Here is a 144,179-nt window from a genome sequence, read left to right as displayed (position 1 = left end):
CGGGCTCCTCATTGCGGTGGCTTCTCTTGTTGCAGAGCTCGGGCTCTAGGCACGTGGGCTTCAGTAGTTGTGGCTCATGGGCTCTAGAGCGCAGACTCAGGAGTTGCGGCGTATGGGCTTAGGTGCTCTGTGGCGTGTGGGATCTTCCCAGACCAGGGCTCGAACCCGTGTCCCCTGCATTGGCAGGCAGATTCTTAAGCACTGTGCCATCAGGAAAGCCCTCTCTCAATCCTTCTAATTGAGTAGAGCAGAAATTTCAGTCACTAATATGTCTTTAATGCCCCTCTAGAGCTTGTTATCTCTCTACCGAAAACAAGAGAGAAACTTCAGACTCAGAGTAGACTCAAGCAACTACTTAGAATGTTATAAAATAATTTTGTCTTAATTGTACTTATCTTACTATCATTCTATCTTGTATTCAGCAAATACTGAACACCTTCTATGTGCCAAGCACTGTCCTAGGTGCTTCTATTTATGGCGAGTGAGAGAAGTGATATTGTTATTATGATATGATCATGGTATGATATTTCTTTGGGACGTGTTATGGGCTGAACTGAATTCTCTCCAAATCCATATGTTGAAGTACTAACACTCAGTACCTCAGAAGGTAACTGTATTTGGAAATAGTGTCTTTAAAGAAGTAATAAGTTAAAAATGAGGTCACTAGGGTGAGCCCTAATCCAGTATCATTGGTGTCCTTATAAGCAGTGGTGATTAGAACACAGACACATATTGAGGGAAGATCATGTGAGGACACAGGGAGAAGATAGCCATCTACTAGCCAAGGAGAGAGGCTCAGAAGAAACCAACCCTGCCGATAACTTGATCTTGGACTTCCAGCCTTCAGAACCATGATAAAATAAATTTTATGTTTAAGCCACCCAGGCTGTGGTACTTTGCTATGGCAGCCCTAGCAGACCAATACAGAACATAAATCTATTTAAGTTATAAAAGCAAATACCTTTAAATGACTAATGTTAAGTAATCTTATTGGCAGGATGAAGATAAGGCAAAACTCCTGAAAGTGATACATAACCACATGAGCCTACGGTAAAATTCTTGAAGGTGATAATGGAATAACTAAATTTGTGGAACACGCAAGAGGTACGGAGAGCCATGAATGAGTTGAACACAACGGGCCCATAATATCCAACCTAAGGGAACTTGACTGCTGACCTGTTCCAGAGGTAGCAAACTGTGTTGTAGTTAAGACATGGCCCCACTGTCGCAGCCTTCAATCATTGCATAATATGCCCAATGTAATGAGTAGTCTCTGACTCTCAGTCAAATAGCCTTACACGAACCTTCTCCTCCAGCTAGATGGGTCCCACTGCTCCCTGATTCTGTGTTACATTCACCTACTCTGTCTTTGCTCTTCACTCTTCTGTGTGATACCCATCAGTTCTTCACTGCACCTATTCAATTCCCACTGTGGTAGAATTAACATGATTAAACATATTTGCTCCTCTCCTTATGGAATCTTTCTTAAAGGGGTCTTCCACATGGGAGAATTATAACTGCCTGCCCCAGAGAAACCATGCTCATCCATGTGGCTTTCTTTGGCCAATGAAATAAGAGTAGAAAAAAAGCATTCCACTTCTGAGCACAAGCTTTAAGAGCTCCTGTGTAGTCCATCACTGCCTATTTATTCCCTATGTCACAAGATTGAGAATATCCCAGATAGAGGCTGATCCTTCAGCCTGAGTCCAGAATAAAAATGGAGTAGAGCTGAGCTGAAGCTGACCCTTGGTGGCCATGGTGTGTTTGAGGAATACTGTTACAAGCCTCTAAGATTTGGAGATTGTTTGTTACACAGCATGCCATAGCCTAAGCTAACTGATATACATCCTCATTCTTAAAGCTCTACCTCCTGAGTCTTTGATGGGGTGAGTACATAATGAACATTTCCTCTGTGCCTGGTGCTGAAGTATTGGCCTTATCCACTTCCTCTCTCATGATTCTGACAACACCCAAGGAGCTAGTTACCATCACTCTCCTCATTTTACAGACAAAGGCATCAAGATCCAGAAAGATGTAACAGCTTGTCTAAGGTCAAACAGCTAGGGAGCGTAGAGTTGGATATTAAGCCCCTGGTCAGGAACATCTTTTCCTAGCAAAATGAGTGCTCACTTAGCGAGAGGCAAGATGGGCAGACAGGTATGGAAGGGGGTTCAGATGGACCCAGAGTTAGTACCAGGAGGGCGAAGGAGAAGGTGAGCCTTGTGAAGTGGTGGAAAATAACATAGGCTGGAGATCTGGAGACACTGGCTCTTCCTTTATCAGCTCAACACCTACCATCTTAATGGAGGGACTAAGAGGGTGTTCCAGAATCAGGCTGCCTGGGTTTTAATCTTGGCTCTGCCACTCACTAGCAAGTAACTTTACTTCTCTATGCCCCAGTTTCTTTATCTATGAAATGGGAATAATGTTAATATCTATCTCACAGAATTCTTATGAAGAATAAACTAATTCATGCATTTAAAGCAAACAGAACATACAAACTACTGTGTATACAATACATAAGCTACAAGGATAGCCCAGTGTAGGGAATATAGCCAATATTTTATAATAACTATAAAGGGAGTATAACCTTGAAAAATTGTGAATCGCTATGTCATACACCTGAAACTTTTAAAATATTTTAAATGTGGAAATATTTAAAAATTGAAATATTTTAAATCAACTATACCTCAATAAATACAAAAATAAAATAAAGCAGGTAGAACATTGCCTAATACAGAGCACATGGGTATTATCATTATTGTTGTCGTCATTGCTATTGTTATTATAAGTCAAGTGAATGATGATGAAAATGATGGTGATGATGGTAAGGTATGGATAAATGAAGTGATCTTACACAGGTCATTTCCCTTTCAGGGCTCAGTTTTCTAATCTGTAAAATGGAACTAAAAATACCAAGACATCCCAAGGATCTCTGTGATGTAATGAAAACGCATAAGAAGATGCACTAAGAAATGTGGATTCTGCTCCACTTCTTACTCCCTGGTACCTAAGGAAGCCTCCAAGCCTTGCGGACCTCAGTCTCCCCACCTGTAACACAGGACTAACCCTAACCTAGCTAATGTCACAGAACTGTGGTGAAGATCAAATAAGAAAGTAGGAAGGACAATGCCAAAAAGTGAAAATTATCACATATAAATGATAAACCATCATTTGCACAAGGGATTGAAAGTATTGTTCCATTTTCTTATATTTTTTTCTCTGCCCCACTCCCTGTCGAGAATTCAATTAAGGACACACCTTGGTTGTCCAAGAGAATGATATTACAAAATTGAAACCAGCTCTTAAAAATAATCCGATCCCAACCACAACCACCAGCCCCCAGCCCAACCCTGTCCCTTCAAGAATTATTTTGTAAGCCCATCTAATTCCTGAGAGGGGAGAACCTTGGGGGCGGAGAGAGGAGATCACAGGTGCTGTTCACTCTGGGGGGCCCAGAACGAGGAGGCCATTTCAGAGGAGGTGCTTACAACAATTTTGCTTTCTGAGTGTCACACCTTTGCAAGACACGTGGACTAATCCCCTGAAATTTCCCACAGTCAGGAAAATAACCAAATGGGATTTGGAAATTAAAGGAGCACTATTATAAGACATTTATTTCTTTGGGGACCTGGAGATGATAAAGAGGAAACATTGCTGCTACAGCAAATGGCTAGACTACAGACTTTAGGCTCCCCGGCCCCTCAATTACACTGACCTCCCCCCACCCCAAGCTTCCTTGGTTATTTTCTTCAAGTAGCACCTCCTCCCAACATATATATACACAAACATTGTATAAGCTCACACACTATAAAACCTGGACCCATCCCTGCTACCCCGGAAACAAAAGCTGATGTTGATTAAACACTTATATTTTTGCCAGGAACTGTACTTAGAACTTCACACGTGCTGCTGTATTTAAGCTTCATCAGGCCTCTAGACAGGTGGATATTTATGTTTAGAGTTACTGCTAGGAAACTGAAGCTCAGAGTGGTTAAGGAAGTTGCCCAGAATCACACAGCCAGTAAGTGGGGAAGCTAGGATTTGAACCCAGGCAGTATAATCGCTAGGGCTACACTTTTCACCACCAAATTATATAAAGCATGTCCCAGTGCATACCTTTAGTACAAGCTCACCGCGGAATTTTTTCTCCAAAGCAGATGAGAGCCGTTTTTGACTCATTGAATTTCTGCTCTGCCTGACACTTAGTGTCAGAGATTGTTCCCAGAGGGTCAGGTGAAGGGACTTTTTTATCAAGGCAGCCCCTTGTAATCTCGTCATAAATGTAATTCAAGCCACACTCATCTGTCGCCCAGAAAAGGTAAGGAATATTATCACTGGGAAAGTGGAAGACCCTCCACTCTCACACATGAAACCACGTAGGGTGGCTGTACCATGTGGCTGCTGGGACTGAGTGGGTTTGTTGGGCTTGGGGGTGTAGACTTTGATGTCACACAGCCCAGGGTCCAAAACCTGACTTTGCGGCTTACCCACTATCTAGCCTTCGCTCTTGACTCAAACTTAAAAAGCCTTGTTTTGCTCATCTGTAAAATGAGGATGCAGATAAAAAGACCTACTTCACAGGGTTGTGTGAGAATCAAATGGGAATAAATACTGTGAAGCCCTTTGCACAATAACTGTGGACTAGCCGGTGTTCTCAAGAGAAGCAGAACCAACAGGATGTGTGTATGTATATGTGGAAAGATTTATTTTTAGGAATTAGCTCACTGGCAAGTCCAAAATCTGCAATCTGGAGGCCTAGGGACGAGCTGATTTTTTCAAAAAAATATTAATTAATTAATCTATTTGGCTGCGTTGGGTCTTAGTTTGCGGCACACAGGATCTCTGTTGCAGCATGCAGGATCTTTCATTGTGGCTCACAGGCTTCTCTCTAGTTGTGGTGTGTGGGCTCAGTAGTTGTGGTGCTCGGGCTTAGTTGCCCCGTGGCATGTGGGATCTTAGTTCCCTGACCAGAGATTGAACCCGTGTCCCCTGCGTTGGAAGGCAGGTTCTTAACCACTGGACCACCAGGGAAGTCCCGGGAAGAGCTGAGGTTACAGTCAAGTCCAAAGGTCATCTACTGGCGGAATTCCTTCTTGCTTGGGAGAGGTCAGTCTTTGTGCTATTAAGACCATCAACTGATTAGATGAGGCCCACCTACATTATAAAGAGCAACCTGCTTTCCAGAAACATCCAGAATAATGTTTGACCCAATCAATATCTGGGCACTGTGGCCCAGGGAACTTGACACATAAAATGAACCCACAACACATAGTGAGTATAAGGAACTATTTGGCAAATGGGTTAAGAGAAGTGAAACCACTAACTCAAGGAAATAGTTATGAAGTTTTCTTATTTATTAAATTGCCTGTCTCCCCTCCACCAGAAAGTAGGCTTCATGAGGAATGGGGTTTTTACCTATTTTTTTCTCTGCTGAATCTCTATCAGTTATGACAGTTCTCTGCACATAGTATGCTTTCAATCAACATCTCTTGAATGAATGCATGAATGAATGAATGAATGAACAGCAAGTGTCTAACTCACATTTCTTACGTATATAGTTTTTCATCTCCAGACCTCAAAACACCTTTATCTAAACAAAGAGGAACAAATGTCTCACTTCAGGCCTCCCATACCTTGAAATGGGTCTTGTGTTCCTGAAATCAGAACTTCTGATTTCTCCACATGCAATTTCTTTTTTTTTTTTTTTTTTTTTTTTTTTTGCGGTACGCAGGCCTCTCACGTTGCGTAGCACAGGCTCTGGACGCGCAGGCTCAGCGGCCATGGCTCACGGGCCCAGCTGCTCCGCGGCATGTGGGATCTTCCCAGATCGGGGCACGAACCTGTGTCCCCTGCACCTGCAGGCGGACTCTCAACCACTGCGCCACCAGGGAAGCCCTCCACGTGCAATTTCTTGAAGCAGAAGACCTAGTTTGGATATAGGGGTTGAGGCAATTCAGAGCCTGGCAGACCATGCCCTTGAGTGACTGCAGGGGCCAGCTCTGAGAAGCCTCAGTCATCCTCTGTGCTTTCAATGTGAGAGATCCTACTGCTTTGAAACCACAGGAATCTCACTGCCTGAACCTGAGAGGGGGCCGGACCTGTCTGCTAAATCCTCCTTCCCTTTCACACCTGTCTCCCCCTGCCTCCTCCCCAGGAACCCCTCCAGCCTCCACTCTGGGGCTGACACCTGCCCCTCCGAAGCTGGGTGTGAAGAGTTAGTGACAGGCTCCCAACCGCGGCCTCAGCTCCTGGCTCTCACCACGCCTCATACCTCAGAGGCTTAGCACAAGTTCTAAGGTGTTCACAGAGCTTCTGCAGGTTGGACTTCCCCTCTGAATTGCTACTAAAACTGATCACTGTGAGTGTAGCAGGTGTTGTCACCTCCCCCAAAACCATACACAACGTGATTCTGTAATGGCTGGTGGTCCCTAGATTTGGAGGGAACGTGGGACCCTCCCCGCCTCAGGGTGAGCATACAGCGTTCATGCTCCCTACTTTCCAGTGATGGATTTTGGGGCGACCCTGGAATTCAGTGCTGACCAGTGAAATGAAAGAGGCAGCCTGGTGCAGATAGGAGGCTTCCTTCTCCAGTTGGGGGCTGGAGGGGGGAAACTCATGAAACGGTTGTATAGCTCCTGACCTTGCTCCCTGCAGTTTGGGGATATTATACATGAAGCTCCTGCAGCCATCTTGTGACCATGAGGCAACAAGTATGCTAATGGAAAGCCAATATGACTAAGGATGGTTGAGCAAAATGTGAAATGAATCTGGGTCCTAGATGATATGGTTGAGACACTGAGTTAGCCCTATAACCAGTGAAGGGTGCCATGATGAGCTCCACGCAAGGCCCAGTAGATGACCACCTACTTCAGGAGTGGGCCAACTATGGCCCATGGGCCAAACCCAGCCTTCTGCCTGCGTTTGTAAATAAAGCTGTATTGGAAAGCAGCCACACACATCCAGCTACGTATTGTCTATGGCTGATTTTGCACTACAGGATCAGAGCTGAGTAGCTGTGACAGAGACTGCATGTCTGGCAAAGCCAAAATAATTATTATTCGGCTCTTTACACAGAAGTTTACTGACCCCTGGGACAAAGAGAGATTGGGGAGCAGTGTCGGTGTATATAAGGGTGATGGACTCTGGATTCAGACCACTTAAGTTTAAGTCCTGACTCCGTCTGTAAGAGATATGTGACTTACAGGTTATTACTTAACCTCTCTGGGCTTCTGTGTCATTCTCTGCAGAAAGGAGGCATCATGACAATAGTCCCCCTCCCTGTTCATAGGTCTCTTGAACATTCAAGGAAACCCTGCATGTCAAGAACTCAGGACGGCGGTCAGCATTTTGGCTCCATCACTGTGTGAAGGCATCCGCAAGGGTCCCTAACCGGACATAACTTAGGGATACAGCTGCCCAGCTGCACAATGGATACAACTGAGCACATTCCTAGGACTCTGGGACCCAAGCCCTTTGGAGCGCCCAACAGATGAGAATTAACATGAGGCAGGGACACATTCCATCCAATTATCCTTTTCTGCACATCTCAGACCTTTGGTCTTCTTAGGGAATTCTCGGCTTCTGGAAGGTGGTGAGTTGGCAGCGCTCACGCTGAAAGCAGTTACTCTGAGGCCAGCCGTGGCCTTTGCCTGCTGTGCAGAGGGAAGGGCCGTACTCCAGGAAAGCCACCCAAGCTGCTGAGCCTTCTGTCTTCCTGTGTCCCCCAACCATCTGGGCAGCAGAGGGATGCTAATTGGGGCACTCTGGGCCCGGACGTCACAAATGATGCCACGCAGGGAGTGAGCCCTGGGAATCACTAGCATTTAGTCCCAGGGAAACCATGGGGAGGAAACCATTCCAAAGCTCTGCCTAATATGCCTCGCAGCCAGGCCATGTGGCAGGGGCTGCGGCTGGGGGTCTGGCGCCTTCCGTCTCGCCAGAACCATTTCTAGCAAATGCCAAGGGCGTGACTTCCAGAGGGACTGGAAGGCCCACTAGCTGGAATCCCTGAGCTGTGTAATACTGTCCCCTCAGCACAATGTCTCAGACGGTTAGTGCTACCAAGCAGGGTTCTGAGACCAAGCCTGAAAAAGGATGATTTGTGGACCAGTTTCTGCAACATGTACTGTGCTATGGGAGGGCCTTTCCCTGGACATCCTCAGCTCCACTAGCTTTCTGTCCTGCCTCCCCACCCCCAGCCTCAGGGCCTTTGCGCTCACTCTTCCCTCTGCCAGGGATGCTCTTCCCCCCAGTTATCCACACAGACACTCTGTTACTTCCTACAGGTCTCTGCTCAAACGTCATCTCATCAGGACCTCTCCTGACCACTTAAGTCACACCTCCATCCACCTCTCCATTATCCTTTTTCCTTAACCTCCACAGTTTTTCTTCTTAGAGCTGATCTTTACGTGACATGTTCAATATTTATATGCTTAACAGTTTTTCCATTTATTGTCTCATTCCCCAATTCTGCCACTCATGAAGTTCCGTGGGGCCAGGGACCTTTTCTATCATATTTACTGCTGTGTCCCCCAGTTCCTAGAGCAGTGTCCGGCACACAGTAGGAGAATAAATAATTATTTTTTGAATGGACGCATGCATAGAGCTGGTAGTAATCTTTTAGTCACACATCTCTTATTCTTGAATCTTCCACCTACCTAAATATCCAAGTGGGCATTGCTCTCATTATTGATGCTAATAATTATGTGGTTATGATATGGATTTTATATTTCTAATAATGACTGTGTCAGCCAGTGTTCCGCTTGGTTCTATAAAGCACCAAGGATTAAGATTAGGGGGAAGATATAGCACGGCAAAATGGGATGTATCGTTATCTCCATTTTAGCGATGTAAAACCTGGAACGCAGAGAACAGAAGTTATTGGAGGCTACCCAGGTCCTAAACGGCTGAGCTGTGGTTCAAACCTGGATCTGTGTGACTCCAGTTAAGAAAGCATCGTGCAAAGGTAATCTAACCCCTTTTAGCTTAGCAAACTTTCTGAGGCTTCGTTCTTTCACCCAAAAACACATTACTCGTGAAAGGCTGGTCTTTGAGCAACTGTACACATTCATTTCCAGGGCTGCACGTGCCTTGGCCCGAAATGTGGCAGCCTTGCGCTGGTTATTGATGTCGCGTTTGCTACTCTGACAGTTAATGCGTATGAAACACATAGCGCCCAACTCTTACTGAACCCTGCTGTGTGCCCGCCACGGGCTAAGCTTCTAACACATCTTCTCAATGATCTTTACCATAGACCTTTAAAATAGGTATGACAAACTGAGGGATGGAGAGTCACAAATCTCGATTGCCCAGAGTTACACAGTCCACATGCGGCTAATAATACCATTGTCTCAACGTGGGAAACGAAGAAAAGGTCTTCGTTTTCCATTCTCAGTCGGGGGTAGCTTTAAAAAGAATACACAGCCCACGAAGGATAATTAATGGAAGTTGAGTGCAACAAAGCATGGGTTTCCAGTTCCCCAGAGTCACGTAACAGCCAAATGGCCTGTCCCTTGTTCTTTCCTCATTTTGTCCATATTATGTATTTGGCATCTGGTTTTATGGTTAAACTGGAGAAATTATTACATTCAGCCAACGTCACGGAGGAGGACTTCTAACTTCTGGAAGCAGTGGAATCCAAGACGGTGGTGGCTGAGTGGGAGGAGAAGGGCAGGAGGTAGATTGTTGGGTGCAACCCCTGACCATTCAGTCCCTTGAGGAAAGGATGCAGCATAAGGATGGCTCCTTAACTCAAAGACGGTTTAATGACGTCCAGCAACCAATTCCCAGTGTGCCCCCAGCCTATGCCCACAAAAAAATCCTCTCCGTTCAATTCCTTTTGGGACAAATCCACCATCATCTCCGCTGTGCAAAGAAATGGTGGGGCTGCCATCTGTGTGCGTTCAGGCTTCAACCTCTCCTGGAAGATGCACCAATGTTTTCCAAATGGAAAAAGCTCTGCAATCGTTTCCAATAGGAAGATTCTTAGGGGGAATGAAGAGTGGAATGTCTTTATTAGCAGCTTCTTTTTCTTGAGCTGGGAGAGCTCTTGAACAGTTAGCACGCCATCAAGCCATTGGCCATGCCCTAGCTTGGGGCCTTTCTCAGTTGTTATAAAGCCTCAGATTTCTCTCTCCAGGTATGTTTGAATCACTTATAGGAGGAGAGTTCATCTGACTTGACCCTAAGAGTCCTAGGACTCTTAAGATTCTTGACAGTGTTCCATGAATACATTTTGATGCATTGGTTGGCTAAAGTAAACTATTGTTTCCATTGTGGGAAATAAGTAGCCTCCAAAACAAAAAGGTTAAGTAACTCACACAGCTAGCAAGCAACAGAGGAGGGACTTGAACCAGGCCTGCTCCGGGGCTAAAATCGGTAAGTGTAACTTTTCTGAGTCTGTATCCCTGTCTGCAAACTGGGCATCCTGGTGGCCAGAGGCTGGATGGGAGAACGCAGTGGGATAGTACTGAAAGATGCTCTGCCATGGTGAGTACAGATGGCTCTGACCACGTGACTTGGGAAGAAGTCGACAAACTGAGGGATGGAGAGTCAAAGGAACAGCATCGTCCTTAAGTAGCAGGTAGGGTTTTCTCTTTGGAGATGGTAAAAAGAAGGGACGAGAGAGAGGTGCAGAGAGGCAAATAGAAGAAGAGGTGGCAAAACACGAGGCCTGGAGACATGTACTAATTAAGGTCTTCATCACCAGCTCAGTGATGTGTCAAGGTGACAGTTAGTCAAGCAGATAAGGGAGATGAGTTAACATCTCCTGGGGGATACCCAGGCCTGAGATCGGCTGGCAGGCAAGAGCACAGCAGTGAAAAGGAAGCTGCCACAAGGTTACTTGCATGAAATTGCGGTGAAGGATTTGAACTGGCTGCCACCCTGGTGGCTGTAACCCTCTCTCGGTTAAGGCAAAGGTCCAACAGCCCTTGGAATGCATTCCTATCATTGGACCATATGAACTGATGCAAGAACAGTGGGGATGGATATTTGGGGCCACACAGGAAAGCACAGAAAAGACATATGAGAAGAGTCACAAAAAAGACCTTGGAACCCTGCTCTTACGTGCTTTGTCTTAGGGCAAATCTGAGGGTAACGTAACCTTCGGGCATGGCTGGATCCAGATGTCCATTATGAGACATAGCATACCTATGTCTCCAATATAATACTAATATACTATAGACATACTAATACTAACAATTGTTTTCTTAGTGTATTATTTTAGTATATAGTGGAACTTTTTTAGCGTAAGTATGTCTCATGTATATTTGAGACATTGATACGTATCTCATTCTCTCTCTTTCTCTGCACTATGTCTTCTGTGTTGACTGAATTCTGAGGCAGGTCCTTGTCCTATCATGGCAACATGGGTTGGTCTCTCTCTTAGGCTGGGTTCTCTCAGAAGCAGACTCTGAGACAAGGATTCAAGGGTAAGTGGTTTGTTTGGGAAGCGGCCCCAGAAAACTCTGGTAGGAGGATGGGGAAGGGAGAGGGAAGGAAAGGAAGGTGCAATAATGAACAGTTTATCACTATGGGCAATTGATGGTCAAAAGCACGGGGACCTCTGTGTGGTGATTCAGTCCACACTCCACTGAGCATAGAACAGAACGTGTGTCCCATTCCAGGGTTAAGGGAGCTGGGGTACTGGTTCTCCAACCCCTACTCATGATTGGCTGAGGGCTGCTCCCAGGGGCGTTACCTCCACTGCACCTCGGTTTATCCCATGCAAGCGCTGACAGCATCAGAGAAAACCCTCAGGGGAAGGTCTCCAGTCCTTGAAGTAGGAGGTGTCCGCAAGCATGGCCACAATCAGTACTAAGGAAGATACCATGAGACACCAGCAGAACCCTCTTTCCCTGTAGCTGTAACGAAAGTTCTGGGACTAAATCTTACTGAACTGACTTGGGTCATATGTCCTTCCTTGAATCAAGCACCGTAACCAGGGAAACGGGCAATGTCAATTAGTCAAACTCAAGGGAAAGCAGTCTACCTTGCCCAAAGCACACAGACTGAGAGCAGGGCTGGGTAGTTCCCCAGTGCAAAATGAGGGGCCGTTACCGAAGAAAACCGAGTGAACTCTAGTCCTACAAAAGCAGCAGACAGATGTTGCCTACTCAACAAGGATGACCTTGTCATCCTCCCCCTCTAGTTTAGACCAAAACCTTTCCTTTCGGACCATTCCTGGCCCCGGAGCAGCTCCACGGGGGGCGGAGGGGGGGTCAGATGTCAAAGTGACTGTGGTTAGTCACTTTCAATTGCTCAAATTCTCATGAAATAATACACATAACGCTTGCACACACACGCATATATTTTTTTAACAGAGGCTTTGAAGACTTGTTACAACTGTTTACATGAACCTAATGGGGCCAAATCTCATTAATGACTTCGATACTGTTTGAGTTGGCCCCGGGTTTTGAAGAAAGGCTAATAACCACAATTCATATGCCCATGTGGCACCGTTCATTGAAGGGATCTCAGTAAAGGGATCTCTGAATCCTCTTTTATGCTTTGTAACTTGGCATGTGACATCTGGGGCTATTTCCTCACATGGCCCTTTTGCATTAATGTAGTTTAAGTACTTTGGGAAGGTGCCTAAGTGATGGCCATTATGTAATTTTCTTTTAAAGGTAGAGGAAATGACAATCAAAAAATCCGGGGAAGGGGTGAGGACTTGTGCCCACTCCCTCCCCCTGTGAAAATGTCAGAGGGCCCCTTAACCCACGGTAATTGCAAAACAAACAGAGCTCAGAGTTCTTACAAAGCCAGGACTGCTTTGGAGGAACAGCAAGGTCAGCCAGGAGGGGCTGGCTCTCTTATCTACCTATTGCTTTTGAAACTCCGAAGAAATGGAAAAATTAATCCCCAACAAGCCAGATACATTACCCGTAGCTAGTAGAGACTTTGAGAAAGGAGGCTAAAAACTGGTGCTATTAATAATAACTGTGTCAGCTTCGGTGGTTCTGGGTCCTCCTTGCTTATCCGTATAACGGGAATAATCCACGTTTTAGGGCTATTGGGGGGATTAAGTTAGATAGTGCATGTGATACGCTCTATATACTGTGGCAGGGACTGCTAGTTGTTTCCCGATCTCCATTTTCATCTTCTTGAATAGTACTGTATAATGAGCTGTACTTAAGCACACACCCTCCTAGGATAAATGTCATATTTTCTAGCTTCCTCTGCAGCTAGACGTGCTCATGTGATTAAGTTTTGGCCATTATGCTATAAGGAAAGTGCCCTGTAGCAGCTTCCAATACCTATCCTTAAAAGACAGCTGACGCGCAGCCTTGGCCGTTTCTTTGCCCTTCCCTCCATCATGCTACCTGGAACATAGATGCTGCCATCTTGAATCTTGAGGTAAGACCTGTGAATGCGATCCTGACATCAGACTGCTTGTACCTGTTCTTTTGAATCCCACTCTTTTTTTTTTTTTTTGTGGTACGCTGGCTTCTCACTGTTGTGGCCTCTCCCGTTGCGGAGCACAGGCTCCGGACGCGCAGGCTCAGCGGCCATGGCTCACGGGCCCAGCCGCTCCGCGGTATGTGGGATCTTCCCGGACCGGGGCACGAACCCGCGTCCCCTGCGTCAGCAGGCGGACTCTCAACCACTGCGCCACCAGGGAAGCCCCCCCGCCCACTCTTTCTTTTTAAAGCCACTGTCAAGCGGGGTTTTTCTTTCGCTAGCAGTCAATCCCTAATCCTGGTTCATTCACACAGAATTTGGTCTACTCAACAAAGCTCTGTCTTTTCGAAGAGCCACAAATTTAGCTGACACTAAAATTCAGCATTTTTATTTTGTCTATTACTAGCATGCCTTTCCCCATACTAATTCCTCTAGGTAGCGTTCGGTTCCTCGGAAAGAGAAATACTCCATCTTTCCCCTTCTTGTTTCCATTCCAAGATGGCGGCTAGCTGAGTGAGCAAAAGGGTGAAGTTTGTATGACTTCCTGGAGGAAAAGGAAGTCAAAGTCCTAGGCTGGCCTAGAACTGCCTGATTGATGCTTGCCCTGCTTACATTTAGAGCTGAAGCCTGCTGCCAGTCCTAGCATGATCTGGGGCTTGATCAGCTCTGGTCCCTAGATATGGCCTCACAGCAGACTTCCTGAGTCTCTACATTTGCCCATTTCCCCACCCCTCTCTCTCCAGCAGGCAGTTCATTCCCACTCTACGGGCTCACGTTTCATCCATGATCTTCGCCCTTGAGTACTTTGGTCCCAATCTCTCCACACTGGAACCAGGAGTAGCTTGGATAAGCTCAATCTCTAGGTCTACATTAGCCCAATTCTGCTGGCTATGGAGTCTACTTGGATATAGCTTTGCCCCCAGTTGGTCCTGGGTAGCTCCAGAAGCATCTCTTCCCAGAATCCCCAATGGGAATAGTGACTTTGACGGAGAGTGAGGCACTGCCCAGATTCCCTTCAGGAACGCAGGATTCATTCCTCCAGTAGTCAAAGGATTGAAAAAAACTAATTGCCCAAGGTCATACCTTCCTCCAGGGTCACCTACTTCCAGTGACTGATCAACTTGGAGTACCAAGGCCCAGGATCCTCACCCCGATTTGGGACAGCTCTGAAGAGCCATCCCAGCTGCGGAGCTTCTCATGGGGTCAGCTGAGACCTATGCTGGGACTGTACCACAGCTCAACTTTTCTCTCTGCCCATTCCTGCTCCCATCCCTCCCTTGCAAAAGTGTGGATTCTAAAGGAAGTCCTTCACAAATATCCTTATGCTAAACTCCATCTCAGAGTCTTGGTCCCAGGGAACCCAACTTGCAACAGGGCCAGACATTCGTCTTCCCTCGGTCTTCCTTCTCACCTCCAAATGCTCCGATTCTCAGTGCTTCCTTTTGCATCTTCCCTTTGCTCTGTCACAATCCCCTGGGACTGATGGAGTCAATTTTTTCTCTTCTTCTGCATCACCTTTTCCTGTCAGCAGCAAGTCTCATGGCTTAGCTATCAAGAGTCAGGATCCAGAACCAGAGCAGGGGCTGCCTCGAGGGGACTGGGACCATGGAGGGAGAGACTGTCCGTGGGAGCTGGAATCATGGAGAAGACAAAGCCACTGCTTCCCAAAGATGTCTCCTAAAACATGGTGGATCAGGGGAGAAATACCCTGGCTCCTCCCTTTTTCCCATCCTCCAATATTTTACCAGTGGCCCCCATTGGCTGAAACTAGCTAGAAACCAAGGGAAACTGGGAAATGTAGCAAGGGAGACTGGGAAATGTAGTTTGTAGGGATCAGCTAGCTCCCAGCGATATAGAACAGAGGAAGAGAAGGATGGGGGAGGGATCTGAGAGCCAGCAGGCCAACGAGTGGCTGACACATTAGCATATTAAATGATATGTGCAGCCAAAGTAAGACATATGCTTAGGTATTTCCCATACATATTTAAGCATAAAATTTTATGACTTATTTATTTACCAACTTAGGCTCTTACTGCACAATACTTCCAGTGAAACCATTCAGAGCATACCTTGGAGCACAGGGACTAAAATGACCCCTTACACTGATCCCCTGTTGTAGGACATTTGGGTTGCTTCTACTTTTCCCCTTATGTACTTAGCATGACAATTTCTGGATTCGTTTACCCAGACTCCTTTCCATTCTTCCCCCCACAAGCCTCTCTCAGCCTTTTTAGGGCTATTCAATCATTTATTTCCCCAAGACATCATTAAGTGAAAACGTAATATGGGAAATGACTTGGAGTAATCAAAAGCCCAAGGCAGTTATCTAAACCCAGGTCCATGTGGTACAGAATGATGTAAGGATGTAGTACAGGGTAAGGGGTGCAGGCGGTGGGGTTGTTGAGTTGGGATGCTGCCATTTTTAGGCAAGGCAGGCCCTTCTGCTTCCTTCTCTTCCACTGGACACTGGCGAGACTTTCAACTTATGTGTGCTGGGTGATGGAAGCCTGGAACATGTTTTCTCATTCTCTTTTCTACCTTCTTGTTCCTTGTAGAAAACCTGGAGGGCCTAAGATGCCAAGTGTTTTTGCCGTATGAGTCAACGGGAAGAAAATCATCCTTAAACAGGATGCAATGGAGTCTTATTAAAAAGAAAAAAAAAAAAAAAAGGATCTTTTTCCTGCAATGATAAGTGACTCTGAAAACGCTCAGTGTCTGTTGGGTGTGAGTTGGGCCTTCCCTCCAGGTCAGTTGCTTGTCAGTATCTGTATGACTGTTAGACATTTTTGTTTGTTGGATTCTGGTGGTGCGATTTTTGTGTCTGTAGAAGGTGTCAAGCCTTTGGGGCTTCATGGGGAAGGAAGAGGGCCTAGGAAGGGAGGAGCACAGCAGCAGTGATAATGATTGTGACACGATGCCTTGCGCCTGGCTTTACACGAATGGATTCATTTAATGCTGACCACGGCTCTGGAAGGGAGGTTGCTATCATCGTCTCCTTTTAGAGATGCCGAAGCTCACGCCCAGGGAGGTTAATTCACTCGTCCAAGCTCACTCAGCTAGTCATCAGGGGAGCCTAAATTTGAACCGAGGCAGGGAGGCTGCAAAGTCCCTTCCCAGCCCCTCGTCTACCTGTGTACAACTCTAGGCTGTCTGTCTGGTGCCACAACCTTGGACATGTCGTATAGCTCTGCACATCTCAACCTGCTTGCACGTGCTCTTGAAACTCAACACAGCCTTGGCAGGCAAGCCAGCCATAGGTCTTATTCTTCTTGCAGCGGAAAGGATGTTGGAGTTGGTGTCGGAAAACCCAGAATTATCTCCCCATTTCTGCCAACCCTTAGTTGCATGCATTTCAGTAAGCTTTACACCACTCCGACCTTGAGTTTCATCTCATCTCCATCCAAAACCCAGTGGAGGGTTTGTGCCGATAAAAACCAATAAAGGTGTAACAGCAGTTTGCCAACTGAAAACCAGCACTTGATATGAAATGGTGTTTGTTCCCAGTTTACAAATGAGAAGGGTGAGAAGTAGGGAGGTCTGGCCACTGCCCCAAAGTCACGCCGAAGTTAGGGATCAGATTGATGCCCGTGAACCAGGTCTTATGACACTTTGCAGCCACTTTTTCTTATGCCAGGATGTCTTGAGAAAAAGCAGAAAGAGTACTGTTCTTCTAAATGGCCACCTCGCCACGGGGTTGCTGACGATGAAATTGTTCTGTCTGCCCAGCGACCCCATCTACAGTCAAAATAAACCAGGAAACCTGCCCTCCCGTATGTTGCTGGCTCTGGGTTCTCCAAAGGTGGCAAATCAGGGAAGCTGCATTTGGCCTCTATCTGCCGTTGGCGGGGCCACAGGATTCAGATAAATTCAGATAAGCAGCACAGCACTGATTTGACACACTCCATATCTCTGGAGCCTCTCGTATCCAAAGGGCCTCTTCATGAATGTGGTCCGCATCCTTAGACAACAAATAAAACGTGCACCGTCTGGGTTTCTGCAGTTGCCTTTCTTTGCAAATGCCTCCTGCCTTGTTTTAATCCCAGAGCATCAGTTTTCAAAGAACGGATGTAGGGGGAAAAAAACAAAGCATCAAAAGGCAAAGAAAGTTGCCAACGGATTAAGTTTGCAACGGGGTTTGCCAGCATGTTGCCTCTCAAGACTTGATGGGGGGGCGATGCCTCCCAAGCTTCCTCGCACTGCCCCCAACACACACAGCATGTGAGACACTAGGACTCAAGCCACCTCGGTCATGGTCCCTACCTGGCTGCCTGTTCAGTTCTAAGTCAGAATGTTAGAGCTCTGGGCGGCAGGGAGAGTTAGTAATGGACAGTGTTGAAGGAGCAGAACAGGCTCAGTATGTGAAAGGATGCTGAGCCCTCGTTCTTCCCACCTTTTATCCAAAATCCACCTCTCGATCTAAGTCCCAAACTGAGTACCTTCTAGTCAACAAGGCTTTCTTTAACTACCTCCACGTTAGGTCAGAGGGTGGGGGACTAGGGGGCCATGGGCCACATCCAATCTGCTGCCTGTTTTTGTACAGCAAGGACGTGAAGAATGGTTTTCACATTTTTAAACAATTACTTTTGAAATGGTTGTATCAGTCCCAGCATAACAGTCTCAATTTTGCTCCTTGATCCAAAAAGCCTAAAATATTTGCTCGTTATCTGCTCTTTGCAGGAAATGTTTGTTGACCCCTGTTGTAAGCGAATCAATAGTTCATCATCATATCTGCCCCTGAGACATCTCTTGAATTCATTCATTCATTCATTCAGTCTGTGGGGAAGTTACTTATGATCTCTAAACTTTGGTTCTTCAACTGTAACTAGAGAGAAATAATCTGACCACTCACGTAAAGTTCATGTGAGAATTCAACGAAATAATACATTTGAAGCTGATGGCGTATTTCCAAGCAAGTGTTAGCTATAATTATATGCACTGGACTGAATGTTTTTGTCCCTCCAGAATCCGTATGTTGAAATCCTAACCACCACCCCGTCCCACAATGTGATGGTATTACGAGGTGGGGCATTTGGAAGGTATTTAAGCCACAAGCGTGAAGCCCCCATGAATGAGATTACTGCCCTTATAAAAGGGACCCCAGAGAGCTCTCTTGCTCTCTTTCTGTCATGTGATACATTGAAAACACAGCCATCTGAAACCTGCAAGAGGGTTCTCACCAGAACTGGACCATGCTGGCACCCTGATCTCAGACTTCCAGCCTCCAAACTCTGAGAAATAACTGTCTATTGTTTATAAGCCACCCAGCCTTTCTAACTTGATTATAGCAATCTGAACAGATTAACACGATATAATTATTATTGGAAGAAGGCCGTGAAGTATAAGAACATGAGCCCAAATACATGCACTGCAGACTTCAAATCGAGCATATTCAGTGCAGGCACTGAACACCAGCCATGCTGAAAATGCAGGACATTAGAGAAAGACAGTGGGTTTTGAATGTCTGCTCTGACACTTGAACTGTCTGACCTCGGGCAAGTCATTTAAACTCTGAGCCTTATCTTCCTCACGTGTAAAATGTGGATCACAGGGTTGTTACCAACCATATGATAAGACACTGAAATCCAAGCCCGATGCATAGTAAGTGCTCAATTAACATTAGCTATTTTATACACCCTCATATTTTGGCAAACACCTACATGCACGGTTGCAAAAGGCCATCCTCCCACGCTTTTAAAAAACATTCGAGGGCTTCCCTGGTGGCGCAGCGGTTGAGAGTCCGCCTGCCGATGCAGGGGACACGGGCTCGTGTCCCGGTCCGGGAAGATCCCACATGCCGCGGAGCAGCTGGGGGCCCGTGAGCCATGGCCGCTGAGCCTGCGCGTCCGGAGCCTGTGCTCCGCAACGGGAGAGGCCACAACAGTGAGAGGCCCACGTACCGCAAAAACAGAAAAAAAAAGCAACAGCTTTCAGAGTCTAAGCTCAACTAACTCATGCATCATCTACACCCCTACTCCCAGCCCCCTGCAGTCAGAACTGATCGATGTTCCCAGAAGTGGTCCTGAGACCCTGCAGCCTTCTCTGGTATCATCAAAGTCCTATTTGGTTGGAAAGATTCTACCCGCAAAGGCAGAGGACTGGACTTGGGTGACTCGATTCCACAGTGGTCAACGCAAAGTGGAATTTCACTTCAACCTAATAACCCCAAAATCAAATCGATCAAAGATCCACCTGACCAATCGGGATGATTGGACTTCATGCAACAGCTCTTTATCCAGGGTCTCCTCTGGACAGAGTGCAATTCGGGGAGAAAAGAGACATTGTGCAATGAGATAGAGAAGGACCAGCTCTCATGGGGCGACCTGCTGAGTGGAAGGGGCTGCAGACAGAAAACAAGTGGTTGGACGAATACACGTGATACGTGCAGGCAGTCATACGTGCTTTGAAGAAAACCAAGCAAGGTGATAGTTGTCAATTATTTTGCTCTGCAGGGGACACTGGGAAATGTCTGAGGACCTTTATGGTTGTCACAGCGGAGGGTGGACTCTCCTGGCATCTAGTGGGTAGGGGTCAGGGATGCCACTCAACACCCTACAGTGCCCAGGACGGCCCTCGCCACAGAGAATCTTCCAACCCCAAATGCCAACAGGAGTAGGGTTGAGAAATCCTACTCTAGAGAAGCCTGCAGGGGGTGAGGGGAAGCATGGGAAATTCCCACCAAGCTGCAGGTCACACGCTTGCAGTCACAGGGAAGAGCAAGAGAGAAGAAGAGGACACATTGGGTGTTTCGGAGGCCAGAAAATAGGACAACAGATAGAGGAGGACTGGCTAATGGTGGCACTGTTTTCCATGTAGCAGACGCCGTAAGCAGGTGTCCGCGACAAGGCCACCTGCAGCTTCAGGGGGCAATTCACCTTGTGCGGTGGTGTCTTATCCCAAGTGTCTGTCTCTCTCTGCATTTCACGGACACCTGCTCAACCCCCCACGCCCAGAAGTGCCCAGGATGGGTGGGAATTGGTGGGTAAATGCCGCAGCCCCTCGCCCCCGGCTGGCCGCACTCTGCAGTCTCCCAGGGGTCTCCTGAGGTCACTGCCCCGTGATGCACCTCCTGTTGGTCTTCTCCTTCCCTGCCTTTTTCCCACTCCCCCATCACTGCCTCCTGGACTCACATCCCAAATAAACGACTTGGCCCCAGCTCCTTGCCTCGGGGTCTGCTTTGGGACGAGCCCACATCCAAGCAGTGCAGATATGCTGTGACTGGCTCTAGCTACAGCCCCGGCCGGCACGCAGCTGGCACTGGTATATTCCTGCCTATCTTCATCGAGACCACTCCCTCCAGCTTGGGTCAGCGGCTGTGCGGCCGGTCACATCACACGCCAAGAGGGCAGCCTCGTTTCTCGTCTGGACATAGCCGGGGACCTTCCATTCCCTTGGATGCAGAGACAGATGGAGAAATAGCTCACTGCAAGCGGTTCCCGTTTCTTGGCAGAATGCCCCCAGCTCAGAGAGTTAGCTCTGTCAGCTCCACTCTGTCCCCTCCTCGGATCCTGTGCTCCCGGCCGTGTCAGGGGTCAGGGGGCCCACCTGCTGCCTGCATCGACTTGTGACGGCCCAGGCAGAGTTGGCAATCTTCGCTACAAGACTCGGGCCGGTGTTGGGGGCTGTGTCACCCAGAGCCCAAGGGACACGTTCCATATGCTGCATCCCAACCCCCTCCTCGCCCCCCGTGTTGCTAGACCTCTGGGCCTGCAGTGTGATTCTCCTGGTGGAATTATTCCCATAGGAAGATGAAGGCCTGGAACTGGGGCAGGGGCGGGAGGCTTGGAGGGAGTGACATGCGCTGCTGGGTGACTGTCGTGCGTGTGGCAGGCCTGGAGACCCCACCCGCACAGACTGTGGGGCGAGCGCTTCTCCCTGGGGCGGTGCGTGCAGCCCTGCACGGAGGTGACTGGCAACTCTGGGTGGAGGAGACGCAGCAGGCAGGGCCAGGAGAAGGCGTAGGCGGCCAGCGTCCCCCAGCGCGATGGACGCGGGCCCTGAGGGGACAAGGCCACAGGGAGGGGCTTCTGCGAGGTCGGGGGCTGAGAAAGGAGCCGGGGCTGTCCACGCCCACACCCAGAGGGCCAGGAGTCGGGGCCAAGCTGCCCCTCCCAGCGAGGACGGATGATGCGCAGGGTCTCCCTCCACCAGTCACTTCTGCCTTTGGAGACGCTGTTCCGGCTCCACCGGCAGTCTCTTCCAGTGCTAACTGTCTCCTCTGTCCTCCAGCCTCAAAGTGCCGAAGATACACACACACACACACACACACACACACACACACACACACACCCCATGCAGAAGCACAACCAGAAACACACATATGTACAAAAACACAAATACACACAGAAACACAAACAGAAGAGATACATGTATGTGTAACTGAATCACTTTGTTGTACATCTGAAACTAACACATTGTTAATCAGCTCTACGCCAATACAGAATAAAAAGTTAAAAAATAAAAACAAAACCCAAGAAAACAAAAGCAGACACAAAACACATATACACACAAACAGCTATACAAACGTACACCAACCCACCAATACAAACACACAAACACTCAAAGAAACATAAAAGCATACAGAAACGGACACACAGATACACACACAGAAACACATATACACATGCAAACGTATACACATGCAAACAACATATACACACAAACGTCCATATACACACCAATACAAACAAACACACGAATACACATACAGACGCAGAAACACAAAACGCACACATACACACATAAAAACATACATAGAAACACAAACACAAAAGCCTATAGAAACACACACATGCATACACACAGATGCAGAACCACACACGACCACACGTACAGAAACGCACACACACCCTACGATGTGCGTTCATGCAGAGAACTTGGACCCTCCAGGATGTCAATGCTACCTTGATGTAATTCCTTCCAGGGCTTTAGGGCCTGAAGGACAGATGTGTTGCCCAGGTCCTCCAGCCCCGTAAGGCCGTGCATACAACCAGGAAGGTGAGGGCTGGGATCAGAGCCCCTGATCCCAGGGCAGCTAGCCTGCAAGGCTTCAGATCCCAGCTCTGCCACTAAGTGATGACATGCGCTGAACTCCCATATCTCCTCCCATAAAACAGGGCTGACGATACCACCCACCTGGTGAGGATGAAGTGCACAAGTATACAACGTGCCCAGTTGGGGGCTTGATATGTAACAAGTGTCCAGTGAAATTATTTCCACTAACACTGATTCTCAAAGGCCACCATCTTGAGTTCCTACCTGCACAGCTTGGGGTCCCCAAGTTTAGCGTCTCTCAGCTATTCCAGAATCCCTAGAGAGTACCTCACACATGCTCATGAAGAATAATCTGTTTTTCCATTATGACAACCTGCCAGTGAGGGCCGCCTGCAAGGCCTGGAGGGCAGGTCTCACAGTGTCAGAAGGTCAGAGTCCACCATGAAAACGCCAATGCTATGCCAGTAGTCTTTCTTGATCCCCCCAAAGCTGCCAGCTCCCCGAAGTGCCAAATGATGCTGTATCAGCCTTGGACCCGCAGCATCAGAGCTGTGCTGGACCGGGCAGAGCCAGGAGCAAACCATTCCCGGACTTAGTCTGATGCCTGGACTCCTAGCCGGGCTGCATTGGCCCTTATCTCAAAGTCCTTATGCAAAAGCTTCTTCTCTCCCCTCCCCTCCCCTGTCCTTCCCTCCCCTCCTCTCTCTCTCTCTCTCTCCTTCTTTCTCTCTCTCCCTCCCTCTCTCTCTTTCTCACTCTTTCCTTCTGTCTCTCTTTCTCTGTCTCAATCCCCCCACTTCCTCTCTCTCCCCTCTCCCTTCCACTTTATACTTGATCTAGGATGCAGGCGCCCCCCTGCCTGCGGCACGCCCCTCTCCTCCCCACTTCTCTCTCGGAAGCTCCCCTAGGATACAACACCACTTCCTAAGAGGAGGTTTTTGCTAGGGCGGGGTGGGCAGAAGAGAGCATAAAATGCTGGGGAAGGGGTACCATGCCACCCAATAGAAAGAACACCTCAGCTTGGAGCCGGAGAGACCTGGAGTTGAACCCTGAATCTGCCATTTACCTGCTCAGGATAACGTCCTAGGTATGCCACTACATAAAGGAGGGACACAGCCAGCAACGCGTCATCCCAGTTACACCCCCGACCTCGATAGGGGGCCAGAGAACCCTGCCTGAGATCCCAGGAGACCACCTTCCCATCCGGAGGCTGTTTTTACATCCCTCACCTCCACCCGGAAGCCCAGAAAGAGGCTTAGTAGTGGATGCACAGGCTTAGTAGTGACGAGCAGAACATTCAGAGTTGGGGTGATCAGCTGGGTAAGCTGACCCTTCAACCAGCACATATAGGCAACACAAATGTGTCAGGACGATTACTCAGGTGACCTTTATGGGGAAAAGCTACAGAACCCCTCTAAACACCTTCTTACATCCGGGAGTCTGCTGATGTGGTAGTTGTGGCTTTGGAGAGCAGACCAAAATGACTTTGTGTCCTGGTTCTAGAACTTTCTAGGCATGTCCTTCAACCTCTCCGAACTTCCCCTTTCCCAGCTGGAAAATGGGCGTCAGGCTGTCTCTCGCCCAGGATGTCCTCAGGGATTCCGCTCAGCACAGACTAGGCTGCCGTCATTTTGATGGCGTTGCTATTATTCTAGTAAGCTCAGAGAAGGAGGAAAACTATCTCCAAGGACGAGAAAGCCCAGGACAGGAAGGCGGGTGCTCTAAGGACGTGCTGCGTCTCCATCTTGCTTTTGCAGAGAGCTGGTCTTAAATCTACGCCTTGGCTAATTCCCTCGTGTCTCTCTCTGCCCCGCTGCTGCCTCCCAACCCCTTCCTCTCCATCCTCCAAGGGTGAAGTTAGCATACCAGTGGGGTTAGCAGAAGGGACAAACTGAATTAGATGTTAAATCAATTTGGCCTTCCTCCCCAGGGGCGCTGCAGGCAGGTTCCACATGAATAATGATTTGTCTGAGGCAGCAAACTGGATTATTTGATCAAAAAGGGGAAAAAACAACTCATGTTCATTTTTTAATGATGGCTTTTGCATCCAGTCTCCGAGCTTGGCTAAGAGGGCAGGGGGAGGGGAGGGGTGGCTGGCAGGGAGGATGAGCTGGGAGACAGACAATCACAAAAGACGCTTTTTCTTCTGAGAACCCCCGTTCCAACCCCACACGAGAGCAGGGGTGGTCCAATCCCACCCCTCAGAACGGTTTTCGGTTTTTCAATCTTTGAATAAAAATCGGAATAGTAAGAATATTTATCTTATGTGCTTGACAATCTGGCATGCCCTGTTGTGTATCTCTGCATACATTAGAGCTCATTTAGTCTTACTGTGGAACTCAATTTATAGGTGAGGGACCTGAAGCTTCTAGAACAGGGTTTCCCAAACCCGGCACTGATGACGTTTTGGGCTGTAATTCTTGGCTGTGTGTGGGGGGCTATTCTGTGCACTGGGGCACATTGAGCAGAATCCCTGGCCTCCACCCGCTAGATGCCGGCAGTGTAACCGGGCAGGACTCTACTGGGCCTTCCTGGGCAGGCCTCTCCCCATCTCCTCTGCTTTAGCTCCTCTCTGAAGTACCTGGATAACAGTATCTGATGCACTGTCCCTGAGCTGTTTTGCAGATGTGAAAACTCCCCACCAAATGGAAGATGTTAACTACTTCATGACGTGAGCACATAGCCCCAGGCCTCCTGGAGCCTAAGGACTGATAAAGTTAACCCCTGTGACACCACCCTGTTCCCCCATCATCAGCCAATCAGAGAACCGTGCACAAGCTGATCACATACCCTGCGACCCTGCTCCCTCACCTGGCCTTTAAAAATGCTTTGCTGAAACCCTTTGGGGAGCTCAGGGCTTTTTAGGGCATGAGCCACCCGTCTCCTTGCATGGCCCTAGAATAAACCTTTCCCTGCTCCAAACTCTGAGGTTTTGGTTTGTTTGGCCTCACTGTGTTTCGGGCACACGACCCCCACCCCCAAAAGAAGCCCATTCTTCTTGTTAGCAGGCCTATATTCCAAAAAATGCTCTCAGTATTATTAATTAAAATTTGTCAATAAAATCATTGTGGGAATTTGTTTTTTCTGCATACCTACATCATACCCTCAACTTGGCCTTTGCCCACAAAGTCAGATTTACAGAAAGTAAACCTGGCCCCTTAGAGAAAGTTTGCTGACTCCCGGGCTAGAGGAACAATTGTGGAAACGCTTTCCATATCCACTGGCAGGGTTACTCTATGAAGAGGAGCCACTGGATGCCTTTGGTGATTAAACACAGATCACAGAGCCAGGTGACCTGGGTTCGAATCCTAGCCCTGCCTTGTATTGGCTGTGTGACTTTGGGCAAGTCACTTAACCTCTCTTTGCTGATGTTCCCTCATTTGTAAAATTAATAAAGAATAACATCTACCTTGGCAAACTACAGAGAGTTCATTCCTATAAGTGAATTGATATAAATGTAAAGCTCTCAGAACAATATCTGACTTTTGAAAAAGCGCCATTTAAATGCGAACTATTTATGGCTATTGCTATTATAATCTTTATCCGCATCGTCATCACTGTCTTTTGAAAAGCCTGGTTCAAGCTACTCGTTTGAGCTCTGCTGGTGGTCCGGCTGTAACTTTCTCCAGCTTTGTGGAATTAGCCACTTCTCACTTTTCTTTCCCAGCTCATGGTTTGCGGCATTCTCCCTTCTGTAAATTTTATCACTGGCCTCCCTCCTCAAGGCCTTTCTGGGTGGAGGTGGCCAGGTCTAGGAGTGAGAAATGGTAAATAGTTGATTGTATGCGGGAAAGAAATGCCACTGGGTTGGGCCTTCCCTTAGCCCTCAATGCATGCAAGAAGTCTCAGTTTATTTTTAATAGGTCTGTTCAGAAGTGGCTCCTTGGTAAACAACCTAAGTCTCCATCATCGGATGAATGGATAAAGAAGATGTGGCACATATATACAATGGAATATTACTCAGCCATAAAAAGAAACGAAATTGAGTTATTTGTAGTGAGGTGGATGGACCTAGAGTCTGTCATATGGAGCGAAGTAAGTGAGAAAGAGGAAGACAAATACCGTATGCTAACACATATATATGGAATCTAAGAAAAAAAATGTCATGAAGAACCTAGGGGTAAGACGGGAATAAAGACACAGACCTACTAGAGAATGGACTTGAGGACACGGGGAGGGGGAAGGGTAAGCTGGGACAAAGTGAGAGAGTGGCATGGACATATATACACTGCCAAACGTAAAATAGATAGCTAGTGGGAAGCAGCCGCATAGCACAGGGAGATCAGCTCGGTGGTTTGTGACAGCCTGGAGGGGTGGGATAGGGAGGGTGGGAGGGAGGGAGACGCAAGAAGGAGGAGATATGGGAATATATGTATATGTATAACTGATTCACTTTGTTATAAAGCAGAAACTAACACACCATTGTAAAGCAATTATACTCCAATAAAGATGTAAAAAAAAAAAAAAAGAAGTAGCTCCTTGGACACATCTCATTTTCCCCTGCTCATCAGAGAGTCCTGGAGATGCCCCCATAGCCAGGCGTTTCCTAGGAAAAGCCTCAAGCTGATCTCTCCAAAGGTCACCTGAAGGACTGATACCTACAACTCAGAGTGGAGTGTTCGGTTGTTTCCCTGAAACATCAGGGAAATAATACAGGTGAAACAATAATACTTCTCATTCTCATCAGCACTCATTGAGCTGTTACCAAGTTGTCCCGAATGCGGCGCTAACTTCTTGGTGTGTATTATCTATTTCCATTCTTGCTGCCCAATGGATAGGTTCTATGATTAGCACAATCTCACTGCTGAGGCAACTGAGATCAGAGGGGTTAAATGACACGCCCAGGGATACACAGCTGGAAAGAGGCAGAGCAAAGCTTCCTGGCTTTAATAGCTATAGATAAGTTGCTATACATTGACTTGACCTATGACATGTCATGGGTGAAGCTGACACAGTAAAGGTACACAGAACTCTTCGTATTGCATTTGCAACTTCTGCAATTTTTCGATATAAAAAGTTTTTAAAAATAGTGAAAAAAATATCAGTTGAACACCTAGTGTGTGCCCAGCCCTATGCTACATCCTTAGGAATAGAAGGAAAATAAAGTGGATATTAACCCTGGCCTGGGAGCTTCCATCTCACACAAGGGTCAGCAAGTTGCTGTCTGAGGACCTGAGCCAACCAGCTGCCTGTTTTGTAAGGTTTCATTCGCCCACTCTGAATGGCTGGTCTCTGGCTGCCTTCACACGACGGTGGCAGAGTTGAGGAGTTTAACAGATACCGTGTGGCTGGCAAAGCTGAAATAGTTATTACCTGGACCTTGACAAAAAAAAGTTTGCCGAAGCTTTTGAATGAGTCCGCTCTCGGGTGGCCAAAGCACAGGAGGTTACTTTTTCACAGTTCTGGAGGCTGGAAGGCTGAGATCCATGTGTAGGCAGGATTGGTTTCTTCTGAAGCCTCTCACCTTGATTTGTAGATGGCTGTCTTCTTTCTGAGTTTTCCCATGGTCTTCCCTCCATGTGTGTCTGTGTCCTAGTTTCCTCCTCCTATGAGGTCACCAGTCAAATTGGAATAAGGCCCACCCTAATGACCTCATTGTACCTTAATTACCTCTTTCAAGAGCCTGTCTCCAAACACCATCACATTCTGAAGGACTGGGGTTAGGATTTCAACATAGGAATCTGGAGCAGGGAGACAAAATTCAGCCCATAACACCCCTGGTTTAGTGGGAATGGAGACAACACAAAATGGCCTACATACAACTAACGTAAAGGAGTGTGTAAAATGCCATGGGGGGGAAAATAGAGATGCACTTGGCTTCACAGTGGAGCTGACATTTCAACTGGCTGTTAGATGCACTCATGTTTACCAAGAAGAAAATGGTGGGGCCTCCTACAGCCGTATGAGTCAAGCCTGGAAGACTTGGGACATGTAGGAAACCATCACAGCTAGACTTGCTATGCACTGGAGTTCAGAACGCTGGTGCAGCGAAAGAACCCACAGTCTAGATGTTGAGAAGATGTCGCCATCCTTCCTGCGTCTAGACTCTACACTGCCATCCTGCCTTCTGTTAAAGAAGTGCCCGCAGAAGACCAAGGGGAGGACTTCAAGGAATTCTTTCTCCAGAGGCAAAAGCTTTCAGAGAAGCTGGTCCAAGAGGTAAACAGAGGCAGGTCTGAGAATCAGGGAGTCAGACTTTGTCCCCCAGCCACTGCTCCATCAGACTGAGCCTTGAATCCCAGCCACCATCTCTTGCTTATGGGAATCCCATTATACTTCCTGGATGTTGAACAGCTCTGACAGCCATGGGACAGAGTCAGTTCTGCCAACAGAGCTGCTTCCGTTGTTCCCAAGAACTGTCAGATGGCTCAACCACCACCCTCACATAAGACAAGGAGCAAATAGCAACTTCTCTTCCATCTTCGCAGCCTGACCTCCCAGAATACTGATCTCTAACAAGCTGTGTACATCAAGGCTCTGCCCAAGCCCCCTTTCACCACCCCAAAAGAGACTGGGTATTTTTTTTTCTGAGGGGGGTTCTTCCTCCACTGTCCCTTTTCCCTTGCCTCTTACCCTTCTATGCCGGTGTTGATTCAGTGACAGGACTGTAATATCCTGAGTCCAGATTCTTTTTTTTTTTTTTTTTAGCAAAATCAGCAAAAGGTTTTGTTGGATAAGTGGGAAAATATTTCATTCCTACTTCAGAAAGGCCAGCAGAGGCCTGAGAGCTGACTGGATTCCTTGTGGAAACATCATGCCTCACCTGATGTATTTGATCACATACATCCCGGACCTGAGAGTATCTCTTTCTGCCATTTGGGGATTAAGATTTTCTACAGCTCTTTCATTCACAGCGTCTACATCTCATCCAGGAGACGGCACTGCCCCATAAATCAGGCTGCGGAGGACAGTCAAGGTCATAAATCTCCTTAAACTTCACCCCGTGCCCCCCTTCCCGCCCCTCACCTCCTGGGGCTGCATTCATGGGGCTCGCAGGCAGTGACACCGGGGGAAGCATCCGGAGGCAGCGAACTTGTTCCTCCTGGTCAGACAGCCCTTGCTTTCTTAACCAACACTACAGGAGAATGGGGAACTGTTATTTTTATGGAGGACCTACTATGTGCCAGGCATGGAGTCAGGCACTTTAATGATGTCATTCCCCTTTTACAGATGAGGAACATGAATTCGGAAAGCTACATACGAATGCTGGAGCTGGCTTGGCATCTCAAAGGCCATGATCACACAAATTCATTCCATCCTCCCTCTCTCCCTTCCCTCCTCCTTCCATTCATTTATCCAAGGGAGCCTTGATTACTGAGTATCGGCTGTGGGCCAGAAGCCACACTCAGACAGGAGGCTAGTTAATGAGTCAGGTTTGACTTGCCCCTGCTTGGAGCTGGCATCCTGGAGACACCTGTCCTTCCTGGGGGGTTCTCTGAGTCTGTGATGCATGGTCTAGATATAAAAATGATACCGGTGACGGTAATAATACAGATAACTATAATAAAATTAATGAGGAGGAAGTAGTTCCTCATGAGCAAAACAGAAATAATTCCTATTTTATTGGATGTTGAAATGCTCATTTATAAGTTTCCGGTACAGGATGTGTTATAATCAATGTTGCCTTCTATTTGAAGCGATTAAGCTCCTTGCAGGAGTGTTACGAAGGTCTGACCAGTTCATGTCTGTACAATGCACAGCAGTCACTCTATAAACGTTAGGTGATACTTTGTCCGTTGACTTTTGGGGAACTGAGGTCTTTCCAGGCCCTGGGGCAGGTAGAGGATCCTATAAGCCCTTGAATTTCTCATTCTTCTCTTCTGAGATGGCTCGAAGTGGACACGGTGTCATCCTGGCATGATCCGTGGGGTTCTCTCACCTCTCACTCTAACCTGGCTGATGTCAGAGACCCCCAAACTGCTTCCCCAGGAAAGAAAGGCAGCGTCCACTAGGGCCCACTTGACCAGAGGGCCACTTGCCTATGAAGGCAAAGAGACCGGAATTCTAGCCTGATTCCCTCCTGTGATCTTGGGCAGAAGCCACATGACATCTGTCAGGGTCCCGGCAAAATGCAAAGAGCACACTCAAGCCAGGATAATTCAGGGAGCATTTCTTAAAAAGCCTGTTTGCAAAGGTGTGGGCAGGGTGTAGAGAACACAGCAACGGGCTGGGTGGAACCCCAGCAGGGGCTAGCAAGGAGGGTACATTACCATGCTCAGACCTGAAGGGTTAAAATAAGGGAGCAGGCATAAAACCTGGAGTCAGATGCTTGTACCGAGAGCATCACCCCGCGGGATCTGTGACCCTTGGTGGAGGGGTCAAAGGTCTGCAATGAGCCCGCAAAATGGGAGCAGGGGTCCAAATACACCACCTGATCACGCCTTCCTCCATCCAACTCTCTGCGATTGGCTAGTGCCTCCACTGGCCAAATCCAGACAGAAACCAGAAGGCACAGGGTATCACTGACGTGGTTTCCACAAGGATGTTTCTCGGGGCAAAAAGCTGCGTGCAGAAGGGCGGACCGTGGATCGGGAGGGGCAGACAGAAGGCGTCTTACACACTCTCCTCCCTGACCCTCAATCCCTACCTCTTATAAATGAAGATGTAGTTCCAAACCCTTTATCCTACAGCAGCTGAATCCGTCCTCTGTAAAGGATGATAATATAAACAGTCAACACAGAGAACGTATAGGAGTGGCCGCTCTGCTTCAAGTGGGGGTCAGGACAAGGTCCCCGCTTCCTAGCAGCTCCCTCACCCCTCGGAGTTAAAAAGCCCTGCAAAAAGGGTTTACGTGGACGCAAGCCAGATATTCCTAGGTCATTCTAGGATTCACAGTAGCCGCCCCTCCTTAAAAGATTTCCTCCACTGAACCTGCAGTGTGTCTGAAGTTCCCCCGTCACTCCCTGACTTTAAAGTCAAGTTCATAATACCCAAGAATCAGTCTCATCTTACTCTCTGTTAGCCTCGATAAAGTTCAGGCCTGGAAATCAATGCCCAGATTAGGCTGTATTTGACATAATTGTCACCAAAGGAATGTCTGAATTGTCACATTGAGCTGGGAACACCCATTACTTCTTGACTTTCAAGTTTCTCACTTCTCTGTCTTTTCTTTCTTCTGTTTCGCTTTGGCATTTAAATTTGTCCCCCACCCCCCTGCCCCGTCCCCTTCTCCCTCTGCCTCCCTCTGTATTTAGAAATTACTGTATAAATGTACATATTAGAACTCACATCCTCTCCCTCTGGCTGCCACACCATGACTTATTTCTGATCCCAACTGTCCCAGGAATTTTAGCACCACAGTTAAGAGTATGGACTTTGACATCAGAATAGCTTTGTTATAAGAATCAAATAAGATAATGCACGTAAAATACTCGACACAGTTCCTGGCAGGTAGTAAGCCCTCAAAGCAATTTTATTACCGTTACTTTTCAAAGTGTAATATACGCTCTGCCTCCAAAGCCTCCTGCCCCAGTCACTATTGAATTCTAAAATCAAGAGTCCCTTTCTACTCAATCTGGACCTTTCCACTAAAATAAATAAATGTATCTGATAAAAAAAATTATCAAATACTTACCATATGCAAGATATAAGAATACAAAGATTAAAAAACAAAAAGATGTGGATGGACCTAGAGACTGTCATACACAGTGAAGTAAGTCAGAAAGAGAAAAACGAATATTGTATATTAACGCCTATATGTGGAATCTAGAAAAATGGTACAGATGAAGCAGTTTGCCAGGCAGAAGTAGAGACACAGATGTAGAGAACAAGCGTATGGACACCAAGGGGGGAAACTTGGGGTGGGGTATGAACTGGGAGATTGGGATAGACATATATACACCAATATGTATAAAATAGATAACTAATGAGAACCTCTCTATAGCACAGGGAACTCCACTTCGCTGTATAGTAGAAACTGACACCACATTGTAAAACAACTATACCCAATTAAAAAAAAAAAAAGATATTGCAATCTTCGTAGGGTATTCTAGAGGAGGAGATAGACACAGTTCAAGGATACAAAAGGTACTATCAGAAGGCAGTGGAGAGAATCTTCCTCATTTTTCCTAGGAGAATCGGAAAACTTCACAGAAGGGATGCCAAAGTGTCACGTGTTAAGGATGACTGAGGATGAAAAACTTACAGGACAGGCAAGAGAAAATTCCAGACGGGGAACAGCATGCACACACTATGTACAGATCAGCCTCCCAGGACCCAAAGGTGGGTGGAGAAGGGTGGAGAATGATCTGGGAGCACCATGTGTTCATGTATTCATTCAAAAAAAAATTTTTTTTTTGAGTGATTGCTATGTGTTGGGCACTGTTGAGATGCTTGGTGGGGATAAAGCAGTGAACCGATTTGACACAAATGCCCTGTTCTCCTGCAGCTTACTTTCTAGCTGGCAGAGACAGACACTCATCATAATCAATAGACAAATTTGACAGTAGGAGTAGTAGTAGAGCTGTTCTTTGGTGTAGTAGGCCAAAGAATAGCTCCCAAAGGTGTCCACATCCTAATATCTGGAATCTGTGAATATTTTAGGCTACACGGTAAAGACAAATTAAGGTTGCAGATGGAATTACCTTTGCTCAGCAGCTGATCTCAAAATAGGGAGATGATTCTGGCTAGATTCTCTGGGTGGGCCCAACGTATCCACAAAGATCCTTAAAGGTAGAAGAGGGAGGCAGGGAAAGAGAGTTTGGAGGGAAATGCGACTCCAAGAGAATGGTCAGAGAGATGCAAGATTGCTTTGAGAAGGGGCCACAAGCCAAGGAATATAGGCGGCTTCTAGAACCTGGGAAAGGCAAGAGAACGGATCAGAGCCCAGAGCCTCCGGAAGGAATGCAGCTTTGCCAACACCTTGATTTCACCCCACTGAGACCTATGCCAGACTTTTGAACTACAGAACTGTAAGATAATAAATTTGTGTTGTTTAAGCTGCTAAGCTTATGGTAATTAGTTATAATATGGCAGCAACAGAACATTAATACAGATGATGATAAGTGCTGATGGAAAAACAAAATCAGAAAGGGAGCTAGCTACCTAGGTACTGCATGTCTGTCTGTGGGCAGACAAGAATTCAGTGTTAAATACAGTAGCCAGAAAAGTCCTCTTGGAGAAGGTGATATTTAAACGAAAACCTGACTAAAGTGATGTAGAAAGCCATGTCAATATCTGGAGGAAGAGCCGTTTAGGAAGAAGCACAGTGACCCAGAGGAGTGTGTCTGGTGTGGACAAGGGACCGCGGGGAGCCTAGTGTGGTGGGAAGGGAGGGGCTGATGCAGAGGGTACCAGGAACTGATGCCAGAGTGCTAACAGGGGTGCCCAGATCGGGAAGGACTTTGACTTCCGCTCTGACTCTGACAGAAGCCATTGGAGGGCTTGGTGCAGACAAGAGACAGGATGGGATTTACCCATCGACAGAACCTCTCCGGCTGTTCTATTAAAACTACACTGGAGGGAAAAGCACTGTTCGAGGCTATTGCACTAACACAGAGAGATGATTGTGGCTTGCTCCAGATCAGAGCAGCAGAGATTTTAAGAAGTGGTGGGAACCATGTGGATAACAGCATGATGGACTCATAGGGGTCAAGGAGGAAGAGGCAGGATTGAGGGTTGATAAGAAACAAAAACAAAAACAAAAACAAAAAACCATAGCTTGGACTCTTCGTGATCTGGGCAATTGGACTAATCTCAAAACTTCCTTCAATTCCTTTTCATGGATGACTCAATCCCTCTCATCTCTCCCTAAACTCACTGAGGTTTTCAACCTGCAGCCAATCTCAGAATCTCAGAGGCTGGTTGCCTTCTGGGGACGACTGTGTGTCACACCACAGCAAGTGGGGTCCAAGTTGGTTGAACACGGGCAGCCATGCCACGTCCTTGCTGAGCTGCTACCTGTTGTTACCTCGAGTAAAATGTGGAGAGGCCCATATATTTATAACTCTCCAAGCTTGCCAGTCAGCATCTTCTGAAGGACGGGTTGCTGTCTGCACCCTACACTTCAGGGAGTTGCATCAAGGAAATGCATTAAGGAGACTCAGCAGGAGGCTAGGGTACCGCTGGTCAGGCTCCCTCCCTGTCAATTATTTATCACTCGTAATTTCCAGCAAATCATTGGCTGTTCATTCGTGATCACCCATTACTGAAGCACTTCCTAGGGCCCGGGCCAGGTTTTCGAGAGCTAGAGCTGGGGCTGTAATCTTGAAAGCTGTTAGACAACCCCCAGGGAGACCGGGGTCTCCGGAGTGGCTGGTCATCCGCTGAGGATACACCTTTTAATTGTTGGCTTTTGTGGGAGCCTGGGATTGGTCAAGAGCCAGTGTGTGGTTTACCATCGGTAATTGACAGAGCCCTGCCGTTTTAGGAGCATGTGTGTGTGTTAAGTTGCCTCGTCTATGGGGATAATTGTGGACCCCCGATGGTTGTGAGCCTTTTTGCTATTCCCGAGTGCTTGGTGTACCGTCGTTGGCCTGTGTCCCTTCAGATTCAGCTACTACAAATATATAAATGCTATTCCTCTCAGTACTCTCTGGGCCAACAATTTGGCAATCAAGGCAAAAGGACTGGCAATTACAGGCCAATATATTCACCAGAGAGTTTTCTTACACCCTAGTACGCAGTATACTATCATCCAGCAAGAAGCCTGGAGGTTGCCCTCTATCTCTTGCTTTTTTTCTTCCCCAACAATCTATCCCAGATTACCCCAACCCATCACCAAGGCCTCCTGGCTCTACCTCCTATATATAATAGATATGTATGTCACCTATTCCCATGTCTTTATCTTTCTGCCACCATTCCTTTGCTCTAAGTCACCACCACCATGTCTCATTGCCCCCTTCTAATCCATTCTCCACTCAGCAGCCACGGGTCTATTCTAAAAACCTAAATCAACAAGGACCTACTGTGTAGCACAGGGAACTCTGCTCAATTTTATGTAACAACCTAGATGAGAAAGAATTTGAAAAAGAATAGATACATGTATATGTATAACTGAATCACGTCGCTGTACACCTGAAACGAACACAACATTGTTAATCAACTATACTCCAATATAAAATAAAAAGTTAAAAAAAAACCCCTAAATCAGATAACATTACCCTCATTCTCTAAAACCCTTGGATGGCTCCCCATTGCAATTGGCATAAACTATTTTGTCTGGTGTACAAACTACCTCTTTACCATCTTACACAAGAATGTCCTTTCGGGCTTCCGTGGTGGCGCAGTGGTTGAGAGTCCGCCTGCCGACGTAGGGGACACGGGTTCGTGCCCCAGTCCGGGAAGATCCCACGTGCCGCAGAGCGGCTGGGCCCGTGAGCCATGGCCGCTGAGCCTGCGCGTCCGGAGCCTGTGCTCCGCAACGGGAGAGGCCACGGCAGTGAGAGGCCTGCGTACCGCAAAAAAAAAAAAAAAAAAAATAGAATGTCCTTTCATGATTCCAACCTCACTGGTCTTTGGTTAATGCTTGAGCAAGCTTTTCCTGCACCAGTCTTCTTGCACAAGCTCTTCGCTCCTCTGGGGTTGCTCTTCCTCCAGATCTTCTTATGTCTGTTCCCATCTCATAATTCAAGATTGAGATTTACCTGCCACTTCCTTGAAGAGTCTTTCCATGACCACCCTATCTCGAGCAGGTCACCTTCCTCCACACCCTGCTATTCTCCATCACTGGATTCTGGTTTCTTCCTTTGTAGCTTTCATGTCATTTGCCCATGGCTGTTTATTTGTTTTGTTTTAAAATCCAGACTCCTGGAAGTTCCCTGGTGGTCCAGTGGTTAGGATTCAGTGCTTTCACTGCCGTGGCCCAGGTTCCACCCTTGGTCGGGGAACTGAGATCCCGCAAGCTGTGCGGTGTGGGCAACATAAAATAAAATAAAATTCAGACTTCATCACAGATTGTAAACGCTCTAAATCTTCACCAGTGCCTAGCACAAGGCTTGACACACAGTAGGTACTCAATAAATATTAGTTATTACATGCATGAATAAGTAAATAGGTTAGGTAACCATTTATGATTCCAAAATAGTGCCCATAAATCCAAAAAGTGTGCGCCATCTCTTACTATACTCCCAGTCTCCGGTGACCAGAAGCCCTCTCATCCTTCATGCCAACAAAGATGCTCCCATAGTTGTAGGATCTTAGGTTGAAGGAATCCAAGTGATCCTCCTGCCTGGAATAGGGACTCCAGTGCAATAACCCTGGCAGACGATCGCCCCTCCTCTGCCTAAGCAGTGCCAAGCCACGGACAGCTCTCTCCTCAGCATGCAGGCCTTCCATGGTCGGACAGCCTTGACTATTTGAAAGGTTTTCCTGTAATGACTCGCAACTTGCCTTCCTGAGGACGTCCACCATTTTCTTTTCTTTTCTTTTCACAGTTCAGTGAAGAATGTGGACTCCAGAGTGTGCTGGACTTGAGTTTGAATACTGGCTCCACCACTCACTTAGCTACACAACTTTGGACAAGTGGCGAAACCTCGCCCAAACTCAATGCCACTTTTTGTAAAATAGGGATAATGATATTCTTATCACACTAGGGGTATACATGAGACAATGCTTCTAAAGTGCTCAGTTCAGGGCCTGATACATAGTAAGCCCTCAACACTATTAATGATTGCTATTAAAATGAGGCAGAATACAAAGTAATTAAGAGCATACACTCTGGGCTTCCCCGGTGGTGAAGTGGTTAAGAATCCGCCTGCCAATGCAGGGGACACGGGTTCGAGCCCTGGTCCGGGAAGATCCCACATGCTGCATAGCAACTAAGCCCCTGCACCACGACTACCGAGCCTGCGCTCTAGAGCCCGTGAGCCACAACTACTGAAGCCCGCAGGCCTAGAGCCCGTGCTCTGCAACAAGAGAAGCCACCGTAATGAGAAGCCTGCGCACTGCAATGAAGAGTAGCCCCCGCTCGCCGCAACTAGAGAAAACTCGTGTGCAGCAACGAAGACCCAACACAGCCAAAAATAAAGAAAAGAAAAGAAAAGAAATTAAAAGAAAAAGAGCATACACTCTGGGGCCAGACTGTCTGGTTTTAACTCCAGCCTGTCTGCTCACTCACTGGGGAACCTGGGCGAGTGGCTTTAATCTCCCCATGACTCAGTTTCCCCATCTCTAAAGCAGAGCTAACAATAATACCCATCCAACTCACCAGATTGTTTTTAAGAAATCAGTGGTTCAACACATGTGAAATCTTTAGTGCCTGGTATATAGTAAGTACTCAATAAATGTTAGCTGTCATCACCCTCATGATTATGGATCTCCTCCCGCTACTTACCTCGGATGTTATTGTCCTAGATTTTTGACCTCCTCTTCAGAGGAATCCAAAAGAATTAGACATGAGCTAGACAAAAGCCAAACATCCCCTAACTGGGAACCCACATCCGTGATGTTAGACAGCCATGTCTTCACTAAGTTCTGAAGGCAGACACCCCATGAAATGTCAACTGATGCAACAGAATCTGTGTTTGGAAATTCCTGAGTTGCTGTGTTTGTTTTTGCTTGATAAGTTCACTGGTTGCTGGCATATTCAGTTAAGCGTCATACCTAACTGTTCTCTGAAAGGAAAACAGGAAAAAATAAAAAGATGTGTGTTTGCAGCGTGCGGGGTGTGTGTGTGTGTGTGTGTGTCCACATACATTTGAGAACTCTTAGGGGCTCTCACAAGCTAATGTGTATTAAACGTGTCCAGAAGGGAGACACAGTGTACAGGGATCCCAGACTGATTTGGCTGTGGGACATTTGTGTTTTGGGAACATCTATTAATGACTCATCAAATTGGATTTGTAGATCAAACCAAATGCTTAAAAACAGGCAGGTGCCGGAAACAGTTATAGCCTGATTCAATTCGAGAACGCCTCACAGCTCATGTGAAGTTTTCACAGTAAACAGCCTGTGTTTCTTCGGGACCCCAAACTATTTTGGTATCAGATGGCCCTGGCTTCATAAGCATGGGGGAGCCCTCACTCACTTCCAGGAGAAGCTCTGACTTGCAGGGTCCATGGCACTCAGTGGGATCTCAAAATATACCTCTAGAATAAAGGAATGAACAAATGATGGATGGCCACTGATACCTCTTCGATGTTTTCTTTCTACCTGGATCATATGGGCTGCTTCTTGGTGACAATAAAATCTAACAACTTCGATATGTTCGTGTTCCAGACACATCTCCAAAATGAGAGTGTGAAGCAAGGTGTTCTCCTGAGAGCCTTCCAGACATAGTGTTCCAGGAAAGTTTCAAAGCCCCAACTCCTAGCTCCTATAGTGATTAAAATGTCCACCTTCATATTTTTTCTCCATACCAGAGAGAATGTATGGGGTTCTGCATAACAGAGTGAGGATGGTTGAATAACTCCACGTGTAATTAACTCCCTGGAATATTTCTATTGTTTTAGAGATCTTTTAAATGCCCGTGTAATTTAATAAAAAAAACACAAACTCCATTAGCCAAATTATATTCTACTATTGAGGCCAGTCTAGGAAGAAAACAAATGAAATTTATCCTTGACCTTCTTCTTTTTGATCCCTCACACTTAGTGAGAATTTACCTGTTGATCGCAAAGGTTTGTGTCTTAATGTTTTGTTGGGTCTTTATCGAGTTATACCCTGCACAGAATGCAAAAATGCCTGTGGAAATTCAAACACAGCTCTATTTATCACTGGGTAGGATGGCTTAATCCTGAATGAGAAAATATAACACCACCCCCCCAAAAAAACTTAGCATTCATAATTGATAGGCCAAGAGAATACCAATTCAAGAATTAGCTAATAGCTTTTCCCCCAGTTAGCTGATCTTTATTCATTGACTAGGATCCTACTAAGTTTCCACTTAATCATGTATTGATGGCAGATGACGGCAGATGAAGTGGCCTCATTCATTGTTTGGAGACCTTTGATAGAAGCCCTGTCTAAACTCCTGGGAATCCCAAGGAAAGCCCCTCATGCCGTGAGAAATCTGGGCCAACATAAAAGGAAATGAGCATTTTCCAAACACACACAAATGAGTAACCTGGGGATACTGGTTAGGTTTGGTCATGCAGGCAAACACGAAAGCGTAAGAACTTCAACCGCAAGGATTAAACGCTTGTCCTCACATCTTCCACTACGGTTTTCTAATATTTCTGGGATTAACATTCCTGGGACTTTATCTCATTTTCTTCAGCATGTTCGGGAAGTTTGTTGGTGCTGACCTATGACTCAGAGCCCGTATCATTCTCTCCCAAATCAAGTGCCCTGGACTGAGTCAAGGACCTAAGGAAGACCGGAAGGGACAGGGTCCATCCAAAACCTCAACTGTCTTCAAAGATTATTCAGAAAGTCCAAGCCTTGGGCCAGTGGGTTGATGGAAAAACTGGATCGCTCATGTTTGAGCATCAGTTCTCCATGGTCTGGGTTTCCTGCCACCTTGGCCCTGCCCAGGTGCCCGTGTGGTTGCCTCATTTTTTATTTAGACTCCACCTTATAATCCATCCATCACCTTTGAGCTCAGTCCTTTACTTAAAACACTCGGGTGGCTCCATCCAGACGCCGTGTGACGGTGGCTATGGGCACTGGGTCTGGGATCAGATCCCACATTTGGATTTGCTAACTCGCTGTGGTATGCCATGATTTCGTATGGAAAATCCAATCTGTATTACACACATATGAGCTGTAGTTACGGCTACGCAAGCTGATGGGCTTAGGGGAACAGTCTACCAATGCCTTATATCGAAGTGGATCAAAAAATAAGGTGGAGACGGGTGGAGGACAGGAAGTACGGAAGCATGGACAGAGGCGTGATGCAGCACATGTAGCAAAATGTCCGTGGTAACATCTAGGTGGCGGGTATACAGATGTCCTTTGTATAATTACTTCGAATTTTCTGTATGTTTGAAAATTCTCACGATAAAATTTTGAGGAGATAAAACTGAACCACGCGGGACTTCCCTGGCGGTCCAGCGGTTAAGACTTGCGCTTCCACTGCAGGGCTGTGGGTTCGATCCCTGGTCAGGGAACTAAGATCCCAGATGGCGAGCGGCAGGGCCAAGATAAATAAAAACTGAACCACTAGACCGATCACACGAAAACTAACTAAATAAGTACAAACATACACGCATGAAGGAAAAAATAAATAATTTGTCTATTCACTTGCTCACCAGAAACTCTTGTGTGAATCTCAGTCACCTACAGGGTGAATTTTGTGCTCCTTTTCAAGCCCTGAACAGGCAGAGTTCTTTATGTCTCTTCTGTATCACCTCTTCTCACATCCTGCCTCTTGATACACCCATTAGCAGCCCCACCGTGCTTGTAGATTCCTCCAAGCCCTATTTGTAGCTTACTTCACACCTCCATTGTCCTCCAACTGGACCTTTGTCCCCTTTACCTGGGCAACTCGTACTCATCCCTTAAAACCACCCCTGACCTTGGGCTTCTGCACTTGACATTGTGAGGAGCAAAACTTATGCCACTTAACTCAGTTCATCGTTTCCACTGTTTGCCATCCTGGTCTGTCTTCCAAACTGCTGGCTAGTTCTTCCAACCTTGGTCACCAGGAAATACAATAAACGGGTGTATTCTGGTTTTAACCAATTCGCTGATAACATGGTGAGCAGCCAAAGCCGCCGATGAAGCCCTGTGGTCCAGATTCACAGTCATCCTCCTGACTGTTTCCAGTTCTTCAGCCATCGCCATTGGGTTATCATCCTCCAACCTACAAGTAAGTCCATGGATTGGTTCAGAAGGGTAGCCCACCTTGATCCATCTTTCTCCAAAACACGCTATGAAAACCCATCACCTATCTAGTTAAATTCGAGGTAGACGGGCTGCCATCTTCCCTGATCCAAAAAGAAGGAATGAGGCCACTTTAGCAGAATGTAGAAAACCCAGCTGGCCCCTGCTACTCACTGCTCCATTTGCCAGGACTTCCCTTACCTCACACTATGGATAGCTTCCATGTGTTTCTCCTCCGTTCTCCACTCTGTTCTTTGCTTCAGGAGGCTGACCCATATGGACCACATCAGCAGCTCCCTTGCTTTCTGGTGTCGGGTTGAGTTTGAGCACGGACACGAGAAGAATGAGGTCAGGTATTTATTCCCGGTTTCCTCCCTGCCAGGGTGCTGGGGTTTGTCCGTCTCCCTTTTCCAAAGGCCCTGCTTCTGTGAGATGGCAGCCTCCATTCAGGTCTCTCCCTCTGGCTTTCCTTGAGGTTGGAGCCACTTCCTGTTATTGCTAATACTGGAGTGCTTCACTACCCCTCGTTGGTTTCCCTACACTCAGTTGCACCTTTAGAAAGCCTCCTGTATTAAAATCTCGTTAAGTTACCCAATTTACACGGCCTACTTGCTCCCTGCTAAGAGTCTGACCTAATTTTAGAACCAGCCTGGAATAACTCTCTCAGGACTGGGTATGCCCTGGAGATGATCCCAGAAATGTGCGCGGGTTTTTTGATTTTTGGGGGTTTTTTTGCAAAAGTGGGGTGGTGCTCAGCGATGGCATCTCTTTGCTTAAGACCTGATCAAGCTCCAAGACAAAACTGATTCTGGGATTTCAAGGACCTCTGTCTTGATTGACGACTCAGAACCCATGTGTGATGACAGATGTCCACGCGCATTGCATATGCGTTCGTTTGACAGATATTTCTAGACCTCCTGCATGTCTAGTGGTACATGAGTCAACATACAGGCTATTGATATGCGTCCAACGTGGTCAGTATCCTAGAAGAACTCACATCCTTCTAAATATGACAATAAGGCAATATATTGTGTGCAAAAAGAAGAATAAACAGAGTGCGTTGGAAATGTGGCCAAAAATTCGCTAACTCACTAAAGAGAGGTCGAAATGGAGTAGGAAGCCTAACAGAGTTATGGGACGTTTGGCCCAGGTTTTGAGGGCTAAATAGGAGTTTCGCAAGGAGGAGTATTCCATGCAGAGGAAATGGACATGTACAAAGGCAAACAGATTTGATTCTCCCAGTCCCAGCCACTGATGTAGGGATGGACACAGGATTTAATTTGGACCACTGAAAGTGACTCCCAGGACTTGTGTAGGAGCTACCTAAAGGGAGTCTCTTCTGGATGCTACAGGGTGACTACACGAGGGCTAGAATTACTAGAACTATTCTATTCCCTTTAAGGGTGATCTAAGATTAGCAAGGGGTTGTCACGTGGTGTCTGACACACAGAGTGGAGGGAAACTGGGCCCTCCATGCCATTGTTTAAGCTGCTGAATCAAGCCTTACTTGAAGTCCATGTGTTTCTTGACTTCCCAGTTACATGAGCCAATGTGTCTTCTTTACTGATTACCGCTACTTACTATTAAAATATTCTTAACTAATAAGTCAGGCTGGACCCTTCCAAGGATATAAAGGAGAGATGAAGCAAATATCATTCTGGGCACAGAGAGCAGCAAGACTGAGATGTGAAAATACATGGATAATAAAAGGAGAAATGAGGGTTTTGATGAGATCAGAGCTGTGGATGAAAGAAAGGACAAGCAGGAGAAAAATATTAGACTTGAGCCAAGTTCTGAAAGGTCTCCTATTCCCTAGGTGGCAACTTGACATTTCTTCCCTGGGCAGTAGGGAGCCATAGAAGGTTTCACACAGGAGGGCACATGAGCGGGGTTGTATTTCAGCACAAATGGATACCTGTCCTCTGGCAGATGGTCTTGCTGACTTCTTCCTCCGACCATGTTTTTCTCCCTTCACTGAGCCACATAACCACCTTACTCACAAGAAAAAGGCTATTAAAAATGTATTTTATTGATTATCCTTGGCCTACAAAACCTTGCTCCAAAGAGAAACACTTTCCCAGCCAATCCATACCCGGCTGGCGTGCCAAGCCTCCCTCTTTTCTCGGGAAGAGTTTGAGGTGACACCTGGGTATCAAAAGGAAGGGGGCCTTCTCATTTGTGAGGTCAAGAGAGAGACAGGAGGCCCCCCGAGCACATCTGAGATGACTTTTCCCATCCAGACACGTAAGGTGGTTTCCTGTTCTAAATATTTAACGCGATGCCTTCGGTGTATCCTCTAGAGGATGAGAACTTACAAGATGATGTTTATGAAGGGGGAGGGTGATGAAGACCAAAAGACACACATTCAAACAAATCCACCCAAACAACCTTAATCCCACCCCCACTCCCAGAACCGAAGGAACGTTCATGATTTATGGCTCTGCTTGCAAGAGGAGGAAAAAAAAAAAAACTCTCATTTCCCTAAGAGGGGCTGCAACTAAAAGAAGCAGCTTTGCTCAGGCTCCCTTTGAAACCAGAAACCCCTCTCCCTTTGCCCTGACGGCTTCTGAGCGGAGCCAGAAAGAATGCTCCATGTACACTTTTAACCTTCCTCTCCTCCCCAAGAGAGGGCTCTGGAAGTTTTCTCAGTGGATTCGTCTCCTGGAGAGATGGGAGACCCCCACTGAAATGAGGAAGGGGTGATGTTTGGATATCTGCTTTGAGGGAGTCTGGAAGGTGTGTGTGTGTGTGTGTGTGTGTGTGTGCTCCTACGTGCTTGAATCTCAAGGTCAAATAGCAATTTTGGAACACCTGGCACTGTGCAGCGGCTTGTGACTTACCACCAACCCCCTCTTTTCAGGCACATTTTCTGGGGACAGAGGAGAGGCACTGAAGTCACTGACTAGTGTGGGAAGCAAGCTGAGAGCTGGGACAGGGTCTGAGCTGAGTAGAGAGATCCCTAGAGAAGAGATGGGCTGAAGCTTTGGGAAGCTGATTTATGGCACCGAGAGAAGGAGCGTGATGGGTTTCGAGAGAGGGCAGTCTTAAGGAATGAGGAGTTGTTAGCAGAAGCAATATACAAAATATTTAACCAGCAGTATATGGTACAGACACAGGCCAGTTGGAACAGATGTCAGCTGTAAACAATCAGTACAAATGTACCTGTGCTTACAGACCAGGATTGTGTGTTGGAAAATATTTTTCTGAAGGGACAACAGTACTATTTGAACTCAAACGAATCTTGAATGTCATATTGGCATGACTGCAAAAAAATAATAATTCATGAACTACTAGAAGAGAAAAATTTATACCATTGAAGAAGTCCCCAAAGTGATACCATAGGAAAAAACAAAAGATCAACAAGATTGTCAATAGGGCTTTCTGTTTGCTTGTTTTGACTGTTGTTGTTATTTGTTTGTTTTGGTCAAATGAGTTTGGAGAAAGCCTTAGGTTTAACAAAGAGGAAGTGCTTTTCTTTCCCAATTGCAGGACTTCTCAGAGCTTTTGAAGAAAATCTCTAAGGAAGGAGGTGGTTAGGGCTTGTGACATTGCTTAAATGCTTTTCTTGAGGACCATCTTCTGGAAGTAATGGTACTTGGACAACATTTGGGAGACACGGGAGTAAAGATTGCTGCCATTTTTCTAGAAAGGACTGGGCTTTCTCAGGAGCTGGTGAGTTCACAGTCAGTGGAGGTAATAAACTGGGAGTAGATAGGGCCACTGGGCTTTCTCACAGGGAGTCTATACTGAGGGTTGGATATTGGATTAGGTACATTCCAAAGCCCATTCCAACCCTGGGATTCTGGCACTCCGAGATATAGGCTCCACCCGACACACAGGAAAGACAAACCTTATGAGCTCGTGACTGTTGCCTTGTTATTCAACAAAAGGAATTCATTTTCCTCCTCAACATGCACTGGTTTTCTCTTTTAGATACTGCTCATGGTTATGAATATTATTATTGGTAGTACTTAATATTTATAAGGTGCTTACCACATGCTGAGCACCATGCCAAAAGTGTACATAATTTATCTCATTAAATCCTTCCAGCAAAGTGGGGAAGCAAGTTACTACTATCTTCATTTTATACCTGAGGCTCAGAGAGGTCATGTGACTTGGTCAGTGTTGAACAGTTAGTCAGTAGAAGAGCTGAGAAACAAATCCACCTCTGACTCTAGAATCCGAGGTTGGCTGTGGAATGGCAATCCTGGAATCAGGATTGGTATCTGGAATCAGAAAAAACTGACTTATAGCTACGACTCTACCATTAACTTGTTGTGTGACCTGGAGCAAATTACTTAAGTTCTCTGGACATCAGCTTTCTTTATCATAAGAGGAACTGAGCAAAATAAATCTGATGCTCTTGGATTGTATCAAAAGAAGTATAAGGGACTAGAATACGGGACATATTTTCATTAATTTATTTATCCACTCACTACTTATCCATCCGTGAGTAACCACCCCTTAACACTTAATATTGTTATTATTTATAGATATCTCTGATGCAAATGAAGCACTGCAAGTTTCATCAGGTGATGGGGAGGTTTTGTGTTTTTTTCTCAGCTGGATGTTCAGGCCAGTCGCTAACTCTAGACAAAACTCACTGTGTGACAAGTTGCTTCTCAGAGCTTCAGTTTCCCCATCTATAAAACAAGGGGTTAGGCTGACATGCTTTCCAACTCGGACCTGCTCTTAAAGCAGTGTTTCCCAAAGTGGGTGCCATGAATCACCCACATCAGAATCACCTGAGATATTTATTACATAAATATTTCACCCAAGGCATATTCAATTTGAACATCTGGAGTGGGAATTTGCATTTTTAACAAGCTCGCTGGTTAATTCCTACACTCATGCTATGAAAGAACTGTTCTGAAGTGGTGATTCAAGGACAACATTTCTCAAAGCCGTTTTGTCTAAAAACAATTCCTTTGCTTTACCAAAGGGAGTCCTACGGCCAGAATGAGTTGGGAAAGGTTAATAATCTAAATAACTGTTGGAGATTTGCAATGGGCACTAACACACTAAAGACTCTAAATGCGCTACAGTAGAAGAAAAATTTAACCAAGTCTTTCCCAAGTGTATCTTGCGTTTGATGATGGAAAATCTGCAAAGAAATCCCCACCCCCGGCTGCCTAAGGAGCATGCTTGAAAATTAGTATTCTCCGGAACACCTTCTGAGAAAAAAAGAAATCTAGGTGACATATAAAATGCAACCGAGTCAGAGCTCAATAAGTAGTCATTGGTTGGTTGCCCAATAATGGCAACGAAAAATAAATGGATTCTAGTTGGAGAGGTGTGTGAGGGAGTTGATGGGAACCCACACACCTCCGCTGGAAGTTCTCCGAGGGAGCACTTAGGAGCTCCCCAAAATAGAAAACTTAATCCTTTACGCCTGACTCAGGCCAGAGGAAGGCACGGCCTGGGTGAGTCAGCCCTTTGCTCCCTGTTGAAACAGTTGACTTTGCCCTCTAACCTCTTTGATGGTGCTGAAGTCGGGATTTTGCTCATCTGCAAGGTCCCCAGGTTGAAAGAGCTCAGATCAGCTCCACGACTCAGGGGTTTACCCTGCCACTTACGTGTGCTATCCCAGAACAGAACCCAGGCTGTCTCTACCATGAGTGAGATTCCTCTGTGCTACTCAGACCCAGCCCTCGGGCCCAGTCTTCCCCACACCCGCTCTGAAGCTCGCAGCTCAGTTCCAATGTGGACACTGGCTGGTCTGAGCCACGATGATGCAACTTCAGCTTCCTCGTTCTCCCTGAGACTCTCCTTCTTTGTCTGTCCCACAGGTCAAGTTCCTGGACCCAGAGCGGATGAGGGGCCTGAGTGAACCGTGAGAGCTTCAGGCAGCGTCTTGTTTCTAAGCCCTACAACGTGCTCAGCGTCTCATGGAAAGCAGGAGACACAAAAGCTGCCTCTTGCTGTTTCTTTGTTCATTCTTCCAGAATTCGTCAAATGTTGCCTTGAGGATGAACGCAGATGATGACTGATCAGGGACTTGACTCGGAAAGGATGAATCCAACCTTGTGTCACAGTGAGATTATTTTAGGGGATGCAGGCATCAGGTTGGAAGTTAGAAGCCTGACATTCTCAATCCTCTTTTCCAGGTCATCAACCATGTATTCAAGCTAAACGCGAACTCTCACTGGAATGCAGGCTCCTCGGAGGCAGAGATCTCTTCTGTTTTGTCCATCACTTTATTCCCAGTGCCTAGATTAGTGTCTGGTACAGAGTTGATGCTCAGCAAATAAATATTTGTTTAATGTATTCAACCAACATTTCGGTAGATTGAAGGTGACAGTAAACTCTTTGACACTTGTCCCATTAAGAGGCCACATCTCCATTCCTTCTCTTGAACCCGAACTCTGCAACTGATCAATAGGATACGGTAGCTGGACTTCACATATGGTGGCTCGGGGCTCCAAGAAACCCAGGAAAAAAGTAACAAGGATTCTTATGACCCAGCCTTGGAAGTCCTAGGATGTTACTTCCACCGTATTTTATTGGCCGGCGAGTCACTGAGGTCATTCCAGATTAAAGAGGAGGGGACAGGGCTTCCCTGGTGGCGCAGTGGTTGAGAGTCCGCCTGCCGATGCGGGGGACACAGGTTCGTGCCCCGGTCCGGGAAGATCCCACATGCCGCGGAGCGGCTGGGTCCGTGAGCCATGGCCGCTGAGCCTGCGCGTCCGGAGCCTGTGCTCCGCGATGGGAGAGACCACAGCAGTGAGAGGCCCGCGTACCGAAAACAAACAAACAAAAATTAATATTAAGAGGAGGGGACACAGGCTTTACCTCTCAATGACGCATATAGCATGTGGACCATTTCCCAAGGATTTGACTATCTCCTCAATGGGAGAAGAAGCAAAGCATCTTTCATCTACCACATCCACCTTTCAAGGTTGTTAAGAGGATGAAATCTGATGATTTATACAAAGTGCCTAGTGTGTTTCTGCACATAAAGAAAGATATCCCTTCCTCCGGGGAGATACAGCTATTTGGCTAGCAGAGGTTGGGCTAGGACTTGGCACTCTTGAACAGGATCCAGCCTGCACTAACAGCCCTGCCTAACACATGGAAAACTCCAGTAAATGTCATCGATTGTGAAAAGCATCTGATCCCATCACTGCAGTGGGCATCCCCCGTTTTGGACAACTTGGTATCTATTTCTTTTCCATTCTGTCCTCAGCATTCTGATTTCCCCTTTTGGGAATCATTCCCACCCACTGCATTACATGTAGTCTCAATGGGACAGTCACTCAATTCCTGCCTGCCCCTGGCCAAGAGACCATGTGACCCAAGGTGAGCTAATCAGACATTTTCTCCCTGGAATCTGAATCACAGGTAGAGTGACTCACACACCAAAGATTACTGGTGTTCATTCACTCCGCTGGGGGAGGGACTGTCTATTACCTCCTGGTACTCAGATCCCATGCCTGACAAGTTCCCTGTCCCTTCTGATAGCTGGCTCTTTTATTTTGTTAGCTACTTGATACTCTTCCAATAACATCATTTCTGTGTGTGTTAGCAGAGTAAGTTTCTGTTGCTTATATCCAAATAACCTGATAAAGATACTTATCATTCGTGCCTTTGTCCTGACCACAGGGGTCTCTTTCTTCTCCCTGAAACTCCTGCACCTTTATCGCCTGCCTTTTCCCCGTATCCTCTTTGCAGCTGGTAACACGTTGTCATTAACATTCGGTCGGTATTTTCTCTTCTGGGTCAAACCATCAGCAAGTGGTTCTGTGTAAAAAAGCACGTGTAGGTGTTGGCGTCGGTCAGCTCAAATCAGTTCTAAGTTAAAGCTGTGCGACCTCAGTCAAAGTCACTAACCATTCAAGTCTCCATTTATTTGTCTTCAATCTGAGAATACCTGATTCTAGGATAGGAGGTCAGTACATACTGGTTTCCTTCCACTTACCGTGAGGGTCTCCTGTTTGCCCAGCCGTGAACTAGGCACTGGGAAGTATCCAGAAATAGAAAAGGCAGAAACCCTACTTTCATGGCGTTCGTAACTGGGGAGGGTGGGCAAAGCCACACAAAGAGATCGACACATAATGTGGCAGCGGGCACTGTGATCAGGACGGTCATTGCACGTATCCTGCAGTGACGTGGGTCAGCTTCATACACGTGCTTCATCCTCCCCACGACATTGCGAGGGAGATACGATGCTGATCCACAGGATACAGGTGTGCAAACTACAGCTCTGCATAGCGCAGCTGGGCTTGAATGGGAATTTGTCTGACTCTGCATCCATGCTCTTAACCGACATGCTATACCGTTCTCTGCTGTGTCCCCTTCATATTCCTTTTCACGCCCCTGTGAGACATCTTAGATCCCTAGAATATTTCAGCTAGAAAGGGCCAGGGTGGTCCTTGTGATAGCAAGCGATCTTCATCTTGTGGGTCAGTTCTACATAACAGATAGTCACCACCTGGACCATCATTTGGGATCCTGGTAGGAAAGAGACGGTATCCCCAAACTGGGTAATTCAAGGACCGGTAAATAAAGAGCTATCTACAGAGATGTGGGAACGGTATAGGAGGTCACAAGGGATGGTGCAGTAGTGTGAGGCTAGCAAAGTGGGGAGCTGTTACCACTCTTGGGCCAGAAGAAATGAGAGGAGGGCGAGGCTATCAGAACACAGAGACAGTGTGGATCTGGGAAGGGGCTGTTGATAGGAGCTGTGGTCCTCAAACAACTGACACAGCCAACCCACAGCAACTCTGCCGGGAGGGAGCTGAGGCACCAAACACCCTGACCTTGTTCTCTCCCTCCTTCTGATTTCTTGCCAGTGCTCTCCATTGGCTGAGCCCACCCAGAACACACAGGGCACAGAGCCCATCCGTGCAGGCCATGCAGGTCCACTTCCCAGAGCACAGAGCACACGTGGGACCAAGGAGACACCCAGCAAACATGCAGCCACTGTTTCTTCTGTGCAAGCAGAAGCAAAGGCATGGAGGGATAATAATCAAGTGAAGTCTAGGCTGACCCACTCAGAGAGATGCCAAGGGAAGGACATTTTCCAGGTCGCAAGTGGTGAGTTCTCATTCCAGAAAATTCTGGAACCCAGGTCTTCTGACCACAAGCCCTGTGCACCTGCCACTATACCCCGTTGTTATTTCTCACCCAGGTGAGAGGTGTGCTGAGACTATGGGCAAAGGGTTGGTGTCCAAGCTGGGAAAGACAAGCCCCCACCCAAGGAGCCTTTTATACAAGATGGCCCCTTTCAATCCATCCTTTTATTCAACATTTATTGAGCCAACGGAGTAATGATGCATATGGCATGAATCTCATCCCTAAGGATCTGACGCTGGTGGAGGGGACAGACAAATAAACACACACGTATAGTTAAAATGAATAATTCCTATGGTACAAGTGTAGGAAGTGTCTAGAAGAGGAAGCCTGGGAGGAGAGGCAGACCCTTCTATCCACAGGTCAGAAAGGGCTTCCCTGAGAAAATGAGGCTCAAGCTAAGTCCAGACACAAGGGGAGCTGCCCTCAAGATGGACATGATTCGGAAGGACATTCCAGACAGAGGGGGCAGCACGGGCGAAAGCGTGGAGGCTTGAAATATCTGGATCCATCCGGGAGGGCGAAAAGAGGTCAATGCAGCTGGAGTGGAAGGTGCTAGATGGGACACAGGGACAGAGAAAGAACTGAGGCTTGAAACGTAGACAGGGTCCCCTCCAGGAGCTGTTCTGAGTCATGCCAAGGAGTCTGGGCTTTATCCTGAGAGGGACGGGAGGTGGGACAGATGCTGGTCACGCACTAGCCCACATCCCCAGGGTCTGATGTCAGCACCCCACGTCCACCAGGCATCGCCTTGTCTCTGCTTTGCATCTTCCAAAGCTGCAAAATGCTTGCCCTGCCATGCATGGGTACAGCCCAGGAGAGCAGAGAAGTGAGCACCCTTGGAGGTAACTCTAAACAGAGGATGGGATCAATTTACCGGTAGATAGATGCTCTAGTCGTCTCCTCCGGTGGGAAAATTCTGCAGCGTGAGGCATGTTCTATGCAGAGCCCCTAAGCTCCCCAGGGAACTGAGCCCCAGGTGCCAGGAGTAACAGGCATTTTAACACACACTCTATTCCCTTTGCTCCTTTCTCCAGCCCACTGTCCTACTCCTTCACTTCGCTTTCCTGTGAGCATCTCTCAGATAAGCTAGCTGTATCCAAACCCCTCTCTCCTGCTTAGAGGAGGAAAGCAAAGACAAGGAGACGCTGGAAGGTTCCAAGGCAGGAACCAGAAATAATGATGAGTATTCGATGATGATCAGATCAGAGGCTCAGAAAGGTCATTCCAGGGATGGCTGGCATGGAAGATGGATTAGAGGGAGGAGGGACATAGAGTGAGAGAAGGGGAATGAGCTAGGAGGCTATTAGGAGCAACTTGAGGAAAAATAACCCAGACCAGAGCCGGGGGAGTGGTGATGGGTAGAACAAAGAATATTAAGGGTGTCAAAATTTCTGTCCCCAAAACAAAACAATGGAAAAACATTCCTCTGATACTGCACTGAGCTGGGTGTCTCTCAACACCCTGGAACCACAGCAAATCTCAGACCTAGAGTGAGTGCCTTTCTGAGCCCCTGAGTCCGGGGGCAGTGAGCGGTAATCCCTTTAAAAAAGAGCTTAGAAGTAGAGGATGGAGGGCTTCCCTGGTGCTGCAGTGGTTGAGAGTCCGCCTGCCGATGCAGGGGACAGGGGTTCGTGCCCTGGTCCGGGAAGATCCCACGTGCCGCAGAGCGGCTGGGCCCGTGAGCCATGGCCTCTGAGCCTGCGCGTCCAGAGCCTGTGCTCCGCAACGGGAGAGGCCACAACAGTGAGAGGTCCGTGTACCGCAAAAAAAAAAAAAAAAAAAAAAAAAAAAAAAGAAGTAGAGGGTGGAGCAGAAGGTGCTTTTTACAAGGCTCAAACAAAAATTAAATGAAATGCACATACATACACCCTCAGCTGTGCCCATGGGGGAGAACACAGAAATTACTCTTTATTCCAAAAATCTGAAATGATTTGTGGGTCAGGCAGGGTAAGGTTATTTATGATATGAGGGAGGAGGAACTTTCAGCTCCTGACTCTCTCCAATAAGTGACAGGCGCTGCCCGAGGGGAGTTTTCTCTCCTGCCAATGAACTTGCTTCTGCCAAACAAAGGTATTTGAAGAAAGCAAACTTCATGGATATAAGAGAAAAGGAGATAGATGGATAGATGGATAGATAGATAGATAGATAGATAGATGATAGATAGATAATAGGTACATAGATAGATAGATAGATAGATGGTAGATAGGTGATGGATAGGTGATAGATAGCTAAAAAGGAGAAGGGGTGAGGGGAAGTGGTCACTGCTGGTTTTGTGCTGTGCTTTGGAGTCTTAGAACTGGAAACAGTCATAAATTTACTGGTGTGAGAGATGGATAATAAATGCCTCTCTTACTGTGGGTTTTTTCAGCTCATGTGGACTCCATTAGCACCCAGGAAGCTCCCTCCTGGCCCCAAGACACCCCATATTTCCAGAGCAACACATTCATGCTATACTTGGCCAGTGGCCCAGAAGCATTTTTGCTCCGTGATGTTCTTAAAGCCTCTGTGGCCACACACGTCTAGCGGCATGTTGAGGAGTGCCCTGGATGGGATGAGCCTCTGCTGTGTGACTTGGAGCTGTAATTCAACTTCTCTGAGGGCCTCATCTAAGCAACGGGAATGAATATCAATGCTCAGATGTTGTAAAGATTAAGTGAACTAGCTGGCGGGTTGGGAAGGGGCTGGTACGCACTAAGTGACTAATACAATAGAAATAGAGCCACAGGTGTGGAAAGGGGAGGATGGTTAAACTGGGAGATTGGGACTGACATATACACGCTACTATAGATAAAATAGGTAACTAACAAGGACCTACTGTCTAGCACAGGGAGCTCTACTCAATACTCTGTAATGACCTATAGGGGTAAAAAATCTAAAAAAGAGCGGATATATGTATATGTGTAACTGATTCACTTTGTTGTACAGCAGAAACTAACACAACATTGTAAATCAACCGGACTCCAATAGAAATTAAAAACGAAACAAGACAGAAACCTTCTTACCCAAAGAAAATTCAGGGAAGCCTGACATTTCCCCACATACTCACTTGTCCAAACATTGCCTCTGCCTCCTAAAGCAATGGTTCCCAACCTTCTCTTTGAATCAGAATCAACTAAGGACCTTTACAAAATGTTGATGCCCAGGCCCCCCTCCCCCCACTGAGTCTGGTTCATTTCATCTGGAGAAGGGCCCAGCCACTGGCATTTCTGCAAAGTTTCAGTGATTCTAACATGCAACCATGGTTGAGAAAGACTTTGTTAAGAAGTCATCTGGCCTAGGGGTCGCGGAACCCGGCTCTCTGTTCACCTGGGGATGGGTTCATTCTCCCCACCCTCCACGTATAGAACGAGAATCTTTAGATGAAGAGTCTGAGAGTCTGCATTTGAAGATGTTCTTTGAGTCATTCTAATTTCAATGGAGACGTCTTTTTTTCTGGGAAAGTATCCCTGGAGTTCCAAGTCCAGGTTGGGAAGCCCTCTCCTGTGCGTCCATATTCTCTCTGCATGGTCCCCAATCAGAGTTTATCATGTACTCCGTGTCATAACCAAAAGTTTGTACATCTCTTCATATCAGCGATGTTCAGTGTTACTTCCTTGGCCCCTAGCCCAGTGCTTGACACATGGTAGGGCCCCAATAAGTGCTTTTTTTTTCAGTCGCGTCACGCAACTTGCAGGATCTTAGTTCCCTGACCAGGGATTGAACCCGGGGCCATGGCAGTGAAAGCGCAGAGTCCTAACCACCGGACCACCAGGGAACTCTCCAATAAGTACTCTTGGAAAAAATCAGTGGATAGGACCCCTTTATTTCTCCACACCTACTTCCCACGTGGCAGCCCAGCAACGCCCGGCTATTCTGAATCTACTTCCGAGCATTTGCAAATGCAGCGTCCTCTATCTGAGGTCGCTTGGAAGAGATGCTCCCAGGGTTGGCTAACAACAATCATCCTAGAGTGACAGAATGCAGGCAGGAGCGTAACTGTGGCAGAGAAGGCCTCAAGTAACCCACAGCTCACGCATGCCATGGGAGCTATCTTATCTTTGATCAGACAGCTGTCCCGCTCTCCGCCCCACCCCCAGATTGATAACTACACAGTGTGCTCTCAGGGAAAGAACATAGACTTGGGAGTCAGAGAGCCCCGAGTTCAAATCCTGTCACTTACTCGCTGTGTGATCTTGGGAAAATCACTTAACCTCTCTGAGCTTCAGTGTCTACTTCTTTAACACGGGGGTGACGAGTTCCAAATGGCCGGGGCTGCGGTTAGGACTGATGAAGGTGGTAGGGAACATGTTACAACAGGTTCATACTCTGCTTTAGGCACCATGCTCGAAACTGGAAGATGGTCCTGTAAGGCAGGTGTTACAATGTTCTGCATTTTACAGGAGGAAATGGAAGGTCAGGAAGGTTGAGTCACTTGCCTGTCATCAGCCACTTGTAAGTGGAGCCAACCCAACCCTGCCTTCCGAGTGTTTGCAAAGTACCCAGTCCAGACACAGGGCGTAGTGAGTGCTCAGTGAGTGCTCGCGCCCCTCCTGCTGCAGGACTCCTCCACTCATCACTAACATCCCAGGGGGAGAGAGACTTCTAAAAAACAGCAAGGACTTCCCTGGTGGCGCAGTGGTGGAGAGTCCGCCTGCCGATGCAGGGGACACGGGTTCGTGCCCCGGTCCGGGAGGATCCCACATGCCGCGGAGCGGCCGGGCCCGTGAGCCATGGCCACTGAGCCTGCGCGTCCGGAGCCTGTGCTCCTCAACGGGACAGGCCACAACAGTGAGGGGCCCGCGTACCAAAATTTTTTAAATAAAAATAAAAATAAATAAAAGACATCAAGTTTCTCAGGTGCTGATAACTATGAATGTGGGAGTCCCGCGTCCCAGGATGCAGAGTTTCTCCTCTATCTCAGCACTTACCCTAAATACCATTGCATCTGCCTTTGAGTCCCTAAGCACGGCCAAGAAAGACCCAGAAGAGTTTTGCTGGTCAAGCAGGGACCAGCTAATGGAGAAGGGGCTGTTTCATCCCCTCCCTTGTTGCCCTGGTCGATTTGCATTGATCCCAGTTCAGCTGAGCGAGAGCCGTCTTTCAAAGTTTATTCTGGTGTCAATTTTTATAGTTCCCCCACAGATCAATACCAGGCAAAAACATTAAGGCAAACTTTGTGAAAGCTGATCGTTCAATATGAGTTTTATGAATGGCTCCCAGCCCCGGCTCTAAGCATTTGGAAGTAAGTGGTACCTTTAATCAGATGAGTGATAGAAGCCAGTCAATAAGGGCTGCTTTCTTCAGCCCTTGGAGGAAGAAGGGTGATGTCTTTGGGTCCCTTTATCAGATGCATTTGTTTTCTTCAGTTGGAGAAGCTGGCTGGGTGTAGTGGTGAAGAGCTCAGACATAATGATAAATAAACGGATTTTTAAACATGGAACAAGGAGAAGAACAGGCATTTCACAGCAAAAGGAAATCCAAATAGCCAATAAATATAAGTGACGATGTCCATCCTCACTAATAGTCAAGTAAGTGTCAATTACGACCAAAAGGAGAGATTTTTTTCCATACTCATCCGCTTGGCAGGGGTTGAAAAACAAATGTGGTTGAATAACAGACAGCCTCAGTCTCAGCTACTGGGAGAGTGAGTTCGTTTCAGCTCAATTTGGAGAGCAATTTCGAATGACCGTGCAAAGCTCCAGTATGAACATTGTATGACTTAGCAGTCATACTAAGTATACACACACAAGACTCTCACGAACATGCACTGGTGGACACAGATGAAGATGTCCATCGCAGTGTTGTCTACGTTAGGGAAAACATATAAACAACCCGGGTGTCCATCACGAAGAGAAGGATTAAATTCCATGGCATCGTGTAGTCAAATATCGTACAACGGGGAAACAACAAGGCTATGTGCATCAAATGGACACGTGGAGAACAAAATAATATAAAAGTTGTTGATGAAAGATTTATAAACATAAAATATATAGAAAGATATATATACATATATATATATATATAAATATCGTACAACGGGGAAACAACAAGGCTATGTGCATCAAATGGACACGTGGAGAACAAAATAATATAAAAGTTGTTGATGAAAGATTTATAAATATAAAATATATAGAAAGATATATATACATATATATATATATATAAATGACACCAAGTGTGAAAAGCTCTAAAACATACAAAGCAACGCTATACAGTGTTGATGAATAAATGTGAGGTAAACATGTGGGTGAGTAACGGCAAAAATCAGGGTGGTGTTTATGTCCTGACTGGGAGGGAGAGAAATGCGAGAAGCGAGAGCTGCATAGGGAACGTATATGTATTTTGTGAGTAAAGATATCGTCCTCAGGAAGAAAAAAATGTAAAGCAAATACGGTAAAACGGAAGTTCCGTGAAGCCTGCAGTGTCTGTTTGGTCGACTACTCCATCCACAACGCTTAGCACCAAGCCTGCTACCTAGAAGGTGCTTAAGAAATATTTGTTGAATGAATGAGTGATGAACTTGAAAAATCTGGATGTTGGATCCACGGTGTCCTTATGTTTTTCTCCATCTTTTATTTGCTTGCAAGATTTCATTGGGGAAGGCAAAGAGACGAGAAAGCCAGACAAGCCTGGTTTCGAATCCCAGATCTTCTAACTAACATGGCCTTGTGCTGAATCTGTTTTTCACTAACTTGTTATGGGTGAAGGAATTCGGGGGGAATAAAAGGATGAATGTTGGTGAAGTAGAAGATAAGAACGACACTGTGTATTTTTTAAAACATTTTGCATGCACTAGCTACTCATTATGAGTCCTAAACCCTGATGTATCACAGGATCACACGAACCTTTAAAAAATGCCCCTGAGTGGGTCTTACTGCCTGCCAATTACTTCAGACTCTCTGAAGGGTGGGGCCCCAGCATCATCATTTTACCTAATCTCTCCAGGGGACTCTGACGCCCGCTAAGGTCTGAGATCTCGTCCTTGTTGCTATATCCTGTGTTGGGACACACTCCGTCTTTTGGTTCATCCCTGTATCCCTTGTACCTGGCTTATTGTAGGTGATGGAGTGACATTTGTCAAATGAAAAAAGGAAATAAAAGCTTGGCTGGGTCTTCCCTGGTGGCGCAATGGTTGAGAGTCCGCCTACCGATGCAGGGGACACGGGTTCGTGCCCCGGTCCGGGAAGATCCCACATTACCACGGATCGGCTGGGCCCGTGAGCCATGGTCACTGAGCCTGTGCGTCCGGAGCCTGTGCTCCGCAATGGGAGAGGCCATGACAGTGAGGGGCCCGTGTACCAAAAAAAAAAAAAAAAAAAAAAAAAATGCATGGATGACCTCCATGACATGCCAGTGAAGTGAACATGTGTCTATCCCTCCGACAGACAAAGAAATTGAGATGCGTAAACTGTCCCCACACAGACACATGCTGGCAAAGCAGAGGAGCTAGGATCTGAGGCTAAGCAGAATCTGGGTGTCCGACTGCTACTCCAGAATATCTATGTTTTCCTCTCCACCTGCTTTTCTGAGCCAAGCACTGGCCCAGACGAGTCTGAGATGACGCCAACTTCATTCTTGGGGCCTCCACAGTCTTGTGGGTAAGAGAAGATGCCCACCAGCTGGGAACCTCTCAGAATATGTGGGAGAGTTCAAAACCACTCCACCTCTGCCCTTATTTTGTCCGTGGCACGTTTTCTAGTTCGAGTAGCTGTGATATGCCAAAGACAGCGGATAAGAAAGTCCCCATCCTGTCTATAGATGTAAACCTGCAGGGAAACAGGCAATTCGGACCCAGTGTGGGCCCTGGTTGTGGTCTGAGAATGTTCCTTTGGCAGCTTCTGGGAAGATTAAGAAAGTACTAGCATCCAAACTTGCAGAATGGGTGTCAGAACCTTGGAAGAAAATACTAGAAATAATAGAGAAGAACTTTAAGACATGCTGCAACATCCATGCCCTGAATGTGCCCATCAAGGATATAATTCTATGAAAAATCAGGATGTCAACAACTCTGATTTAGTGTGATCTGAAAGACTCAGAGTTTTAGGAAATCCTTAACCCATTTATTTTGCTTAGATTTCCCTTTTTAAGTATGCACCAGAAAAAAAAAAAAAGTATGCACCAGAGTGATATGTGATGAAAATACATGTTGAAATCAGTCTAAAAGGGCTCTTTCAATGAGTATAAAATAAGAATGCTAAGTGATTAAGGAAGCATGTGTCAAAGCTGAGTGTCAGCGTTGTTTCTCTTTCCTTAGCAGGATATGAAATAACGGTACATCTATGGTCAGTTGTATCTTACAGTCCATGAACTATGGTAATTTGCAATCTCCTGGAAGATGCTGGTGGATCAGCCTACTTGTTTAAATGTTGATTGACATGCTGTCACCAATCTAGGCTCGTTCATTACAGCATCAAAACAGTAGTCCTTTCAATTTGCTTTTACTGAATACCTACGAGTACTGGGTACTAGGTAGCCCAGCCATGGGAAAAACAAAGCAACTTAGACATTTTTCCTGCCTTCTGGGAGCTCAAAGTCTCCCGAAGACTCTAAAATAGGGCAAAGGAGCTGGGCTTTAAAGTCACAGGTATAAATAAGGTGCAGTGTGAGGGCAGAGAGGGAGAGAGAATTTCTGACTAGGGGACAAATAGTCCCGAAGGGAGTTGTGATTTTGCTTGCAAATGAATAAACATGTATCTGTCTCATTGGAGGTTGCTGAATGGATGTCAGCAACGTCCAGATTCCACCTGGTTCGGGCCCCTTAGGATCCCCAGCGAATACGCCAGGGCCCTCTGTGTGTCTCCAAAGAGTACCAAGTGTCTTCAAAAAATGAGGTGTGTCACGATGGGACATTTTGCTAGGACACTCCAAGCAGGAAATGAGAGTTTCACAGGGGCCATGTATTGGGAGAAGATTAGGTCCAGAAAGGTGCTGAGTGGGGCAAACCAAATTGAAGAATTCTAGAATTCAGGGTCAAATAAGGGAAGGGGGCATAACATAACTTCTGTGCATGTTTGGATCAAATATGTGTACATTTCATATGGGTATACGCATGTGACACATGCGTAAGGCATGTTTAGATATGTGTGTACATATGTCTTATGGAGTGCACATGTGTGTGAGTTTCTGTGTGTCGGGGTCCATGTTGGCAGAAATGTGGATTCTGTATTTGACTCTGTACACAGGGCCTATGCATATACGTTATCCTGCATACGACACATATGCATGTCTGCATGGAATCGATGTACATGCGTGTCTGAGTGTAGATGTGTGTGAATGTGCATGGGTATGGGTACCTAGGTGTATGTCTGCATGTCTAACTGGGGTATATGGATGTTTCCATATAAATATTGTACAAGAGAGGATGCGTGGGAATATTTTTATATATGCGGATATGTGTGTATCTATGTATGTCTATGTTGAAAATATGTGTGTGACTTTGTATGCCTGACAATGTGGACAATTGCACAAATGTGTGGGAATGTTTGTTTGGATAAATACACGGGTAGACTAATTGTGTTTTTTCTGTCGTGCTCCATTCCCTGTAGAAGTAGGTTTGTGTACGAGTGTGCGCTTGGTAGGTAATGCGTCTGCTATGAGGGTGTGTGCGTGTGTACCCAAAGCTGTGTTGTGTGGGAATGTGGACCCGAGTGCCAAAGCACGTAAAGGTGTATCATGTATGGGCACGTGAGGAGCCATCTCACATCTCAGCGGTGCACTTAAAATTGGCAGATTTTACTGTATATCAATCAAAACTCAATAAAAAGTAGGGAGCCAGCAGCGTGACGTGACACAGAGTGACGGGCTGTTTCAGGTGGGGTGGTCCAGAAAGCATCTCCAAGGAGGTGCCATCTGATGCCCCCCCCCACCTCCGGCCTGGAGCCCAGTGTGGTTTCCTGGCTCCTGGAGGTCCCCGGGCCACCCTTATCTTCTTCCTGGGAATTTCTCCTTCGTTTCCTGAATCTCTCACCCATGGGTCACTTGCTTACTTCCCCTGGCCAGGGCCCTTCCAATCCTGCTCTTCCTAATAAATATTTTCTAATAAATATTTCAGTGCCCATGGAGATCAATGGTGCATCACCAATGGGGAATTGAATGTAAATCATCTCGGCTTTGGCGTCACCCCAGAAATCAATGTTCACACATTAGGGCTATTAGTACATTAGGAAGCCTTTGATGGATGTGGCAGCAGGACCTGGACGTCACACCTGGAGTCCCTCTTCCTCTTCTTCTTGCACTGATGGAGCCAGCCGTGGGGCAGGTGCCTGCGGAGGGAGCACACTCTCAGAGACTGTTTCCTCCATATAGGTAGAAACTGGTCCTCAGTGGGGGTATTCCATTCTGTTTTCTTCCCTAAGCCCCACAGCTTCATTTGAGATTTTGACAGCTAGAAGGAGGTGGTAGATTGTGAGTGTGAGGGTGTCCGTCGTTCCAGAGCTGGACTGATGCTCAGTCACCAGTTAGTTCATTCAACGATCATTTATTGAGCACCTACTGTGTGCCAACACAAATTGGGCAAAAGTTAACAAAATGTGAACACCCTTTGACCTATGTACTCCTTCACTTCCTTCACACAAAGAAAGCTGCATACAACTTTGCTTAAAAGGATGCACATTACAGGGGGATTTTTTTGTGTTTTTTTTGTGGTACACGTGCCTCTCACTGTTGTGGCCTCTCCCATTGCGGAGCACAGGCTCCGGACGTGCAGGCTCAGCGGCCATGGCTCACGGGCCCAGCCGCTCTGCGGCATGTGGGATCCTCCCAGACCGGGGCACGAACCCGCATCCCCTGCGTCGGCAGGCAGACTCTCAACCACTGCGCCACCAGGGAAGCCCCACATTACAGTTTTGTTTGCAATGGACAAAAAGGATCCAAACATTGGCCAGTGCCTGATAGGTTAAATGATCCATGGTTTGCCCATACAATGCAATACTACTCATATTACTTACGTAAATCAAGTGAATTAAAAGTTTAAAGATAACGGCCTCCAGAACGTGATGAAAATGGACACATACATCCACACACACATACAAATCAATAGATTCATGCCCATCTCCATGAAAACACACATATGCACCTTCACAGCACACCCACATGAACGCACAGCCACGCACCACTGCGTACGCAGATTTTCACATTCACACGGACACACAAACCCACACGCGCAGCTACGTGTGGACAGACACACGTGACCGCTGGCCCCCATACCCCTCTGAGGGTCAGAGCTGGTCTCCCTCAAGCTGCCACCTGCTAGTTCTCTCCCTGTGGAAAGAGACCGGGGATGCGGTGGGAATTCGGTGTCAGTTTCACGGAAGCCCAGCTCGGTGTCTGCAGGCTTGCGAGGTTGGGGGGGGGGGGATGTGACCCCAGCAGGCGCACCTTGGCCCTCAGGGCAGCTAGCCTGGAAGCGAGCCGATTTCAGCAGAGATGAGGGTTGACCCCAGCTGCCGGAGTTTGCTGGAGAAAGGCATCCTGTTCTCCAGTCCGCACACGCCTGGGACGCTGGACCCCGGAGCAGCATCTTTGAATCCCTGCTGCCCTCAGAGCAGGCTGGGAGGCCCAGGGGAATGAGCTTACTGAGATTTCTACAGCTTCCTCTTTGCTGAAACCAGCCTGTTCCCACAAATCCCAAAATAGAGTCCCTGGCAGAGCCATGGAATCCGAAATGCAGAGACAGCTGCAAAGAAAAATAGTGGAAGGGAACAGGCAGGAGAGCTGTCTGCCTTCGCCTCAAGCCTCAGAAGGATCCCTGGAGTGGGCAAGGGCATCGTGGGGTCACTATTCTCAGTACCACCCCCTAGTCTCCAAATAGTCTTAAAATTATGCCTAGTTGAGAGTGTTTAAAGTTGCTAGGGAAAAGCAGGACATTTCCTTTGGCAAAAAAACCCAAAAAAAAAAACAAACAAAAAAAGCTGTTTTTCTACCTTCCCAGAAGTTCTTTCCTGAGTCTAACTTAAAGCCTTCACACTATAGCCGTAGCCCACCCTCCTTCTCCATGTCCTCTTGGTCTCCTCCTCTTCTGAGGACACTAAGGTCATTCTCATTTTCTAGTGAAATGAGTCAAAATAGACTTTCAATATATACTTGCTAAGCAACCGCTCTGGGCAAGGCACTGTGATGGGTCACCTAGAATAGCTAGACATGAACCCAGCCTCCAAGGGGCCTTCGCCTACATAGGAGATGACAACTATAGAAATACAGGCAGACCTCATTTTATGGTGTGTCACTTTATCGTGCTTTGCAGATACTGTGTTTTTTATACGTTGAAGGTTTTTGGCAACCCTTCACGGAGCAAGTCTATCGGTGTCACTTTTCCAACACATGCTCACTTCATGTCTCTATGTCACAGTTTGATAATTCTCACAGAATTTCAAACTTTTTCATTACTTTTGCATTTGTCATGGTGATCTGTGACCAGAGATCTTTGATGTGATTACTGCAAAAAGATTACGACTCATTGAAGGCTCACATAATGGTTAGCATTTTTTAACAAGAAACTATTTTTTAATTAAGGTGTGTACTTTTTTTTTATAAATATAACACTATTGAACACTTAATAGACTACTGTATAGTATAAACATAATTTTATGTGCACTGGGAAAACAGAAAAATTCATGTGACTTGCTTTATTGCAATCATGTTTTGTTGCAATGGCTGGACACTTTCTGAGGTCTACCTGTACCAGGTTATCGAAAGCAAAAAAAAAAAGCAAGAGAAAGAGAAATGGAATATCTAATACTTTATGAAGTGCTTACTATGAGCCAAGCACTGGTCTTAGCAATTTGCAAACATTATATCCATCTCCATATAAGAACTCTGTAACCATAGTGACTGTTACCATCTTTATTTTATGGATTAGGAAACTGAAGCACAAAAAGTAAAAGGTCAGATCACCAGTGATGATAAAAGTAGAGAAGCCAGGACCAGATTCCTCGAAAAGGTACTGAGCCACTTTCCAATCCCAATGGTTTGGAAAAGTGGCAAACTCCCTGAGCCTTAGTTTCTTGATCTTTAAAATGGAAATCATGTCCCAGTTTAGGTGATGACCAAATCATACGATGTTTGTAAAGGGTTTAGTGGGGTTTTCTGACACATACAAAGCATCCAGCAATAACAAAATTGATGGTGATTTTATCAGTTAGCTATTGCTGTGTAACAAACCATCCCAAGATTTAATCATTTATTATTACTCATGAGTCCTGGCGTCAGCTGGGTATTTCTGCTGGTCTTGACCGGGCACTCTATATGGTTCTTCTGGTCTCGGTTGGGACTTACTCACGTATCTTATAGTTGGCTCGTTGTTGGCTGATCTTGGATGGCCCTGGCTGTAATAACTAGACCTTCTTCTTAGACAGGAGACAAAGACCTGTCTTATCCTCCAGCAGGCTAACCCAGGCATGTTTTTGTGTCAATCACAGGGGTCCTAGAGAGTGCATGCAAAGAAATGCCTGAGTGACTTTTCAGTCCTCTACTCCATCAAGTTTGCTACCATCCCGTTGGCCAAAGCAAGCTACACGGCTGAGTCCAGAGTTAGAGAAAAGGACAAGTGACAGGGCAAAGAGCATGGCTACAGGGAATTGGTGCAGCCAATACATATAATAATAATTAGCACCTAAAGACACTCATTATGCAGTAGGCACAGGCCATTGCTCTTCCTGGGGGTGGTCATTGCCATGATTATTACCAATAGGTGCTCAGATATATCACAGAACCACACAGGGGACAGAGCCAAAGGAAGCTTCTCAAAAGAAGAATCATTTCATCAGGACCTTGAAGGCCAAACAAGATTTTGAATTTACGTGGGCAGCTATTAGAAAAGGGAGGCATTCTGGGTGGAAAGAACAACTTTTGCTAAGACAGGAAGGCAGTGGGAGGGAGAAGAACCAGGGAAGCAGAGCAGCTTAAAATCAGGAGCACAGGCACCAAGAGGTAGCATGCGGGTTATCATGGGAGAAGAAAGTGACTTAGAAAAAAAAAAGTGAGAAAGAGAGAAATTAAGACCTGAAAAATGTCAGCATAGGTGAGGATTAGGTGGTGTGGGGAAACCAGATCCCAGGAAGATAAGGACTGAGGGCAGCATTCCCCGTTATGAATGTTGAAGACATTCTGAGTAGACTTCAAATAAATTGTAGATAATTGTTGTAAGCATTACTGCTGAAATTTCATGAATTATTCGTTGGAATAACGTTAATGTATTTCTGTTTATAAAAGAAATTTAAGTGCACATTCACTTAGAAATGGAGCATAGAATCCTCTTCAAAGACAGCAGTGAACGGAAGGCCGTCAGCATGCCCATTTTACAGATGCAAAAGCTGAGGCTCAGAGGAATGAAGTAACAAGCCCTAAGACCCCCATTGAGTTAAGTGATTGAGCTGCAATTCAACCATCACACCCTCCAAATTGCCCTCAAACTCATTGATGGTTTTTCTTTTGAAAAGAAGAGCCTGGACATCATCACCATTGCGTCCTGAGGACCCTGATCAATCTATAGGCCATCCTGGGCTTACAGCCACCGCCCTCTGTTTAGCAGGCCCCAGACACCAGGTCCTCCTCCCTCTTGGAGGTTTATTGGTAAAACCTGCTCTGGGAACGGCTCCACCACCCCCTGCCCCTGTCTGAGACTTAGCTCCCCGTCCTGCAGCCTCCTCCTTGGCTCCACGTCTACTGGATTTCTTCTGAGACAGAATGTAAGCCCAGGAGCCTTGCCTGGGTGGGGTCTGCCCTTTTACCTAAAGACCCCCAGAAGTCTGGCGGCTGTCCGGGAACAGTGTGGGTCTCAGCAAGGCCTCCTTTCAACAGCGGCGGCTTCTGCCACTAATTCGGCTGAGAACGCAGCTCTCAGCGGGGCCCTGGCTTGCTGACAGGGTCACAAATGACGGGGGAAACTCTGCCAGCACTTTTGTCTGCTTGGAGTTCTGATCTAGGAAGGGCTTGGCCTCCTGAGCACAAGGATGGGGGCGAGTGGGTGACTGAGAGCGTGTCAACGACCAGGGCATGGGACAGGGCAAGAAGGAGTAACATAGGGACATAGCATATGCATGGTATCTGGTACGCAGTAGGAAGAGAATAAGTGTGTGCTGGTTGGATGAACGGAAGAAGAGAGGAAGGGAGGGAGAGAAGAAAGAAAGGAAAAAATGAGGGAAGAAAGAAGAGCTCTCTGGCTGTTAAGACAGGATACCAAAGTCTATCACATAGTAAGCACACTTGTGTGATCTCAGAGTCTGATGACTATATTTGGAATCTGAAAAATCAGGTTCAGAAAACATAGCCTTTAAAGATTTAAGCAGGCTATAACAAATATGAGAGTCTTGAAAATAATAAATCACCATAAGACTAGCAAAGTACAGACTCTAGATCCAGACTGCCCTGGATTGAATCCTGGCTCTGCCATGTTTAAGCTGTGTGTGACTTGGGTCCAGGTGCAGAAACTCCACGTGCCTTTTCATCTGGAAAATGGAGATAGTAATCATACCTACCTCACTAGCTTATTGTGAAGATTAAATTATTCAATATTTGTGAAGCGCTTAGATTAGAGCCTGCCACAAAGTCAGGGTTTAATAAACATGAACTAAAGTTATGATCAGAGAGGGGAAGTAAGTTGCCCAAAGCCACACAGCTAGCAGAGGCAGGATTCCAAACAAGCCTGTTTGATCCCCAAAGCCACACTGTTTTTAAAGCACAACCCGAGTAGCAGAGCTAGAAAGAGGCCCTTTATTTCTGTGCCCTCTTCTCCCTGCCCCCCACCAGTCAGTCCCAGGCAAAACTGCCCCTCCAAACCACCTCCCTGGTCAGAGCTGAGAAGCCTTGCATCTCTCTGTTCCCAGCCAGGGCATGTTCTCTCTTCAAATTCCATCCGTGAAAAGGGCCAGAGCCTCTGTGTGGAGGGGAAAGAACGTCTGCAGGCAGGCTTGGCCACCCAGCTTCATACAGCTCTGCGGGATTCCTTCCTTCTGCTTTTCTCTGCATGTCAGGGTGACAGAGACCAGCCCAGGCCTAGCGTGCCTGGAGCCTGTCTGCCCCAGCCATGCCCAGAAGACCCCTCGGGGAAGTCCTCCAATGCCAGAGGCAGAGATCACGAGCAATAAGCGAATAGGCCACTGGCAGGCAGCTAAGAGTAATAATAACGGATGACACCGTTTACTACGTGTTATCAACTGGGCTCTTTACAAATAGTACCTTGTTAAATCCCCACTTCATCTCAATGAGAGTTTTCTCATTGGTTCTTTCTTATAGGCAAGGAAACTGAGGCTCAGAGAGGTTACGGTATTTGACACAAGTCACACAGCTTTAAGGGGCAGAGCCAAGATTCAAAGCCAATACTGACTGGTTCCAAAGTCTGATTGTTAATCCACGCTACAGAGCCTTACCTGGTTGGCTGCTCTGAACACTTTTTTTCCTTCCAGTCCTAATACCAAAGGCCAGCTGAGAAATACTTAATAACTGAGCATAGCCATTGAAAGAACACTGAAGCCATCTTGCCCTGCCTCTCACTGGCCCTTGTGTGGGTCAATATAATGAATGCAAATACATGCAAATCACACGCAGAGTTACCTGTCAGTTTCCTGAACCCGCAGAGGGCTATTCAGAAAACTCTGGACTGGTATTTCCCAATTTTTAGATATTTCAATATTAGCCAATTCACAAAATCCACATTATTACTTACTGATATTTTTAAAACTCAATTTGTTTTTCTTAAATAAATTCACCCCAAAGGAGGAAAATTGAAATCAGTACCGTAAATAGAAAGCCATTACCACTTACCACAAATAGAAATGAAGCCTAGAGATAAAAACAATGAACACCCTACAATGGTACCAAATCCTAGCTGGGCATTAGAACCTTCCTGAAGTTTTGAGTAGGAGGGTCTTTCGTACTTACAGTCGCACCCATACCCTTTTCCACTTTATTTGTAAAAAATGGAATACATGTTAATTAAAACAGTGTTTATATTACAGATCTGCAGTCAGAAGCCTCAGGTGGGGCAGGGCTGCGTTCCTTTCTGGAGCCTCTGGTGAGAAGCGTTTCCTTGCTCCTTCAGTTCCACATGGTTGCAAGACCGAAGCCTACGTTTCTTTGCCGGTTGTCAGCTGGGGACCACTGTTACCTCCAGGCAGCCTCCGTCTGGTCCTTACACACGTCCTCCAACTTCTCAGGACCTTTGGGTCCTTGTCACGCTGCGGTCTTTCCGCTTCTCTGCAGCCAAGGCAAGTTGTTGGATTGTAAGGACTCACGGGATTACATGGGTCCCACCTGGATCGTCCAGAATAATCTCCCCATCTCAAGGATTTAACCTTAATCATACTTGCAAAGTCCCTGTTGCCAGGCAAGGTAACGTATTCACAGGCGTGGACATCTTTGGGGGCCATTATTCTGCTTATCACAGCACACTGGCACCAAACAGAGACTTTCTTCTTGGTAGAATCAGAGAGGGAAGGAGGGAGGGAGCTGTTTGTCGAGTGAGTCTATGTAATTTATAATCCTGTCTATGGGCCACTTAAAATAATTCTGTGGACAATCCCTTGCTCCATAAGTCTCGCCCCGCCACATCACAGTTGATAAGCTTTGGAAGTGCTCACTTTGCCAATCTGGCTCTGGCCATGCGAGTTTCCATCTGAAACAGGAAGGAAGCAGTGAAATGTCTCAGACAGACTCCTCGTGAACTTTTCACTCAAGGCTCACATCTTCCTTTCAGGCTACCTGGAGATCCCCCCAAAACTCTCCTGGCTTGGAACTGGCTCCTTCTGGGTTCACTTCCTGCCTGGTTCCAAAGGAGTCCCTTCCAAAACCCCGCAGGGCTGCAATGTGTCATTCCTCTGTGCTGTGTGGAGGCTTCCACAGCAGACCTGGGAAAGACAAGCCATGCTTCGTGGAAGGCGCTGGGTGGCTGGCTTCCCTCTCGAACAGGCCTGCTCTCTCGCCCTTTGCTAATGACTTTGATCCTTTGCACTTTGTAAAAAACCCCCGCAACACCAATTTGTCCCCTCTGGCTTTAACCCTGCAACCCAGTTGGCCCTTGTAAAAGGGGGGTGGGGGCCAGAGGGAGGCCAGGCAGGGGCAGGCACAGGCGCACACGCTGCCCAGATCAGCACGGACTGCCTCGGGTCTGTTCCTTTAATGATCGCTTCCCAGGACTCTCACAAAAAAGGACAAATAAAAGCCTTTTGACAAGATGGCAGAGCTGCGTGCGAGGCTGACTCCGTCAATAACCAGTTCATTCGGGAGTTTCTTTGCCTGTTCACATACATACTCTCCTCCCAGATCTCTCTGCAACTGGCTGCCTCCGCCTTGTTCACTCTGGCTTCCCACAGCTCAGGACAGCCTCCTTTCCCACCCCTAGCACCAGCCCCTTGGCAAATCCTCACTTTTATCTTCTTTTGCTCCTTTTCTCCATTCCGTGAAGCTGTGGATGAAACAAAGTGAATTTGCCGTCTGAGGAGACAGAGGACTGGCTTGCAGGAACTCATGAAGCTGCATGTAAAACAGAAGCCTGTTGAATGAGATGTGGATTATGAAGGGAGCCCTGTGGGCAGGCATACATAGGAAGCAGGACTTTTATTCTCCTGGAAAAAGCATAGACACGGCCCAAACCCCACGTATGTGTCTTTAAGAGTAGATTCTCCGTCCCAGACCAGTTGACACACACATGGGTAGTATCAGAATCAGTATTTGTTACAAATGACGAAGTCCTAAAAGTTGCAGAGTTTTCACTTTTGAAAAATATAATTTTCTTAACGCAAGGTGATCCCTATTATAGAACATGTAGAGGTCAGCTTTTGCGGCATGACAAGCAACTCCCAAACTTAGCGGCTACCGAGACCGGTGTTCCTTCCCTTCATGATTATCCCCGTCAGCTTGTGAGCTGAGTCCAGCTGGGTAGTTCTCCCGATCTCTGCAGGATTCACAAACGTGTTTGTAGTCAGCTGCCGGGTTGGCTGGGTGATGGCTGATCCAGGGGAGCCTCTGTTGGGACTTTCTTGCCAGTCCTCCGAGTAGTCTTTTATCCTCCAGCAGGATAGCTCAGGCTCAGTGTCATGGTGGTGGTACCATTCTAAGAGAAAATGAAGGCATGCAGGACCTCTTGAAGCCTAGGCCCCAGATTGCTGCCTTGTCCTTCCTGTTATACTTTACTGTTCAAAGCAAATCACCAGGCCAGCCTAGATTCAAAGATAGGGAAGTACTCCCCAGTGCTTGATGGGAAATGCTACAGTCACACTGCAAAAAGCATGGATACTGGGAAAGGGGAAAGACCGTGGTCATTTTTGCAATCTAACACGGTTTATTTCCTATTGCCATTCCCTGGAACTCCAGTCCCACGAAAGGATCATAGGAACTATTGGCAATAAAAGAATGTGTGATCAAAGAATCTGTGAAAATTTGGTCTCAACAAAGTAAATAAGCTTTAACGTAGGATTTCTCAGAGCCTTGAATCACCACGGTGCCTGGTGAGCCTTCAAGAGTGGGAAACTGCAGGCAGTCCAGTGACTGACAAATTCCCAAATGGATTGCTCTTCTGGGGGGACATCTCCCAGAATTCATGTGCTGTAAAATGTACTTTGGGAAATACTACTATGATAACATAACTCAATTTTGCTAATTTGCATGAGTTAATGTCATTCTGCGGTAAAGATAAAAGGGGAGCCATCACAGGAAGTTCTGTCTTACCTGGGCCACTCCCAGAGGTCAGCTGTCATTACTGATACACTGCTAAGAACTGGAATGATTCTCTGATTGTAGTGATTTACTCCCAGAATATTTTTGCCAGGAGAAGAGCCGGGCAGTAAAGTTCATCAAATGGGTGATAAATAAAGAAATCACCAAGACTCATCCCACCCAGAGGCAAATGCTCTAGAATAATTCCTTCTGGTCATTTCCCCCCATCTGTATTTATTTTCTTTATGCGGTTTACCCCACCCAAGTTTCTGTCATTTTTTATTTAAAACTTAACATTATACCAGAAGTATTTTTTAGAGATCGGTTCAGTGGTAGCTCAATATTCTGCCATATGGATGTAATATTTTGCCTAATAACAGCCCCTCGCCGAAGCTGGTTATTTATTTTCGCCCCCTATTTCATTATTTGGAATCAGAGCGTTTATATTGTAAGAGAATTGAGTTTGTTTCGTTTCGTTATTTTGTTTGGTTTGAGAGCTGAAAGGGTCATCAGAGAATTGAAGGCCTCGGACTTTTTATTTTCCTGTTTGTTCGCTTTTCGTGGCAAGGTAAGCACGATTGGAAGTGCAGTCTAAGATCGGGCCAGTTCTCAACATTTCCATTGCTGGGGTCCCAGTTGGCAGTAGGAAGAGGATTCTTCCCGTGTTTTCAGATAAATTGCACTCGTGGTCTCGCCAAACTGCAAGCAGGATTCAGGTTTGGCTCGAGTCTGAGGTCTCGCTCACAGCTGTTAAATCCTCTCCAGACCACAGGCCAAAAATGATTGCATTTGGGGACTCTGAATCATTTATTTCTCCCCTATTTCCTACCTACCTTGTATCCAGAAATCACGGAAGAAAATCTATTCTTAGTAAATGGCTTTTCTGGTTTTTCAGAGTTAAGAGAGCTCAAGGAGAAGGTGGGAGGAGGGCGTGGGGGGAACCATAGCTGGAGTTGAAATTAGCTTGTGTGTAGTTACTTTTTCCCCCTTGGACCAGATTCGACTTTTTCCACAGTTCCTGAAGAGTGTGTTCTGTAGTAGTTTTCCACAAGTCTGATCTGAGGAAATTAGATCTTAGGATCTAAGATCCAATTTGTGAGCCCAACGAATTCTCTCAGGCTTGTATCATGTAAAGGCGGGTCTTGGCAATCTCCCAGATGGCTCCTGTGTTCTCAGATGCTTTCAGGACTCAAGGCCAACCATTTCAGTGCTCTGAGCCTCAGTTTCTTCGTCTGTCAAATGGAGATGTGCCATAAACAAATTAGGTGAGCTAGCGGGTTAACGTGCCAAGCACTATTCTAAGTGCTTTACAGTGAAAACTCTTTCACTCCTCAGAACAGCTTTATGAAATAAGCCCTATGGGTATCCCCATTCGACAGATGAGAAAACTTAAGTCAGAGAGACTGTAAAACATACTGTGCGCTGTAAATCAACTACACTCCAATAGAATGCATACATACAGGGCTTCCCTGGTGGCGCAGTGGTTGAGAGTCCGCCTGCCAATGCCGGGGACACGGGTTCGTGCCCCGGTCCGGGAAGATCCCACATGCCGCGGAGCGGCTGGGCCCGTGAGCCGTGGCCGCTGACCCTGCACGTCCGGAGCCTGTGCTCCGCGACGGGAGAGGCCACAAGAGTGAGAGGCCCACGTACCGCAAAAAAAAAAAAAAAATGCGTACATACATACATACAAAAGTACTGTGTACAATTCCCGGCACCCAGTGGGCGCTCAGTATATCAGGTGATCTCTACGATCCTGACCCATCCCGTTCATCATGATGTATTGTCGTTGCTTGTTTAACTGTCTGATTTCCCCCATAGACCGTGAGCTCTGGGAGGACAGGGATTGTGCCCAGTCCCCCACTCATTGTACCGAGAACCCAGTCCAGCTCCTGGCCAGGAGTGGATGCTTCATAAATGTTTACTGAATGAAGTGAATGAATGAACAAATCCCAAAGTGGTAGCAACTCGGTTCTCCACCCACAGCCCAAATTCCACTTCATCCTGCCAATCCCTCACCCGGTCGGGGCTTTGCAGGAAAAGAACTCACACAAAGTACCCCCAAAAAAGGGAAGGGGTTGGTGAGTGGGAACATGGACCCTCCTGAGATCTGAGCAGTGGAAAAAAAAATTCTCACAGAAATGGTTTAAACAGGGCCTCCCATCACTCTTTCTATTCTTGCTCTTGAAAGGAGAAAAATGAGATGCAAAGTCCCCGTAAACAATAAACTCGTGGAATAAGTTGAATCAAATATCAAATAACGAAGGAGCCCAGACTCATGAAATTATTTGTAGAACCAGAAAGATAGTTACGAGAGCAAGCAGACGTTTTTGAAGACACTGCAGAAAACATATGTTGAGAAGCATGGTTCACTTTTAAGCCAAGAGATTCTAGACCTGAGATGCAATAGGTAGGGAGAGCTGATTTGGTAGCCCTGGTACAATGGTAGCATACAGTAGAAGACCTGAAGTTTAAAGTGGAAAACACTCCAACGTAAGTTAGTGGTAGAATAGGCCGAATGTTGAATTCAACAAATATTGAGTTGAGTGCCAATTATATACATGACAGTCACTGTGTGACAGGCTGAGCTCATCACAGTAAATAGGTCATATTTTCTCCCTTGGTCTTGGGGGCCTGTATGAGATGGGGAATGAGTTAAGTTTTAGCCATTCTGTGAAATGGGAAAAGTTTGTCCTTGGGGCTTTCCTACATCCTCTTTCAGCACATTTTTATGGCCTCCTGATTTCTCTCCCTCTTACCTCACCAACTTTTCAATTCTCTCTTGCTCTATCTCCCCCTACCCCACATCCCACAGTTTAAAAGTTGAGCCTCGGCTCCTTTTAAGTAGGAACGGAGAAACTAACTCACACAGGGGTGCAAATGACAAAATACAGCTTAACGCACTTTGCAACATTAGTAACCCAGCATAAACCAGCATTTGCTTTTAATCCTGTATTCGCTTCTGCCAAAGAAACAAATCTTTAATTACAGAATTTCCAAAATAGAGATTTTGCTGTGGGAAGACATAGGAAATGCAACCTTTCATAGCTACAGATTTCTTTTAAGGCATTTAATTCACAGTCAACAGTTTGAGCAAATCATTTATTAAGCTCCTAATACATGCCAGGTGCTTGAACAAGTGCCATGTTGCCTATTCCTCACAGCGATCTCAGAACTGGGCTTTGAGAAGTAAGAAATGGTTTACGGGATGGAGAGAGGGACCGTTGAGGAGACTTCAGCTCTTGGATATGGAATGGAGTCACGGGGGAGAAAGGCACATGGGGTGGGGTATGGGTGTCTGGGGCAGGAAGGGAAGGGAAGAACATAGTAGCAGAGAATGAGAACCAGAACCAGACGGGGGAAAATAGCAATTATAATGGCTGATATGTGTGAATCAGCGTGAACTGGGGGCCAGGCCCTGACATCGAGCATCTCCCCTGACTCTCACAGCAGACGTCGCGCTGTAGGTGTAATTGTCATCGTCACGCTCGGTGGATAGTTGAAGAAACCGACTCTGACACCTAAGTAACCACGGCAAGCAGCACAACCGGAACTCAACCCAAGGCTGCCCACTTCCAGCACCCACTGAGCCGCCGGGGGGCCGTGAGGGCCGTGTTGGCTTTCTCACGTAGAGGAGGCAAGGGGAACTCCCAAATGGTATGCAAATGGTATCCCCAGGTCAGTGTTCTGGCATGAGAACAAGTCTTGTAGTATGGTTAGAATGATACCTTATCTCTAAAGGTAAAATAAGAATCAACATCTTGGTTGAACTTACAGAGAATTATTATAGAATTTCTCCCATCGACCTTCCAAAGCATTTCACAAATGGCGCCACGTGGAAGGCCAGTAGAAGGTGAACGTCCGAACCAAAGTCTCTAAGAAGACCTGAGTGAGACTTGGGTCCCCAGTCGTCACCTGCCCTCCTCATACACCAAGAACCAGAGTGTTTGGGAGTAAGTGTATGTTCGTTCTTATCCACTGAAATTCAGACAGGGCAGGAAGACAGCAGTGGGGGACCCAGGCCCATCATCAAAACCTTTCACCCGGTGTCGTCAGAGTGCCATGCGCCGCTCCTCACAAACTAACTCTGCTAATAATCTTTGTGAGCCTTCAGCCTACGCAGAAGTTTCCCAGGCTGGGCGACTCCATATTGAAATGTTGTTAAATGTGAAGTAAACCTAGTTTATTTCCAACCCTTAATGGATGTCAGCGATTATCGTTGGACGCCTTTAGTTCCTAATAATGACATCATCCTCTTTCCCAAAGCAGAATGAGGCTCTGAGTTGGAAAGTGACTCCTGGGGAAACCTCCATGGATTTGCATAATATTCAAGCTGCTCCCTCGGCCCCCAAGTCTCAGACAGACTAATCAAGGAGGGTGGATAATCTCTGGTATTGTGGGAGATTCCGATCTCTTAACTGAGATGAAAAGACCAGACCGGTCTCCATTTCCCTGGCTCAGTGATCAGTGAGAATGCATCTCATCTCACAGGAGCCATGGGAGCCCCAGGCCTTGGACAAACTCCAAGGTACTGTGTCCTCCCTAACTAGGCCCCAGATGGTATCGCAGACTCACAGTAGAATGTCAGAGGCCCTTTGAAATGAAACGGCACTCGCTCTACTTGTGGGATCCTGTAGGTCAGGGAGATTAAGACAGTATCATAGGCCATAGAGTCACTTGTTCAGTTAACAAACATATATTGAGTTCCTGCTGGGCTCCAGGTCCACGATGGGCATTGGTAATGGGGCGGGGGACAAGTCTGACCCTGGACCTGCCACTTGGAGCTAGCTGCCTGGTAGGAAATGCAGAAATTAAACCCACCTTTATAAATAATGAAGTCTGTTTATATCAGAGTGCACAGGGCAGCAAAGGAGAGGTTGCAGGGGCTAGGGGGGGTTCCCGTCTGGGGTACAGTGAGGGGCCTTTCAGGAAGGCCTTCCTGAGGGGGAGATGCATAAACAGAAATGCGAAGGAGAGGGGGCCAGGTGATGGGGGGCAGGGGGGAGGCATCCGGGGTCAAGGGAACGGCTTGTGCAAAGATCCGGGGGCACAATGTGCGAGGAGCCACAGAAGGACCCACGTGGTTGGAGGAAGGACGCTGACAGATGAAGCCAGGAGAAATCAACAGCCATCCTAGAACTGAAATCCAGGGCTCCCGGCTCCTACCTGGAACATAACGACAGAGGGGAAAAATGCAAACAGAACTAAAATGCGGACCTCGCCAGTGTATGAGATGAGAAAGTTTGCCTTGAAGGCCTTCCCGCTTTCCCCTTCAAGACTGAAGGTATTGCTGAGCACACATAGTGTCACAAGGGAGCATCCAGGTAATTACGCTGGAGGCCACTGGGTGTTCCTGAGGCAATCTGATACCGGAGACTGCCCCTCTCTGGCCTGAGCAGGTGAGGTCTGCAGGGAAGACTTGCCCCAGCTCGCTGCCACCGCACAAAGGAGCAGTGAGTACACCTGGGAGAAACTGTGGCCTCCGGCCATGACACCTAATCACCTTGGAAGTCAGCTGGACGAACAGACTGCCACCACGGGGTCAGTGTTCCTCACTGTGTCACAGGGCCGGGACTAGGGCAAGGCGGGCGAGGCACTCACCTTGGAAATGAAATTTAAGGGGGTGCCAGAAAACACCATCATCGAGATAAATAATATTTCAATGCAGCATTTCAAAAATCAAAACTGAATGCAGAGTATCCACGATGAAGAAAATTTCAAAAGTTTAAATAAAGACGGGATCCAACCCTGCTTGTGTACAACTCAGCCTCACTTGACTCACCCTAATCCTGGCCCTGGTTCCACTAAAACTTTATTTACAAAATCAGGTGGGCAGCCTACAGGACATAGTTTGTCAGCTTCATTTTGTTACAGATCACATTAAACTCTTATTTGATTACTGGGGTTTTTGGTGTCCCATAAATTTGGTGTCTAAGATAAGTGCCTCCCTCTTCTCATTGTAGTTCCAGACCTGCTGTGTGTGCTCAGGCAAGTAACCACCATCTCTGAGCCTAGGTGTCTTCTCTTGTAATACATGTGGGAATAGTGGTCCCAACTCACAGAGCTGTAGTGAGGATTACCCCCATAAAAGACATTTGCACAGTTACTAGCACTCGATAAACAGTGATTGTTTGCATGGCTATAGTAAATATTCTCTTTATTGATGGCGTTTTATAAGCGTTCTCTCCAACAAGAACCAAGTCTGGGCTTCAGGGGACTTCAGAGGACTTGGCATTCTCTAAGGATGTGGCAACTTTCTCACTTAGGAACAAGCCTCCTTTGGGGTAACTTGGGCAACTTGGAGCTGCCTGCAAAGAAACTGTTCAGCCAGGGCCAGAACCAGGTGCCTCGTGGGCTCCCAGAGTTCAAAACCCCATCACGGGGTGGTCCAGACTTTTGCCATGAATTTGAACTTGTCCTGCAAAACTGAAGTGTTTCAGGACCCAGGCACGCAGCATTGTAAAATGGGGCAATTAAACTTATAAAACCAAGGTTTACAGGGGAGTTTATGGTGTCAGAGGCTTTTTGTGGCTTTTTCAGATTAGTTTAAATAGAGGAAAAAAGAACAGGGGAAAGAAAAAGAGAGGACTTGAAACTTGAGGAGGCTTAAAAGTTCAGAAAGACGCTTTTAGGAAGCACAGAGGGGTCATAATCAGAGGCACGTTTTTCCATCTTGCTGTCTCTTGCAAATTGGAGCAAAAAAAAGTCAAGACTTGCTGTCTGCCACCACTCCTTTTTTTGCCTTGTCCTTGGCTGTCTGAAAAGACCTACAGGGGCTGGGGAAAGTTCCGAAGAGGGACTGGAGAAAGAATGTAGGATTTGAGGGAAACCAGCAAGTCAGGCAGGTCCATGCAGTGAGGAGATGACCTACAGTGATGGAAGTCTGTCATAGGAGATGGGAAGTGTCTTCATCAGCCATAGGGTGACTTTGGGCCTCAGAATACAGACCACATGGAGAATGTACACGTTACTTCAAAGTCCTTCAGATAGGGCTTCCCTGGTGGTGCAGTGGTTGAGAGTCTGCCTGCCGATGCAGGGGACGCGGGTTCGTGCCCCGGTCCGGGAAGATCCCACATGTCGCGGAGCGGCTGGGCCCGTGAGCCATGGCCGCTGAGCCTGCGCGTCCGGAGCCTCTGCTCCGCAACGGGAGAGGCCACGACAGTGAGAGCCCCGCATACCGCAAAAAAAAAAAAAAAAAAAAAAGTCCTTCAGATAGAGGTCTGAGAACCAGAGTTCCATCTGGCCACCATCTTCCCCCTTCTCTTCCCTTCCCCCACGGTGGTGTCCTTCCTCTTTCTGAAAGCATCCGTGTCCTTCCTGTTTCCTTGGCTCAGGCAGTACCCTTTGCCAGCAATGCCTTTACAGCATGTTTCAGATTCCTCACACTCACCTTGAAGGTTCACTTCCTAGTGAAAGAGCTCTCCACGATATTAAACAAAACAAGCAGGGCTCATAATTGTGGATATAGTATGCTGTCACCTGTACGGCGGAAAAGTGCATACATGTGTATGTATTTGTATTTGTTACGTGTATTATAACACGCAAGATTATAATGTTTTTAATTTATCAAATACTTGAGAAAGGACATGCAAGACATTGTAACAATATCTGACTCCGGAGAGAAGCGGGTGTCTGAAAGACACAGAAGAAAGAAGAAGACTCACTTTTCCCCCACTCCCCGTCTCCCCTTTTGTAAATTTAATTACATAGTTGAAAAAGTTTTCAAATTCTGTTTCTCCCACTAGACTACAAACTCCATGAGGGTAGCAACCAGAACAGTCCGGCTCACTATTCTCTCCCCAGTGCCTGGCCCACGCCTAGCATATAGCAGTGCTCCCGTAAATATTTGTTCAATACATTAGAGAACTATTATCTGTAAAAAAAACAGTAACTCAGCACCGTTAGCAACAGAGATTTGAGCTCAAATAAGCAGCCTTCTTTTTAGGCACTGAGGATTTCCAAATAAAGTTCTACAAGAGATCATTGGATTGGCTTGATTTGGCCCATTTAGTATGCAGCACTCCTATTGGACATTTTTTGGGCCACCATTCAGTATGGAGCATTCCTATTGGCCACACTGACAGGTCTGATGCTTATCAAGGTGCTTCCAGCCAACTTTTACACAATGGCTTCCCAGGCTAAGTTCTCTTCTCCTTTTCCACTCTTTAGTTTCCTAGAATGCCAGCTTATGGTATTTGAGTCTTTTATCTTTAGAAAGAGGGCTTTCTTTGGCTGGCATCTATCTATCATAGAGAAGATACAGGAGAGGAAGTAAAGGTCCTGGTTAAACGCAGGCTCCTGTCCGTTCTAGCTCTGCCGCTAAGTGTGGTCTCAGACAAGTAACTGAACTTTGTGCTTCTGGGCGTCCTCATCCGTAAAATGGGCTAATAACAGTACCAGCCTCAAAGGGCCCTTGTGAGCCTTAGCTGAGTTATACACGTCAAGAGCTTAGAACCACAGCCTGATGTACATTAAGCATGTAACAAATGTTAGCTAAAAGCACTGTTCAGAGCATTTGAAGGGTCCTCATGGCATGGTGACTGGTTGATTTTCTTTCCAAAGCTGATCTCAGTTTGAAATTTTGGTTGTGCCGCAAAAGTCAAATTCAGTTCTCTTGGTGAAGGAGCTTAAACTCTGCTATTTCCTGTCCTAATTACAGGCTTGTTTCAGCTGATGTAACCCTTGTTTTCCATTAATGTATTCAATGTCTGGGTTGATTATTTCTTTGGCTGGATCCTTAAAAATTTTTGAATGTTTATTGAGTTCCAGGAATTCTACTGAATGCTTACATATATTATTTTATTTCATCATATTTAATCATAATTCTGATTTTGAAATAATCATTTTTAAAAATGAATCAAGCAGCGGTTGCTGTGTTAAGTGTCTTAGCTCATTTAACCCTCGGAAAGGCCCCATAAAGTGGATGTTATTATCACATATGAGATTGATTAACTTTTTCAAGATCACAGAGGTAGTCACTGGTAGAACAGTGATTTGAATACCAGAGCTTGTACTGTAATATTTCCAGACTTCCCATCTCCACCCTGCTTATACAATCATAATAAAAAATGTAAATAATTATTGTGTGCTATAGTAATACATAAATTTCATGCTCAAAGTTATTTATGATTTGTTGGAGCGTGGGAGATTCTGACAAGCACAGGTCAGGCAGGTTATACCCAAAAGTGTGTGTGTGTGTGTGTGTGTGTGTGTGTGTGTGTATGCACGTGCGTGCACGTGTGTTCTTTTTCTCACACGTGATATTTCCATGTTATATTTTTAAAATCAAAAGTTAGACTCAATTACTGAGGGTCACAGATACATCTCCACTTTAGGCAACTTTCTTTTAAAACTATGCATTTCTTTTTGGAAAGTTAGATTACAATTTTAAGTAGAGGGTTTAGCTCTTAAAAACTACATTAAAGGAACATGTATCACTCATTTTTGGAAATTTAAATGAAAACTTAAGTAGAGGGTTTAGCCATTAAAAAACTATAGTGAAAAAAATACGTAGCACTCATTCTTTGCAAATTAGATAAATATTTAAGTAGAGGGTTTAACTAATTTTTAAAAATTATAGTGTATTCCTGTGGGGAAAAATGAATTTTTTATAATGTAAATCATCATCTCTGCATGTCATCCACATCCCCCATATACATCTGATTCTTACACTTGGATTTTCTCATACTGGGTGAATCGTCTATATATCCTAGTAAACAGATGAGTTGGGGTGGCGCTCATTGCATATTTTCTATATCCAGATATCCTCCAGGGCTGTGCAGTTACTATGGAATAAAGTTCCGAGTATATACCCTGGTAATTCAGGCCAGCCAATACACAAGCTGATTTTGCTTCTTTGTGGTTTCTAATAGCCTTCCCTTCATCCTGCACCATTTTTTTCTGGGCAGGAAACCCAAAGGGACAGCAGTCAGGAAGAGGATTCCATCCTTGCCTTCTCCCTTTCAATGGAAGTGGATAATTCAATCAGTCCGCAGACGTTAAGACCTCATCAGCTAGCAAGGGAAGGCGGTCCTGAAGCCAAGTGGATTCAGCGTTCATTGTTCTCTCTGTCTCTTCCTCTCTTCTCTTCTTCCTTCTAAGCTAAATCTAATGGAAGACAAATCAATCCACACCGAAAGGGGGGAAAAAAAAATCAGGCTTATTTTCACAAAAAATTTTGTTTTGTTTTTTTGGATCAGAAACACAGGACTTCCCAAATCAAGTTAAGTGAGTCCCAGATGTGGACTCATTTCAAATCAAAAACACACCCCCATCATCTCAGGCAGAATTCTGCTCGAGGAAACCGGTGATTGCGATTGCAATGCCCGACACAAGAGGATTTCTCCAGAGAGAGTTTGTCCCAGACTGTGGAGAGGAAGAGGAATGGGGAAGGTGCAGGGCTGGCATGCTTCTCCTCCCCCTGGGGAGAAGAGAGACAGGATTCAGGTTAATGAGGTTGGAGGGTCGATGTGAACCCATCCGAAGAGTGGAAAGCATCTTTGAATAGTGCCGAGGATGGCGAGAATTGAAGCTGCCACATGCTAAACGCTGGGTTTATTAATGAGAAGGCACTGAATCCATATTACACAGCCTGGACATGTAATGCCTGAAACAAACAAAACCCAACGAGAAATGACAGTGACGCTCACACTTGTGGGCATTCTGGAGAATTCATTTTCTGCGGGAGAATAGTAGATGGCAGCCGGAATGCCAGCAAACAACGTGATGTGCAAATTAATATATTCCTTTAAAAGGCTAACAGGAGAAGAGGGCCTTTTGACAGCCTTTGATTCGGCCATTAATTTTCAAAGACTGATCAAGACACTAACATGTCACATGGACTTTCTTCTAGTGTTGGACCAAAAGAAGAATGTTGAACCGTGTAACCAAAGACATCTCTTGATGAAAGGTCCTCCTTTTAACGACTATAGTTCGCATTTTTACCAATGTCATGCTGCACGTAGATGAAAACAGTCATTTAAATGTGTTTCTTCTGTCTTCTCCTAATAGGTTTGATTTTACATTTCTTGCCATCTGGTTTGTTGCACAGAAATATGGAAGCACTTTTACTCTCTATATGCTTCTTATGGGGCTTAGTCGAGGATGTGGCCTTCTCCTTTTTACTAAACTGGACTCTAACCCAGATTTCACCCCCAAACAGGCCATTTGGGTACTTTGGCAAGGCTCTTGCCCTTTTTTAAGCAGTCGTTTAACCCAGTATAATTACATCTTATGATGAACATCTCAGCCATTTCTTCCACAGCACATGCAGTATCCTATCTTGCTATGCATCCCCACAGCCTCTTAGCAGAGTGTATTAAACTGAGCTGGATGAGTTAATGTAGCTTTCCAATAATTATATTTCTCAAGTTGGTCCCATAATAGCAATAATTGCTAGCATGCACTGAATGCCAGCACTCTGCTTAAAGGTTTAAATATACTTGCCCATTTAAGACTCATCTCAACCCTGTGAAGCTAAGATTGAGCCCATTTTGCAGACGAGGAAACCAAGACTCTGAATGGCAGAGCTGGGATTCGAAGCAGTTATCATTTACCAAGTTCCTGGCACTTTGCTTGCATCTTATACTGTGGGTCCAGCGCTACACTTCCAACAGAGGACAGACACTTGGGAAGGAGTGTGTGCAAACTGTCGGGGAAGGTTACAAGGGGCTTTGTCATAGTAGGTACCAAGTCCATTATGAGGTTGCTTGACCATGGGGTTCTGGCCCTGGGTAGAGGTACATGACATCAGAACATGAGTGACCATGGGGTGAGGGGCACCTAAGGAGGTGGGCAAAGGACGGGAGCTCGATATTTCTAATGAATACAATCCAATGTCCAAAATATACAACTTTGTCACATCCGAGATATGAACCTGTATTAGTTTCCTGTAGCTGCTGTAACAAATTACCACAAATTCGTGGCTTAAAACAATAGAATGTATTCGCTCATAGCCTGGAGGCCAGAAGTCCAAAATCAAGGTGTCAGCTGGGCTGCATTCCCTCCAGAGGCTCTAGAGGAGAACACTTGCTGGCGTCCTCCAGCTCCTGGTGGCTGCTGGCTTCCTTGGCTCAAGGCTACGTAACTCTAACCTCTGCTTCATCTTCCTCTGTGTCTGTGTCTTCTTCTCTTCTGTCTCTTATAAGGACACTTGTCCTTGGGGTTAGGGCCCACCTGGGTGATCCAGGATGATTCCACCTTGAGATCTTTAACCTAATTACATCCATAAAGACCCTCTTCCCAAATAAAGTCGCACTCACAGGTTCTGAGGGTTAGGATGTGGACGTATCTTTTTGGAGGGTCACCATTCAACCCACTACCACCTGTAAATCAAATATTAACTAAATAGAATCACCGAAACCCTAGACTAGTAAAGTGGAATTCTGTTGAAAAAAAGGCAAAGAACATGAATTAGAACTTATCTCCTCCCCGTAGCACTTGGCCCCACGCCTGGCACCCAGGAGGCTTCATGAATAGCTGCGTTTTGAGGCCCAGCAGAGCCCAGTAGAAATGGCATAAGCTTCGGCAAGCCCTGGTTTAAATATGGACTCTGCCATGTTCTAGTTCTGGCTTCGCATAAGTCATTTTACTTCTTTGAGTTTCAGTCTTCTCCTCTGCAGAATGGGACTGACCCTAATACCTGCCTGGCAAGGTGGATGGGGAGAGTAGCAAAGTACGCGTTGTACTAGTTGTAGTCACTGATAGGTCCATCCATGCGTATTTAGGGGGCATGTATTTATTTCAAATGTATTTCACAGAGCTTTATCGAGCACCTACCATGTGCTAGTCATTGCCCAAGATGCTGGGGATATAGCTGTGAAGGTCAACAGTGCCTGCTCTGATGGTGTTTGCATTCTAGTGTGGGAGAACGAACGAAGACAATAAATAAATACAAACACATACATTTTTTTTTGAAACATCAGCCCAGAGAGTGATGAGGGCTAGGAAGAAAAATTTTCAAACTTGATGCACAATAGAATGGGGAAGGGGCAAAGAGGCGTCAATTTAGATAGAGTAGTCACGGAAGCCCTCCACAAGGTCACGGCAGTTAACCTGAATGATGACAAGAAGCACGTCGAAGAGCAGAAGGAATGGTGTCCTAGGCAAAGGGAACAGCAAGTACAGAGGCTAGGTGGCCTTGAAGACGGATGCACTGAATTGTTGCTAATAACGATGCCCTTGTCTAACAACGTCTTTTTATTTATAGTGTTTATACAAGCAACAGTCTCCTCTCCCAATACAGTGGTCATTCACAAATTTGCTCACCAAGTATGTCTGTTTCTGTGCACTTCCTGTCCCTCCCCCCATTCTTGAGTGGGGCATATGGAGGGTGGGAGACACATGTCACTCTGGGGCAGGAGATTTGACAATTGATGTGGCACCCTCCAGAGCCCTCTCACTCTAGAATGGAGACCGACAATTGTGAAGATGGTGGCTAATCCATCATCCGACCATGAGTGGCTACTGTAAGCAGAGTCAAGATTGCTGGGGTCCTGTTGATTCGAGATCCACGAGTCAAGTGAGTGAAAATAGTGAATGAGAATAATCTCTAGCTGCTTTCAGTCACTGAGATTCTGGGATTGTTTGTTACTGCAACATAGTCTAACCTCCCCAGACTGATACACTGTCTTTCGTTGACTGCAACCTTACACCTTCCCACTGTAGTCCTTCTACGCCCTACTGGGTTTAGGTCACAACTGAGAACAGAACGTTGTCTCAACCCAGGCTGCTGGTTGCACAGGAAGGTTCCCACTCCTCTTTCATATGGGGATGCTGGGAACCCAGAGGAGTTGTATGGGCAGCGGCAGCTTAAGTGAAACAGGACGTTACCAGGAGAAACGGCTGTCTGCCTTAGCTCCCACTAGCCTGGGCATCCCCTCACCAGGGGCATGGGCTCTGCAATTCCGCCTGCAGACTCACACTCCCTCCCCCAACTTCATGAATCCCTTAAACACTCCCTTCATGGGCTTATGCAATCCCACTGCTTCCAACAAGCCTAAGCGCTACAGCCAGCGGGTCTGATCCCTGGGTTGCACAAGGCACTTCGAGGGTATTAGCATTATTCATCTCTGGGATGGGAGTAGATTACAAACGCATCTGGTGATGGAAACGAAATGCCAGAAGGAGCTCGGGGCGGCTACTTTCATCCTTCCAAACCAGACGTCTGCACACCAAATGCTCCCAGGAGCCAGGCACCTAACCAAAATGAGTGAAGGGGGCCAGGTGGGGCCAGCAGCAAAGTGGAAAGTGTACGCCTCTTGTAAAGGGCCACCACTGCTTGCCTCCAGTGGGTCAGTGCTGCCAGATCTTCCAATTCTGTGCAGAGAACTTAGATCTCTAAATTCATATAAAATAGTTAGTTACAAGGTATTTGCAAATAATTAAAAACTATGCGTACGTTGTGGTTTTCACTGGTGCTATTTACCAAATAGTTCTGGAGCTGCCGCTGCCCGGGAACAAGATGGACGTGCACTCGCCTTGTCCCCTTGAAGCTGGGGGTGGCCATGTGACTCATTTTGGCTACTGTGTCAGGAGAGGTGACACACATCGCTTCCAGGTAGAAACTATAAAAGCCAATGCAGTATTCCCCCAGATTCTTCTCATTGCCTCAGTTACAACGGAATCACATGAAGAGATAAGCGCTCTGCCTCAGTTCTTAAGTTATTGTAATAACAAACGAGCAAAGGAACCCCACTGATCCCACCGGCAGAAACACAATGAACATGTTGGAAGAGCAAAAAATAAATGTTTGTTATTTACGCTCCTAAAACGTGGGGGCTGTTTGTTACTGCGGTAGAATCAAACTTACTGTGACTGATACAAACAGCATACAGATGACACAAAACAAGTCTCTGGCCATTTCTTTGATTTGCAATTTTGGATGAATTCTTTTTCTCTTTCCTTGTTTCAAACATTTCCTTCATCTCTATTAATTCAGCTCCTCCAGCAAACACTTATGGAGACTTCTGTAAGGGAAAACTGCTCTGACATACCATAGCAACAACAACCATAATTATAAAATAGCGGATGCTGTCCTCCGACAACCAGCTTATCCAGAGCAGCTCAACCTTCTTGGTCCCACAGGCAGAGGCAATCCAGACCCCCAAGTAGTCAGACTCCAGAGTATCCCCCAACCCACCCTAACTTCTAAACCCTTCCGTGATTTCCAGGAGACTCCGATCTGTAAGAAGCACGCTTACTCTCAGACCCCAAAACAATGCTTGTGAGCTGTTTTACGCACCGTGGCCTCATGGCAAGCAGGTTTTCTTTGGAATTAGGCTGACTTGATGTTATTCCCTGCTTAGCTACGTAGTTGCTGTGTGACTTCATGTCTCGATTTTATGTTGAATACAGTAAAGTACACCTCCAATTTGGCAGAGTTATAACGAGGATCAGGTATAACATACAGCATGCACCCAGGAGAATGGCCCATAGTTGGTGCTCAGTTAATGGCAACTTTTGGGGAGAGAGAGATATGGACAAAGCGAAGCAAAAGGGGTATTTGGATTCACTTTAAGTTAGAAGTTACTGTGTACATAGTGAGTTAAGCCTGTGGGCTCTGGAGCATGGCTACCTGGGTTCAAATCCTTTCACTCCAGCTGTGCAACTATAAGTAAGACACTTCACTTCTCTGAGCCTCCGTTTTCTCATCTGTGAAATAGGAATGATAACGATAATATGTGAATCCTCGGGTTGCTGTGACAAGTGCCAGGCACATAATAAAGATAAACTATAGATGAGACCTTATGTCCTTATTATGTAAAATTTTGACAGCAACATTTCAAGCGCAGTTTGGAAAGCGGCCAGTCTGGCCTTGGGTAAAACCTCACTTCCGTGGGCTTCTGCAGAAGGAGTGTCCCCCAGCCTGGCCCTCTGGAATCCTCCTTTTGAAACCAGCAGTTTACAATGCCCCAGAAGGCTTCATTGTTTTCACCTCAGCAGGGAACACGTGTTCCTTCTGCATACACGCACTTGACGTTGACACAGGCTTTTCATCTCTGGGACTCGGAACGGCATGGCAAGACTGCCCGGGAAACCCGATCTCCCCAACCCTCAATTCTAATCGTGTTGTTTCTTAGACTCGGTTCTCACCTATAAATCACTTTTGATGACAGTTTGAGAAGAAAGACATCGCGAAGCAAATCTTACACGATGTTCTCATCACCGATGGCATTTAATATTTTAAACCAAATGCTTTATGGCATTGCATCGCAGGTCCCAGGCAGAATGAAGACAGGCTATTATTTTTTGCCTTTTGTGCACCTTTTGTGTGCTTGGGGGTCACTCACTTTAGGGAATGCCTGGTTATTATGCTTGGGGGATTTGTTCTGGGGGGATTTAGGATGGTCGCAGGGTCCACCAGGATCCTTGGGAGACTTTTACACCATGAGGCGGCGAACTCTGGATACCACTGTGGGGTGGTATCCAGAGCTGGTAATATGAGAAAGTTATGAGAATATAAGCCAGGCCTGATCTGGGGTTCCTCGCCATTCACCTGAGGGGCCCCTTCCTTTCCAGGGAAGTCGATACGGTGAAAATCAAACCAAAGCGACAGCAAATAAAAACAGTCCCTACCTCTCCTCTCCCCAAACCCCAGCCAGACTTGGGAAGAAATGTGAACGTCTATGCTCCAATTCACTTCCATCTGACAAATAGTTTCTGAGTATTTCAATGTGCCTTCGATGAGCCTGGACATGAACTCACAGAGGTCAATACCATTCTCCTTAGTGTGACACAGTCTAATTCAGCCATCAGTGTCTAAGCACCTACAGCACCCAGGGAGCTGGACCAGCTGCCGGTGGAGTGGCTGCCAGGGGGACTGTCTCAGGCTGCAGGCTTCAAAGAGTTAAAAGACACACAAATGTGCAAACTGTGAGATCAGAAGCTACTGGATGCACCTAGAACAGTCCCTGCTCATGCATGGTTAGCAAATGAATGGTTTGACCAAAGAACCAACGATAGAACAAAGTGATCCGCATAACACAAATGTACACATGACAAGCGTTTGCTTCCTTCCGTCCCCTCCTTTCATCCCCCGACAGGTGCTGTAGGAAAAGGATCCGGCATAACATCTCATCAGACTCACCCACCATGAAGGGTCATCCACATCTGCAAGAGAGACGTGCTGACGCTCCCTGGTAAGACATTTGGAAGACTCGTATTCCTGTCTGCCTCTGATCTCCTAGGAATGAGCCACGGGAGGGACCGCTGCTTGCCTTGCATGTGTTCGCTGGGCCAGGAGGAAGGTGCTTTAATTCCTGGTCGCAGAATGTACTCTGCCCTCCTGTTCTGATGCTGTGGCTCCTGAAAGAGGGGTCACAAGAATAAGGACAACATTAGCTGGGCTTCTACTAGGTGCAGACACAGAGCTCAGACCCATGCATGCATCAGCTCTGAGTAATTCCTGTATCAGAGCGGGGCTGGGAGCAGGAAACCAGGTGACGGGGGGAGAGTGCTCAGTACAGAGCCGGAACATATTAATGCTTAACAGACGGTTTCTTTGTCATATCCTCAGTTACACGTGTGGAAACTGAGGCTTGGAGAAGGGGAGGGAGGGAAGCAGCTATGAATGGAGACCCCGGAGATAATCGCATCCAGAACACGTGAGCTTCCCGATCATGGCAAGGAGCTTATCCTAACGCTGGAGCTGGGTAACTTTGGGTAAGTTGTTTCACCTCTCTGCAATTCCAATAAAAACAAAAACAATAATAATAATAATAGGTTGAATCGTATGAAAATGCCAACTTCCTACTTTGGCAATATTTGAATGTCAGTGATTTCAGAAGCTTCGGTTTAATCACAACAGCTTTCTCATAGTGCCCGTGTGAGGATTGAAAAATATGTCAAAGCTGAACACAGCCCCCAGTAAACTGTGATCCCTCAAGACATGGAAGTTAGTTTAGTTACCATCTCCACGGCTTTCTTGGATAAAAGAAGAAGTGAGATCTGTTCGTATGGGCATCGGAAGCAAAGGCACTACCATATTTTCCACACCTGGACAAGCCTGTGTCATGGGGGCCTCATCCCCACCTCCAGGGGTTGGTGATACGGGATCAGCAATTTCCTCCATCCAGCCACATAGGTAAATGTTTTACCAGCTACCCTTACAGCCCCCTTTGCACCGCAGGGCAGAGCTCTCCAAGCCCGAGCACCCTCCTTTGAACCAGAACTCTGGAATTGTTGGGGGCCCCAGGGTCCTTTCTTTTCTTCTTAGGGTGGGGGGAGCTGGGGGATGGGCCAGAGGGCAGGTGTGCATTATAGATTCGAGCATAATGAGGGAGAAGGAGGCCATTTCCAGAAGTCTGTGTTAATTAGAACTTGGCTTCCCTGAAGCTGGGTGGGCTCGGGAACATCTTCATCGTTATCAGTTTCTTCGATGTATCGACAGCAGCAGCTTCATCTTTTTTTCTCATCAGCTACTGCTTCTTTTTTTTTTTTTTTTTTTTTTTTTGCTGTACACAGGCCTCGCACTGTTGTGGCCTCTCCCGTTGCGGAGCACAGGCTCCGGACGCGCAGGCTCAGCGGCCATGGCTCACGGGCCCAGCCGCTCCGCGGCATGTGGGATCTTCCCGGACCGGGGCACGAACCCGCGTCCCCTGCATCGGCAGGCGAACTCTCAACCACTGTGCCACCAGGGAAGCCCGCTACTGCTTCTTTTGTTCACTGCTGTCCTCCTCTTTCTCTTCTTCCTTTTCCTCCCCCTCCCCCTTCCCCTCCTCTTCCGCCATCTTTTTCTCCTTCTCCTTTGCCATCAGACAAAGCCACTGTACTGACACAGACGTAGAGAACAAAGGTATAGATGCCAAGGGGAAAAGGGGTGGGGTGGGAGGAATTGGGAGGCTGGGATTGACACAAACACATTATTGATACTATGTATAAAATGGACAACTGATGGGAACGTACTGTATAGCAGAGGGAACTCTACCGAATGCACTGTGGTAACCTAAATGGGACGCAAGTCCAAAAGGAAAGGGATATCTGTACGTGTATGACTGATTCGTTTTGTTGTGCAGTGGAGGCTAACACAACATTGCAAAGCAACCATACTCCAATAAAAATTAATTTAAAAAAAAAAAAAGCTTCCCTTCCACATTCTGTTGCCATCTTCCCCTCCTGGGTCCTCATTCTAATCGGGGTTTGGGGTTTCTCCTCTCCCCACAACCATCATCATTCAGCAAAACGCAGAGCTTCAGACCTTCCCTGATCCTGCTGTCCCTTCACCACTACCACCCCTGCATCAAAAATCCTACCTATCCTGGATCCAATGGGCTCAGTGGCATCCCCTAGATCGGAACCAGTTGTAGACTAATTACAGCCCTCAATTAGTGGGCTCAAACCTCAAAACCTGGGGCTAGGCAGGCATGGTTATAGAGCAGATTGAACCACTGTTGGGGTCTTCAACAGGTGAGGGGGTGGGTTGAACAACAGATGCAAATGGAGCAGAAGAGAACCCTCCACTGCCCTCAGCGAGGTTCCAACAAAACCAAACCAGAGAATACCCCAGAACTTTGGGAGTGTCTGCCTCACTCACACCCTTAACCGCCAATCGCCAACAAACGACAGGGATTGGATCCAGAAGGTCGACACTTAATGTGGCTGTAATTAACTGGATCAGAATTAGCCCAATCTGGGCAGCTCAGAGTGTCTTTCCATGGAATTTAGATGATGACGACGACGATGATGATGGCAACGATGGTAACGATGATGGTGACGGTGATGATGGTGATGACGATGACGACACTGGTGATGGCCATGGTGGTGGTGATGATGATTGATATCACTTACTCTGTCAACCACTTGAATGGTTTATGTACCTCACTCCTTACAAACCCTATAAGGTGAGGAGGTAAGGAAGTGACGAATAATATTGTATAGATGAGAAAACCAAGAAAATTTCCCAGATGGACAGAATTGGTAACTGGTGGAGCAGGGAAAGCTATTCAGCCCAGAAAGAATAATGGAAGCAAGTATGAGAAACAGAGATAGAATTCTCTCCAGGGTCGAAGTTCTAGACCTTTCTTCACCCTACTTAAACCCCTGCCCTTGGGTTCTTTGAGACACCCCATTCCCATTTTTCTTAAGCTTCATTTTATTTCTATTACTTTCAATCAGACAAATGCTAGTAAATAGAGTCACTGAACTTTGTCTCCAAACAGAGTGTGTGGTGATCTTTTTAAATGTGACACTGAGCCAGGACTGGGATTAAGGTGAAACAAATGAGACATCTAGGGCACACAATTTAAGGAGGCACTCACTCTCAGGGTCAGGCAAGTGAGGGGGCATTTGCACAGATCTGACAGTGAGTGTCTCCTTAAATTTTGCAACCTAAGCTCCTCACTTCATTCACTCTAAACTCAGCCCTGCTTAAGCAACTCCCTTTCCTTTTCTGCCATGGTTTATCCAGCTTTAAAATGAGGACGTTGAACCCAGGATTACAACGAGCCATCTTGGGTGTGATATTCTGATTCTGGCAAATAAATGACATACTTGTAACAAACCCCATATCCCACGTCCGTGGCAGACATCACTAATCAATAAAGGCTTCTTTTTTAAAATAAATTTATTTGTTTTATTTATTTATTTTTGGCTGTGTTGGGTCTTTGTTGCTGTGCGTGGGCTTTCTCTAGTTGTGGCGAGCGGGGGCTACTCTTCGTTGCGGCGCATGGGCTTCTCATTGTGGTGGCTTCTCTTGTTGCAGAGCACAGACTCTAGGCACGCGGGCTTCGGTAGTTGTGGCTTGCGGCTCTAGAGCGCGGGCTCAGTAGTTGTGGAGCTCAGGCTTAGCTGCTCTGTGGCATGTGGGATCTTCCCGGACCAGGGCTCGAACCCACGTTCCCTGCATTGGCAGGCGGATTCGTAACCACTGTGCCACCAGGGAAGCCCAATAATGGCTTCTTGATGAGCCTGGACATGTCCTCAGAATCCAGCTCCACATAGAGCAATGAGGATCTACTGGTAAATATTTATAATTGGCCAATAAGAGGAAACTTCTCGAGGACAGAAACGGGGTTTTACCTGCCTCTCTCTGTCTCCCCTCTCTCCCCAGCTCCTAAAACGCTACCTGATACAGATGAAGCTCTGCACGTATTTTCAAATTAAACTGAAACTTCACCAATGTGCGTGGAGAGCTACCTACACAGGCAATTACTGTTCATATGAATACCCATGCAAATATGGATGTGCATCACACACACACACACACACACACACACACACTTACTTCTGTGCGTAATGTATCATGGCCCACGTGTACAGCGGGGCCAGATTAGGCTCCAAACAATGAAAAGATCATGTTCCTTCCAACTCTCATAAACTTCAATATAATCATTTAAAATCAAAATAATTCAGAGTCTAGAAGTCCAAAAAGTTCTGGCCTTTGTCACAATAATTACCTTAACATTTTTCAACATCAAACATCAGCATTATTAAGAAAGGAGGAGGGAGTTTGGTGTCTATGATTTGCTCAAACATGCCTTGAGACTTGTGTGGGATCACGTAGCACTGAAAACAATCTCACATACGTGTGAATGTGGACATGTCCACATAGAAACATACACAGTGTTACACGTGCACACATGTTCACAATTACACACTTAGACTTGCATACACACTCTCCATGCATTGTTCACACACATATATGTGACCACACACATTCTAAACATGCATGCACCTGTGTCCCCTTATGTATAGGCATGTATGCACTTGGCAAAGCACACATACCCACAAACGCAAGGATGACATTTATATCCACCCGAATGTACAGACACAGATACCCAAGCACACCCTTTTAGGTCCCCACTTGAGTGTATTTGTACACCTATATGCACATACATACACCCACACTTACACACACCCACTCGATGCCCATATTCTCTCTCTCTCTCTCTCTCTCTCTCACACACACACACACACACACATCTGCCATCCCTCCAACATAAGACCCTCAAGGCCACTCCTCTGAGGGCCTTCACTGTCAGGGAGCCTGGTAAGAATCATCAGGGCAGCTCGATAGTGATAACAATTTCCAGAGCCAGCAGAAGGGAGCTTAATTCACAGTGAAAAGCTGACAGGGCCGGCGCCTCCGCGTGCTTCCTGCCAGCTCCTACTAACTCAGCCCAGCGTAGGGAGGTGGCAGACTCTTGGTGCCCTCCAGCCATGTCATCTCCTAAGGACGGCAACAACACAGCCGGTAGGTGTGAAGTTGGAATTAATTTTCTTTCAGAAGGTCAAGTGCATTAATGAGCTTTTCGCTGGCTCGTATTGTTCTTTTCTCCTTTTTGCAAGAGGGAAAGAGAAAGAAAAGGGGAAAGGGACAATTAACTGGAGCTGTTTTCTTCTTTCTCTTCTCCCCCCTTCAGAAGACTTGGCCCCTTTTCCAGAAGCCCAGTAAGTAGACCCCTGTGGGCAGACAGATGGGCTCAGACATGGCCTATCATGGAACAGTTTATTCCCCCACTGCACTGGGAAAGTCTCAGCATTAGACCTGCCTCAAGGAACAGGGGATAAGTAAAGAAGAACAAGGTATACATCTCAGCCTTTAAGGAGTTTCAGTAGATACTGAGTTAGTAAAACAAATGGGTTTCATTGTATATGTCATTCCTGATTGATTAGTAGTGGTTGCCTGGAGCTGTGTGAGGAAAGCAATGAGCAATGGAGGCTCTTTAGGCTCAATTGGCAGAAGAGTCATGATTGATTAGCAATGTCTGCCTTGGGCATCATATAAGACAGTTGCAGCATAAGCAGAGCTATTTAAAAAAAAAAAAAAGAAATACCTAGAATTCAACAGGTTAGGGATAAATAGAAAACTCAGTAAATAAATACATTTAAAACCTAGAAAAAAAAAAGAAAGAATCCATAAGGAAACTTAAGGAAGAAGCTACATGTAAACAGGAATTGTAAACTCAAATTCCTTTAGGTACCAGGAAGGTGGCAGAATGATTCCTGTGGCCCAGATGGGGCTTCTGCTAAGCTCTAGAGTGTAATTCTCGTTTAAAGAGGGGAATTGCTACTTCCTTCAACCAATCCCTGCCAAGGGAGAAGGTGGGCTGGATATTAGCACACTCACCTAAGTTTTTTCAAGAGAAATAAAAAACGTGGGTGATTGTTTAAGTGTGAAATTCTGTGACGTTTACTGTTGTCAAAAATTTTTTATTAAAAAAATTATTCTGTAAGCTCCCAAATATCTTGGATTTGCCCAGAAAGAGGCCAGTTTGGACCTCTGTTTTTGAGTAAAATGGAAGTATAGGAGAAAGCTCTGTTGGTGGTAATCAGCGTGGTCTCTCATCTGTTTTCCCCTCCAGACTTCATACTCTCTAAGGGCAGAGAGGGTGTGTGTGTGTGTGTGTGTGTCTGTGTAGACTCGCGACCCTGCACCCTGCACCTGCATACTGGCACACACTCACACTCAATAAATACATGTTAAATGAATGGATGAAAGGATCAAATCCCACCCTGACTTCTATAAAGCCATCCGGGGTGTCAAAATGTTTCCCAGCTTATAATGACACATCACTGTCTCTTCTTTAATTCTTGGAGATAACGAGTATTCTCCCTTCCATGATAGGGATTCAATCTGTCAGGATTCAAATTCGAGTTTTACCTCTTCCTAGCTGTGTGACCTCAGGCTAGTCGCTTCACTCCTCTGAGTCCTAGTTTTCACTCTTGTAACATGGGACTAATAATAGCATCTGCCTCACAAAGCTATTGTGAGCAATAAATCAGGGGAATCTGCAATTTCTCTTGTAAACCAGGAAAATTCTGAGAGGGAAAGGTGACACTATAAATAATTGCTCTGGTACATTGTACATAAGTATTCTGAGTCACCCGGCTGTCTGGTCACCCACGCTAACTAGACTCCACCACACAAAGCACTTAGAACAGTGCCTGGCACTTAGGCCTCCGTACTGTTAGGTGACGTCATGAGAAAACCACAGTCAAGTTTCTGCCTCACTCTCTCTTACTCCTCTGCCATGTGGAGTGATGGAAAGAGCTTGGGTTCAAGGTTCTCGGTTCTGTCACCTCACCTTTAGTTAAGCACCTGCTCAGAGGAGACGGCAGCTGAGTCACACATGCAAGGGAAGTCATGATTTTGCCAGGCAGCATGTGTAGGGATAGAAAGAGGGAATTTTTGGACCAAAAAAAAAAAAAAAAAAGAGTTTAAACAGAAGTTTAGTGTCCAGTTCGTGTGCTATTGGGTGTGACCCAACTGGAAGCAGATCCTTAAGGACCACAGGTCCAAAACGTTTGTGAGACTGAGAAATCAGGCTCGAAAGATGATGTGTGTGGGCTTTAAACACATTTGTTATCTGTTACATCATCTGTAAGAGACCTGCCAAACAAGGATGGTACACAAAGACACCAACATGAAAACAACAGATTTTCCTGGGAAGAGTCTCAAAGACCAGTGACCAAATTACCAGATCATATTTTTTTTTTTTTTTTTTTGGGGTACGCGGGCCTCTCACTGTTGTGGCCTCTCCCGTTGTGGAGCACAGGCTCCGGACGCGCAGGCTCAGCGGCCATGGCTCACGGGCCCAGCCGCTCCGCGGCATGTGGGATCCTCCCGGACCGGGGCACGAACCCGTGTCCCCTGCATCGGCAGGCGGACTCTCAACCACTGCGCCACCAGGGAAGCCCCCAGATCATATTTTTAAAGGATGTTGTAAAATTCCCTTATTAAAAAAGCAGACAGGAGATAGCCACCACTACTCCCTTTTTTATTGCCATGATTGTAGAATGTCACGAGCAGAGAAGGCAAACTTTAGTAAAACAAGCCTCTAAAGAAAAGAAAGCCTCCTTTCTAATCTGGGAAAACTCAGTGGGATTTAACTGAGATAAAGTTCCAGGCTCCCATCTCAGTGACCCTCCAGCAATTGCTTTGCAAGTGTGACATTTGCTCACGTCCATCCTCCGCATTCCATTCATCTGTTCTTGTCTCCCAAACAGGAGAACACTGACGGGGCAGACCCGCAGCTCACTCATGATCAGAAACACCTGGGTGCTTCCCAAACCCCGTACCTTCAGAGCAGGATGCCCCTGGGGACTGTCTGACTTGCTTTCTTCCAGCTCACAGTTTTCTCAGAAAGACACCAGCCCAGGAATCTGGGATCACCATTCTTGCAAACCGCACCTCTTCCAGAAAGACACGTTCTTGCCCCCTTCTTAGTCGTGGCTCGAGCTCCCCCTTCTCTTGAGGACAGTTGCAGCCTGGATCAGGGAAGAGCTTACACTGTATCATGGCTCATTTCATTTCATTCATGGCTCACTGAGGGCAAGTGTTTGATGAGCACGTACTAAGTTCAGGCTCTATATTGCCAGAGTTCTGTCTCTGTATCAGACAGACACTGTCTAGGCACTGGGGATGCAGCAGTGAACATGGCAAAGCCTTGACCTGGTGGAGTGGACATTCTCAGACTAGATGTACTTCCCTCATTTATCTGCTTGATGAGTTCTTCCTGTAAGAACTCAAGATCCAGCTCAAAGACCTTGACTATCCCCCCAATTTATTCCATGATCATCCTCCTTGGGAGAAAAAAAAAAAACAACTCCATTCTTCTTAGCCCTTGCTTCCCTGGCCTCTTTCATACTTGCAACATTCTGCCTTGCACTACAATAAGTAGCCAGCGTGCCTACCGAGTAGTTAGAATGGGTAACTTGCTATTGAGAGGGCAGGCTCCGGGGTCTGAGAGCCTGGGTTTGAATCCTCGTCCCTCTACTTGTATCTGTGTAAACTTGGGCAATTGACTTAGTTTCTCTGTGCCTCCAATTGCTCATCTATAAAATGGGAACCATAATCATGCCAACTCGTAGGGTGCTGTGAGAATTAAAGGAGAGAGTCGATAAGTCATGCATTTAGCACAATGTGTGGGGCATGGTAAAGGCTCAAAAATATCAGGTATTTTTAGTCTTTTATTGAGCATATATTAGTTGACTACTGTGGCAGATATTACTATTATCATTGGTGGCTGGTGTTCCTTTAGGAGTCTATACTTCCCAGCCTCTTTGCAGTCAGGAAGAGTCATATGATTAGTTGTGACCAAAGAAATATTAAGAGAAGTGATACATGTCACTGCAAGGAAAATTCCCTAGATAATACTCCATAGTTTATCCTGCCCTGCTGCAGAAACCAATGAACTCCACGTGGAGAACCTCCCTCAACTTGGATCCCTGAGTGACTGTATGGATCCCTGAGTGACTGTATGTATTCCTGAGTGACTGTATGGATCCCTGAGTGACTGCACTGGACAGGAAATGTGTGTGAGAAATGAATATTTGTTAATTTAAGATACAGAAGTTAAGGGATAAGTGTATTAGTGCAGAGGAACCTAGAACGCTTTGACTAGTACAAGTACCAACTATGCTGCAGGCTCTGAGCCAGGCCCAGCAGTAAGGGTCTTGAGCCAGAGTCATATTCATGGACTTCAAGGAGCTTGCATTTTGGGGACTGCATACGCTTATGCTTGACTGAATGAAGAGTGACCATGGCTGCTTAAGACCCAACCTTGTGGCTGCCTTTTTGCCAGATATTCATCAGCATGAAGGCAGACTTTCATTTCAATTCCAGCAGCCCAGTGTATGACTCTGGGCACCTTTTGAGGTGAATGCCAGGTTCCCGGTAATTCTCTCCTCGGGGGAAACATCTTGCCTTACTTCCAGATATACCCTAAGTGATGCATCACATGACCCTGCTCATCTGATCATAGCTGATTTGTCCAGGGGCAGTCACCAATCAGAGTCTTTCTTGGAAACTAGTAACTGGTAAGGTGAGACACAAGGCATGTCAATGGCAGCACGGTGGAGTGAAGGCCCATGAAACCTCCCCCACTGAAGACCCCAGAGCTGCCCTTTTCCCTTCCTTTCTTGAATCTTCGGTGTCCAGCTATACGTTGACATCCTGAGATATCTCCATGTCATCCTAATAAATGTCTTTCTTTTATTTTTCCTAAGCTAGCCAAAATTGATTTATGTAGTTTTCGACCAAAGGACCTTGCCAGTATACTAACATGGGCACATAGTAGGACTTCAGTTAATGCAATGTGATGAATAAATGATATGTGAAAGGAAAGAAGAAAGGGGAGGGAAAGAAATCAGGGAGATAGAGAAGAAGAAGGGGAGGAGGTAGAGAAATCTCAGACACACAAATATCAAAAATGCTCCCCAGGTGATTCTGAAGAGCACCTCTAGTTAATGACCACTGGAGGCTTCAGGATCTTAAAAACCCAGGTTCCAATCTTGACATTACCCTTGCCTAGCTGTGTGACCTTAGGCAAGGAGCTTCACCTCTCTGAACCTCTATTTTTCCATTTGGAAAAAGAGCTCATAAAGCCATTCTGTCTTATCATGAAGATTTTATAAGGGATGCATGGAAAGACACCTACCACAGGTCCTGGCATGTATTAACCACCAGGTTAATTCCCTTCTCTCCTCCCATCAGGAAAGAGCACTTTGCTCCCTCCCCTACTGCCTCCCTTGAATCCCAGAAAAGGTAAGAGAGCTCCTTTTGAAAAGGTCTCTTTTTCGGCAGCCATCTTTGAATTTCTCAGCTATTATTTGGCGCTTGGAGTTCACACATCTGTGATGGATGAGCAGGGAACACAGACACCTCGTTAGTGTTTGAAATCACTGGTTGGAATTGGGAGGGAAGACAGCCCAAGATCCAACGCCTTAAACAGAGAAATAACATACGTTTCCCTAAAAATGAAGAAAGGTGGGCAGCAAAGGGAGACACACAAATCATTGAAAGGAGTTATTTGACCTGCTTGAAAATTTTAATTGCTGGTAATGGCCAACCTGTTGGGTGGTATTTTATTAACACTAAGAGATTTTTACAGGATATGTCTCACACTGCTCTCCAAGAGTCTCAGGAATTCATTAAATATTAAAAGGTAGTGCTCTGTTCAGTTAAACATGCCCTCCTGACAAGGTTTCCCACAAGTTAGAGACCTGGAAAAAGCAAGCAGGCACAGAATGGATGTTCGCTGCCAGCCTCGGCAGGGAAGATAATAAAATAATAATCGCCGTAAATGTTTACTAGCTGTTTACTGTGTGTCAGGCACTAAACTAAGCACTTTACACGTTTTTTAATACACTTTATAAACAAGGTATTATTAGCATCCCTGTTTTACAGATGGAGAAATTAAGGCGTAGATTTCAAAGCTAGTGTGACTGGGAAGAAATGGAGACATATTATTAGCCATGCTTTGGAGTTGGGCACATGAGGGCTCTTCCAGATCTTCTCACTAGCTGTGTGGCTTCCAGTACATTACTGAGCCTTTCAGAGCCTCAGTTGCATCTTGTACAAACTGGAAATTATCCCCATCTTACAGGTGAGGAAATGGAGACCCAGGTCACAGAGCTAATAAATGGTGTAACCGGAACTCAGTCCATGGTCTTGGATTTGATCCAATTACTTATGCTGCATGATGAAGAACTCCAGAATTTAGTTTAAAACAGCCATCTCATTTTGCACATGATTTTGTAAGTCAAGAATTTGGGAAAGGTTCAGCTGGGCAGTTCAACCAGGATCCACATGGAGCTAGCTGGGGATCCACTTCCAAGATGTCTTTTTTTTACTACCTGCACTTATCCTTCTTTACACGGCATCTCATCCTCCAGAGCCTCTTCATTTGGCTTGGGCTTCCTTACAACATGGTGGTGTAGAGTCGCTGGACTCGTTATAGGGTAGTTGGTTTGCCCCCAAATGAATGTTCCAAGAGACAAGAAGCAGAAGCAACACTTGCACCATAGTCTGTTGGTCAAAGCAATATCATACCACTACTCTCTCTTGATTCAAGGAGAGGAGACATATACTCCCACCTCTCAATGGAAGGAATGCCAAAGAATTTGCAGCTGTCTTTAATCTGTCTCATTGATAAATAAGAAGCCAATAAAGGATAACTTTTACTTAGAAAAAAATCTATAAAATAGAGCAGTTAATAGCCACCCACCCACCCAAGGTTATTAGGAGGATCAAATTAATGAATGTCGAGTTCAATGCCAAATACTTGGCAAAAAGCAGGTGCAGAATGAGAGTATGTTCCCTCTCTTTAGCGGCTACTGAATGCCCCAGCCAGGAAGGTAACATTATCTCAAGGGTAGGGTGCCAGATAAATTACAAGACATGCTGTTAAACTTGTGTTTCAGACAATGAATAATGTTTAGGGTAAGTATGTCCCATGCAATATCGGGGACATATTTATACTAAAAAGTTAGTTGTTGTTTATCTAAAATTCAAATTTAAGTGGGCATCCTATTTTTTTATTTGCTAAATCTGGCAGTCCTACCAGCTTGTAAGTAGAAGAGCTGAGACCAAGAATTCTGATTTCAGCCTTTGGCCGCAGAGTCCGCAAAGACCGAATTTGAAATTTGAATTAGGGAGCCATACGTGGTTTGTCCAGGCACGGCAGCTCTCTTTCCTCCAATCATGCCAAAAAAGCAGCAGAAGGGAAAGAAAACAGAAGTCTAAAGGCTTCCCAACCTTCCAACCATCTTGATCCCATCCGCAAGGGTGGGTGTCCAATATTTATTACATTTATCCAGTCATGGAGCTCACTGTCAAGTCATGGAGCCCTGGAGAAGTGGCTTCACTCAGTTTTCTAATCTGTGAAATGGAGGTGTTAATAATAGCAATTCAACCCAAAGGGATACTGTGAGGAATAAATGAGGCAAAATTAAAAAGTGCTCAGAGTAGTTCCTGATCCACGGTAACTGCTCAACGTTAGCTTCTATTAATATCAGCGGAGAAGCAGACGTGCAGACACATCAAATGCTGCAATAACTGAACCCATGGAAATATCAGGGAAGAAGTAAGGGATGGAAGAGAGAGATAGTGAGGGAAGCTTTACAGCAGTTACAGCTAAGAAGGGTTGTGATAGATGAAGTGGAGTTTGCCAAACGGACAAGGAGGAAAGACTCCAGTGAAGAGGAAACAGCATCTCTAAGGAGATAAAGGAAAGAAGTAAGATGTAAAAGGAGCTCCAAGTAGCTCAGTGTTGATGGAGAGTGGAATGGAATTTGAAGTTCTAGGGGCAGAGTGATGGGAGATGAGCCCAGAGAGACAGCCCCTGACACGTTTTGTGTACCACACGGGGGCATGGCTTTTTCTGGGGCCCTAAAACAAGTCTCGGTAGAGGAAGGAACCAATGAGCTTTGCGCGTGGACCAAGTCCAAACCGTTGTAGTGGGGAAGATCAGAGGGCAAATTAACATTGAGACAGAGAGACTTCTACATTATTCCAGATGGCAAGGCGCAAGTTTGAGGCAGTAGAAGTGAGGCTATGCACAAGTGAAAAGCTGAGAGAGAAATTTCTGGTGTAGAGTAGAGACCGCATTTCCAGCTTCCAGCCAGAGTGAGAAATTTGACCTACACAGTAAAACACTAGAAAAGTACATTATGCCCAAATATCTTCTCAACTCACAGCTTGAGTGTGAAACTCGTGCCTATAATTGAAGACATGGGAATTTCTATAACTCTGAGAAATAATCGGAGTGACCATCCCACTCTAGCGCTCCTCTGACTTTCCAGTTGAGGGTGCTAGGAGCTCATCCCAAAGGAGAGCAGGAAGAGGTAGCCAAGAAAGTAGTAGCCTGTAGTTGTTGTACTAGTGGTTGGAGCCCTAAAGCTAACCTCTTAGCCACCCTGAATCTAATAAGAGCTGCCATGTATTGAGCCATTGGTCTGTGCCAAGTATTGAGTTAAAACTTTTAAATATATTTTATTCTCTCAGCAATCCATTGAGCATTAGTAAAATCATACCCATTTTACAGATGAGAAAACTGAGGCTTTAGTTTACCACCCAATCACTAATCTAGTGAATGGGAGAGACCCGGGGACCCAGGAATGGTGACCACAGGCTCTGTGCTCTAAACTACCATGCCAGAATTCAACATTTCCCAAACAGCAATCCATTGTGTGTACACCATCTACACTATAATTTACTTAACATTATTTTAAATTAAGCCTATGTTGACTTGTTCTGAATAATAATGTGGTAAATATCCAGAAATTCATAAACATGAAAACAGAGTATAACCACCCAAATATGTACAATCTACACACTTATATAATGAGCCAAGAGGTCAGCACAAAAGACTTCTTTCCATATGAATCTATTTGTATAAAGTTCAAGATCAGGCAAACTAGTCTATAGGGATAGAAATCAGAATAGTAGTTGCCTTTTGGAAACAGGGATGAGTGGATAGACAGAAAAAAATACATGAAGAGACTCTGTAGGGTAACGGCAGTGGTTACATTTTGACTGGGATGTTAGTTATGTGGGTGTATATATTTGTCAGAACTCATCAAACTATACATTTAAGATCTGTGCATTTTATTGGACGTAATTATACTTTGATTAGAAAAACAGAGATCTCAAATTTGGGCTTTTGCATTATCTTCAAATGAGGTTCAACATAGGCTCACATTGACACACTTCATATAATTTCATATAACCTTAAACAAGGGCGCCTTTTCTAAACATTTCCTATACATCAGGATTGGTTACTTTGTATATAGCATGATTGTTTTGTGTTGCTTTTTCGTGTAAATATTTTCATGTGTTAGGTGTAAACGTTTAAAATATGCTGTATTTTCTGTTTAAAAGAAATGTTTTGCTAGAATAAATTCCAGACTCTATCACTTAGAAGCTGCATAGTCTTAAGTCGTTATATATCTTCTTTTGTTTTAGTTCCTTTGTCCATAAAATGTGTTGATAATGATGAATACCTCCCAGGATGGAGTCCTATCCGTATACAGATGTAGGTGATGGTAAAAGCACCTTTTTAGATATGAAGGTATTATAGGAACATGGTTAATGATATAGCATATAAAGCACCTTCCTTATTTAAGAGCAATCTCCCCACAAAACAAAACCTGTGATCATTCATTCATTTATCCATTCAACTAATATTCCTTGAGTGCCCAGTCTATGTCAGGCACAATTCTCGGCGGTGAGTATATTGCAGGAAAAGTGATAAGGGAGGTAAACTGATTATCATGTATGGAAAACGCTGAACACTTAGTCTGTACTCCATAAAGGGTAGTTACTATTGTTACTATTAATGATCAGAAACAATTATTTTCACTTCATGTTCCCTCACCCATAAATCTCTGATACTTTCCTTTCCCTTAAATCGTCAATCCAAGTGCGGAATTATAACATGAGTCAGAGAGACCTTCTTCGAAGCTCAGTCAACACTTTTAACATTTATTCCACAAATATGTGTTAAATCCCTATTATGTAGCAGACACTATTCTAGCTGCTGGGGGCATAGCAGTGAACAAAATAAATTTTAAAAATCCCTGCCTTTGTGGATATTACATTAGTTGAGGGAGAGAGATACTAACGAAATAAGCAAACAGATATATTGATTGTTGCATGGTGATAAGTGCTATGGAGAAAAATAAAGAATGGAAAGTTCATATGAAGTGTTTGAGAGAGGGGTGCGTGGCAATTTTAAACAGGGTGATCAAGCAAAGTCTCACTAGTAGATGAGCTTTAAGTCAAAACCTTACGGAGGTTGAAGAATTAGCCATGTAGATATTTACGTGAAGAGAATTCTAGGCAGAGAGAACAGCAAATGCAAAGGCCACTAGATGGGAGCATGCCTGACATATCTGAAAACAACTTGGAGGACTTTGGGGCTGGAGCAGAGTAATCATCAGAGGAGAGGGGAAAGGAGATGCAGTCATAGATACCCTGGAAAATGTCCCCAGCATTGTCCTCCTAGCAGGCCATAGTTGACCACTTACTATAACACCCCACCTCCTCAACTTCTCCTCATGCTTCCCCAGGAATGGAGGCCAGCTGAATCAACTTATAATTGAAAACTGTGCAGCTTGTTTGGGTCTAGAATTGTGATTCCCAAACTGTGTTTCAAGGCTTTCTGGGAAGATGCATAGAATTCACAAGGTTGCACAAGATATTTTAAATTTTTAATGGAAATAGAGATACTTAACATTTACTGGACCCCATGTGAACTACATCTATCAAAGAAGTACACGGTTCTAATATTACACTGCACTACATTCACTTTGCTCTGAGGTCTACCTCCTATGATATTAATATAGTCACTCCTTTTTTTTGATCAGCGTTGTCATGATACCCCTTGCTCCATTCTTTTACTTTCAACCAATCTGTCCCTTTATGTTGAAAGTGAGTCTTTATCTTTTAATTGATGTGTTTAGTCATTTACATTTAATGTAATAATTTACATACTAAGATTTAAGCCTGCCATTTTATTATTTGCATTTCTTTGACCCATTTTTGATTCCTGTGTTTCCCTTTCTTATCTTCATGCAGGACTTGAACATGTTTTTGTATTCTATTTTAATTTATCTGTAGTACTTTTTGTATAGCTCTTTGTGTTAATTTTTAGTGTTTGCTCTAGGAATTTATATGTACACATATAATATTCAATATTAATATAATATAATATGGTATAGTCTTGAATGTATTATATTAATAATATTGATAATATATTTGTCTACTATATTAATATGATGTAGTATGATTTACTACATCATATTCATATATTAGATGAATATAATATTTTGTTATATATTTTCAATATTCATATAATATATTATATATATATATATATATATGTATATATATATATATAAAACAGCCTTATGGCTTCCAGTAAACTCAGAACATAGAAATCTTACCAATTATGTCCCTTTAACTCTCTCCCTTTATAATAGAGTTTTTGTAAATATTACCTCTATGTACATTGAGAACAACAGTAGACCATGCTGTAATTTTTGCTTTCAATCATTGAACACAGTTTTGAAAACTCAGAGGAAAATAATCTATTATATGCACCCAGATATTTGCCATTTCTACTGCTGTTTCTTCACTGCTGATGCTCCAATTTTCTTTCTGTTATCATTTCTTTTCTGTGTGAAGAACTTCCTGTAGCAATTTTTTTTAAAGCAGGTGTGCTGGTGATAAATTTTCTTAGTCTTCCTTCATCTGAGAAAGTTTTATTTCACCTTCATCTTGAAGGATATTTTCTCTGGATATGGAATTTACAATAGACTTTTCTTTCAGTACTTTACAAATATGACACTTTTTTCTGGCCTCCATGATTTCTGATGAGAAATCCACTGTCATTTGAAATGTTTTCCCCCTATGTGTAATGCATCACTTCTCCCTGATTGCTTTTAATGTTTTAAAAAATGTCTTTAGGTTTCAGAAAATTGATTATGATTCATCTGAGTATGTATTTCTTTAGGTTTATTCTGCATGGTATTCACTTAGCTTCTTGAATTTGTAGGTTTATGTCTTTTGCAAAATTGGGGAATTTTGTTGTCAAATATTTTTCAGCCCCACACTCTCCTCTTCTCTGGAAGTTTGATAAAACAAATATTATATTTGGTATTGTTGTTATTATTGTTGTCGTTATCTCACAGGTCCCTGAAGCTCTATTCCTTTAAAAATTTTTTTTCCAGTCTATTTTTCTTTCTAGTTTCTATTGGTTTATCTTCCAGTTCACTGATTCTTTCCTCTGTCATCTTCATTCTGATACTGAACCCATCCCATGAGTTTTTTGTTTTGGCCAGTGTGTTTTTCAGTTCCAAAATTTCCACTTGGTTCTTCTTTATATTTTATCTTTCTTTGCTGAGACTTTCTACTCTTCCTTTTGTTTCAAGATTATTTATAATTGCTTGTTGTAGCATGTTTTAATGTTCACTGCTTTGAAATTCTTATCAGGTAATTTCAGCATCTGTCTCACCTTTGTACTATCATCTATTGATTGTCTTTTCTGATTTGAAAGGGATTTTTCTGGTTCTTGGTATATGTGATTTTGTACTGTATCCTAGACATTTTGAGTAATATGCGACTCTGGTTCCTACTTATATTTTAGCAAGCAGTCAAAACGTTGAGGTTCAGAACGTACATTCTAGTCCACTTTTGCAGGGCTCTGATTTGAATATAAATCTAGTTGTCAAAGCCTTTGCAACACCATGCTGGTATGCCACACCTATGTGCTACCTAGATGCCATTCTGAAATCTGAGTGGTGTTCTCCACAATAGTTTAGTTCTTAAAGGTTTTGTGTGTGTGTGTGTGTGTGTTGATTCTGGTTAGTTTCATGCACGGATTACTTGAGGATATACCCAGCATTCTACATACAGATTTAAAGAATCCCTTTCCTCAGCTCCCTTCTCTTTGTAATCCTTACTCCTCTTTACTCTTTAATTAGAAGAGGATGAGGTACCACATCTTTGATGTTATTTGGGGATGGATAGCCAACAGGGCTTTACCTCACAGTCACCACAACATTTGATGGGTAAGGGAAGGAGTGCTTCCACATTAGTGCAGGATGGGGATGGTCAACAGGGCTTTACCCCTTCATCTCTGCAACACCTGGTGGGAAAAGCGAGGATGGGGTTTCTTTCGTAGTGTTCACCTAGACGAGAGCAGGTACAGTCAAAAGAGATCTGTCCTGCAGGGCTGTCTTCTCCCCAGTCTATCAACTCAGAAGAGCAGGATTTTTATTCTTGGGGGCAATGTTTGTCTGTACCCACTGGTATTTCTGGGTTATAAGCTATTCTAATGCCCAGTAGTGAATACATAGAAGGCTAAGTTTTCTAGACAGTCCTCTTTTTTTCCTCTACCTTTTAGAGTCTTCAATAGTTGCTTTATGTACATTTTCCAGGGATTTTAGTTATAATTAACAGGAGGAAAAGAGTTGGATGAGCTTAACCCACCTTGTCTCACTATTTCAATTTCAACAATTCCATGTCTTTGAGAAGCTGGGTTTTTGAGACTGTGTTTAAAAAAAAAAAAAATCTTACAAAATCAATGTGGAAGATGAAATGAAAGTGGCAGTGATCAATCTGATTCCAAGGCTTGAGAAATCATGCAGGTCCAACAGGCACACATATCCCATTAGTAAGTAACTGGGCTCACTTAAGTATGAAATAATACTTTTTTCTTTTATTTTACATGTGTTATTTTTTCAAATGCTACTAACTTGTTAGGGCATAAATACTAATTTTTTGAAGCTAATGACTTCATAAACAGAATTGTTAAGGGCATACTGAAAAAAGTACTAAGATAATAAACGCACCATGAACCGAGAAAGTTTGGGAGCACATAGTCTAGGGGGGAAAAAAAGGCCTATTCAAACCCAGAAGCGAACAATGAATTAACCCAGAGAGAATTTGGAGGGCAAACACGACTTTGCACTTCTCTGGAGTATAAGGGGGAAAAGAAACACAAAAACACAAAACAAAGCCAGTGTGCTGGTCCATTAAAAAAAAAAAAAAATCCGCTTTGAGCTTTGTTAATGCAAAGCTCTTTATCTGAGGAGCTCAAAGAGCTTTATTACAGGTAAATATCCTTGTCTCCAGCTGCTAATAGGAGAGGCCAGGCCCATGGAGATTAGGGGAGAATGCCTATTTAAGGTCACATAACAGTCAGTGACAAAGTGGAGACTCACAGAGTGGTCTGTAATGGGATTTGTCTGCTGTCTATTGTATCAGCCTAAAATGCTGGGTGTGTGAGGGCTGGGTTCCAACGCAGAAGCTTGCAGGAGATTGAGCATCTTAGAACTGCAGAGTGCTACTGCAGAAGGGACTTTGGGGGGCGCTGTGTAGGTCCCCCTTTGTTTGCCAGACCCCACACTGAGGCTCTGAGAGGGCAAGCGATTTGCCCAGGTCTGCACAGACTGTTTGTGGCAGAGCCAGAAACAGAATGGAGGACTCCTAACATCTACCTAATTCTCTCCTGGAATCTTCCTGGCTCTCAAGCCAATTGTCTAGGAAAACCTATTAAGGAAATTCAATTTCTCTAAAGCTGGCTCAGTGGAACTTGAGTTGGATCAAAGCTGGTGTAGATTTGGAAGAAATTAGAAAGGAGTGGTAAAGCACACAGACGGGGTCAGAACCCTGGTTCTGTTGACGACCAGTGTGGGACCAGGGGCAAGTGACCTTCAGTCTCTGTACCTCTGTGATCTATAAGAAATACCAAGGGGTCTGGTCCTACTGATTCCTAAAACGCTCTAGCTTTAGTAAAATCCACTTTTTGGTTGTAAGATATCCAGACCTCGGTTTTCCATTCAGCAAAATGGGGACACTGTTAGTGCCCATCTCACGGAGTTGTGGTAAGCTGCTGAGCTCCGGCATGTAATGTGCTTATCTTAGAGACTCATGCCTGAAATTAGTCAGTGTTAGCTATTTTCATACTCAAGGTAGCCACAGGAGAAGTTTGCTCAGACATTCCACCTTGAAATATCTGGGCTTGATCTACCCATTTTCTATAATTTACCATTCATTTATAATTTCTTCTAAATTCACACCAGTGTTCAAGCTTTGGATCCAACTGGGATTGCCAGATAAACTACAGAATATCCAGCTAAATTTGAGTTTTAGATAACTAAAAAATTAATTTATTTAATATAAATGTATCCCAAATATTACAAGAGCTATACTTACACTAAAATTTTAGTCATCAGTTCTCCGCATTTAACTTCACCTAGCATGTTGTGTTTTTATTTGTTAAATCTTTAAATCCTAGCACTGAGCCAGATTTGTATCTCCAATTTTGGATCTGGAAAAACGTTTGGCCCATCTTTCATGCTCCATCTGAAGACCTAAGGCAGTTAGGATTTCATTTGTGGCTCTGAATTTTTTCGTGTAGCGAAAATGAGGGCGGCAACATCCCCTCACAGTGGCTCAGTCATCCTTTAGTTCAGTTTCCCAAAATTTACCAGGACGATGGATTAGAATAAAAGAAGGAAGGGAATTTATAACATAAATGATGATTTGGGTTTCTAGGCATGATGTTTGAGCCTAGTTCCAGAAACTCCTGGGAAGAGAACCCAGATACAGAGCATCAAAAATGTGATGCCAGGGCTTCCCTGGTGGCGCAGTGGTTGAGAGTCCACCTGCCGATGCAGGGGATGCGGGTTCGTGCCCCGGTCCGGGAAGATCCCACATGCCGCGGAGCGGCTGGGCCCGTGAGCCATAGCCGCTGATCCTGCGCGTCCGGAGCCTGTGCTCCGCAACGAGAGAGGCCACAACAGTGAGAGGCCCGCGTACCGCAAAAAAAAAAAAAAAAAAAAAAAGTGATGCCAGAACGACCTGAAATTATAAGGACATTAAGATTCATACAGATAAGACAGATGGAGAGAAGATCTGTAGATGTCTAAATTCCAAGGGATGTAGCTAAGTAGCTAGTAGCTAGGTCTGGAAGGCAGGCTGGCTTGCAAAGTAAGGATTTTGAAACCTTTCTACATCAATATATTGTTCTGTCAAGTGGGGTAATAATACCTGCACACTTCATCCTTATCTCCCCACTTCTCTACTTAACCTTTGAAAAATAAGTCTCTAGGCTCGGAGTTAAAATGACTGTTTTCTGGTTCTGGAAAACAGTAGACACATGATAAGTTTAACTGCCATTATACCCAGGTTATCCACCCATTGAGAAGTTTCTGGGAAAATCACTTATTCCGCATGCAAGTCTAGAGCCTGGTTGTACTTGCCCATCTCTTAGCATCCTTCAAACAGTCTTCTTAGAGAAGATGAGGCTAAGAATCTGAGAGGAGCTGCAATATACTTGAGGGCAGATGGGATTAAACCCACATTGCACGTGGGAAAATGGAGAGGCAGATTGTAAGTGGAATAATCTCCTCACTGAGCCTCAGTTTTCTCATCTATAGAATGGGGCTAACACTATGCCTTTTGCAGGGTTATTCTCAGCAATCAGATGAGAGATTACATATCTAGCTCTTAATGCAATGCTTAACTGATTTCATTGCCATAACTAGTGTATATGTGTAAATAAATATTGTAACTTTCTCAGATCCATTTGAGAACTAACCATTAAAGAATTTGTCAAATAAAATAGTAAAAACTGAAACTCTGCTGTTTCAGTATATTTCAGAATATAATAGTATATTCAGAAATATACTATTTCTTATATCAAAGTACTAGGTATCTATTTGTAGATAGATAGATAAGGATGTATATACATAGATTTGCATATATACGTGATATTGCATTTGTCCTCTTAAATACACAACCAATTTAGTAAGTATATTAAATCCATATATGTTGAGACACATTGAATAGATTAGTGCATTAAACAGGTTAAACAAAAGGAAGTGGGCAGATGAACTCCGAGTTCATTTCCTTAGCTTCTCTGGTCCTCATGTGGCTATAGAACTGCATTTGGGCATAAAATAGTTGTATTTACTGAGCTTCAATGCTTCTCACCTCCCTTCCTTTCTCCCTGCCATCAGTTTCCACCCTTGCTTCTCCTTTCTTGGCAGTCGGAGGCCTCTTTCCCAGGTTGACCCCTGGGGGTTTTCCAGAACCTTTTTACTTAAACATATATTGACATAGGCCTTACTTACCTGGGTGAATTATGCTACAGGCAGCAATCTCCAAGTCATAAATTAGCCCACAACCCCATGCAACTGTCTGCTAATGATGTGGACGGTGAAACTGTGTCTTCATAGAACTGGACGGACAAGAGTCCTCTAAATTTTTTTGCCTGACAGCTCCCTCTCTCCTCCTCACCTGGCTGGCTTTTCTGTGCCTCTCTGTCTGGTTTCATCTTTATCTTCCCTCATGTATTCATGCCAAAGATAAAAGGATTCCATCAGGGTCCAGGAAGACAGGGAAAGGGAAGGGGTTTGACAACAGCACCCAACACATAAGAAGTGTTCTGTACATATTTGTTGAGTGAATTGATGCAGGTAAAGAGTGGGGCATGATACCTGCTTTGATGGTTATTATCCTTCTCATTATTCTGGCAGCTCCTTAGGCCAAGCCAGACTCTTATCCATCCTGGTTTCTCTGGGGTCTATGACAGTGCCTGTCATTCAAAATGCAATTAGTCCGCTGGGGGATGGATGGATGCTGGGTGCATTCTGGGGATCCGAGTTTCTCCCTTCTATGGACCACTTTTTCTTTCTTCAACAGTGTGTTTGCCTTGTATCTTTCTCTTGAGCTGCTTAGGTGTGCTGAGTTGGGCTCAGATACATGTATTGGCTCAATGAATATTCAAGTCCCCGTCTCTCTCCTCTCTCCTTTGAAATTTAAAGGAATTCCTTTATATCTGTGTTATCTTCTCCTTCTAGGAAGTCAAGGGAGAGAATCCTTGAATATGGCTTCGACGTGATGAATTTTGTGAAATATTAATTAGCATCACACAAATATTTGGGATTAGTCACTCACCAAAAAGCTAGTTTTCTTGCTCTCCCTCTTCTTGGAATTTCAAGGGAGCCCCATATGCCTATAGATTTGGAAGCTCCCCTACCACAGATCAACAAAACTTTCCATGTAAAAGAATGGTAATCATACCAGAGACACGCATTCATGGCGTCTGTAGTTAACAGAACCCTCTCCTTTCTCTTAGCTTGGCTGCGCCTCCTAATCAAGGTGGTGTGTTGGCAGGAGAGGGCTATGTGTCAGGGCTACTTCATTCGTCAGAGGAGAAAACTGAGGCCTGTGTATATAAAGCGTTTCCTCTCCTGAGAGTCTCCTTCCTGGGGCAGCATCAGAAGAGGCAGGAATCACGTGGCAATAGTGGTTAGCACCAGTGGCACTACAGCTACCAATGACACATGTGTCGAACGTTCCACATTCATGAACCCCTGTAACTCTCACAACAATATAAGATGTGGGCCGGAAGTTACCAACAGAGAAACTGAGGGTCGGAGTGATTAGGTAATCGACTGAAGGGGGAAGAAACGGTCACAGCATGGATTTCAACTCAGATTTGCCTAACTCTAGAGTAGGCTACTTAGCCACTACCCTGTTCTGAGTGGCAATGGTTGTTTTTTTAAAAGGTCTTAACTTGAATCCATGGACCCCCCCCAGGGAAACCAGCGACTGCTTCAGGGGGCTTGTGAGCCCTTTGAAATTGCATTCACCAATTTCCCTGTCTGCACGTAATTTTTTGGAAAGAGTTCATAGCTCTCAATAGATGATCAAGGGGGTGCATGATACCCAAATTATGAACCATAGGCTACAGCAGAAACAGAATTGGAAAGTGGGTATTAAGAAGCACTGAACGACATCAGAACCAGCCAGGTAGTGAAACCAATTCGTACTCTGCCACCAGATACATGGTTCTTTTCGTTTTTGAAACACGGTCTTTAACTCCTGGACATTTTCTTTAGACAAGACTGAACAAGTAAAGGAGGCATTGGAAGCTGTAAATATCATAGGAAGCAAGAAGCAAAGTCAGTGGGGCCCAGCATTCCTCAGGCCTGGAAGAGCTGGAGTGGCCCAGCTTGCCCCAGGATCAAAGAGACGAAGCAAACCCTTCATCACCCGGCTTCCACATCAGCGCTCTTTCGGGCAGGGAGATGTCAAGGGAGAAGGCTTTCTTTGAAGTGTCAAGATAAGAACGTCTCCACCTCCCTTGAGTGTGAAAGTGATTTCTCCAGGAGCCACGGGAGGGTGTGAGACATTTGGCTGTCTGTACAGAGCCGGGAGGGACTTATCGGCAGAGGCAGACACCTCCGTGGCTCCAGGCTGTGTCTGGACCCAGTCAAAGACCTCCAGTGAGCATCGGTCCTTAAAAATATATGAAATGCTGGTCCGCACTGCCATGTTTCCAACGGTATCCCACCTAGGGTTGTGTCTACCCTGGCTTTAGCATTAAACGGTTAAGTGGACAGAGTCTTGCACTTGCATGGACTAGTTAGACCTTGCCCCTTCTGCTGGGTGAGCTTGGGCAAGTTATTTACTCTCTCTGAACCTCTGTTTCAATAGGATTTATAATAATAGCCCCTATATCTAGAGTTAATTGGAGAATGAGGTGAGATTATACAAACTAACCGTTTCCTTCCCATAATGTTCGGTACATAAGCACATTTTAAAAATGTTAGCTGATAATTTTCCTTACCGTCTCTCTCAATAGGCTGGGCTTTAGAGTCAAAACATCTGATTATGTGATATTCTTTTGAGTTGAAGAATGAGACCTCACTTATCTTCCCGTTCCAACATGGTTGGCACGATGTGTTGATAATAATAGCCAAGAGCAGATTGTCAGCATTTCAATCCTAGCTTTACCATTTAAAAACTGTGTGAACATCGGGAAGTTACTTAGCTTCCCTGCGCCCCAGTTTCCTCATCTGTGCCATGGGGGCATTTTACAGATGTTTGTTATTAGAATTATGTGAGCTGTCATATTAGCAATTAGAACAATGCTGGGCACATAGGAAGTGTTCAATAAATATTAGTTTTAATCTGTGCTTCCTCCCTCCACCAACTTTCACAGACACCAATAACTACTTATTAAATGAAATGTATTGAAAACCTGAAGTGTTCCCAGCATTGGGTTGTAGGATTAGAAGCGTCCATTGGCCTTGCCCCTAAGACGCTTACATTTTAATTAAGGAATGACTATATATTCATACAGTCAGTCATTCTATCAGAAAATTTGAGGGCGAAATAGAGGCTGGGAAGTTATTCCCTCTATTAAGGGAAAGCTTTGATGTGCCAACCTTTGGCCTACATGGGGATTCTTGGGATATCCTGGGACACAGTGACTGACCTTTTTTTTAAGCCTGCTAATATTTTCAAATCCTCTAGGTTTCAGTTTAAGTGCCACTCCTTCTTGGAAGACATCCCCAATCCTGTGTGAAGTTAGGTCCCCTATCATATGCCCCAAATACCCCGCTTCTTCTATCTTGTTTTGAATGGTTGGTTTAATGTTTGACTCCTACATTCTTCAATTCCTTGAGGGTAAGTTCCATGTATGCCTTTCTTTTGCTGTATCCCCAACATCTAATGCACTCCCTGGTATATACAAGTACTCAAAAATATATTTGTGGAAGGGTGAACAAAAGAGGGACTGTCTGGATGTGGAGTTCCTCTGTTGGAAGATATAATTAATTTTCTCAGGTCATCCCAATGGTAAATGATACCTCCACCTTGCAGAGTTTAGTAACAGTGAGTTCTGAAAATTTTAGAGCTTTGTAAGATCCCCTGAGACAGCTAGTCAAGTCTCTTTATTTTTCCACTGGAACCTGGAGAGGTAAAGCCATTCATCCAACTGTACTTAATGGGCAGAACTGGGACAAGAATTCAGATCTTTTAACTCCCAGAATCCTTTGCAAGAAAAAAAGGGTAAGTTGAATTCTCTCATTAAACTGTACTATTCATTATTCATTTAGCATGGAATAATTAGGACTCCCCCATTGGAGATGGGGGACATTGAGGCATTTCACTGAGCAAAGTAGGTTTCTCATTAAAGGCAGACATTGGAAGATAGTAAGAAAAACATTCCAACATGGGCTCAAAACTCGGGCTCAAATCCTGTATATTTTAGGATATCCATAATGCCTTGGTTTTTAAGTGGGCACAGTGATGGTTCTTATGGAAATTTTGTATGTTAAATGAAATAATGCATGTATTGTATAATAAAGAATTTGACAGACTCTCGTCCGTGGGTTGGAGACTCTAAATCTTTGGAATTTCCTGAATTATAGGGGTGTCCTTGTTATTCATGAGCCCCCTGAATCATACCTGAGTTTATGCTAAGAGCTGAGATGACTCAGGATAGGCACTGGTCAACCAGAAAGACCATTAGAGGGGTGGGCTTGGAGCCAGCCTGACCTGAGGGAAGAGGAGGGCAGTTAGAGAATGAGTTCAAACACATGTCCAGTGATTGAATCAATCATGCCTATGGAATGAAATCCCAGTAAATACTCTGGGCACCAAAGCTTGGTGGAATTTCCTGTTGGTGGAACACATCAGTGTGCTGGGAGAGTGATACATCCTGATTCCATGAGGAAAGGGCATGAAAATTCTGCATTCGGAACCTTCCCGGATCTCACTCTGTGTGTCTTTTCATTTGGTTGGTCCTGGTTTGTATCCTTTACAATAAAGCTGTCATGATGAGTATAGCACTTTTCTGAGTTCCTTGAACCAGTCCAGTGAATTATCCAACCTGAGGAAATCATGGGACCCCTGAGTTTAAAAACCAGATGGTCAAACGTACGGGTGGCCTGGGGACCCCTGAGCTTGTGAGTGGCAACTAAAACAAGGGCAGTCTCGTTGGGGACTGTACCCTTATCTTGTAGGGTCTGCACTAATTCTACATGATTAGCATCAGAATTGCATCGGTACAAGAGCGTACGAAGTGCCCGTAATAGACTGACCACAGTGGTCTTGTCTCTGTAGGATAGCTTCCTTATTCCCCTTCCTCTGATGGCCTCAGAATCCCTCTTCTCTATTGGCAACCCATCACTATACTAGTGGACACATAACTGAAACCAAATTATCCACATTCTTCCAGGACTTTTCTCTAGGAGCTGGAGAATGTGAAATGTGGGTTTCCATCACGTGGACAGAGTCTGTCTGAGATTTGGAGAGACAGTGCTTGATAAATCCCTAAGACCTGGATCAAGTCGTATTTTGGGGAGTTCCTAGTTACATGAGCCAATAGATACACTCCTACCATTATTATTATTATTATTATTATTTTTTGCTAAGAATAATTTGAATTGGACTTCTGTCACTTACAAACAGGATTCCTGATTCATCCAGTGCCTGATATCATGACCTATAGACAGTAAATAGTCACTGATGGTAGCTACATTCTAAAACAGGAAGAGTCAGCTTGAAATTCCCAAACTTTCCTTTTTACTTGTCCACAACCCCTCGCCCCCACCCCCTGCCCCGGGCCCTTCTGTGAATAATAATGTCGATGACCACAGACCCTTTCCTCTTTGTCTATTGAGAAGTGAGGTCTAAGTCCTCTACCCTGGAACCTATGCTGGCCTTACTGGTTTGCATGACTGATAGAATGTGGTAAAAAGCGCTGGCGCTTCTTAGACTTGACCTTAAGAAGCCTTGATCTTCCACCCAGCCCACTGCTGTGTAAGAAGTCAGGCTACCCTGAGATTTCCGTGTGGAGAGACCACATGGGAAACCTTGAGGTTATACAAGAAGACAGCAAAGGCCAGTCAGCCCCCAGACAATTCAGTCATCCCAATGGAGACCCCAAGCAATGTGTGAAACAAAGACGAGTCATCCCCACGAAATCCTGCCCCTCAAACAGGCTCATAGGCAGCCTCACATGCCCCTGAGTTTTAGGGTGGTTGGTTACACACTAATAGATAAATGGAACAGGTAGTAACAGCACGAAAATGCCAGGTACTTAAGAGGCACCTTTTCGATGATTCATCAAAGCAACCTGAGGAGGTATGTATTATTACTGTCACCATTTTAGGGATGAGGAAACTGAGGCTTAGCAAGATGAAGTCACATGTACAAGGTCACACAACTAGAATGTAGTAGAAACAGGACTTCAACCTCTTGGGTTCCAGAGCCCAATCTCTTAACCATTACGTTCTATTGCTTCTTGGCCGTGCTGTGAAAAGCATCAACATGGCCCACTTCTGGAATTTGGCCAATCCACAGAGATACTGCCTCAAAGCAGAGCCCTGGCAGGACCCAACGTACCCCAGAGGGGAGTGTTTCTTCATAACCTTGTGGACAATGTTCAGAGAAATGAACTAGCAATGGTGCAGAACCCTCTGGAAAATCAGGAAGATGCTATCTACTCCACTTACACCTGCAAGGTTATCAGAACTTGGTGAAGCTGCAGGAGAGCTATCAGAAGAAATGTGGATTTTCTTATAGAAAAGCAACCACTGAAAACCTGCCACCTGGAAAGGAGGGAGCCATAGAATGAAGTACACCAACCTCTCTCTCCTCCCTCCCTCCACCTCTCCAGCTGGTGCCTCCCATTGGTTAAACCCAAATGGAAGCCAGAGGGCAAAGGGTCCATTGAGGCAGCCCATGCCGGTTAGTTTCTTGGGCACGGAGAAGAGAACAGATCAGACCCGGGCAACAGCACAGCTCTATTCATGTGTTCCCTATTTCCCACACTCGGTGGAAAGGAGCCCTTCCAAAAGTCTGATGAGAATGCATGAGAGGGCTTCCCTGGTGGTGCAGTGGTTGAGAGTCCGCCTGCCGATGCAGGGGACGCGGGTTCGTGCCCCGGTCCGGGAAGATCCCACGTGCCGCGGAGCGGCTGGGCCCGTGAGCCATGGCCGCTGAGCCTGCGCGTCCGGAGCCTGTGCTCCACAACGGGAGAGGCCACAACAGTGAGAGGCCCGCGTACCGCAAAAAAAAAAAAAAAAAAAAAAAAAAAAATGCATGAGGTATACTGTCCTCCTGCGGTTTCTGGAGTAACTAAACCCCAAACTCAACTCCATGGGCTTCTGTCACCTTCCCAGAGCTTATTTCCAAAAGGAAATAACACCTGCCCTAAAGCTCCACCTGCCACAGCTACCTCTCTGAACCTCCATCTGCCAGGGGCTGACAGTAAGTCACAGAAGCGTATTGACTTCTCAAGGGAAAGATGAGCAAAGTGAATGCAGAATTCCTCCACACACAGGATGAAAACCCTTGTGTGGGAAGGCACATGAGGTAAGCTGGAAAGGGGGTAGGGAGGGTGGGATAAAAACCTTGCAGCCCCAGCCTTTACCAAGAACAGGAAATGATCTAAAGGATGTTCTCTATACCGAACACAGTCAACAGTCAACTAAAGAACTTCTAGGCTTTGCCTTCATTATATGCTTTCTGATTTCCTGGGCCCGCAGACTGCTAATTAGTTGTTGTTCAGGTTAATCCAGCTTTTCATTCATCGACTTATTTTCTCTCGCTAAGAGTTTAAGTTCGAAATGTCACTAACAACCTAGATAATTTAGTGTCCAAACCCTCAATGGTCGGGGAATTATAACTAATGAATAATATGTTCAACCAATTTAATCCTAGAAGCGGCTCATTAACATATCAAAAGACTTTAAAATGTGCACCCTCTTCGACCCTAAAATTTCCTGTCTAACAAATGCGGGATTTTTTTTTTTTTTTGCCCTAAAGAAATAATTATGGATGTGCACAGATATTCAGTTAAAAAAGGTGCTCACTGAATTATTGTTTAGGACAGAAAAGACTGGGGGCAATGAATATTTAACAAAAAAATAATGATAATGACAACAGTAATTATACCAGTAACAATTATCATGTTAAAAAATGGTTCCCACGTGCCAAGTTACCACTGTAAGTGTTTGGTCTATGTTAGCTCATTGCATCCCCCACAACAAACCTATGAGGTTGGTACTATTTTATTTGGGCCATTTTAGAGCTAACAAAACTGAGGCCCAGAAAGGTTAAGCAACCATCCAAAGTTACACAGCGTGTGACTATGGAACTATCTAAGGGGAAACATGGAGGCCTACAGACCATTTGAAAAGTTATTTAAAAAGCTAATCAACCGTTAAACTGTTATATGCTTTCTATCCTCTGGTCTGGACAAATAATGCTTTCATGATGACCTGGGAGGTCAACTCAATGTTGAACCCTCACACTCACACTCCCTGGAGTTCTGTACCTGGATATGGTGGCAGAAGGTAAGCCATCCCGCAGCCAACAGTTACTCAGTTTCTCTTCCCACCCCTGGCTCCAGCACACAAAATTAAGGGCCACATACAGATATGAGTGGCCATGATGCCAGCCATCACATCCAAGCTCCATTGAGACCCCTCCATCTAAACAGGACCCCCCGACACCTCTTAGGTCTAGGGGTGCACACACTGGAAGCACAGTTCTTCCCCAGGAAGATGCCAACACAGGCCCTAGAAGCAGATTCGGGGCTGTGAGAGTAGGAATTTCCAGAGTCTCAGGTATCTGAGGTGTGGTTCAGAAGGCAACATGGATCCTGAAAAAGTATATCTTCTCACTCCACAGACTCGTCACTCCATGGGAAGAGATGGGGTAGGAGGAGGGCCAGAGCAGAACCCTCTCGAGTATGGGTCCAGAGTATAGATTTCTTTTCTTTTCTTTTTTTAAGTTGAAGTATAGTAGTTGATTTACAGTGTTGTGCTAGTTTGAGGTGTACAGCAAAGTGATTCAGTTTTATTTTATATATATATATATATATACACACACACACATACACACACACACACACACACATAAAACAGATTTTTTTCCATTATAGGTTATTACAAGATATTGAATACAATTCCCTGTGCTATACATTAAATCCTTGTTGCTTTTCTATTTTATACTTAATAGTTTGTATCTGTTGATCCCATACTCCTAATGGGATTTGGTTATTAAATAACCAAAAGTTTGTGCTCTATATCTGTGAGTCTGTTTCTGTTTTGTATATAGATTCATTTGTATTTTTTTATATTTTTTTATATTCCACATGTAAGTTATATGATATTTGTCCAAGTATGGATTTCTTTTTTTTTTTTTTTTTTTTTTGCGGTATGCGGGCCTCTCACTGTTGTGGCCTCTCCCGTTGCGGAGCACAGGCTCCACGGCCATGGCTCACGGGCCCAGCCACTCTGCAGCATTTGGGATCTTCCCGGACTGGGGCACGAACCCGTGTCCCCTGCATCGGCAGGCAGACTCTCAACCACTGCGCCACCAGGGAAGCCCTGGATTTCTTTTACTCAAGTGTAACAATGATATTAGAGCCAGCATTTAGATCCAGGGACCTTGGCTCCAGAGCCTGTCCACTTAACTAATATAGCCCTCAAAATGAGATTCTCTTAATAAATTATGGTACATCTATAAAATAAAATACCATTCTGCCATTAAAAAGTGTATATATAGCTATGAAAAGATAATCCAAAAATATTACAAGTGGTGAGGAAACAAGATGTAAAATTGTAAATATATTATGATACTTTTGTGGAAAAATTATGGTTCCATACATAGGAAAAAATGTAAAAAGGATACACAAAAATGTTAATATTATATTGTGGCAATGGTGACATTTGGGGGGATTTTATTTTTGTTCTCTTTCCTTAGCTATATTTTCTGTGTTTCCCATAATAACATGAATTGCTTAATTATTAGAGAGCACAAAGTACAATAAAGGTTATATTTTGAAAAGTACAGTTTGTGCTTCACCAGGTTACAAGGGACCATACTGGACCTTGAAGAAAACACCAAGTGAGAGACATAACAGAGTATGGTGAGGTGGAAACACACTTCGTGTGCACACAGGAAAACTACATTTCCCAGATTCCCTTGCAGCTAGATTGGAGCCACATGACTGAGTTTTAGCCAATGGAAAGTGAGCAGAAGCCTTATAAGCTATTTGCACACCTAGACCATAAAAATATCCCATGTATCTCTCTAGTCATTTCTTCTCCTGTTAGGATCTCAGAAGCCATGTGAAGGCATACCTACAAAATGGTGGGAAACTGCCCAATTTGTATCATTATTGGATAAGCAGGATGACCAACACCCCGGTTTGCCTGGGATTCAAGGAGTTCTGAGGGTCAGGATTTTCAGTTCTGAAAACTCACAGCTCTGGGGAAACCTGGGACACATTAAATGGGCAAGAAATAAACTTGTATTCTGATAAGCCTCAGAGACCTTTTGGTTACCCTGGTACAGCAACAGAGCCTAGCCTCTGCAAGCTACCACAAAGGAAAAATTCAGTACTTAAAGGTCAAATGTCCAGCCTAATGCTTAGCACTCTATGTACCCTTTTGACTTTTGATAGTTCCCTTTAACTTTCTGGACAACTGTTCTCTGACCCATACAAAAGAGATGACAATAAAACCTACTCTATGGTGTCATTGTGAGAATTGAATAAAATGCAATTCTGAAATTGTGAAAAATCTCTGTAGCTATAAATCACGGTGCAAATGTGAGCTTTATGATTTTTAAGACAGTTCAGTGGACGATAACAGACTTCAGCATTTCCATTATGTGGCAATCTCAATGTCCAGGACACAGTCCAAAATCCCTCAAAAGATGAAGCAGTTTGACCTGAAACAAGCCTTCAGCCATTCATTCGTTTTGCAAATATCTACTGGCTCCTCCTATGTGCCAAGCATGTTAGATGCCAGGAATGCAATTATGGACCCAGATCTGTTCACTCATCAAACAGATATTTGCTGGGATCCTACTGCATGTCAGGTGCTCTGCTGGACTGTATACAGGCATTCCTTGTTTTATTGCATTTTGCAGGTACTGCGTTTTTTTACAAGTGGAAGGTTTGTAGCCACCCTGCGTTAAGCAAGTCTATTGGCCCCATTTTCCAAAAGCCCTTGCTTCCTTCGTGTCTCTGTGTCATATTTTGGTAAGTCTCACAATATTTCAAGCTTTTTCGTTCTTCTTATATTTTTTATGGTGATCTGTGATGTTCTGATGTTACTCTTGCAAAAAGATTACGACTTGCTGAAGGCTCCGATGATGGTTTGCATTTTTTAGCAATAAAGGGTTTTTTAATTAAGGTAGGGACATTGTTTTTTCAAACAGAATGCTATTGCACACTTAATAGACTAGAGCTTAGGGTAAATATAAGTTTTATATGCACTGGGAAAACAAAAAGTTCTTGTGACTCGCTTTGCTGTGGTACTCTGGAGCCGAACCTACAGGATCTCTGAGGTCTGCCTGCGTAGCGATTAAACATGAGGGTAGGCAGCTTAGCCTCATGGAGCTTTTGTTTTTCCAGGAAAGGCGGCTATTGAACCAATAATTCCATAATTAATGCAGTAATACCGATTGGGATGCACGTTATGAAGAAGATCAGGACAGGGAATGATCCAGCAGATGTGCAGCCAAAATCCCCAGGGAGCCTGAAGACTTGTTCCATCTTGTTAGCGCTTGAATTGAGACAATTGTGCTGAACACATTTTGGCCTTTCACTCCTTAGTAGTCATCCAAAGGCCCTGGAGCTTTTACATTTGTGCCTTTCACACATTCCTTTGTATTAAGATTTTTTTTTTCTTAAAGAAGAAAAACAAGGCGGCAGGAAACACACACACACCCCACACCATCCTTTTTTCCTCCAAAGATTACATAACTGCATGAAAGCCTTCCAAGACTTGCCGTGTAACTCTACCAAACCTATAAACTTCTTGAAGTTTAGTTGGCAGAGATGTCTATGCCAACAGTACATAAAACCCTCAGCGGTTGGGTGTTCCAGCAATCTGAATTCATATAAAAATGTCTGGGCCCTTAAAACCTACTCAACAGAAGCTGCTAGCTTAGACATCAGCTCTCCCAAATGATTACAGATTGCACGTCTTCATTGGAAAAGTAAGGTCATCGTGGGGAGGGGAAATGGGGAATTACGTGGAGAGGGACCCAGGGGACAGGGGTGGGAAAAGAAGAGGTGTAAACTCCAGTCGTGAAGATTGCTTGGGGGAGAGAGGGATTATTTCAAGGAAATTGCACCGGAAAATGTAACCTCGAGTAGGCGGCTGATGGTGAAATCAGTTTTTAGCGTGGGCAAACGGCTAGACTCAGGAGGCAGAGAGAGTGTAAAAAACAAACTCTGAGTCAGAGATTGCCAGTACTATGCCAGCCATCTTGGGTGGTAGAACAGGGGCATAAGGTATAAACACTGGAGACACAGAGAAGAGGTTTGGAGAAGGGAGAGAAGCCCAAGGAAACCACTCTCCTTTGTAGAAACAGCAGCCTGCTGTTGGAAACCTGTGGATTTCAGCTGCCCCCGCCTCTCCCTTTCTTTTAGCCTTGCTAGATTCTAAGGGTTGGGAAAAGCCATCATGGGAACAGGACAAAGGAATGTTCTACCAGAAGCAAAAACCGATGCCACATTATTTGCCCCTTCCCTCAACTCGCGTGGTGTTGATGGAACCATCTGATGGAAGGGAGAGAAAGCTACTGATTTGCTCAGACACCCTCTGGTTTCACACACTGGAACAGAAAGCAGAAGTGAGACTGCCAATCAAAGATAAAGCCAGAGAGAACTTACAAGATTAAAGAAAGGGCATATTAGAATTCCATATGGAGGCTGGGAAGCCATTGAGTATTGACCAAGAGCTCCTGTGTAGTTTCAAGTTTCCAAATCCACTGCGCCCTACCCAGACTTACCTGCTGAAATGTATAAACATCATGAGTTAGTGCTTCTGGCCACGTTCAGAATGTTGGAGCCTGGGCCTTCAGTCCCTCCCTCTGGGGTTTAGGCCAGACTAACAAACCCTGGGGATTCCTGACTGGGTAGAGGATAGAAAGGGCTGGGAACAAGACCCCAGGGCTGCCCAGAGGGCCTCCTGTCTAATTGGGAGGGACAGCAATGAACGTACAGAGATACTGCAAGCACGGGACTCTTCTTTTCATTCCAACTTGAGTCAGACCTCAATAAATATTTACGCTGAGTGTAGAAGGAAAGGTTAACAGGTTTTTTTTTTAGATAGCCTTATCAATAAGATGAATAATAGCTAATAGTAATAACAACAATAAAAAATAGCTACCATAAAAGCACAGAACAGTATTTACAAGTGCGCTACAATTTATATTTAAAAAGGAGGAAAGAGGTGTATGTATGTATTTTCTTGTATGAGCATAAAATATGTCTAGAAAGATAAATAAGAAATCAGTATAACCAACTGGCTCAGAGAAGCGGGGAAGCGGGTGCCTGGGGGTCAGGAATAAAAGACTTTTCGTTCTATTCTCCTTTTTAACTTGTGGTTTTTTAGCCATGAGAATGATTTTCCCCTTCAAAAATAGTTTTTAAAACAAGTGTTAATATTGATATTTACAGAGGCCTGCAGTGTGTCAGGCACGGTGCCCCAAACTGAGATTTAGAGTTGAAGAATACAAAATCACGGCCCATAAATATCTGACAGGCTGGCAGAGGAGGTGGCAGGTATACCATTAGCTGTGACGTATGGCTAAAGGGCGGAGATGCCGTAGAGCAGAATGGTTGACAGAAGTTGACGGAGGGAGCTCAAGCCAGACTAGGGTTCAAAGCCTGGTTCATTCACTTAGCCTGATGTGTGAGCTTAAATAAGTTGTTAAGCCTCTCCAAACCTCAGTTTCCTTGCTTATAAAGTGAGAATAATAATGATAAAGAAGGAAGAGGAGATGGGGGAGAAAATGATGCCGATGTTGAAGCCAAAGAAGAAGGAGAAGAAGGAAAAGAACAAAGAGGAGGGGGCAGGGGAGGAAGAGGAAGTGATTTCAATGGACTGTTATGGGTGTTAAATGAGATAAATGTTTGTAAAGTTCTCAGCACAGGATTTGACACAAGTCATCAAATCACCCAAAGCAGTGATTAATAAGGCGTAGAGAACAAACATATGGACACCAAGAGGGAAAAGAGGGGGGCGGGATGAATTGGGAGATTGGGATTGACATATATACACTACAATGTATAAAATAGATAACTAATGAGAACCTGCTGTATAGCACATGGAACTCTACTCAACGCTCTGTGGTGACCTAAGCGGGAAGGAAATGCGAAAAGAGGGGGTCTATGTATACGTATAGCTGATTCCCTTCACTGTACATCAGAAACTAACACAACATTGTAAAGCAACTATACCCCAATTTAAAAAAATAAAAAGTATTAGTAGTTACAGTAGAGTTACTAAGGAGAGACTCAAACAGTGAATAATTCCGGTGTGGAGGGCTGGGGAAAGCTTCATGGCGATCAGGACTTTGAGTTAGCTCTTAGTAGATAGAAAGATGGGTCGGATTTCGGTATCTTCAATATTGTCAACAGACAGAACAGCCCGGGCAAGGACTTGGAGCTTGTGCGGTTAAATTCTCTCTGTAGGTGGTGGTCCACAGAGTGAACCTCTGATTCAGGTGGGAGGAGAGACAAGGGAAGGGAGATTGAAATTGGAAATGCCAGATCATGCATCTTGGAGGTTATGATAATGTTTTCTTGCCTTTCCGCCTCTCTGTCTTAACACCTGGTCATCCTCTTGTCAAATCAAATCCATCCACACTTTGGAGGAACGTTTCACACGTGCAAGACACACGTGAACTCACTCACAATGTAGAAAGCAGATACGGTGCTTTTTTAAGGGCAAAAATCGTGTTACCTTTCTTCTTTTTGCCTTTGATAATAACATGTAAGATAATTAAGTATCTTAACTGCTTACGTCACTACTGGTCAACTTTTCTGCTACTTGTATCAAATGCATCTTTACGGATAAGTGGTGGTACTAATTCATTGGTGTTCTGTTTGTTTGTTTTGTCTCGAGGATAGAGATACGTTTGTGGCTAGGATTTGCCTTAAGGCACTGGGTTGCAATAAAAATTGAATGTGGACCATATTATGTTGGGTAACATTTTATTATGGGGGTTTATTACTCTGGAAGTAAATTAAGTTACTTCTCAGCTAACTTGCACGTACAACAAGCCATAGTTACTAAATATTTTAGGGATGCGATCTGAAAGCATGAATTTCTTATTGTCCTTTCACTCCTCTAGATCAGGTAGACTGAAGGATATCCTGAGATTGTAAAGTATCATTTTTTTTAACGTTACCATCTGCAGTTACTAAATGTCTCTTAATCCATAGTGTCTTGACATTGTGACAACTAGGAACTATACAGTAAGAAGTTGAAAGAACTTGTACAAGACTTCCAAAGCCACAGCTAATATCTGATTTCACATTTTATGCTCATCGCAACAGCCTCACTTTTCCAGTGTTTGATTTTATGTTTGGTATATATTAACATTTGAATGTCATAAATTTAATCTGTGAAAAATGTTGATTTCATCTACTTTCTATATTGATGTTCCCTGTACGGTTTTTTTGTTTATTTATTTCTTGAAGAAGGATTTTTTTCTGCTAGATGATGACAATAATGATGGTGAATACACACACACACACACACACACACACACACACACACATCTCACATACCACATATAAACATATATATGCGCATACATGTATGTATAATATATCTGTATTTATCTATCTCTGTCTATTCTCTCTACCTATTCTAGCTGTCAATCTATCTATCTATCATCTATCCATCTATCTCAAAGCAACCTACCAGCATGAACAAGACAGATTTCCATAAAAACACAGATCTAAATCCTTTGTTAGCACCTCTCTGCAAAGCTGACAGCATCCACATTCTGCTGGCTTCTGGCCTCCAATCCTCAAGGAGTCTCCCTACATCTTTGTCCAGGTCCTTCAGTTGTGGGCGTCCCTCTTCCTCCCTCTGGGACTTAAGCTATTCTGGTACACGAACATTTGGTGCGCCTGCCTTTAGCCAGAAGGGGGAACTTTCTTTTGCTAAGTTGAGAACTTGAAGGGATTCATCTGATTTTGTTTCTTTGGTGTTTAGAGATAGTTAATTCTTAGCAAAATATAGTTCCTTATTCCTTAGCAGAAGAATTGTTAGGTGTGCGTGTGTGTGTGTGTGTGTGTGTGTGTGTGTACGTACACTTAAAATATATTTTAAAAGGTCTTTTTAAAGACTTTAAATGACTCTTGCAAAACAATATGTTGATGAGTTAAGTGTAAATGAATCAGAACCATGTGGCTTGAATTTTCTTCAAAATACCCTAGGGTTTAAAATGAGAGGGAAAAGGTACTTGAAGAAAAAAAATATGTTTGGGGTCTTCCTGAACCTAAATCATTTGAAAAATAGTTTAAGATGTTTGCTAAATCCAAAAAGCAGCTTTGCTCCCACCATATGGCAACGTCAAAGTGGCTCTTCAGATGAGCTTAAGCCTAATTTTCATTTCTTGCACATGTGGTAAAAACGTCTTTGAGGACTCGCTCAAGCCACTGTACAAGGGAGCGCTCAGAGTTTGGGGATTTGCGTGTGTGCGTTCATTTGCATAACAATGGCCCCGGGCCCAGCTTTCTCACTCTCTTCTTGTTGCACAGGACAGGGCCTGGTCTGCTCTATTTTACCTGTTTCTTGGGCCCTAGTATCCCTCTGGGGTCATTGTTCCTCACCACGCTGAAGTCTTTGAGGGCTGGCCCCCAGTCGCCACTCTTACTGGTTTCCATTGGGAGGTTTGCTTTTGCTCGAGAGTACCTGTGTTGGCATTTGGATTATTATTCCCAGGTCGTCACAGAATTTCCTCTGAATCCACTCCCAAGTAATCACTGCAGGCGGTTCCTTATTTAAACAGGATGGGCAAGTCCCCAGTGATTCAAAATAGCCCACCATCCTTTGGGGTATCTCTCCAGCGGTACAGATTCAACCAAATGAATGAAGAATGAAGCTGAGAAAGGTCTAGAACAGTGGTTTTCAATGACAGTAGCATCACCAACTAAGGGGAGTGTCAAAAATTTGTGGGCGCCTCAGTGTTTGTGGGGTGCATAACTGGCATGTAATGGGCAAGGGTCAGGGATGTGAGATGTCCTGTAGTACACAGGACCCTATTAAAGATTGCCCTGTATCTCACAGGACTTTCAAATCCACCACTAGACATTTCTGTAGGTGAAAAACATGTCAATAATTATCTAAGCCCAGAACCTAACCCTGTTTTTTATATATGATCGCAAATCCTTTTTTCTCAGTTTCGATGTTTCCTGGATTCTCCAAACATGCTGCTACCATGCACTCCAAGGAAAAATTGGACTTGGCTGCATTCAGGACAAGACGGAAATGCCACTAATAGGATCTGAGTTGTCCGCACAGTGTGGCACAACACATTCATACCAGCTGGCGACAGCAGTTTCTGCATTCACAGCAATTCTGCGTACAGGTACGACACGGGATTACCTGTTACGCATCCTCTGTGTCCTGTTTCTCAGTTATACTGCAGTTATGTATGTGCATTTACCAATTACGTGTGTAGGTAGGTTATGTTATCTCTAAATTATATACGTAGCTTTTATAATCTATCATTTTCATTCCAGCATAGGAAAGGGAGATTATAAAACATTGGTTACAAAAGGTGCCATTAATTTTGACCTGATAGGGAACCCCCCGGATGAGGGCTGACAGTACCACAAAATGAAGCACACGGAACCCCGGGTTAATAACCCCGGGTCCTCATTTGTGTCCAACACTCGCTTATTGTATGACCCTGAACAAGTGTCAATTCCTCCCCGGGCTTCAGTTTCCTCACCTCAAGCCTCAGGATATTAGACTTCATCATTGGGACATGAACTCAGCTTCCTCAAACATAGTGAGTAAAAAGGGCTATAGGTCTGCCTATTCAATTCAGAAAGCATCCTTCACTCTAGTTCATAGTGAAATGTGCTCTCTCTCATTTTTTCACAAAAACATGCAACCATTTGAGACGATGTTTTATTTTACCTCTTTATATAGGGATATCACCACTGATGAATTTCTTTGGACTTTGGGAGCACCAGTGCAATGACTCATGACTACTAAGACTTAGCCCTAATGGTGAAAAAGAGAGAGAGAGAGGTAGAAACTGTGGGAAAATACATCAACTATTTCTTGTCAGAAAAGGAGGACCCACTGCCCGATTCCTACCAGCATGGTTTCGTGTCCCCAGATCTTTGACTTATCTAAGATTCAACCATCAAAAGCAAATAGTAGTTAAATTTTTTATAGGTCTTTAGAAAAAAGTTCAAGATCTCACTTGATAACACATTTGGGTGACCCCTCTTCCTTTCACATCCAAAACAGCAATTTCATCAATACTACATCTGTTCCTCTCTCTCTCTCTCTATATATATATATTTTTAAGAGAACTAGTTGTAACAATGAAATGTGAAAAAAAATGATTTGTAACATACACTCACATTGGCTAATGGGAATGTGGGAATGCCTGTTTCGCATTTAGATTTCTGATATCATCTCATTATAGCGTCTGGACCATCCCCTTTGGTCAAGACAATGCCAGAAGTCTTGTTGGGAAATGGTGAGAAGTCTTGAAACTGCCAGATGCTTGCTTGCTGGGTTAGCCAAAGCAGCTCTGAGAAGGAAGACGCCAGGCTGCAAAGCCAACTTGGTGTCCCAGCCTGGGTATCTGGAACAGGCCTGCCTCTTTCCCAACAGATGTGTGCCTGGCACAAGTCACTTAAGTTCTTAGTGTCGAATGAGGAATATGAGCTAATCTGTTTCAAAACATCTACAATTTCCTAATTCCTGAAATCCCCCACCAAGCCCACTGACCCAAAGGAGAATTCTAGAAAATGTTGTACAATGATAGGTCCCAGACAGAACTAATTGCTTTGACCTCTCCACTCACTATCCACTCTCCTTTCTTTACATAACAACATCCAGTGCTTCCTCTGAACAGTCACCCCTCTCCTATTTTCAGGTGATACGGTAAACGTGGGCTGACTATCCACCACTGTATTCCAGAGTAGGCACGTGACCTAGTTCCAGCCAATCTAAGCATTCAGTCCTCCTGGCTAGTGATTGGCTCAGGAGTCGACATGTGACTCAAATTGGACCAATGAGAGTCATTCCTGAGAGGGTTGCTGGAATAATGAGTAAAGTGGCTTTCTTGGTCCAGCCTGAACTGATAAACTGGAAAGATATAAACCTAGAGTTTACATAGCCATGTGTAGCCATCTTTGTCACAGACTGGAGCAAGTCTGTTTCAGAATGAAGCCAACTGACGGGAAGTAGAACTGAGGGAGGGAGAAGGATACATTCAGACAACATGGCTTAAGCCTATGATAGCAGTCACGGCTAGAGCTAACTCTACCCCATGAATAGACTTCTTAGTTTATATGAGAAAATATTCCTTAAAAAATTCATGTGACCTTGAATAGGACTTTTTTTTTTTGGCAACCAAAGGAGTCCTGAATTGAGTGGCCAAATAATAAGGATATGATTTCCTTATATGATCCTTATATGATTTCCCATGGATTTCCTCAGCTACCACCTTTAGTAGGGAAAAGATTTCAGGCTGCAGAGGACCTTGCTTCTTATCTCAGCTTTGCAGTACTAATGATGTGACTGAGCAAGTAGTTTACCCACTCTGTGCTTCAGATACTTTTCCTTTCAAAGAGTGAAACTTGGGTAAGGTGGTGAAAGGCTCAGAGATGATACCTTGATCATTTGGTTACAAGAAGCAGAAACCCACTGAAACTAACTGAGGTGAAAGGGGACTTATTGGAGGGATCCAGGAAGCCCTCGAAGTGCTCAAAGTTAGTAATATAATTGGGCCTCACAAGGGCCTGATTCCCACCATCCTTTCCTCTGGGCACTCATGAAATCTCCAATCACAACTCTTCCTTTCTTCTCTCTCTTTGTAGAGGGGTATTCTTTGCTCTGTTAACACTCTCCCCCAACGTGGCCGTCCTAGTCTCAGCTTTCAAGCCTCGGCAGAGCCAAGTCAGTATCTCATAGTCCCCTATTCCAAATTCCCAGGACAGAGAAGTTGGATTGACCCAACTTGGGCTGGGTGTCCAACATATGATCATCTAGTGAAGCTATGGCATTCCTTCCTGGCACTGGGGAGGGGCAACTCCTCCAAGGGAAGAGTAGGTAAGACAGAGCCTCACACAATAAACTGTGCATGGTAGGTGCTTAAGACACACCATTATTTACCCTCCTCCTTCCTGCTTCTTTCTCTTCCTCTTCTTCTCTCCTTCTCCTTCTTCTTCTCCACCTCCTCCTCCCTCTCTCCCTCTCCTTTTCCCATTCTCCTTCTTCTTCATCTTAATGTTAGTATCAGTGGTGTATGTATTCGTTTTACCATAATCGCCATCACCTAAAACTTCTTCCTCAATTTTGAATGTGAAGCAAAGAGAAAATAATTTACTCTCTAAACATGGTTTCTAGAAAAGAGCCCCTTTAATGCCTAGTTTCATCTTTTAATTTAATCTAATGCTATCCAACCCACTCACCTTGCAGAGCAGTTGGAAGACAGTAATGAATTTGAAAGAGTTTTGACAATGTAAGCACTGTCATTACTGAGAACATCCCCCTCTGTTCCCCACCCCCTCGAAGTTACTAATGACAACATAGTACTCAGTCTGTTTTTCTAGTACCCATAAAAAGAAGTGCCATCCTAAGGCTAAATAATTTCTCAAAAGAAACACCGCAGACATACGCCCGCTTTTTCTCTAATACATTTAAGTAGGTGATGGTTTAGTAGACCCCGATGAGTGCCCTAAAACTTTGCTCTTGTCCCTTTGAAACGGCATAATCTGTAAAACCCGAAACAGAGATGTGCTCCTTTTTACACTATTATTTAATCTGGATTCTCTCCAAACTCGGCCCTTCCAGACAGCAGTGGCATCCAGTGGACAGGGTGATGGGAGGTTGACCTCAGCATAAACACCATGTGATTCCTGGAATTTGGAGGCGGACTCCACTGCCCTCGCACTCCCTTTGTCGGCAGATCTTGGGTGCCAGGCAGCTTTATTACAACCTGGCACAGCCTAGGCAGCCACTCAGACTGTCAACAGCCAGCAGCCAAGAGGAGAACCTTCCATCAGGGCCTGACACCTAGCCAAGTCCCCCGGTGGTTGCGATGGGCCACTTCTCCAGTGAGAACAAGGCCTGAACAATTACGCCTTTGTGCTGGTGGTGACCTGGGTGCCGCCCCTTCTGGATTTGACTGGCCAGAGCACAGGAGATGGGTGAAATCTGTTGACGTTCAGGACCCCTGTGCCAAGGGCTTTTTTATGGAGGAAGTTCAGAGTCAGGCAGACGGGGTTCAAATGCTGTGTGACCTCGGAGCTGCACTTAACCAGCCGTCGTATCTTTCTCTGGAAAATGGACATAATACCGACTTCTTGGGGTTTTCTCTGGCTTATGTACAATAATGTACTAAAGCACCTAGTGAAAGTCTGGGACATATGAGCAATTCAGAAATCACCAGCTAACATTCCCATGAGGGAACCTGAGATTTTAGGCAGAGAAGCAGGTCCCCTATCATTTTTCTGTTTCATCACACTCATGCTAGTCAGAGGTTTGAGCTGTGCACATTGAGTGTACATATAACAAATTTATGTTTAGCCAAGATTTTGCTTTTTTTTAAATTTAGAAGTATAACATATACACTCACTTATGCATAAATGATCAATTTAAGAAAGAAATCAAATATGAATAGGACCATTACCCAGGACAAGGAAAAAAATACTGCCAGCACCTAGAAGCCCCCAGCAACTACTTCCTGATTACAACCACCTGGATCCTGTCTAGAATTAACCACGAATCTGACTTTTATGATATTTTCCTCTTGCTTTTCTTCATAATTTTGCCACCTATACATGCATCGGTGAGCAATATCCTTTACTCTGCTTGCTTCTAAAATTCGTAAAATGAATCATACGTTATGCGTTATTTTGTGTGTTTTGTACGGTGGTGAGGTTCGGAAGACTTGTCGATGCTTTTGCACACGACTGCAGTCTATTCATTTTCATTGTTGCAGAATATTCCATTAATCTTAACTTATATTTGAGGGACTTCCCTGGCAGTCCAGTGGTTAAGACTTCGCCTGCCAATGCAGGGAGTGCGAGTTTGATCCCTGGTCAGGGAGCTGAAGTCCCAGACGCCTTGCGGCCAAAAAAATACAAAACAGAAGCAATATTGTAACAAATTCAATACAGACTTAAAAAAAATCTTAACTTATATTTGAAAGAGTTGTTTTCAAGCAGCGTGCTGGCTCCTATGTGTTAGAAAGTCTCCAGCAATGGTCACCATGAATCCTTCCCATGGGTTGGGCATCCCCTCCAAAGGTGGAGTGTGTTTTCCTCCCCTTAAACCTGGGTTGGCCTTTTGACTTGGCTTGACTGATACAAAGATGGAGGAAATGGAGTCCTGGGACTTCTGAGTCCAGGCAGCTTCTGCCCTTTGGAAGCCAGCACCATTTAAGAAGTCCAATGACCCCAAGCTTCCACACTGTGACAAAGCCTGAGGAACCCAAGAGAAAGGCCATGTGTGGAGGAGCATGATGGCTAAGTAGACCCCAGCTGTTCCAGCCATTCCAGCCAAAGCACCTGTCATGCAAGTTTTCACATCTGTCTTAGACATTCCAGCTCCAGCAGATCCCACATGGAGCAGAAGAACTGCACAGCTGAACCCAGCCCAGATCGCAGAGCTGTCAGAAAAAATAAATTGTCCTTTTAAAGCTCCCTAAGTTTTGGAGTGGTTTGTAACACAGCGATGGATAACTGAGAACAACCATTCCTAAGGAGTCAGTTGGGCAGAATGTTTCTCTCTCTCCTTCAGACCTAACGGTCCACGTCTTTGCAAGTTTTACATCTTTGCACTTTGCAAGTGATATTATTTACACCTTCATACATTTTTAAATACATCTTGCTTCGCCTCATTTTCCGTCATCCTCTCAGGTTCTCCTCGTAGCCAAGCCTTGTATGTGTTTGTGAAAACAATACTGGATTTAGATGCCACGACAGATGCCGCTATGAAAGAAAAAGGAAAGGAAAAGGAATAAAAGCTGTTGCTAAAAGCAAAGATCTAAGGTTATTAGTGTGTCTTTTTTCCAACAGATGAATCATGTAGATGTGCACCAGAATTGCCATGGAAAACTGTTCCCAGGAAAACATATTTTGAGATAAAAACATGAATTTATTTGAGTAAGCAAACTCTCTTTTTGGTTTCACTTTGAAAAAAAGGGGTGTCATCCTATTACGCTGTCAATAGAGGGTGTGGGTCTTTGCTGCCTAGAACTGTGATCTGAAATGGTTAATAGCTTTCTTCCTAGTTTACTGCCTTGGGGTGTGGGGCGATCAGAAATAGCAACAATCTTTTCTACATTTGCACAAATGTAATTGCTTCTAATGCTACTTAAGTTTGAAGAAGTCTTAGCGTTTTCATTTCACTGGAGCTTTCAGGTTTGTCTCCTTTCAAAGGCTGCATGTATTGCATGTTCTATAATGGAATGAATGGAGGGGGTAGGATGGGGGAAGAGGCTAGGGAAACTAACAGCTTTAAAGCATGAAAATATTACAGTGTGGTAGATTTGCTCCTGATACAATGGAGACTGGAAGTTGGAGGTCTCTGCAAAGAGGTAGCAGAGGCTGGTTGAAATAAACAGAACTGAGTTTGAATCTGGCTCAACCCATGACCTTGGGCAAATAACCTACATTTTCTGAAGTTCCGTTTTTTCATCTGTAAAATAAGGCTAAGGAAAACCTTACAGGACTGAAGAATCAAAAAGAGATAATCTACCTAAGGGGCTTCGTCCAATGTCTGGCACAAAATAGTTCCCCAATGAATGCTAACTCTACCACATAGATAATTTATAAGAGATTGTTTTGGAGATATTGGCAGTTTGTCTAGAGGATAGTGGATTAAGGGAACCACTTCATGAAGGAAGACAGAAAGATCCCAGAGAATTCCTGTAAATCATCCCCTTGAAGAAAATGTTTCATGTCTGTGCATCAGTGACACTGCCTGGGGTTTTGGGCATAGTCGGATTTTATTGAGCAATCCTGGAAACGGATTCTGTTATTTTTGTGGTTCATTTTGACTTCTACCAACTGGAACCAGAGACCTAAGGGGAGGGAGTGAGGTCTTAAGAAACTTAAATGAGAGAAGTTCAGTAACAAGCCATTCGTTTGGACAATACATGAACCAACATAGATACCATGTCTAGATTTTCTAAACTTTGATTTAAAATCCCCCAAACCTAGCTAAGCTTGTTATTTTCATCCTGAAGGTACAAAAAGAAGGAGGAGCTTTTAAAGAACGACAACATTGGCTTGATACTGACTGAGATGTTTTATATTCAATATCTCATTTAATCCTCATAAGACTTGATTTCCCCACCTAAGAGAAGTGAGGTGTATTGGACAAGATCACTCATCTACAAAAATTTAAGAGCCAAGATTTGAATCCAGGACTAACTCCGAGACCCATGATTTTAACCAAAGTACTCTCTTGCCTCACTTAAGGAAATGAGATGGATCCTACTTAAAGATCTGAGACAAAGTGTAAAGGGGGTAGACGGAAGTGGAAACCTATTGTCTGAGGGTTTATGCTGTGATTAAAACATATTGGTCAACGCTATACCAAAAGGAAGAGTTCCGTAGGGAGATTAAGAGGGAGGGAGGAAGACTTGACCCAAGAAGAGGGTCAAGGAAGATCAATACAAGAAAGCAAGTAGCAGGTTAGGAGCCTTAGAGCTTAACAGCTAATCAAGGCTTGGTGTTCAAGGGAAAATGTTCAGGATTAAGACCATGGGGACCGTCATCCTGATTTTGTGCATTGTGAGGACAGATATGGCTATAAAAAGGGCCTGTGCAGGACCAGTGAGAAAGCAGGCAATGGCTTCTGATGACTCCAAACGTCAAATCTGCCCTATTGAATTTTAAACCCTGTTTTGAGATAGGCACCCAGGAAAGAGGTGAGTGTAAGCCAGGATCCCCCCCATAGGGAATCAGGGACCTGGATGCCTGTCTCAGATGCAGACGGATTCTTTAGTAGACATTTACGCCACCTAAACTTTTCTCTCCCAGGTTCCCTGTTTCCAGCTTTCTCACTCTCCCTTTTATATTTTCAGGGCAGTACCTTCAGGTAAACATAAATAAAGACATAGGAGAACATCAAAGTCAATCACTTTGCTGCACAAAAATTTTTCTAAAGCTTCTGCAGTTGACATCCCCCTAAAAGTTCAAACTTTTGAGTTTGGGGGTTACTGTGAAATTCAAGACCCAACCTAATCTGATCCCATCACAACCTAACCAGACTTATCTCCTACCCCTCCCCCACATGCATTATTCCTCATTTGTGGAATTCTCGAAGTCTTCTGATCACTCAAGAGACTCATGAAAGTTAGCTTTTCATTAGAGTATTATGTACATATTTGTATCATCTCTGATACAGGTATTGAGATTGTTGGGATCACAATTTACATCGTATTTCATCTCTCCACTTCACACCTGGCAAAGGGCTTGACACTGAGGAGGAGACTGTATAGTATTAAATACACTTAAAATATGGAAATAAGTAAGGAAAAGATTGCTGGGATACTAAAGTAGTTGGTTTGTGTTTAACACCACAATGGGTTCAAAATGAGTACCAGAACTGACTGATCATTATGCTTCCTGAACTCTGTCTTTATATCTATAGCAGTGTTTCATCAACCCATTTCTCAGTTCAGGCTACCTGAGTTCAAAAAATATTTGTTGACAGGCACTGTATACCAGGCTTTGTGTTAGGCATTGGGGATGTAAAAAGGATTAAGGCACAACCTTTTTTTAAAATTTTTAAACTTTTTATTTATTTATTTTTGTGGCTGTGTGACATGCAGGATCTTAGTTCCCCCACCAAGGATCGAACCCGTGCCCCTTGCAATGGAAGCACAGAGTCTTAACCTCTGGACCACCAGAGGAGTCCAAGGCACAGTCTTTAACCTGAAGAATCTACAGTCTAGTGAGACAGTTAGGTGTGTAATAAAATATTAAAATAAGATGAGCTACTATTTATTAATCACTGTATCCCTGAGACTTTATCAGTATTATATCGTTTCATTCTCAAAACCCTGTGAGGCTCTTGGTTCCAGCCATGGCAGACTATCTGACACCAGACTCACCCTCCCTCATAAATGTGAAGCAACTGTTTTCAGACGTGGGACAACAAACAGTAAGGACCTGAGATCTTTGAGTGAAAGGAACACTTGACACTAGCTCCCCATTCAGCCCACCTTTCCACTAGCAGCAAAGACAAATGGAGACAAAACAGACAGCAGTGATCTTGCTGGGTAGTGCAAACAGAGATTGGAATTTGGTGTTTTACCAATGCGGCTGGAGTTTGTGGGATAGGACAGTAGAAACAAAAAACCGCACTGACAAGAAACACCAGAAATCTGCATGGAGGTCCCACTAAGTCTTGACAAAATACTTACACGTCCAAGGCAAGACTCTGAAACTTAGCAGAGGACAACTACTGGAAGCGGTGGGGAGTGGGTGTTGTGAATTAAATAGTGATTCCAGAGGTTGCATAGGGCTAGGAGACATTGGAGTTCTGACCAGGAAAAGAAGAGAGTCTGTTGAATAACCCAAGCATTCATTTGATACACCCAGAAAGCTCATGCCTTACGGATAGAACTATTCCAGCCTTAGAGAAAAAGACACTCTTTACCTACCATGACAAAGTCTAAACGGATCACTAAGGTTCGCCTAAGCATCCACTAAATTAGCTACTTGCCAAAACAAAACTCAATTCTCTTTAAAAGAAGATAAGATAATTCATATCTTCAATAATATAGTCTCCACTGTTTTCAAATGCAGTTTTTAAAAGTCAGTAGATATGTACAGGACAGGATAACAAAACCCATAACCAAAAGGAGAAAGACAACAGAAACATACACAGAGGTGACATAAATGTTAAAATTAGTACATAAGAACCTTAAAGTATCTATTTTAAATACGTTTAAGAAGATAAAGAAAATATAAAAATAGTGATCAAAGAGATAGGGAATCTTAACAGAAGAATGGAAACTATTTTTTTAAAGCAAAATGAAATGGAAGAACTGAAAAATACAGTATATGAATTTAAGAAAAATTAATTGAATGGGTTTTAACATCAGACTGGACACTCCAGAAGACAAGATTACTGAACTTGAAGACAGCTCAGTACAAACCGTCTAAACTGAAGCACTTCAAAAAAAGAAAAACTGAAAAAAGTTAACAGAGCCTTGGTGACCTAAGGACATTATCAGTCTAACATATATATGTGATTGACATCCTAGAAAAAGAGGACAAAGAGATTGGAGTAGAAACAATATTTGAGGAAATAACGACAGAAAATCCTCCAAATTTAATTGATAATACCAACCCACTGATCTAAAAATCTCAACAAGCCCAAAGAAAATGAACACAGAGAAGAACACACCTAGTTACATAATAGTCAGACTGCTAGACACAAAACCTAATGAAAAACAATCTTACAAGCAACCAGAAGAGAAAGACACATGACATGCTAAGAACAATGTAAGAATTACTGCTTACTTCTCATTAAAAAAAAAAAAAAAAAAAAGGAAACCAGAGGCAATGGGATGACATCTTTAGAGTAGAAGAAAGGGTTAACTTAAAATGCTATATACGTTGAAAATATCCTTCAAAAATGAAGACGAAGTAAAGACAAAGGTAAAGAAACTGAAGGAATTCATCACCAGCAATCTTGTCTGCAAGAAATGTTAAAGAGAGTTCTTTAGACAGAATACTAGATCAACACAAAAGGACTTGCATGCTAGAAATGGTAAATATATGGGCAAATATGAATAACTTCAAAAATATATATTTCTTTAAGAGACAACTGATTACAGCAAAACATACTAATATGTCGTAGAGTAATGTGTTGTGGGGTTTATGAAGTTTATAAAAGTAAAATAAGTAATACCAATAGCATAAAGGACAGGAGAGATAAATTCAAGTGTATTGTAGTAAGGGTCTTAGATGAGTAATAGTACATTAAAATTAATTCAGGTGATATGTTGATAAATAAAATATTAATTCAGATTATACTATGATAAGTTAGGGAAGCATATTGTAATCCTCGGTGCGTGTGCTAAAAATACAACAGAAGAAATTAAAATGCTATGCTAAAAATGTTCAGTTAGTATGAAAGAATGTAGGGAAGGGGGAGAAAGAGCTAGGATAAATATAAAAAAAAAGAACTAAGATGGTAGACAAACCCAACCACATGAATATTTACATTGAAGATGAATGAATTAAACGCTCTGATTATAAGACAGAGAGCATTTGATTGGATAAAAAAGCAAGAACCATCTATATTGTGCTACAAGAGATACACCATAAATGTAGACACAGATAGATTAAAAGTAAAAAGATGGAAAAAATATACCATGTGTGTACCACAAAAAAGCTAGGTGGCTATATTATTATCAGATGAGGTAGAATTCAAGACAAGGAGTGTACTTAGAGATAAATGGAAACATATTATGATGATAGAAAGGTCAAAAATATCAATTCATCAAGACAACATAATAATCCCAAATGCGTATTGTGGTAGAGTCTCCAAAGATGTTCACCGACATTTCCTTCTTTCCTTATATGTGAATGCAATTCCACATGTCAAGAGGTGGCGTCTATGTCTCCTTCCCTTGAATCTGAGCTGCGCTGTGACATGTTTTGACCAAGAGTCTCTTCTTGGTTCCAATTCTTGCAGAGCAGCCCTTGCCGTGGATCGAATTCCTGCCAGCCAGCCCTGACTCTTTTAGTTGTTCCTCCAGCCTAAGGATGCTAGCATCTCACTTCTGTTGCTGATCTGTCGCCTTGCCATTGACTGCTTGGCTTCTACACTCTTCTATCACCTGGGTAGTTCAGTCTCTATATTAAATTCTCTCCATGTAAAAGATCTAGGATGGTTTATATTTTTCTGGTAGGACACTGACTGAAACAAGGAGCTAATGAAGCTTGTTATATCCATTTGCCAGATGGAAAAGTGGGGTTCACCATCATTCTTAGCGATCCTGCTCTGGCAGGCTGGACACACCCCTCTTTGGCATCCACAGGAACTCATGGTCCAGCAAAATGTCGGCAGACGTTGATCTGCCATTAAAAATTGACTTTTACAAAATAGAAAGCCTTTTCCATCTGTATGACTTAAACAGAGCAATCGATGTTTAAATAATAAATGCCCTCATTTTGGGAAGTCTGTCCTCCTCTGGCAGCTCTCCTGGGCTTGTCTGGGTCAAACTCAGCTGCCATGGGTCTCTACCTTTACCACTTCCTGAGGTCTTAGAGATAGTGTAGCAGCTATAGCACTATTTACAGCAGTCAAGACATAGAAGCAACCTAAGTGTCTGCCAGTAGATAAACGGATAAAGAAAAGAAAAGAGAAAATAAAAATTGCTTTATTTAGTATATATGTCACATTATATCGTGTATATATATGCATATTCTCTCTCTATGTACATATGTGCTGGAATATCACATATTCTTAATTATGTATAACTTATTACATATAATATCAGTTATATAAAATTAATATAATTATATACAGTGACATATTAGCCATAAAAAGAAGGACATTTGTGACAACATGGATGAAACTTGAGGACATTATGCTAAGTGAAATAAATCAGACAGAGAAAGACAGATACTGTTTGATAGCATTTATATCTGGAATCTAAAAAGTCCTGACTCTTAGAAAAAGAGAGTAAATTGGTGGTTGCCAGGGACAGGGGGGCAGGGCAGGGAATGGCTAAAGGTGGTCGAAGGATATAAACCTCTGGTTACTAAATGAATAAGTTCTGGGGATCTAATGTACAATGTGGTGATTACACTTAACACTACTGTCTTGTACACTTGAAAGTCCCTAAGAGAGTAGATCTTAAAAGGTCTCATTAAAAAAAGCATTTTAACTATGTGAGATTATGGGCGTGTTAACTAATCTTACTGTGGTAATCACGTCACAATAGATATGTATATCAAATCATCACACTGTATACTTTAAACTTACACAATGTTATATGCCAATTATATCTCTGTAAAGCTGAAAAAATAAAGAAATCAATTAAGTAGGAACAAAAGGAACGATGATACTTTGGAGATATGCATGTATGTGTATCCGTAATAGGTCATGCCCGTCTTAATAATATATCTTTATTTGTTTGTGCATTTTGCTTGCAAATAACTTCTTTATTCATCAGATGGAGGCAGCTTGCTAACTGAGCTTGCCTTGTTTTTGAGATCACAGGGGATCTGTGAGATATCGAAAGCAGATGATCCTAGTAAACTTGGGGAGACTCATGCCTCCAACACATTTCCTGCTCTAGGTTGAAGGAAGCCTTGCTGGAAAAACAAAAAAAAGTTTTGAGCTAGATTCCTTTCAGTTCACAAGAGCTTCTTTCCTTTTTCTCTCCCATGATCAACTCCTGGCTTTTGTAAGCTCATTCTACACCCTTTTCCTTTACTAAAACTGGTGATGTCCTAGCTCTTTACCAAATGCATTTTCACTGAACTGAGTAGCAGCGAGATGTAGGGAGAAGGTTGAACGCTTTAAGATCTATGTATTTCTTACGTTTAAAATTGCACTTTTGGGCTTCCCTGGTGGCGCAGTGGTTGAGAGTCCGCCTGCCGATGCAGGGGACACGGGTTCGTGCCCCGGTCCGGGAAGATCCCACATGCCGCGGAGCAGCTAGGCCCGTGAGCCGTGGCCGCTGAGCCTGCGCGTCCGGAGCCTGTGCTCCGCGACGGGAGAGGCCACAACAGTGAGAGGCCCGTGTACCGCAAAAAAAAAAAAAAAAAAAAAAAATTGCACTTTTTTGTTTTACAAATTGAATACATATTATTTTCACACAATATGGTAGAAAACAGAGACTAAACTCCCCATGTGCTACATGATTTATGTACATCATCTTTCGTGCTCACATTAATCTCAGGCTATAGATATTGCTGTCTCCATCTTCAAATGGAGAATCTGAGGCTCAGAAGGCATAATTAATTCACCTACATTTTTGAGCAGCTTGCAAGGGGCCAAAGAGAGGGATTTGAATCTAAGTCCATCTGCCTGAGGAATCCTCATTCTCAACCCCTGTGATACATAACCCTCTCTCCCAGGAAAAAAAAATTACCTGTTGAAAGCCAACTGTGTACCAGGTGCTTCATGATCTTGCTTACGTCTAACAACACACCTGAAAAGTTGATATTTACCCCACTCGACTGATGGTGTGAATAATAATATCAAAAGTATAATATATCAAAATATCAAAAATATCAAATCACTGTTTAGTGATTTTTCCATGTGAGGCAGTGCTAAGCATTGTACATTTTCTCACTGAAGTAAAACGGAACAAAATGAAAAGCAATTATATGCCCGCCACCTGGAGGTAACTACTTCTATTTTAGTGTTCATTTTTTGGGTGTTTTTGCTATGCATTTTTTTTTTCCAAAAGTGGGATTATACTCTCTGTCGTGCATTATGGCCTCATTTCCTCACTCAAAAATTCATCTGGGACTTCCCTGGTGGTGCAGTGGTTACGAATCCGCCTGCCAGTGCAGGGGACACGGGTTCGAGCCCTGGTCCGGGAAGATCCCACATGCCGCGGAGCAACTAAGCCTGTGCGCCACAACTACTGAGCCTGTGCTCTAGAGCTTGTGAGCCACAACTACTGAGCTCACGTGCCACAACTACTGAAGCCTGTGCACCTAGAGCCCGTGCTCCGCAACAAGAGAAGCCACCGCAATGAGAAGCCCGTGCTCCGCAACGAAGAGTGGCCCCTGTTCACCGCAACTAGAGAAAGCCCGCGCGCAGCAACCAAGATGCAACGTAGCCAATAAATAAACACATAAATAAAAATAAAATTTTAAAAAATGCATCTGAACATCTTCCATGTCATTAAAAAGTCTTTTACAGCATCAGTCTGTAATGGTTGAACATTCCATTTTCTGGAGATATCATAATTTACTCAATAATTAGGATTGAATTCGACATTTGGCTTTTCCCACTTTTACTATTGCAAATATAGTGGCAATGAACATATTCGTAGTTGAACTTTTGTATTCTATCCCTAAGAAAATTCCTTGCAGTAAATTTGCTGCTTTGAAGCTCTTTCAAATGCTTGATTCTTTTGGTAAATAAAGGTTGAGCAATATTCTCCTTCCATCACACCTGATCATGTGGTCCATTTTCCCAAACTCTGGTCCCAAACTGGACATTTTAATTCGTTAAAAACAAAAATCGTTACTTTGCTAGGTGAAACATGTTAAGTCATCACGTTGTTTTCATTTTGTGGCTGGGGAAGTTGAATATTTCATCGTGCCTCTGATTGGTCCACTTGAGATCTGTAATTCTATAGCTAGACTGTCCTCCTAACATAGAAGTAATAATGCATTAGGGTTAGGGTAAAGGTTAGGCAGAACAAGGGTCATCAATTTAATATGAGCAGTAGGACATAGCAAATTGAAATCTCCCTTTGTGAAACTGCACCTTTCCAAACTCTATGTGTATGTGATTCTTACTCAATGCCCAAACCATAGACCTACCCGGTGCTATGTTATCTGTTCCCAAGTCAAGAGAAAACACTCTCTCTGGAGAGACCCTTGCCAAGTTAGCAGATGATGTGGTCTAAGACCGTACATGCCTAAGTTGTCAAAATTAACTATTATTGGAAATTTGCAGCCTGCAATTGACAGAGCTTGCAACGCCAACTCGAAGACACCAACCAAGTCTTGTTCATCTTTGTGTCCCTGGGAGCGTCCCAAAGTATATGACCAGTCATGTTTGTGGCAGAATAAATGAGTGATGAGTACAACACAGGTGGAGGAAGAAATAGGCAGGGATTTTTCAATTGAGAGGAGCAGAGAGCAACCAAATGTGCTCAGTTAAAAATATGAAGACTGAGTGTAAGGAAAGAAGCATTCTCACAGAACAGGAGGACAGAAAAGCTGGCCAGGCACTATGGACTGAAACTGTTCCCACTAAAAAATTCATGTGTTGAAGTCCCAGCCCACAGTACCTCAGAATGTCACAGTATTTGGGAATAAGGTCTTTAAGGAGGTAATTAAGTTAAGGCTGTTAAGGTAAGACCCTAATCCGATTGGACTGGTGTCCTTATAAGAAGAGAAGAGGACACCGGAGATGCGTGAGCATGAAGAGATGACCATTTGAACACATAGCAAGAGGATGGTCATGTGCACGCCAAGGAGAGAATCCTCAGAAGAAACCAAACCTGCTGCCACCTTGACATTGGACTTCTGGCCTCCAGAACTGTGAACATTTTAGCATCTCTAAATCTCCACTTCAAATTCCAAAGAGAAAAATCTGATTGGCCCTGCTCAGTTGACTTAGACATGGATACTTGGTCCAAATCCTCTTATAGCAAAGGCAGGCTAATATCTGCTGCATGCTTTAAGGACAGCCTACTAATTTGTTTGCTTGTTTGTTTGTTTATAATGTACTTATTCACTATCTCCCCCAGCTAGAATGCAAGCGCCATAAGGACAGGGATTTTCTTTTCTGTCTGTTCACCGCTGTACTCACAGCATCTGGCATGCAGCAGGTACCCCATAAGACCTTGCTGAATGAAAGAAGAGAACTGCACTCAGGCGAAACAAGATCTGGGGTTGATGCCCTTTATACTCAGACTTGGAGGAGGTGTGACATCCTCAAGAGGAGTATATGTTGCTCATGGAAGATAAACTCCCAAATCTCCATGATTTGGAACCCTATCCAGACCAAATCTACATATATTTGTGTTGGTGGAAAAAAAAAAAGGATGCTGGAGCAGAAGCTACTCTGTACTCACCAAATCCATTTTCCTTTTGTCCTCAGCGCAGTTTGACTACATTTCCCAGTCTCCTCTGTGGTCAAGTGGGGTCATGTGATTTGAGGTCTGGCCAATGGAAAACAAGAAGAGGTGATACCCACCACCTCTAAGTCTGTCCCCCAAGAAAACTTCCCTCATGAACCTCCATACTCTCTCTCACCATCTGTGAAAGTAGAAGCAAGGTACTTCAAGAATCTCAGGATGGAGGGTCTAAAGGAGGGAAGAAAGGAAGGAAAGAAGGAAGGAAGGAAGGCAAATGGGCACTGGAGCCTCTGAGTTGCTACTCATGAAGAATCACCTAGAGGAGTCAGCCAATCAGGTTGGATTATTGCATCTTTATATCAAGCTGTAAATTATTACGGTGTTAAACCACTAACATTTGGTGCTGTTTGTTATAGCAGCCGCTGGGCTGGGATATTGGGCTCCTGCTGGAGTGTTTGGAAGAATTCAGAGAATTTTCCTCTGTTATTTCAAATGCACTGTGGAATTTCACAGTTTACAGCTTTCATTTCAGCCTCTGAGAGGAAGGCAGGGCAGGGCTCACACGTTACAATGTGGAAATGAATCTTTCTTGGTGTTGGAGCGGTCTTCCCAGGCTTGCAGCTAGTCAGAGACATCTGAGCCTAACATCTCACAACTTGGTGCTCTTTCTGCAACATGACGATGTGCTGCAGGGAAAGTGTGATGCTGTGTTACATCCTGTCTGCACAGAGAGCACGACATGTGTCACGGTACACCAGGGCTTCTCCACCTCTCCACTACTGACATTTTGAAATGGGTTTTGTCGTGGAGGGCTGCCCTATACATTACAGGATGTTTGGCAGCATCCCTGGTCCCTACCGCTAGATGCCACAAGTACCTCCTCCCCAGTTTTGACAAGCAGAAACATCTCCAGGCATTGTCAAATATCCCCCCAGATGATAAAAAATCACCCCTAGGTAAAAACCACCCTCTAGAGATTTCTGCCTCTTTGTAAACATTTTGCTTACCCAGAGTTCCCCTGTAAATGGAAATATAGGCTAGAAAACAGTTCTCTCTTCCTGGGGAGATGAGTGACATGAAATATGAGATGAACTTGAGGCAAAACATACCACCTTCCTGTGTTCTGTTCACATATGGAGATCATCTTTGGGAATGGTGTGAATCTCACACCACAATGGCTCCTTCTTCGTCTACAATGGAACTTAATTCCTATGTAGATCCCACTGGTCGCAAAAGCTTTGTCTATTCATTGAGGCCAATTACAGGCAACTCAGGGCTTTCTTAGGCCACACTCCTCTGGGGTGATGGCTGAGATCTGCAGACTCTCTAGGCCGACACCTAATTATGGGGGCCACACTGGCTCCTCAGCCACTGTCATTCATCCATCGCAGCAAATGGTGAGGTGTTCTCAGTGCCTGTCACGCCTTCTAGACCAGTCCCTAAACATCACTTCTGCAAAGTCCCATTATCGGGGCTTATCTGAGCCCTGCTATCTTCTTCCTTAGTTACTTCCATGCCACCC

The sequence above is a fragment of the Phocoena sinus genome, chromosome 14, assembly GCF_008692025.1.
Source record: "Phocoena sinus isolate mPhoSin1 chromosome 14, mPhoSin1.pri, whole genome shotgun sequence".
Lineage (NCBI taxonomy): Eukaryota > Metazoa > Chordata > Mammalia > Artiodactyla > Phocoenidae > Phocoena > Phocoena sinus.
Note: the sequence above shows the minus strand (reverse complement) of the source record.